At 43.3% G+C, this 121295-nt stretch overlaps 6 protein-coding genes and 2 long non-coding RNA genes across 13 annotated transcripts; 4 read left to right on the forward strand and 4 right to left on the reverse strand.

Annotated features, from left to right (window-relative positions):
• Nucleotides 1–4403: 4403 nt before the first annotated feature.
• Nucleotides 4404–29550, reverse strand: GLP2R (glucagon like peptide 2 receptor). Its single transcript, XM_071452786.1, has 13 exons — nt 29307–29550; nt 22955–23048; nt 22275–22379; nt 21121–21242; nt 18378–18484; nt 17641–17797; nt 16540–16699; nt 16349–16409; nt 14281–14350; nt 13688–13776; nt 12472–12610; nt 6263–6304; nt 4404–4712 (listed from the first exon to the last, which is right to left on the reverse strand). Exons 1-13 carry the CDS (start codon nt 29403–29405, stop codon nt 4404–4406), a joined length of 1554 nt encoding a protein of 517 aa, XP_071308887.1. The 5' UTR covers nt 29406–29550.
• Nucleotides 29551–32238: 2688 nt separating this feature from the next.
• Nucleotides 32239–40080, forward strand: GSG1L2 (GSG1 like 2). The gene is made up of 5 exons (XM_071452787.1): nt 32239–32625; nt 34504–34551; nt 38450–38602; nt 38822–38933; nt 39699–40080. The coding sequence occupies exons 1-5, from the start codon at nt 32316–32318 to the stop codon at nt 39952–39954; spliced, it is 879 nt and encodes a 292-aa protein (XP_071308888.1). The 5' UTR covers nt 32239–32315; the 3' UTR covers nt 39955–40080.
• Nucleotides 40081–43843: 3763 nt separating this feature from the next.
• Nucleotides 43844–50878, reverse strand: DHRS7C (dehydrogenase/reductase 7C). Of its 2 annotated transcripts, XM_071452678.1 has the most exons (7): nt 50592–50878; nt 49932–50087; nt 47306–47418; nt 45990–46200; nt 45622–45714; nt 45173–45328; nt 43844–44160 (listed from the first exon to the last, which is right to left on the reverse strand). In XM_071452678.1, the coding sequence occupies exons 2-7, from the start codon at nt 50083–50085 to the stop codon at nt 43952–43954; spliced, it is 936 nt and encodes a 311-aa protein (XP_071308779.1). In that variant the 5' UTR covers nt 50086–50087; nt 50592–50878; the 3' UTR covers nt 43844–43951. The 2 variants fall into 2 exon arrangements, with proteins under 2 accessions (XP_071308779.1, XP_071308778.1); XM_071452677.1 differs by lacking the exon at nt 50592–50878 and having other exon boundaries at nt 49932–50398.
• A 1303-nt stretch (nt 50879–52181) lies between these two features.
• Nucleotides 52182–53993, forward strand: BLOC1S3 (biogenesis of lysosomal organelles complex 1 subunit 3). Of its 2 annotated transcripts, none has more exons than XM_071452679.1 (2): nt 52182–52338; nt 53042–53993. In XM_071452679.1, exon 2 carries the CDS (start codon nt 53045–53047, stop codon nt 53522–53524), a length of 480 nt encoding a protein of 159 aa, XP_071308780.1. In that variant the 5' UTR covers nt 52182–52338; nt 53042–53044; the 3' UTR covers nt 53525–53993. The 2 variants fall into 2 exon arrangements, with proteins under 2 accessions (XP_071308780.1, XP_071308781.1); XM_071452680.1 differs by having other exon boundaries at nt 52297–52374.
• A 270-nt stretch (nt 53994–54263) lies between these two features.
• Nucleotides 54264–57249, reverse strand: CCDC61 (coiled-coil domain containing 61). 4 transcript variants are annotated; one of them, XM_071452673.1, is made up of 14 exons: nt 57073–57249; nt 56472–56632; nt 56311–56393; nt 56058–56215; nt 55862–55990; nt 55692–55767; nt 55527–55609; nt 55326–55438; nt 55154–55232; nt 54985–55049; nt 54823–54892; nt 54690–54753; nt 54533–54599; nt 54264–54446 (listed from the first exon to the last, which is right to left on the reverse strand). In XM_071452673.1, exons 1-14 carry the CDS (start codon nt 57225–57227, stop codon nt 54349–54351), a joined length of 1401 nt encoding a protein of 466 aa, XP_071308774.1. In that variant the 5' UTR covers nt 57228–57249; the 3' UTR covers nt 54264–54348. The 4 variants fall into 4 exon arrangements, with proteins under 4 accessions (XP_071308774.1, XP_071308775.1, XP_071308776.1 ...); XM_071452674.1 differs by having other exon boundaries at nt 57107–57150; XM_071452675.1 differs by having other exon boundaries at nt 56968–57078.
• A 1367-nt stretch (nt 57250–58616) lies between these two features.
• On the reverse strand, nt 58617–62915 carry LOC139602681 (ADP-ribosylhydrolase ARH1-like). The gene is made up of 7 exons (XM_071452712.1): nt 62783–62915; nt 61918–62141; nt 61164–61262; nt 60983–61088; nt 60347–60426; nt 60093–60276; nt 58617–59634 (listed from the first exon to the last, which is right to left on the reverse strand). The coding sequence occupies exons 1-7, from the start codon at nt 62791–62793 to the stop codon at nt 59259–59261; spliced, it is 1080 nt and encodes a 359-aa protein (XP_071308813.1). The 5' UTR covers nt 62794–62915; the 3' UTR covers nt 58617–59258.
• Nucleotides 59575–93623, forward strand: LOC139602682 (uncharacterized). Its single transcript, XR_011683396.1, has 3 exons — nt 59575–59691; nt 90257–90353; nt 92906–93623. It is a non-coding gene; the product is annotated as an uncharacterized lncRNA (long non-coding RNA).
• Nucleotides 93624–96017: 2394 nt separating this feature from the next.
• Nucleotides 96018–102744, forward strand: LOC139602721 (uncharacterized). Its single transcript, XR_011683406.1, has 3 exons — nt 96018–96205; nt 99414–99925; nt 100183–102744. It is a non-coding gene; the product is annotated as an uncharacterized lncRNA (long non-coding RNA).
• Nucleotides 102745–121295: the final 18551 nt, after the last annotated feature.

Consider the following 121295-nt stretch of genomic DNA (forward strand, 5'->3'; position numbering starts at 1 on the left):
CAGTCAGTGATTGATAATTGATCTTCTGTGATACCTTTCTCAAATAAAGTCCAATAAATCCACCCCTTTCCTTCCCTGAAAGGAAAAGGAGAAAGGAAAAAGCTGAAGAATTCTTCCTAGTGTCTTTTTTTTGTTCTTGTTCCTTTTCTTAGTTCTTCTGGGTGGTGTTTTGCATCCTCTTTGCTGAGCCAATGTGGTGCACAAGGAAACAGCCTTGGAGGGCTGGTATGTGGCAGCTGAACTTTAATTTCCTGGAGCTAATTGCAATGCTGAAGCTCACAAGCAGCTGCTTCTCACTGTAGATGTGTGTGGCTCCAGGAATGACTGCAGAGATGCCTAAACAGGAGATGACATTTAGCACAGCAGAGAGTTTGTGAGATTTGAAATGGCAGGTGGAAAAAAGCCAGTTAAAAATCCAGAGGGGTGGTTGCTATGGGAGTTGGGAAGATGATGTTAGTGAAATAACATCATGGAGAATTTTACAGAATTTTCCTTACAGAATCACAGAATTTTCCGTAATGGGAGCTCAGACTGATGGGAAAAGGGAAGAAAAATCCAGAATCAAATGAAAAGGAGTGAAAGGAAGGACCAGTATTATCAATTCCAAGGCATAACTGACAGAGCTTTCCAGAATGGAATGTTTGCTTTACTGTTTGAGCCTTTGAGGCACAAGAGACTGTGACGTGCAGAAGCAATATATTTAACAAAGAATGTAAGTACACATGAATAATTAGCATACAGCTGACATCTCTGGCTGTAGGAGGAGCCACTGTGTCTGGAGGGCTGTGCTCTAGGTGTAATAAAATATCAGAGATTAATAGCCTGTCTCAAACAGATTAGTGAGATGGAATAAATCTTGTGCATATCAGATCAGTTATCACCCCATATCTCATGGCAAAGCTCTTCTGGCCCCCACAGGCTATTCTGGGCTTGGAATGGGATTTTTTTTCCTTTCTTTTGTCATGCAAGTTTTGACAGAAAGCAAAATCCTTGGCAAAGACAACTCCAAAGCTGTGGCACTCGCGCTTGGGCATGGGTTGGTTTTGATGTCCTGAGGATTAATTAACCAATATTCAGGAAGACAGTAATAATTGTTTTCCTGAATGGATTGACTCAGCAGAGTCCCAGGACTATGGGAAGCCTTTATCTCCCACCAGGCTTTCTCCAGAGGCAGTGGAAACCTGGGCAGTAAAGGTGAGAAACCAATGGATAAAAGATCTGTTACCAGGTCTGCATGAGCATGAACCCCTGGGGGAATGTTAAACTTTCTGTTGCCTGATAATCAGTCAGACTGCAAATTATATCCATAATTTCCATAAAATACCACTGGTAAACAAACACCAGTTTAGGTCAGGCTGTCTCCTCCTCTTGTGTTGTTAGAACAAGATCCTATTTCATGTCCTTCCTGTGGGAATTGGAAAACCAGAAACTTCCACAGGCACTGAAGAGTTGGATCTGCAGCCTTAAAAGACACTTAGGTTGGTGTAAAAATACAAAACACAGACGTTAAGCAGAAAAATCATAAATTATGTTTCTATAGTTGTAAGAATATGCCTTAAGTGAGAAACTGTATTTAAATAAGATAGTGAAAAGTCTATAATGCAAACTGAAATAATAATATAAATATAATTTATAGAGAAAAAATTTAAACTTATAAGGGGTGTGCTTGTATGGAATAAGCTAAAGAGTTTAGAAGTTAAAACAGAAGCATATGTGTGCCTGTGAGTTAGAAGCCCATTAGATAAAAGCGTCCACAGTGCAGCAGAAGTAAGTAAAAATGATAAGTTAGAAAAGTAAAATAAAGCCTGTAGCAACTGGCTATTAGTTGCTTATAGAAGAAAGAAATATATATTAATAATAATATTTGTAATATTATTTCTAATATTATTTCTAATATTATTTCTAATATTTCTAATATATTTCTAATGTATTTATTTAGAAAGTTATATATTAGAAAGTTATATATTACCTTATAACAAAAAAACTTTTAACTACTCTTAAGCTATAGCCAAATGCTTACTCCTCTAAAATATCACTGATTGATGTTTATCTAAACAGTGAATTGTTCTTAACTTAAAACCAGTCCCATCCCTTCATTTCTGGCAGTGCCAGTGATGCCTTCCCACTGTTCCTGTGCACTTGCAGCATCCCTGGCTGCTCCAGGGGGTGTTATCAGCTCACCAGGTCTTATCAGCTTCAGTGTCCCTCAGGAGCCCCACAGAGGGTGGAAAGAAAATCCCAGGGGGATTCCTGACCTTCAGATTCCCACGAGGGCACTCAGCCATTCCTGCCCCTGACCAACCTATGTGGGTTGTGCAGTTCGCTGCTGTCTTCTAGAAATATTTAGAAATTAGGAGCTGGTAATAATTCTGTAAAATAAATAATGCTGTATTCTTGCTGTTGTCTACTTAGAAAGGCACTTTTCTGAAGGAATCCATGTGGTGGTTGTTTTTGTCTGGATTAGACCTCAGGCCAACAGGGCTTGCTTATATAACAGGAGTTGATTTTTATAAACTGAAGGAGGCAAAAAGCCCAAACACATAATAGAGAGGAGAAATTGCAGCTAGAGGGGCTGCTGTTCAAAACACAGAAAACTGCTTTCTTGACCATATGAAAATCTTTAAAATGCAATTAAAGAGTAAACTCTTTCACTGAGGTGCCATAAGATCTTACCATTTCAATGTCTTTAACACCTAAGTAAAACACATTCTAAATCTTTTCAATCTCTTCAATGTCTTAAACAATGGCTCTAGAAGAAATCAGTCTTTTTTAAATTGAGGAAGACACAAAGTGTGCATGTGTGGTGTCTGCTGTTTCCAGGGGCTGCTGAGGAAATCCATTGCAGTAAAATTCTATATAAGCAAAACTCACATTCTAGTAAAAAAAAACCCTTTAAAAACGACAGATAAATTATTTAAAAATAGCTCAAACATTTACAGTTTATTAATAGATCACTGAAATATACAACTTGGTATTGATTAAATAGCTTAACACAGATAGAACTGTAAAAGAAATACTTTTTTAAAGTGCCAGAAATAGGTTCTTGAACTAGTGCTAGTCAGTGAATTTATCTGTTCTTTGCAATAGAAGAGCATAAATGCCACAGGTTGCATGGCTAAACCTTTGTAGCCAGATAAATAATCAGCAAAGCATTGGTAAGTTATGGAAGTGGAATCACAGAATGTTTATTATATTCTTGATAGGATATTCTTGATAAACTTGATTGCATTTCATAGTCTCTGGATGAGTTTGGATGTGAGAAATAAAACTTCACCGTGGCTCTTGTTAAATGGAAGAAGAATGACTTTGCAATACTCTTGGTGCTGTCACAATTCCATGTTTTTATCCATTTTGGGTCCCCTGGGAGGAAGGTGGAGGCAGCACTCACCCCTGTTTTGTCATTAAGGACACACGTAGGGCAAACCAGAAGTCACAGTGACTTGTGTCAAAAAAAAAAAAAAAAAGGTAACAAAAATTGTATCAGAGCATTTCATTTGGGCACATTCCATGGAAGTATTTTGGCTTTTCACCTCATAATGACATTTCCAGCAGTAAATGGAAATTTATCTTTAAGTGAAGATGCTCAAGAATGCAAGGAAAATCTTGGTTCTTCCCAAGTTTGTTTTTTGTTTTTTTGGAGATATATATATATATACACACACACATATATATATATATATATACACACACACATATATGTATATGTATATATATACATATATATACACACACAAATATAAGTATACTTATATAAGGATATATCACTTATATAAGGATATATAAGGATATATCATGTATATCTAGATATATACATGATATATCTGTATGTGCATATATATATATATGCATGTATATATAAATATAAATATATATATATGCATATATATATATATATACATACAGATGCATATATATATATGTATATGTGTGTGTGTGTGTGTTTGGTCTGGTTTGTTCTAAAATTGGGGTGTTTTTTCTTGGGATGGGGTAAGATTTCAGTCTGTGAAGGAAGGAGTCTTCCACACACATCTCTCTGTTTATGATCCACTCCTATGAAAGAGAAAAATTGACTTCTCATGCCGTGACTCAATGACTCAAGCCAGTTGCATATGGATGAAGCTGACAAAATGTGTCTCCAGAGCCTGCTGCTTTCCAGAGCTCATCCTGCTTCCTTGTGTATGCTACAGAAATGGCAGCTCAATGCAAAAATGCTCCATCCAGAGGACCTCTTCTCCCAGGCACACAGCTTAGCACCCTCCAGACAAATCTCATTTTTCTCAGCCCGAGACAACTGGAAAACGCCTGGGACATCAACTGCTCCATCTCAGAGCTCTGCACGGCTGCAGCTGAGAGATGAACGCTCCCTTTTCCTGAGCCCTGCTGCTGCCCCAGGGGACAGCTCCCTAAATCTCACTCTCCTCAAAGACTTCCTCGGTGGTCTCTGCAGTGGTGACCTCTCCCTCGCTGCTGTCAGACATGCTCATCTGGGGAGGGCCTGCCTTGGCCCCTGGGCTCTGCCTCTGCTGCAGCTGCAGCTCCCAGGGCCTGCTCGCCTCCAGGCAGCAGCGGTGCCTGCTGCTGAGGTGCTGCTTTTGCCTTTTCTGGGAACATTTCCTGAGGTATTTGATGTTTTCCCCTAGAAAGCAGAGCTTGCAGCCAAAGGGATCTGCCAGCAGGAAACGGGACCACTGCTTCTGCAGCTCTGCTTTCACCTGAGGAGAGGAGAAAATAATCATGTAATGGTATGTGAGCACCTGCTGCTCACTGACACAAATCCCAGGTGGAAAATGAGAGGAGCTGTGAAGTGCTGAGCTTCCTGCCCCTTTGGGGATTTGTAGGAGTGAATGGGGGGGTGGGATGGTCAGGATGGATGGGGACCAGAGATCCCTGAAGCCAGGGCTTGGAATTTGTGGTTTATTGCAAAGGGCCAAGTGCAGGGGCCCTGCTGGAGCTGCCAGCACAGCTTGGACACAGAAAGAGAAGAGAGAGGTAAAGAGAGAGAAGGCAAGAGCGTGGTAAAGGGGATGAGAGAGCAAGGTTCCTGTTCCAATACAATAAATCTTCTTCTGTATTGAATATTCTAATTCTCACTGACCAATCTAGTACAAGATACAAACCCTGTAGCATTTACATACAGCCTAAAAGAATCATTACATTACCATACTGTGTTACCCTAAAAAACCCTAAAAACTACTCTTTGGGCCCCTTCTGCTAAGCCTAAAAACTACTCTTTGGAAACCCTAAAAACTACTCTCTGCAGTAGTTTTAAACCCCTAAAAACTCCTCTTTGGGCCCCTTCTGCCAAGCCTAAAAACTACTCTTTGGAAACCCTAAAAACTCCTCTTTGGAGTAGTTTTAAACCCTAGAAACTCCTCTTTGGGCCCCTTCTGCCAAGCTGTAGGGTCTGCTCTGACCCTTGGGGCTGTCTGCAAGCAGAGGGTGTTGTTCCATCAAAAGGGGATCACCTTCAGCTGGCCACACCATTGTTTTCCAGTTGTTCAGTAACTGAGGGATCTCAAAGCTTGCTTTCATTTCAATCTCACTTGTAGTTTCCATATTCTCCAAATCTTTTGCCAGGCAATCATATTTGTGAGGCTTTCCTGTTTCATCTTCCCCTGCAGGGTTTGGGTGCACCTGGTGCTCGTAGGGTGGGAACAGATTTGTTTGCTAAATCAATCTGAAGAGCCCAACCTCTTCACCCTGACTCAGGAAAGTTTTTCCTCTGCAAATCTGATGTGTGTGAGTAGTGGCAGTCTGCACCTGGGCCAAATGTCAGGGAGAGCAGACAGATTCAGTGTAGAAAACATTTAAAATGAACTGAGATAACATCATTTTCCAGGGTAGCTTGCAGCAAGTCAGGCTGAGAGCTGGGGTTGTTCAGCCTGGAAAAGAGAAGGCTCTGGGGAGATCTTAGAGTCCCTCCCAGTGCCTAAAGAGGACATACAAAAAAGCTGAGAGACATTTTTACACATGCAAATAGTGATAGGACAGGGAGGGGCATGGTTTTAAACAACAAGACAGAATATTTTGCATTTGAGTCCAAAGCTGTGGTAGTTCTTGCTGTTCTCTTCACTCAAAACAATTTTACCAGCTCAAAAGAATGCACAAATGCTCTCAATAAGCAGAGCTGGTCAGTGTGTTCATCCTTCTTGGTGTCATTAATACATTTTACATTAATACCTTTTACTAAAATGTACTAAAATGAACGAAAAGCATTTTACTAAAAGGAGCTAAAAGCTTCTCTCACAGCATTGAGTCTTACCTCTCCATTAGCAAAGCAATAGAGAACTGCTACCAAAAAACCCTGTAAGAGAAAAGGAGTGAGAGGAAAAAGTCAGTGTGCAGGAAGTACCTGAAGCTCTAATTTAAAGGTGACATTAGTGTTAAAACCATAAATATAAACAGTGCTCCTTAATGTTCAAGAAGGAAACTGGTTGCCTGCATTTATTTATTTATTATTAATTAATTAAGTACCCAGTCACTTGTTTTTGGGCAGTTCCTTGGCAAGTGCAGGGCACATTTTGTGCAGATGCTGAAGAATATAAATTTCTTATATATTTTTATATATAAATATAGATTTAAATATATAGATTTATTTTTATATATTTAAATATGTATATATAACTATTATATATTTTATAAATATATATTTATATATGTATATATTTATGTGTATAAAAATATAAAAATATTTATCGTGATATATAAATTATATATATAATTTATATATAACAATAAATAAAATATATAAATAATTAAATTTTTATATATTGTTACATATATATATTTATTTTATATATATATATATATATATATATATATATATATATATATATATATAATATTTACAGATTATAGACCCCAGTTTTATCTTCATTTTGCTACCACATAATGTTGGGGTTTTTTCCAAACTATTGTGTTATACTGTGACTGCTGCTATTTGCAAATGTGGTAAAATAAAAAATAAATGCAGCTTGGTTTCTCATATTATCTACATGCTTGTTTGGGTTTGTGAATGATTCTACTGAGATCTCATTTGGGCTCTTTTTACAAATTATTTCTATATTAAATGATTAGTGTTAGTTCAAAGTCCAGCTACACTGACTGTTATGGCCATTTGGAATTGCTGTTTTTCCTTTGAAACTGATTCAGATAAACACCTTAAAAAATCCTACAGACACAACTTGTTTTCAACCAAAATCCCAAAATTATAATTTCCATTTGCCTCTTTCTGTCTGGGTTTGGTCTCAGACCAAAGCAGCTTACAGGCTGCATCTCAGCCCCACAGAGATGCAGATTCATTCCCCCTGCTTCAGGAACTGCCCTTTTTTGGTTGTCTAAAGGCATCTGAGACACAAGTTCTGATTAAGAGAATAAATACTCTGAGTCCCACGGCAATATTTATATCACAGCTACAAAGGTGCAACTCAGCTGACAGCATTTGATGGTTCCCACACTCATTTTTCCAGAAATATTTCTGCTTTGCTCAGACAAAAGTTTTAAAAAAAAATCCACATACACAGAATCTTCAACATTTTTCATCGTACCTAAAATTAACCAAGAGCCTTCTGAGCCTGCTGTTAATTTCCCAGCAGTCCTGAATAATTTGGAGTCATTAATTCCTTCAGCATATGTGCAGTTTATCTGCCACACCACTGGAATTGGGGACAGGAGAAACAGCAAACAAAATGGCTTTCTCCATGTATTTTATTTGTCATTTTTCATGCTTCACCTGGGTTAATGTAGGAAGATATAGTTAATTAGAGTTAATAATAGGTGATATTAATAGGTGTTAATTATAGCTGATATTACTTAATAGTTGATATTAATGATAATAGATTATAGAGTTAATAATAGGTGATTATAGAGTTAATAATCGGTGATATTAACAGGTGTTATTAATAGGTGTTAATAATCAATATTAGTTAATGGGTGATATTAATAAGTGATTATAGAGTTAAAAATGGGTGTTAATAATAGGTGATATTAATGATAATAGGTGATTATAGAGTTGATAGGCGATATTAATAGATGATGATATTTATGTGACATATCTATCACATAAATATATAATGTCTTCTCATCTAATATTTTGAATATTTAAATATATTATATTAAATACAAATTTACAAGCTTAAAAAGCCACTTTTTATGCAGAGCTTCTCCTGCTCCTTGAAGCAGTTCTCTTTTTTGGGGGGTAGAAAGTTCCTGACTCTGCTGGGTGGTTTGGGGGATTTCTGTTATGGGTACAAACTGTAAATTTGGCCTCACCAGAAGCAGAAAGAGGATTTAAATTGCACTCCTGAGCCTGGTGATGGGCACTGGGAGAAAGGCAGAGGCTCAGCTGCCTGCGAGGCTCCCTGGGCTGGTTTCAGTTTGGAAATCCTCTGGGAATCTCCTTCCCTGCTGCTGCAGGGCCAGAGCAGGAGTGACAAGCGCTGCAAAACCCCCCCAGAAGGTGGAAAACTTCACTGATTATTTATATTTGACGCTCACTTCATTAAATACTGTTTTCTTTAATGCTTACTCATGTTTCTGCCAGTGAATCGATCTTCACACTTAGAAAGCTCCCCGGTGTGTTGTGACTTGTCAAACACACGTTTTCAGAATTCTCCCAGTGTGAGTGAGAATGGACAATCAGAAATTCAGAATAAATGAATGCTCCTTAGCAGAAACACCAACAGGACAGGACAGATGCACACCTAAGCTTCAAAGTTCCTCAAAGCTCTTCTAATGACGGTTGGAATGTGAGAAATTACTCATCAAATAACTGGGTTCTCTCCACCAGAAACCAGTGGTTTTTCCTGAGGGAAACAATTTCCATGCACAAGGGAGCCAAGATGTTTAGATTTCCCCATTTCCTAAGGCAAATCAGCATCCTACCTACAACAGAACTCCTATTTAGAATTTAATTTCGTGCTCCTTGAAAATGTTTGAGTTAAACCTTCAGCTGAGATCCCGGGGATAATTGTTTTTCTTTAACAAAACAGTTTAACTGCCTTTTTAAACTACTGAGAAGATTTACAGACTAAACAAATGTAATTGGGTACAGTTTATGTGCTTTTTGGCTAATCCCTTCATAAATAATGCTGCAGCTAAAAAAGAGAATCTGCAATAAACATTGGCTGAGATCTCTGGGTATTTTTTAATGGAGCTTTGCTTCTAAAGCATGACATGCTGCCAAGCTCATGCATGTTTCTCTAAAAGGAATGAAGTTTGTGTTCTTTAGCAAGGATGAGTAAGCTGGTTTATATATCAGATTTCTTTGGACAAGCCAGTAAATAAAATCTTCACTTAAAATGATTCTGCACTTTTAAAATAACATCTAGGCACTGCAACCTCTCCAAGTAAGGATATTTCTAACCAAGGAACTTATACTCCAACATTAAGGTCCCTTCCAACCCAAATAATCCTGGGATTTTGTGAACACCATGTCAGCAGGCTCCTCGGGGTTGTGGCTCTCCAGGAATTTTCTGCTGTCACTGGGACATTTTTCCCCTCAAGCTGCGGTGTAAATTTTAAATTATAGCCTCAATAACAGCGCCAAAACACTGATGCACACATGCACCAGAGCACAGGTGCATTTATGCAAAGGGAAAAACCCAGGATTGTGATAAATTGTGGGGAAAGGGCAGCAAAAGAAGGCTCAGGTGGCCTCAGGCTGCAGAAGAGCTGTGAATGCTGGGGAGCAGCCACTGGAGCCAGAGAAGTTCCTGGGCTTTGCAGCAAATGAAGATCTGGAAATTGCTGTCCTGGCAGGGCAGGGAGATGTGGGTGCAGGACAGCTTTAGCAGGTTCATTAGCAGTCTCTCAAAAATTCAACATTCAGCAGGGCTGCAGCACTGCAGACAGGCAGGCAGAGATGTCTGTGCCAGTGCCCCGTGCTTGGCAAACGGGAGCAGACAGTTCCAGGGAGCACAGGCTGGGCATGAGTGACTATAGTAGAGGAATTGTATTAGAATATCTGTATAGAGGTTTTGCCCCAGAAGTCCTGGTTGCCCTCGATGGGCTGCAGCTGTGATGTCCTTAAATGGGCTGCAGCTGTAACCGATGAAGATGACTGGGATAAAAGGGGTGGGTAAGCCAGTCAGGGAGAGCCTTGGAGGAGCCCTGATTTGAGAGAGAACAGTGTGCAGAAGAAGGAGTCTGTGCAGCGAAGATCTGCAGCCATGAGAATACATCAGAGAGGTATGGACTTTGGAAATCTAATAACAACAATATGGGACTCTAGAAATAATAGAAGAACAACAAGTGGTGACCCCGACGTGATAGTTAGCAGAACCTAAGACAGCCGAGAGCTGTGGCGGCCAAGAGCTGCGACGGAACAGCCAAGAGCTGCGGTGGTTGCTAGCAGAAGATAAGACAGCCGAGAGCTGTGGCGGCCAAGAGCTGTGACAACATAGCCTTTGGGTCAAGGAGCTGTGAAAGAGTATGGCCTTTGAGTAAGGAGCTATGTGGGTGTTGTGCATGACCTGTGAGTCATGAGAAATGTATGTATTGTAATTTAACATCTGTATAACTGTTAACTTAAGTAAAAGCAAAGGGGGAAATATAGTAGAGGAATTGTATTAGAATATCTGTATAGAGGTTTTGCCCCAGAGGTCCCGGTTGCCCTCGATGGGCTGCAGCTGTAACCGATGAAGATGACTGGGATAAAAGGGGTGGGTAAGCCAGTCGGGGAGAGCCTTGGAGGAGCCCTGACCTGAGAGAGAACAGCGTGCAGAAGAAGGAGTCTGTGCAGCGAAGATCTGCAGCCATGAGAATACCTCAGAGAGGTATGGACTTTGGAAATCTAATAACAACAATATGGGACTCTAGAAATAATAGAAGAACAACAAGTGACCACCTGAGAATCACCCTGAGCTCCAGAGCAGCTCACCCTGGCCTCTGGGCTCCTTGGAACTCGGTTTGGTTGGAATGTGGCTCCCTCACCCCAGTGCTGCAGCTGAGATCCACAGCTGCCCTCCCTCCCTCGCCTCAGCTTTTGCTGCTCAAGCCAAACCATGGAAATTATAATTTTGGGATTTTGGTTGAAAACAAGTTGTAGCTGTAGGATTTTTTAAGGTGTTTATCTGAATCAGTTTCAAAGGAAAAACAGCAATTCCAAATGGCCATAACACTCAGTATAGCTGGACTTGGAACTAACACTAATCATTTAATATAGAAATAATTTGTAAAAAGAGCCCAAATGAGATCTCAGTAGAATCATTCATAAACCCAAACAAGCATGTAGATAATATGAGAAACCAAGCTGCATTTTTTTTTTTTTATTTTACCACATTTGCAAATAGCAGCAGTCACAGTATAACACAATAGTTTGGAAAAAACCCCAACATTATGTGGTAGCAAAATGAAGATAAAGGCAGGGGTGTCATGGACATATTTTATGAAAAATCCTTTTGCCAGCATCTTTTCTCCTGAGAAGCTGAGAGTCCTCAGAAATGAAATGTAAGCAATGATTTTCTGCTGCTGTGGAATGCAACAGGTGCATCTGGCATTGGTCTCATGTGGTTGTTTTTAATTAATGGCCAATCACAGCCCAGCTGGCTCAGACTTTCTGGTCAGTCACAAGATTTTATCATCATTCCATTCCTTTCAAGCCTTCTGACGAAATCTTTTCTTCTATTCTTTTAGTATAGTTTTAATATATCATTTACTTTTAATATAATCTATATCATAAAATAATAAATCAGCCTTCTGAAACATGGAGACAAGATCCTCATCTCTTCCCTCATCCTGGGACCCCTGTGAACACCTAAATAAATGTATAATTGATATTAAATTAACATATTTAATTAATTAATATTTATTTTAGCATTGATATTAATTAATTAACAACTAAATAAATGTATAATTGATATTAAACACTTGCAAAACCTGCCACAGGGGGACTGAAGAGGAGCCAAGTGCCTGAACACTGTAAAACACTCCTGACTGGGTGGGTGAGAAACCTCTTCTCCACCTGCAGATGCTGCTCCATTTTTCTGTTCCATCATCTGAGGGCTCTGACAAATTTTCTCCTAAAACTGACTGGAAATGGATGCAGGTGTACAGCACTTCTGTGAGAGTGCATCTGGCAGTGTTCACTTCGCAGGAAAGGTGAACAAACCTTGAGGAAAATGGAGCCCAAGCCTTGGGTGACATTCTCATGGCTATGATTTTGGCTGGGAGTGTTTTAAATGAACCATTTTAATCCTATTTTAGGGGTCTGTGATGAGCTGTTGCCTGTTATCAGAGGACACCTTTTTTTTCTTAAATGTCAAACTCCTTTTTTTGGTGTTTGGGACTATCATACTTATTTATGAATGTTTTATCTTGTTACTGCAACAGTGTATTTAGAGATATTGTAGGTTGGGATTTAATATTATATCAGATTTCACTGTAACTGTGGTGAGCAGCAAATGCACATGGATCTATGAACCCTAAAAACAATATTTGCACAACACAAAAACCAAAATTTTCAGAACTTACATGAAATGAGCTCATTGTCAGCTGAATGAAAAGTCTTATATGTCTTGAAAGTCCTTCCACCTGTTCATCAGTGATGAAGGTAAACACAAATTCATGGATCCCCAACAATGGAATCAGCACTAGCGTAGATCTTGCCAATCTTTTTAAAAAGAAAATGTTTGATTACTGTTTATTTTTTAACATCCTTGCTGACAGAAATCAAAAGCTCAAAGACAAAGAAATTATTCCAAAAACATGCCCTCAATATTCTGACTTTGGAATGGTAGCAGCAGTTTTGTGATTTTGAGAATAATGTGTGCATAAATCTGTGGAAAGTCTAGTTAAAAGGCTTGTGTAAATGAAATGTTTTCCACGGCACATCCTGGCCAGAAATAAAGTAATTCCAATTCTCTATCAGGCTACAAACATAGTGCTAGAGGGTTTTTAGTTTTCTTCCCAAATTTTGGTGACAAAGGGAAAGATCTGTCATAGCAGCAGAGCCACAGGTGTGAGAGGAGATACCTGAGGGCAGAGATCTCAGAAAGAAAGAAAGAAAAAAGAAAAGCTTTTGTGAAAATGCCCCCAAAACTCAGCACAGGTGCTGAGCTGCCTTTGCTCCCAGATATGGAAATGTCTGTGGAGCCTATTCAGAATATTCAGAATATCTATTCAGAATATTCAGAATATCTATTCAGAATATAGCTGTTTCCCATACTCTGAATATCTGTTAAGTTTTTGATGTGACAAAATGTTTAAAAAGGGGCCAGGACTTTGGAGGAATGGACCCTCTGTTAGCAAAGTGACCAAATTATTCTTTGTCTACTTAAAAAAACAAAAAGCCCAAAAGTTTCTCTCCTCAATTTAGTAAAAAGACACCTCATAACACCTTTAAAACTTCACCTCAGACCAAGAGCTACCCAACTGAACAGAGGCCAAAAAGTCCCACCTAAATAATTCACTAGGAAAAGAAGAGAACAATAGAAATAGAGTGTTTGTAGAATGTTTTAACAAAAACAAAAATCTCCTACCTCTAGCTCAGTTTTTCTCTAAAAAATCTTTGTTATTTTGCCCTTTATTAAAGCTTTTCTGTTTCCAACACTACCTCAAAAACCACCCTACTAATTTTATACCATTCACAGTAGCTAAGCTCTCTCAAGTGCAATAAATTCAATAAGAGCTCATCAGGCCTAACTCAAGGAAAAAAACTATCAGGACTTCTGGGTCATTTGTTACTTACCTGTATTTGTAGTCATGGAAGGTCATTTGCTGAGCTTTCAGTTTGGAAATCAGCATTCTGAGAATTTTTAAGAAGATGACAAAGTTAACCTTGAAGAAAAACACATTTGGTTTATTTAGAGCAAATGCTAGTACACTCATCAGTTAACAACTAAAATGTATAATTGATATTAAACACTTGCAAAACCTGCCAACAAATAACTGGAATGCAGCTGGGATGATCTTGGAATACAATCAGGTTATTGTAACATACTAAATATGCAAAATTGAGTAACTTGGTGTTGCCTTATTCAGCCTGGCATATAATTCAATACATGATCTTCCTCTGCAAAATCACATTCCATGTTCTTAACACAGAACCCTGCCTCCTCATTTTTGGAACAAAAGTTTATCCCTTCTGTCACTTTATGTGGAAATTGAAATATTGTGAAATTATTGAAATATGAAATATGAATTATTGAAACATGAAATATTATTTTGATATTTCTATGGTAGGAAACTGTGCCTTATTTGTTCCAAAATTTTGAAGGACAAAAATGGCACTAATTACAAAGACCAAGGAGGGAAAAATAATACAGGTTATATAATTCTTACTGCAATGGAAAACAACATTGGTCCTCGGATGATCCACCAGATCCCCATGTGTTCATTTGTTCCCCAGCACCTGGAGAATAATTTAAAGTATAATTATTTTCATAGGAAATAAAAAAAAAAAAAAAAGAGTTAGAATGCTCACATAATTGTCTATTTCAAAAGGAACTTGGTGAAGTTCAACATTTTCAGGTGGCCCCTGAAAAGAAATGGAATAAAACTAGGAAGAGTTTCACCAGCAGCTCTGAAGATCTTGCAGCATCAATGTTGATAAAGGTTTCCCTGGACCATAAACTTCAGAACCATCTGGCAAACTCAGTCTTTGACTCCACAAAACATGACACCAAACCCTCACCAAATCCTACTCAAATTATCAATCTGAAACTGGAGACTGGAAATGAATGAACTGGGAACTGTGACTGTGCTTCTTCATCTGCTAAAAAATGTGCACACAGTTTCCTTGCAGCTGTCTCTTTTTCTCCTGCTTTACCCCTCTGATTTGTCCTATTTCTTCTTGCTAATTAGCCTGAGGTTCTGTAGGATCTTGGCTTGTCATTTAGAATTTATCTGGCTCTGTAAGACCATAATTATGGCCTGGATGTTGCTTATTATCCATGTTGGCGTTGCAAATAAAATTCTCCAGAAACCACAAAAAATAAGAGGAGAGCAAAAGATTCCATACATAAAGCACAAATGTGAAGAATGTGTATTTTATCATTGGCTTTTTGCAAATATTAAAATGAGTATTATATGTGTTATGTTAGAAAGTGATGCTGTAATAATTTTCTTAAGTAGTGTGTTAAATATAGTTTTAGGTTATAACCTGAAGAGCTGTGAGGATCCAGAGGAAGAAGCTGACACTGACCAGACAGAATCCTGTGTTTAAATGGAATTCATGCATCATGGATGAGGTGTATGAATATGCAACAGGCTGCTGGTTTTAAGGGTTAATCCTCTGTTAATGTGTGTCCTTTTTCAGGCTTATTTTGCCCAGAAAGAGGAACCCAGACTGTCCCTATCTCTTTGTTTCTATTGTCTCATATTGTCCTAAACCCAAATTGTCCATATTTTTATTACTCTAATTATATTACTCTTTTTATAACCATTTTATTACTATTAAACTTCTAAAATTCCAAAAAACAAGTGATTGGCTTTTTTCACCACAAAGTTTATGGGCTGTCACCAACAGCATCACCCAGAGCAGGAACTGGTGCTTGCTGGCCCATGTTTCTGTCCCTGATGCCCTCACTAGATATCACTACCAGGTTTGGTCATGAGCCTCCATGAAAAATGACTTTTTTTCTTTAAAAAGTGGCAGTGAATATGAAATAAGCTCAAAGTGTAGATGGTGGGTTTCCTTTGTAGTGTAGATTTCCTTTTCCAAGGAAAGCACTGGCCTCCTCTCCTTGCTGACAGGTCAGTAAGGCTACAAGGTGTGAGCTGTTTTGCTTAAGTGGCTGTTTCTAAACATTACAATTAATTAATTTGCTCTTCCCATTCGTTTAAAAGAAATTTCTTACAATCAGGATTTCATCTTGATTACCCCAACTTTCATCAACAAAATCCCAGCATCCAAAGCTCAGCTTACAAACACCTCAACAGCTGATGCTGTAGGGCAAACTCCCAAAACTGGAACTGTTGTGACCACTAGAAGCACACATTTATTATCAGCTATGAATTAAAACATTGCCTATGGACTGAGGTAAAATATCCAATTTCCTCATTTATATATATTGCCTCATATATATATATATTATATAAATATCCATTTCCTCCTATTATATATTATATATATAATAGGACGAAATGGATGAACACTTCAGGAACAGTGAAAGTTCATTCTACTCCTTGCTAAATGCATAAGAAATATCTGAAAATTCCCAGAAGTTTTATTATTATTATTTTTTTAAAGTTTTTTTTTAATGTAAAAGTGCTAAAGGGAACCTTGAAAGTGTAACAAATACCCATAGGTGCTGGATAATCTGATAATTTGCTGGTCAGTTTTTGTGTCAAGCACAGCCAAGCAAACAGAAAGTCAGGATTCCAAAGAACATTTTCTTGAATAACTTACCCAGTGTTCTCCAGTTTGGATCTGCTTATTCCCCATGGGCCCACAAACAGGATTGGAACAACTGAAAAGAAAAGAAGAATCAATTCCAGCCAAGCTTGTAGAAGTAGATTTTTTTCATTTCCTTCACAAAATATCCTCCACTGACTCAGCAAAGCAAAAGGAAAGCAGAGCTGGGGCAGTTCTGGACTCACCCCATCCTATCACAATGTAAGTCTGCAGCAGCCTTCTCTCAGAGAGCACCACAGTTATCAACAGCGTGTGCAGATAAATTCCTTCCACCAGCAGCCAGAAGTAATTTGCCCCAACAAAGTAATGCATGAAAAACTGGGCAGTCCTGCAGATGATTACAATCTGTAGGAAGGAGAAACCAGGAGTAAATGTAGATGTCAAGATCTGCATGTGAGAGTTTTTACCCGTGAGCTGTTAAAATAAAAGTTATCTACAATTATCTTGCAGATAATTTTCCTTGTTGACGTGCGTAAGCTCTATTCCTACAAAAACATACAGAAATAATAAATATTTATCATCTTTATTATCATAATATAATAATTATAAATATATAATGAATTATAATTATATAGTATATTATAAATATTATTATAATTATAATAATTATAATTATTGTTATACATAACAATAATAGTATTATTTATTATTATAATGACTATTATAACATTTATAAGTCTATATTCAATTTATTTAATATATAAAAACTATATCATTTATATAGCTAATATATAATTATTAGAAATATAATATATAATTATTCATATTATATATCATTATTCATATTATATATTATATCTATTATATAGTTATATAATACATAATGTATATAATATATAGATATAATAATATACATAATACATATAATACTATTATAATATATATTATATATTATAATAATGTGTATTATAATAGATATAATACATATTATATATATAATATATATCTATGTCTATATATTATATAGATATATCTATATAATTTATAGACATAGATATATATATAATTTGTTCCAAATAAACAGAGACCTCTTCCTAAAGGCTACAAGGTGTGAGATGCTTTGCTTAAGTGGCTGTTTCTAAATATTACCATTAATTAATTTGTACTTCCTATTAATTTAAAATAAATCTCTGTAAGGATTTCATGTTGATTACCCCAACTTTTATCATCAAAACTTCAGCTTACAAACACCTCAACACTTGATGGTGTAGGGAAAATTCCAAAACTGGAACTGTTGTGACCACTAGAAGCACACATTTATTATCAGCTATGAATTAACACATTACCTCTGGACTGAGGTATAAAATCCATCCACTTTCATCATTTGGTCTTTTGGAGTAAATATTGTAATACACAGAGTCTTTAATAAGAACTGCTGCAGCACGCAAGATAAAGGATGCAAATAAATTCATATGGATGTAGTTTCTTGTGCAGTGAAGTTTTCTGGGGGAGAAAAAAATAATGTATGAATCCTCCAGAATATGTGTAATTTGCAGAAAGAAAATTTTTAAAAACCAACAAAACCCCAGCAAAACAACTGTTTTATTCACATTGTTGCCATCCATGCATTCTGCTTAGAAATTGCATTTGTATTGCTCCTTGGAAAAATACAAATTATTTCCATGGGACCAGCAGAATGGTTTGGGTTGGAAGGAATCTAAAAGCCCATCTCATTCCATCCCTCCTGCCATGGGCAAGGACACCAGGATACTCCAAGGCCTTAAAATCTTCCAGGAATGGGGCAGTTTGTCTGGGTGACCTCACAGGAAAGAATTTCTGCCTAACACCTAATTTAAATCTACCATCTTCAGCTTAAAGCCATTCCCTCTTGTCCTATCACTCCATGCCCTTTTCCAAAGCTCATCCCCAGTTGTTTGGTTTTTTTTTGTAGCCCCTTCAGGTACTGGAACACTGGAAACTAAATGATAATTTCATTCATAACTAAATGATAACTTCAATTTCATAAGAAGAATATGAGTACAGGGCTCTGTACATTTAAAATGCATGTGAATTTTTTACTCACCTGAGTAAAGAAAGTATAAGCAGAGCTAATACCAGTGAGATGAGAGAAAAGTAATATCCTATTGTGTATAACAGCTGTAGGGTGGTGAGCAGTTTGTGTTCTTCCTCCTGGGAACAAAGAAGAGAAATGTGTGATGTAGGCAGGGGGACAGGGCAGGAACCCAGCTCAGGAACTTTGGGGTCACATTTTTGAACAAAGGGAGATGCAGGCTTCTCTTTTGGATGTGCTGGGTGGGTTTTCGTGTAAAAAACAGCTACAGTCTGGGAATTTATTGCTGCTGGATCACATTCCTACTTTGTCCTATATAACTATAAAAATATAGATTGACAAAGACAATATTCATTCAAGGAGCCAGGGCAGGATTCTGATCCCTGCTCAGGTTACTAATTGTTGTGGTTACTAATTGTTTTTGTGATGTGAGGGTTTTTGGGATGAGGTGAGAGATGAGAATTGACTCCAAGTTCTCAGAAGGCTGATATTATATTATATTATATTATATTAATTATATTAATTATATTATATTATATTATATTATATTGCTATACTAAAACTATACTAAAGAAAGAGAAAGGAGACATCAGAAGGCTGGACAAGAATGAATAATAAAATCTCATGACAGACTCAGAGAGTCCGACACAGCTGGACTGGGATTGGTCATTAATTAAAAACAATTCACATGGAACCAATCAAAGATGCACCTGCTGGTGAGCAACCTCTAAACCACATTCTAAGCAATCAGATAATTCTTGTTTCCATTTCTTTTCTGAGGTTTCTCAGCTTCTCAGGAGAAAAGTCCTGGGGAGGGGATTTTTCAGAAAACAGGACAATAACACCCTCTGCACTGCCTTTTGAAATCAGTGTGGGACAAAGATGCTTGCACCCTGAGTTTCTTTTCAAATCCTAAGGCTCTCCCAGACTATTCCCAGATTTCTCGTGCCCAAACACCATTTGTAGCCCAAATCAGAGATAACTGAGCCTGTGTGAGGTCTGGACACAGCCACTGCCCAGCTGGGCCTGCACAATGCTGGCAGCCAGCCCTGCCTGGAGCTGTTGAAACAGGCTGACTTCTGTCCTGAGTTCAAAGGAAAAATTAATAATTATTCAATCAGAGCTCTCCTGAATGTCTTTGAATGACAGATGAGACCTCAGAGAAGGAAGGGAACTACCCACACTCTCATGGATTATCATAAACATCCTGAGGTGGAAGGTACCCACAAAGATTGTTGAAGTCCAGCTCTTGGCCCTGCAGAAATTTCCATTCAATTTGCCTAATTTAACATTTATTTTTCCTTTTTTTTTTCCATTTTAGCTGCTTATGTCTGCCTCTCAGCTCTTCAAACTTCCAGCCCAAGGAGAGCATCTCCCATGAGATACAGGATATGTGGCTTTCATAATCCACATTTGGCCCACAGAGCTTTTCTTGGAACCTGTGTCATTTCCTCGCTGATTTTGCTATTTTTCTTGTCCTACTACTCAGCAGCAGGACTTTAGCACTCTCTTCCTGCCAGCAGTTTTCTCTAATAATTCCAATTATTAGAGGAATAAAACCAAATCACTCTTGAAGGGGGTGAAAGGGCCCAGGGAAAGCAGTGTGGGTGCAGGAGATTCCCAGCTGCTGGTCACTCTGCTCCATGGAAACGTTCCAGCAGGTAAAAACCTTGTGAAAATCTCAAGTAATCATCTTGGCTGTTTCAATTCTGCCACACCAAAGCACACGAACCCAAGCTGATTCCTCTGATGTGTGAAGATGCTGGTTCTGGGTGATTTCCAACAGCTTGGGGGGTTTCAGTTAAATAAAACAAACAAATTGCCCATATTATTCAATTAAATAAAACAAAACAAATTGAATTTAAAAATTATTCAATTAAATAAAATAACACAAGCCCACATTTAGTGTTGGTAGGAAAGCTGGTTAAAGCTTTCAAAGAAATTGTCTGCTGTCACACAAGATGAAATAATATCAAATAAGCTGTCCAGAATAGTCAAGAAACCTTGGAAAACACTCAGAATTAATTAATGTTTATTACATTTGCACAAATAAACTGAAAGTTTGGAAATTCATGTATTTACCATATAAAGAGCTTAGTAAAAATGTAGTAATACACAGAGCTACTAAACTAATAATGTTTCATAACAAATCAGTAAAGCAGTGTTACTTGATAAGGTAAGAAACAGCACTCAGTCAGTATTAAAAATTAAAAATCAGTGGTGATAGTGCTTACCTAAGAGACCTAATTCTGAATTCTGTGGTAAAAGCAGTTTGGCTGATAAAGCCCAGCCCTGGCCTGGTGCAATATGAGAAGCACAGGAAGGAGGGCATTGGCTGAGGGGGAATCCTGCAGCCTCTGCCCAGTTAACTTTGAAATAACCAATTAACAGCTCATTAAACGCTGAAAGGCTCGGGAGGGAAGCTGAGCTGTCTGGCTTTCACAGACCAGTGTCATTTGGGGAGATGCTGGGATGGTACTTCCTTGACAATTTGCAGTGGTTTTCTGTTTTGTTAGGAGAAAATCAGCACATGTGAACTCCGGAGTCTGAACAGAAAATGTGGCATCTAAAGCAGGAATCCCCTTCTTTAATATTTGCTTTTCTGCTTCTTATAAATAAAATAACAGCTTTCCATCTGGTAGTTTAAATGAAATCTGAAGATGCTTTGCAGGTATTAAATGGAAATGTTTTGTCAGTTACTCAAGAAAGGACTAAGAAGATTAAAGTTTTCAGCTGTAATATAAAACATACTTACATTTTTTTGGAAATGATTTTTCTCAGAACATTCTGAACTATCCCGCCAAATGTCTGTGGAATTTTCCTTTGTTTGCCAAATCCCTTCATCCAAGCAGACTCTGTATACATGTCCTACACTTCCTGAAAGTAAACAGAGTTTTAGTTTGAAAGGTCAAAATAGAGATTTCATTTTTCATACATGTTTGAAAGATTTCTACCTCCACAATTGACTCTACACCACCCATACTCAAAAAAAAGAATTAAACCCACTTTTCTTTTGTCTTTGTCAATATATATTTTTTTATAGTAACATAGGACAAAGTAGGAATGTAGTCAAGCAGAATTAAATTCCCAGAATGTACCTGTTTTTTACAAGAAAATCCACACAGCACATCCAAAAGAGAAGCCTACAGACTTCTCCCTTTATTCATTTTTCCTCATTAAGCTCATGAATGGGTAATTCATTGAGCAGGTTTGTGCAGTCAAAACTGCACAAGGATTTGATCAGGGAATGATCTTTCTCTGTAATATCTGATGTTGCTGATATTTCATTTCTGTGCACCTTCAGCAGGGGGGCTGAACTGATGAACTTTTCTTGGTTTTAATTGAATTTTCCCAATTAAACTAATTAGGAATTTGCCCACAGCATCAGAGGAATGGTGTGGGGACCCTGGCTGGTGTTTGTTTGATGTTGTCCTCAACAGTTCCTACCTGTTTATTTCTGATCAGACCTGAGCTTTTTCAATCATTTTCGAGTTGAAATTGTTTAAGGGTGATAGCAAACCAGAATATCTTGTTTTGCTTAGCTCAGAACTCAGAAAATTGCTTTGGGAGCACAGTTTGTTGTGATGGAGCAGGAGCTCTGCATGAATGCTAGACACTGGAAAAAACCTTAAACCATCCAAGAAATGTGATCAGAAATCTTCCTTTTGTAGGAATTCAGATGAGAAAAAAGAAAAAGAGTCCCCATTCCATGGAGGCAAGATGCTTTTGTTTATTATGAAGAGCTGGGTTTGTCCTAAATGGTTGGCAGAAGCAGTTTGGGAGATTAGATAGGAACTTCATGCTTATTAGCATAAAAAAGTCTATTATTATTTATATTGAATATATTATTATCTAATATATATATATTAGATAATATAAAAATATATTTTAGTACCACTTTCACATTACCATTTTCCAGCCATGGCAAATATGAAGGACAAGGAACAGAGACATTTCCTGGGGGTGAGTAGGGCCAGCAAACAAATTGATCAAATGTCCCATTGCAATGTACTCCTGGGGAGAGAAGCAAATAAAAGTTTTACAAAAAGTTGTGCAGACAAGGGTCAGTCATGGAAACCACTCTGAACTGCTCCAGAATAATGAGGTATTGCAGATAAATGTTGTGTATGAGATAAGTTTATTGCTTAAAATAAGGAGGGTGTGCAGATTCCTCCTTAGGGACAGCTCCAAACTCTGCCCTGTGACAGGGACAGAACCCATGGAATGGCTGGGGAGGGTTGGGTTGGACATAGGGAAATCCAGGAATTTGTTCTTATCCCAGAGGGTGCTGGGTACTGCCCAGGCTCCCCAGGAATGCCAGGAATGCCAGGGTGGGGTTTTTGGGGGTCTGGGCAGGGACAGGAGCTGCACTGGGTGATCCCTGGGGCTCCTTCCAGCTCAGGGTGCTCTGTGATTCTGTGATTTTATGATAGTGTGACCACAGAGAAAGGAAAATAAACAAGGACTTCAGGCTAAGATTTGTGTCAGGTGAATTGTTCTACACTTAGAACTTAGGAACAGACATACAGCAAGACAATATTTGCATATTCATCAATCTTAATAAACATCTTCATTGTTTAATTCCTTACCACTATCTACAGATGATTCCTGCAGCATTTTCAAGCATTCCTGTTTGTATTTGTTCCATCCAGTCGTGGTTTTTTCCAGCAGAGAACCTTTGGCCTGGGAATGAAAATACTGTACAGGAGAAAAATCAGTTAGAACCTTTTAGTCCTTAAATGACAGATTGCTTTCCATTACAAGAAATTCTGGTCTGAAATGAGAGAAAGGAGAAATGAGGAGAGGAGGAAAAAATTATAGTTAAAAACGTCTAAAGGAATGAGGAGAGAAAGAGGAGAGGTGAAAAAGAAATGAGGGGAGTGGAGGAAAAAATGGTAGGTAAAAAAGACTAAAGGGCTTTTTGGTTTTAGAATATATTTAAAGACAATCAAGCACACCTGGTTGAACAATAGAGCAAAAAAAAAAAAAGTTGAATAAAGCAGTAATGAATAAACAATGCTATTTAGCTACTAACACCTTTCCTCTGGTGCATTCTGTTCTGCCCAGCATTTCACAGACCACTTCTTTTACCAGCAGCTGCAACTGTGCCATAGACATCTTTCTATTCTTCTTTTCCACTTTTTTTTAAAAAGAAACACTTCTGTAAAATTTAGTTTTAGTTGCCATTTGCACCATGTTGCCCTTTTTGCTCAACAGGGCACTGTTTTGCTTTCCCCTTGTGTCCATAGGTGAGAAGAGTGTTTGCCCCCTAGAATTCTCACACAATAAAATGACAGACACCTCCTCATCTGACTGCAGAGGTCTCTAAGAGCTGATAATTGCTGTTTAGGAAAGCAATGGCTAAAACCAGAAGAATTAAATGCAAAAACGCTTGGTGATTTGGGTGAAGAAATGCCTTTTTGGGAGCAAAGCAGTTCAGGAAGGATAATGGGAGATGCTGTTCACAGCTCAGTGTTAGCATGGGGATCTGATCATTATTCATCCATAGAAAAGGACACATCCTCTGTGCAATAAAACCCCCTGGCCTCCTCACCAGGGCTTTCAGAGGCCAGAGCAGTCAAAGATTACTGCTACTACAAGTCACCAGAAATGAAAAATTCATTATTGGTTGAAAATGTTGCCGATTCTAATGAGGAAATTTTGGAGAGCAAACAAAATATAAGTATTCTAAAGAATCTTTTTCCTAAAAGATGCCTTTCAGTTCTCCAGGAAAAATTCAATTTCATTTTGTCTGGACTGCACCCTTTCTTTGAAACTGCCTTTAACACATGCCTGGTTGTCCTGATGTTGTCTGAGATACATAACCAGAACAATATATGGCTGTGCACTTCACCTTTGTTCCTTAAACCTATGGTTAGTTTTTATATTAATGAAGAAAATCATCTTTATTTACTTTCAAAACAAGAACAGGGTTCTGGTGTCTAGCTCTTGGGCAGGATCACTATTTCATGCATGTTTTTACTGTGTAAATGTTGTCTGCTCAGTACTCTGCTTTTAGTCTCTCATCTCATTTCCAGACACCCACTTGAAGCTTGAGGGCGCAGAAAAACTAAAATCATTCTTCCGTGGATGGCCTTGCAAGATAAGGAGAGAATATTTACAGCAGCCATGAGAAAGGAATGCATGTTTCCAAAATAAATTAAAAATAAAAAAGCATCTTGACATTTCCCTCCTGCAGGCCCCCAAATCCTGGGAGCCAGGGGAGATTCCTCAGACACTGGTGGGTCAGTGAACCCCATCTGGAGAGGCAGAGCCTTGGGGATGACACATTTGGGACAGGACTGCTGGGCTGGAGGAAGAACACTCCAGTTTCTGATAAACAGATGTGTTAAACAGCCAAGGGAATGCAGAGGAAACCTCGCCGTGGCTACCTGGCAGCTCATTGGGTTCCATTCCTGGAGAGGAGGAATGTTCCTGGAAGTGAGGAACAGTGACACACAGCCATGGGAATGTTCCTGAGCTGAGGAACCCAGTGATGCACAGCCATGGGAATGTTCTGGAAGTGAGGAACAGTTTTGCACAGCCATGGGGAAGTTCTGGAAGTGAGGAACCCAGTGATGCACAGCCATGGGAATGTTCCTGAGCTGAGGAACAGTGACATACAGCCATGGGAATGTTCCTGGAAGTGAGGAACAGTGATGCACAGCCATGGGAATGTTCCTGAGCTGAGGAACCCAGTGATGCACAGCCATGGGAATGTTCCTGAGCTGAGGAACAGTGATGCACAGCCATGGGGAATGTTCTGGAAGTGAGGAACAGAGATACACAGCCATGGGGAAATTCTGGAAGTGAGGAACTCAGTGACACACAGCCATGGGAATGTTCTGGAAGTGAGGAACCCAGTGATGCACAGCCAGGGGAATGTTCCTGAGCTGAGGAACAGTGATGCACAGCCATGGGAATGTTCTGGAAGTGAGGAACAGTGACACACAGCCATGGGAATGTTCCTGAGCTGAGGAACAGTTTTGCACAGCCATGGGAATGTTCTGGAAGTGAGGAACAGTGATGCACAGCCATGGGAATGTTCTGGAAGTGAGGAACAGTGATGCACAGCCATGGGGAAGTTCTGGAAGTGAGGAACCCAGTGATGCACAACCATGGGGAAGTTCACCCAACAAGAGTGAGGAGTAGGTTAGGTCTAAATGACAGTTCCACATCATTTCCTGGTGGAATTGTCCATTTCTTGAAATCTGCAGGTTTTAATATCCAATATCTGGTCACAGCCAATATCTGGTCACTATTGGTGTAAATATTTGTGAGATAAATTAGTTTTGGTCACACAGCCAATACCTCGTCACTATTGATATGAATACTTGTAAGATAAATTTGTTTTGGTCACACAGCCAATACCTAATCACGATTGATGTAAATATTTGTGAGATAAATTCGTTTTGGTGGTCACATAGCCAATGCCTGGTCACTCTTCATATAAATACTTGTGAGATAAATTTGTTTTGGTCATACAGTGACCAAATATGTGTATATAATAGTGACCTGGTCACTACTGATGTAAATACTTGTGAGATGAATTTGTTTTGGTCACATAGCCAATACCTGGTCACTCTTCATATAAATACTTGTGAGATAAATTTGTCTTGGTCACATAGCCAATACCTGGTCACAATTGGTGTAAATTTCTGTGAGGTAAATTTGTTTTGGTCACATAGCCAATACTGGTCACTCTTCATATAAATACTTGTGAGATAAATTTGTTTTGGTCATACAGTGACCAAATATATGTATATAATAGTGACCTGGTCACTATTGATGTAAATATTTGTGAGATAAATCAGTTTTGGTCACATAGCCAATACCTGGTCACTATTGGTGTAAATTTCTGTGAGGTAAATTTGTTTTGGTCACATAGCCAATACTGGTCACTCCTCATATAAATACTTGTGAGATAAATTTGTTTTGGTCATGTAGTGACCAAATATATATTTATATATATAATAATGACCTGGTCACTATTGGTGTAAATATTTATGAGATAAATTAGTTTTGGTCACACAGCCAATGCCTAAATACGATTGATGTAAATATTTGTGAGATAAATTCGTTTTGGGGGTCACATAGCCAATACTGGTCACTCTTCATATAAATACTTGTGAGATAAATTTGTTTTGGTCATACAGTGACCAAATATGTGTATATAATAGTGACCTGGTCACTACTGATGTAAATACTTGTGAGATAAATTTGTTTTGGTCATACAGTGACCAAATATGTGTATATAATAGTGACCTGGTCACTATTGATGTAAATATTTGTGAGATGAATTTGTTTTGGTCACACAGCCTTTGCCTGCGTTCTGACAGACCCCACTATTGTATTTGTGGAGTGCCCTTGTGGCAGGGAGGAGTGATGAATCTGACTCCATGTTCTCAGAGGATAATTTATTATTTTGTGATACTATATTATATTAAAGAATACTGTACTAAACTATACTAAAGAATACAGAAAGAATAATTACTGAATGCTAAAAAGATAATAATGAAAAACTTGTGACTCTTTCCAGAGTCCTGACACAGCTTGGCCCCGATTGGCCAATGAGTGAAAACAACTCCCAGCAGAATCCAATGGAACAATCACCTGTGGGTAAACAATCTCCAAACACATTCCAAAGCAGCAAAACACAGGAGCAGCAAATGAGATAAGAATTATTTTCCTTTTTCTCTGAGGCTTCTCAGCTTCCCAGGAGGAAAATCCTGGCTGAAGAGATTTTTCAGAAAATGTGAATGCCACACCCAACAAATACCTCAAATACCACAGCAAAGGTTGTGGTTACAAATCCCAGGGAAGTTCTGTGATGATCCAGGTTTTGGGCTAGGTACAGTGCAGAAATACAAACTTCCAGGGACATTTCCCATGATCTCAACCAGTGGAAACCAGCAGCCTTTGATCTCTGGTGCATTTCAGTTGCCATTTGGCCCCTGCTTTTAAACAGGGAAAATTAAACACCCATGTCCAAGACAGAAGCTCAGAAAGCCCATGGTGTTTTGCCCTACACTGGACATCATTTCAGGTGGTCTGAAGTGTTTTTGGCAAAAAAGGAACTGCCCCAGCCTGACAGCCTGGCCCCTGCTTGCTCTGAAGTTCACCCGTGAGGAAATTTAATCAAAATTCCCTGGAAATCTCTGGCCATTTATTGAGATTGCACCAAGAAGACCCCACTCTATGGACATTTGTTGGATGCAGAAGAAAATGCTGCCTGGAGTTTTCATTTAGGAAATGGATTATATCTGGTTGCAGACTGGTTTAAGTTTTTCATAACTGACCATAGTGCAGTCAGAATTTCACCCTTTTAATGTTTCATACTAAGCTGGCAGTGAAATGAAATGTTTCTGTTTATTCAGGCTATGCTCTTATGGACAGAAAAAAGCCCCTTCAATTCAGGCATAAACTAAAAATAAAAGCTGAAAAATATTTATTCATTCTTTCAGCCCTGATCCAGGTTAAGTCTGATGGATATTTTTCCTATCTATAGAGGTTTTTGCTCGAAAATACAGATATAGTGTATTTAGGTATTTGATATAGTGTATTTCCATATTTATGAAAATACAGATATAGTGTATTTATATATTTTCACAGATTTATGGCTATTATTCTTTTAAATGTTTCTTTCTTATGAAATAAAAATATAATGAAATACAGCACATATTTCTTTAAACAAATTGCAAGAACCACTATGACAAATTAATTCACTGTGATTAGTCTAGCAAAGTTTTGATTTCACAAAAGAATTTGGGATATTTTCTGTCAGCATTGATGGAACTAATGCTTTGGCTGAGGTGTCTCACAAATCTGAGTTGTTTCAGTCCTATAAACAGAAGCTCTGTGCAGAGAAGTTCTAGATTTTAATTATATAAAATATTAGGAGTATTTTCTTTAAAAATATATATATTTGTCTCCTGGTAATTTTTTCTTTATAAAAATTTTAGAAACACAGATATGGGCTTGACTGCACAAACAGCTGCAAACCCACTTTCTTAGAAACCCAAGAAAATGGAGATTAAGTGGATAGAAATATCTTTTTGCTTTCAGTTTATTGTCTTGACGCTCATACACTTTATAGAAATGAACCCTAAATATATCTGTGAATTTTATTCAGTTAAATTGAAATTTACCAAATATCAGTCATTGTTTTTAAAAATATTCAAATCAAGATTGATATTAATAAATAAATAAGAATTACTAAAAATTTACATGAAAATTTCCTTGAAGTGAATTTCACTGAGATATTTTCTCATTAAGTAGCTAAACCCTTCCTATTTATAAGGTAAGTAAGAAGTCTTTAGAATTTTGTAAAGATTTAGGGGAGAAATAAAAATAAATATGAAAATAAAAAATAAAAATAAAAATAAAAATAAAAATGTTTAGCGGATCTATACAAGAAATAAAGGCAGAAATCTCATACAGATTAATTTGCTTTCTGCATGAGGGTGAGATGCAGAACAAAACCAGCCCAATTTCACAAATTGGAGATTCAATGCTCACAAGTCAGTGCCAAAAACAAATCAAGGCAGGGTTTAGGAAACAGAGAAAAACCATTAGAAAATAAACCTGATTCATAACAGTATTTTTATCTGGTAGGAAAACGGAAAAACAAATATAATTCAATGCTGATCAATAATGGTATGAAAAATGATTGTGCAAATGGTTGTAAACATAATTTATTCACTGCATGAATGAGGATTAATAGAATAAAATGGTAATAAATGCCCTGGTCAGAGAGAGTTCTGATATAAAACTCTACAGCTTTGCAGCCATTATTTCTCATGGCTAATCAGCAATACAAATAAATTGTTATGTCAGAAGGATCTTTGCTACAAAGATGCTTTTTTGTTTGTGGCACTTAAAATGCTACGTGCTAGGAACTCCCTTTGCCAGTGTCCATTATTAAATATTGAATTAGCTTACCTGTTTCACAAGGAACAACACCATGAGGGAGCTGGCAGAGGTTGGAGCTATCCTGGACCAGAGTCCCATGCTGGAATAGAGAGCAAGAAGTGTCACCATGCCCTTTGGGATAAAGTTGTCCCCAATTTGCTGCTATTTCACTCTAAAGTTCAATTATATTAATTAAAAAAAGAAAAAAAAAAGAAGTAAAAGTGTCTTCTTTTATGAATGCCACTGTTCCATGAATGCTCTTTCCAATAAGTGAGGAAGTCTCCTGAAGTGTTTCGCTTTGCTGGACTCCAACTCTGCTTTGGTGTTTCTGATTAAAGGCAGAGAGAGCTCAGTCTAAACTTCACAAACTCTGCTTACTGCAGCTTCCCCATTAGCCAATAAGGAGGCAGAAAACTATTAAAACATTAAAGGGCTGATCCTGTCCCTTGAATCACCACAGGAATTTTGCCAGTGATTTTTCCAGAATGCAATCCAGCTCCACAAAAACACATATATATATTTCTACATGCATACATACATACATACATATTTATATATCTATATTCATTTTATATGTGTATTGATTTTATATTTATATTTACATTTAATATTTATGTACCATATTTATTTTCGATTTATATTTATATCTATATCTATATTTATATATTTTACATGTATATTTATACATATGTCTATATATGTATATATTTATCCATATAGATTTATACACATATATATTTTTTCATATATATATTTATACATATATATATTTATACACATATATATTTATACAAATATACCTATATTTATTTTATATTTATATTTATATTTATATTTATATTTATATTTATATTTATATTTATATTTATATTTATATCTATATCTATATCTATATTTATATTTCTGTTGACATTTAATATTTATATACTCTACTTATATTTATATATTTTTACATATATATTTATACATATCTCTATATATGTATATATTTATACATATATATTTATATACATATATATTTATGCAGATATATATATTCACACACCCCTCATGAAACCAATAAATGGTTGATGATTTAAGTGTCATTTATTGATTTAATGAAATCAATAAATGGCACTTTAAAACACAGGAAAAACTTTGTGTAGGAAGTTTGTTGTTGTCTGTCAGAAAACAGCTCACTAAAAGTTGGTTTTATGCTTTTTGATCATATTTTGTCAAATGTGCACAGCCAGTGCAGGATCAGGGAGAATCTAAGTGTGAAAAAAAAAAAATTATGCTCCCAGCAGTGAATTTTTACTACAATTTTTGTGATGTTCAGGTGGATCGTGGCTGCCTTGGTGTTACCTGCTCATATTCTGTTCACACACCTCTCAACTTTATTCAGCAAAAAACACTACATATAACACCTAGCTTGAAGGAAGGTCCAGCAAACCTATTTGCTCCTTGTTTTTTTCACATTTAGACAGATCCAACCAATAAATTTCTCCTATTTCTCCAATTAAACAGAGCCATTCTTGCATCAAAAATTGATTTGAAAGTTGTGGTACCAGCATTGCTAGGGAATGAGCAAAAACTGTCTCTGTGAAACATCTCAGACTGCAGGTGTCACCCAGAAGGCATCAATGGTTTCACAGGTCTCAAAATATATTTAATTACAGCCATATGCAGATTAGTCACAGGAACAGAAACAGAGAGATCAGGGTTTAATCCTTAGAAGGATTTCCCTCCCTCCCTCCCTTTCTCCCTCCTGCTCTCACACTTGCTCCCACTCCTGTTCTCACGTGTGCTACACCCTTGAGAAAATGCAGGGAGACAAAGGAAATTTTCTAATTTTAGGAAAAAATAACTCCTGGCTGGAGCTACACCTGCATTTTGGGTTGTGGGATTTGCTCTGCCTTGGTAGTTCAGCATCTGCACTCTGTACCTTGCACTCTGTAAGCCGAGCTTTTCATGGCAACCTAAAGCAGGCATTGATCCTGTTATCCGTGAGTGTCACCTGCTTCTCCAGCTCGGACATCTTTGGGTGGAGAGCTGTCTTGAAAATCCAAATTATTTTCATTAGAAGGTACATATGTGACTTCAGTGTCTGTCCTGAGGAACCATCCTCCCCCAGGGCACATTTTGACTTCACAGCTATAAAATAAAGCAGTGAATTACTCCAACACCCACCTCCTTTTGGTTCTTTGCATAACTTACTTGCATCACCAAACAGGCAGAAAATACAATACATATACCATAAGGTGGGAAATGTTTCTTAGATGGAGGAGAAAGAAATTCTATTTCACACAGTGAAATATGAAATAAGGATAATTCAGCCTTTTCTCTAATGTTTCAGTTCCCTTGGGCAAAACTTGTGTTGTGTGTTCATGGGGGCAGGCTGGGAAGTGCCCTGGAAACCATCAAAAGTCAGGTAATTGAATTATTTTCAAATAATTATTTGTCACTGGTGAGCTCTGAACATAGGCAGTTCCCTTTCTAGTGCTGCATGCTGTGAAATGCTCTGGCTGACCAACCAGTTTTAGCTCCTTACAAGCTTTTTTATAGCAAGAGTCACAACTGTGTTCAATTTAAAGAGCTCGGTGTCACAGGAGCATTTGGAACTGCGAGATTTTATTTATTCCTTAGCTAAGAAACAGAGATTCCATCAGTCTGACTCTGATCAAGGTAAACAGGCATTTTTTGTTTCTGTAAATAAAACTTTAGTGATTGCACACTGGGGTGCTTCCAATGCTTCTGCGCTCTGTGTATGATTCATGGGGCAAATTAACATTTATTGCCACATTTCCTCATATTCTCTCCACAATACATTGCTGCCAAGCAACACTGTCCTTTATTCTTAATCTCCCCTGCCACATGATTTCTGGTCATGCCCAGATCTCTGCTCTCTGCCTTAAACTCCTAAGCCAGCACAATTTTCTGGGAGGGATGAGGAATGGGATGGTGAAGGCAGGCAGATGGTGAAGGCAGGTGTTCCATCAGGCAGATGCAGAAATTTGCAGGAAGGAATTTCAGGAATAATTTCTGGCGCATCTCTGGAAGATGCCATCCTCCATCCCAGAGGCAGACAGGAGGCACAGAGCCTCAGCAGCATTTTCTCTGAGTTTCCTCTCTTTAATCTTCTCCATCACAGCTTTCAGCAGCAGTTACTGGTGCGAGGGCACCAGGAAAGTGGCCAAACCTTTCTGCAAAGGGGACAGCAAAGGGGACCTGTGCATCCGCTTCAACAGCGCCGACGGCAACGGCAGCCAGGCTGTGCAGTACATCTGGGAGACCGGCGATGACAAATTCGTGGAGAAGAAGTTCCATGCTGGCATCTGGTACTCCTGTGAGGAAATGATCAATGAGGAAGGTGAGTAAACCCATGGAAATTTATTTAATGAAGAAATCGTGGGGTTTTTCCTGCTTATTTGGTGCGGCCGTCCCTTCTGCTTCATTACCGCCGATGTATTTTAGGGTGTTTGGGTCCTTCAAAAGTTGCTCTTCTCTGGCAAAAGGGACCTTAGAGGGTAGTGTCTAGTCATTCCTTAAAAAATTCCTAATAAATTCTGCAAAGAACATGAAGCTGACAAGTTGTGGCTTTGATTTAGCTGACAGGTTGTGGTACACATGAAGATTATTTGGTTTTTATTCTACTCAGCATAACAGCAAGTTAAATGGCTCTAACAAGAAAGCATTTCATTTTTCCAGAGGTTTTATTCCATTAGTCCAAAATGAATCCTTGCTTTAAATAACTCCTTCTGATCCCCTATGGATAAAATGCCCTATGGATCAGAAGGATCCATAAAAAACATAAAAACATAAAAAAACGCCAACTGATTTTTTTTAAATTTATTTTTTAAATCATTGGCACTAATATATCTGTGGGATCTAAATTGGTTCCTGGGTTTCCTCTTGAGCACAAGTATTTCTACTTTTTCCCTGTGATCTCACTTTACATTTCATTTTCCAGTAGTTTTATTCCATTTATTCCAAAATGAATACTTGCTTTAAATAACTCCTGATCCCCTATGGATCAGAAGGATCCATAAAAAACATAAAAACATAAAAAACGCCAACTGATTTTTTTTTTTTTTAATTTTTAAAATAATTTCCACTAATATATCCTAGGGATCTAAATGAGTTCCTGGATTTCCTCTTGAGCACAAGTATTGCTACTTTCTTCCTGTCATCTCACCTTGCATGAATCAAAGCAGAAGAGGATTATTTTCATCCTGCTAAAACATGATATGGAGACTTACTAGCCAGAAGTGGTGGCATTTAATTAGGGCTCACTCTGCATATGTAAATATTTTTAGAAAGAAATTAGCTTGCCATTCCAGAAACTTTCTAGCAAATTTTGTATTTTTGTATAAGGGAATTGCTGGTCCAAGAATCCCAGCATTTATTGTAAAACCTGATCAACATTAAGTTTTTCCCTTTATTGCCCTGATCAGTTTACAAGCCTGGCTAGAACAGAACTTCAGAGAAATCAAAGCAGCTGTCACCTATGCCATAAAATGCAAATATTTTCACAGTCACCTGTCCTGAAGGACCACTTTTACCAAAACTTCTTTTAAGTTATGCAGTTTTAAGGGGAAAATGTCAAAGATCAGAGCAAAAATTGTCCAAAAGACACCTTCATCCACGCCATGGGTTCCAGGGTTGTGTAATTTGAGCATCTGCTGTGGAAGCTCAAGTTTGGAAGCTGATGATTTCTGACTTGGTGCAGTTAGGAGCTGGAAAAAAACCACCCAGCATGTTCAGATCAGAGAATTAATTCCCAGAGCTTTGTTCACAGCATCTGTGTGGGGGGCAGGGGGGCATGTGGGTTTGGAAATCAAAGCTTACAGGAAGAAATTGGAATGAAGCTTAGAGGGAATTTGTGTGAGCAGCAGCCCTGCTGCTGTGAGGAGAGCAGCTCTGCCCTGACACCAGGACTGATTCCACTTCTGCAAAGGAATTTTCCTCTCCTGCCTCTCACCCCGTGGAAATCCATTCACAGCCTTCCTCTGGGTCTTCCAGGCTCTGGTTCTACCTTGAAATAGTCTGTGAGGACTCTCTGGTTCAACCCCAGGAGAAATTTGATGTACCAGGTTCTTTGTGTACACTAAAGCCAGCTTCCTGATCTTCTCACTTTCTGCTTATATAATAGATTTTGCAATTTTTTTTCTTTCTATTATTCTATTTCTTTAGACCATTACAGAGTACAAAATAATCCTGAATTTGATTTAATTTTTCGCTTTTTTAGGTGAGAAATGTAGAAGCTTCATCAGTCTGACTCCAGCTTCTGATCGAGGTAGATATTGCACATTGTTTGTCTGTAGTCAAAACTCTCCTGATCACACTTACCCATATAAGTATTCTGCATTAAATTAAATTAATCCATTTCAAAAATGCTTGCTTTAATCACAGAGAGTATTTTTTGTCCTTTATTTAGTTTTCTAACTTCAAAATGAAGGTAATACAGCTTACAATATCAATCTATGTCCTTCTGAAGACACACCACTTGAATACGAATGGCTTTTGAAATTGGAACATGGGTACTGGAAGTCAAAATTTGTGTATTTTTGCCCTCTGTCTCCTCATACCTCCCTATTTGCAGCCAGGAATTCTGTGGCAGTGTGTGAACATCCACCCAGGAGGTTTGTGTGCCCAGGGAATTGAGGGAGATGTGCTGTGCACCAACCCAGCCTTGGTGGAATCTGAATCCCCTCCCTGTGCCTTACTCAGGGCTGTGGGGATACACTTCCATTCTCTTCTTTCAAAGAATATTCAATCATTCTTTATTTAGAATAATTGATTCTCAATAAATAATTATAATTCTTAATACAGAATATTTCAAATATTCTCATAAAACATTCCTGCAGATGCTACTTTGTGCCTTCCTCTTGGTCCCCAGTATGAAAACATCAGTCCATCACTGATCTGATTAGACCAATCAGTTTACAAGTGGCTGATCCAGAAAAAAACCCAAAACTCATTCTTCCCAGCATTTTGGGACTGGAGTATTTGCCTGGATATGCAATTTCAGACCCTGGAGAAGGAGAAATACTCATTTTCTGAAGGCCAGTCTTCCTTCTACCTGCTGCAGCTCATCACGGTGTCTTAACAGAATAACAGAATTTTGTAGCATGAGAAAAATTATAAATGAGATGTGGGTGTAGTCACACAGAAGTGAGGGGTGGTTTTGAGAGTTCCTCCCAAGGAAAGCTGCTGGTGGACACACAGAGCTGACACTGACTCTGAACAGCATCAGAGAATGTCTCAGGCCCTGGCAGGCCAGGTGGAGACAGCCAAGAAGCATCTTGGTACCTAAAAACCAGGAATCTCCCCCTGGGGTAGTGAAATGCTGCGTGGAAATCCTGCCCAGAAGGGGTTTGTGCTCTGCACATGCCTGGGGGTGCTGTGGGATCCAAACTCAGGGTGCAGCAGGCTCAGCCTCCCCGAATTCCTCACCCCACACACAGGGCTGGGCACCCTTGTTCAGGGAATTTCTTACAATGGCTCACTGCCCAAAAAATGTTAAAATGCAAACTCTCACAGCTGGAGCAGGCAGAACTGTTGGGCAATGCAACATCTGGAGCTCCTAAAGAAAATCACAATTTTTTACCCAGACAGATTTTCTGGAGAAACAAACCATGTCCAAGAACACCCACACATAGCCTGGCCCAAGAATTTAATGTCTGAATGGCCCATGAATCACAGAAGTCCCACAGACATTGTCCAAGCCAGCATTTGGAGTTCTACACCACACAAATGTTGCCTCCTGCCCTAGGTGGTGTCTGGTAACCAAGGATGTGTCTCAGCAGTGTTTCAGTTTTTAAATTATTATTTTTTGTGCACATCTTCACGTGAAATCACTGCTTGTATCTACAGCCAGGTGTCTCATGGCATATTTGGTTTTTAAAAAGTTTGGGTGTTGGGAAGGATGAAAGTTTGACAAGAAAGTCTCACAGATATGGATGCTTAGCAGAAAGATTTTTGAATGTAGAATGTGATGAAGGAATAGAGATGGAAGCAAGTTTTGATATAGAAGAAAAGAATTGCTGAGCCAGTCTCACTGGATAACCAAGGAGGCAAAGGGTGTGTGAGTTAGAAGGGGTTTTTATGGCTTAGAGCAAAGGATAAACCCACCCCAAACAAGAAGATGTTTTTACCAAGCAGAAAGAGAGCACAGGCAAACAAGGCAGCAAATGTTGCAAGTAGAAAAAAGGTCTCAGAATTTTCCACTGAATTAGTTCCTGGATTTCCTCTTGAGCAAAGTATTTCTACTTTCTTACTAGGATCTCACCTTGCACAAATCAATGCAGAAGAGGATTATTTTCATCCTGCTAAAACATGACATGGAGACTTACTAGCCCTAAATGGTGGCATTTAACTGGGGCTCACTCTGCATATGTAAATATTATTAGAATGAAATTAGCTTGCCATTCCAGAAACTTTCTAGTTTCTGTTTTCTGCAAGAAAACTGAAAAACAACTTCTAGCTTAAACTGTAATGTACTAACTTTTATTGAATGGAGAATGGTAACATGAATATGGTAATTATAGTAGTTAAGATAGGCTATAGGTAAAAGTTAAGGTATAGATTGGTTCTACTGTATGAAGATGCTCAGCAAAGAAAAGTCTATAATGCAAAGTAACCAAAAGAAAAGTATAGAATGCATTTGTAATCTAAACTGAGGGTGTCCAGGCCTGCCTGCAGCTGGAGCTGACAGCCGTAGGCCCAGCTCTGTCACCCACAACCCTGGGCTGCTGTGACATCCTGGATACAATAAACTGCATTTTGGAGAGCCCCTGGAGTCCCACACCCCTCATTTTGGCTCTTACAGTGGTGCCCAACGTGAGGCACCTTTAGCAAGAGCCTCAGTGAGGGATGTGGCCCTCCAGGCCTGCCTGCAGCTGGGGCTGACAGGCCCAGCTCTGTCACCCACAGCCCTGGGCTGCTGTGACATCCTTGGTACAATAAACTGCATTTTGGAGAGCAACTGCATTTTGGAGTCCCACACCCCTCATTTTGGCTCTTACAGTGGTGCCTAACATGAGGTGCCATTAGCAAGAGCCTCAGTGAGGGATGTGGCTCTCCAGGCCTGCCTGCAGCTGGGGCTGACAGCTGTGGGCCCAGCTCTGTCACCCACAACCCTGGGCTGCTGTGACATCCTTGGTACAATAAACTGCATTTTGGAGAGCAGCCTGGAGTCCCACATCTCTCATTTCAGCTCTTACATTTGGGGAAGAGCATTTGCCAGATCTTGCCACAGCAGATTTGGACATAAGGAGGCCTCCTGCCCCTGGCTGTGGGACAGTAGCGCGCTAAAGGTCAGACAGCAGCCCGAGAGACTTTCATGGCAGGATTAACTTCTTGCATAAGATGTAATTACCAGATCTCCAAAAAGAGAGGAATCAGCAGAAAACCAGGGAAATGAATCTCAGCAAAACCTGGCGGCTGTCTGGCCTCAGGAAGGTTTCTCTGTACAATCAGGATCCTGTTGGGTTGAAAGTTAAGCCTGGGGAAGGTTTTATTGAATGACTGGACCCACTGACAGTGCAGGTGTGTGCATGGCCCCCAGGCTGTCAGCTGGGTCTGCTGCTCCTCTCTGCACTCAGAACCATGACATCAACAGCTCTTTTTATATTACCTTTGGTTCTTTTTATATTACCTTTGGTTCTTTTTATATTACCTTTGGTTTATGGTGATTTTAGGGTAGCTACCGAGTATAAAACCACACTGACACACCTTGCACTAAGTGTGTAGCAGGAACATGCAACTGCTTTTTCAATAATTATAATTTGAAAATTAATTAATTAATTAATTAAAATTACTAAGATTAATTTTTAAAATAATTGAAATTATTTTCCAATAATTATAATCAGTTTGTCATTGACACTGAAGTCCTCCACAGATGTTCTCATTATCACAGCACCCTCGCATCCCTTGTGCTTCTGTTTAACTTTGCATGAAAAATACAAATGAAGAAGGAAACGGTGAAAATAAACATGCAACTGTTTTTCCAATAATTAAAATTTGGGGTGCCCACTGACACTGAAGTCCTCCACAGATGTTCTCATCATCACAGCATCCTCACAGCCCTTGTGCTTCTGTTTAACTTTGTGTGAACAATACAAACGAAGAAGGAAATGGTGAAAATCTGAAATGATTGCTGATAATCTCAGTGCTGTTGATTTGGTTTGCAGGGGTTTTATGGCTGTCTATTGTAGCAGAGCTTCTCTACGTGGTTTTGCTCCTGACTGGGAACATTCTCATGTCAGTAGAAATCTGCTACTACAGCTCAGTCATTGATGGGCTGAAGATCAACGCCTTCTCTGCAGTGGTCACCGTGCTAGCAGGTACAGCTAAACATCTCCATTGCACAAAGTGAAGCCAAATTTTATGGGAAAATATTCTTTTCAATTAATTATTTCTTAATGTGGCCTATTTGGAATTTTAGATTTGTGGCTTTTGCTATCTTTAACTTAATTGTTTTAACTGGATCATTTTTCATTTAATTGTCAGGTTGGTTGCCAAGGACTAAATAACTAATGTCATCATAACATTGTATTTTTTAGGTCTTCTGGGCATGGTTGCTCACATGATGTACACAACTGTGTTTCAAATGACTGTAAATCTTGGTCCTGAAGACTGGAGACCTCACACTTGGGATTATGGCTGGTCCTATGGGTACTGGTTTATATTTGGTTCTGTCCTCCTGTCCTGTCCCTGTTCCCTGGGAGAAGAGCCCAAGCCCACCTGGCTGCACCCTCCAATTCATGCTCATGTGGCCATATTTTTTAATTTCACACATTTTCAAAAAAAAATTGTATTTCAATATAATTTTTTTTAAATTCTGTCTCCTTAGGTGTTTTAACATTTCAGAGTTGATGTCCTTTTTTCTCTGTTTACTGTGCCATGCATTTTCTCAGGAATGCATTTCAATGCTCTGAACCTGCTTTACCCAGATATTTAATAGTTCTTTTTAACACTTTTGGGTAACTCACATTTTTCTCAGTGTCCTCTGTGAGATTTATACCCTTAATAACTGCACCTTTTAACTTTCTCTGCATTCCTCTTTTTTTTTTTTTTTATAAAAACCCTTTCTGATATTAAGAAAGGCTTAATAGAGAAATAAAGCATATATAGAGAAATAATAAGCTTAATAGACAAATAAAGCTTAATAGAGAAATAAAGCTTAAATAAAGCTAAAATAGAGAAATTTGAGGTAATTCATTAAACAGGTATGTTAAATGTATATATTGCAATAAATATGTAGAGGTCTGTAAATGGTCATTGACCAAGAGTATTTCTTCCTCACCTGGCCTCTTCATCTTTCCCTAATACACACCAACACAATCACACCTAAACAGTGTTTTCAAAAATAAAATTGAAGGGCTTGAATATGAAAATTCCCTGCTAATTTCTGCTAATTTTTTCCTTTTTTGTTCACAGCCTTGCATGGACCTCCTTCGCTTGCTGTATGGCTGCAGCTGTCACCACCATTAACAAATACACAAAAACTATCTTGGAATTTAAGCACAAAAGGAAAAAGCTGGAAAGGAGCTTTAGGATTCAGTACAAGTTTCCTGAGTACACAGCTCCAGAGAAGGTTTGCAATGTGTACGTGAACTCTTTCCAGAACACCACAGATGACCCCACACATGCATTGAGAAGTCTGCGTCACCTGGCCACTATTTCAGTCCTGTAAAGCTGAACCAGATCTCAGAGAATTCTGTAAATTATAATCCTAGATCCAAACAAAACAGTGTCATGAATAAAATGCATCAATGTGTAGTATTATTTATTTTTCTTAATAAAGAAATTATATTTCCGTGGATGTTTCAAGGAAGTCTTGGTATTGGAGAAGAAGGTTCAGGTGGCTCAGTTCAGATAAAAACAGTGAGACAGGTTCCCCCCAGGTCTAGTTTTTAAGTTTTTAAGTAATAGAGAGTATTTGAGTTTGTTAGAATTTTAGAGCATCACTCCATTCTGATTCTTTATTAAAAAGACTGTAAAAAATCCCATCCTGAAACCAAAACCCATGAGAAATAGGGCAGCAAATAAGGCATGTGGTGCATGGCTTGGATAATTTTTGGTGGTAAAAGGTTCAATCTCTCCAAGAAAACCTGTGGACCTCAGCTCATGGTTCAAGAGTTACACATGGTGGATTTGCTGTGAAAGGAAGCTTGGTAGAGGAAACAGGTTTCAGTGTAAACATTTAGATAAAATGAGAAGGCAAAATAAAATCTGGAAGATTCATAAGGAGGCAAAACGAAATCTGAAAAATACCTGGTTGTGGACAGCACACAACTCACCTATGGAATTCCCCAGGAATCATTCTGGGAACAGAGTCAGAAAGAATCAAAATTTGATTTATACATTTCTACATAAAGAATCTATAATCACATTAAAGATGGGGAGGTGGAAATGATTGCAAACATCACAGGTCAGGAACTGAGCCACGTGCCTGCTTGGTGGGACACCAGAATATTCCTGTTATTGAGCCCCTTGGGAAACACACTTGTGAACTCTGGGTGGCACAGGTCCTACACAGCCTACTGAGCAGCTCTGGCTTTGGAAAAATCCCTATCTGCCTTTATTCAAGCAATAAATTCAGTTTGAGCTTCTTCTGCCAGCAGGATCTGTACCAGGTCAGGTTATGGCCAGTGATAAGCTGGAGCTGATAACAGAGAAGCATCATTAAATCAGAAGAAAACCATTAGTAGTAAGAGAGGAGAGTTTTTGTGTATGCACTGAATTACTGGAAAAAAAAAATAGAGATTTCCTCATTGGCAACAGGTCCCAAAATTAAATTAAATCAGAAGAAAAAAAAATAAAATTAAATCAGAAGAAAACCATTAGTGGTAAGAGAGGAGAGGTTTTGTGTGTGTATTGAATATACTAAAAAAAAAGAGATTTCCTCATTGGCAACAGGTCCCAAAGCTTCACTGCTGCAATTGTAGAAAAACAATTTCCTATATCAAATCAGAACGCCATGCGTTCCAGTTCATGTCCATTACCTTTTTTATTTCTACTGTGCATATTTGAGAAGAATCTGGCTCCATATTCCCTACACCATCCTCCAGGGTGGCTGCAGATAGCAATAAGTTTTCCTCTTCAATCTTTATAAAAGTCTGTATTTATCCTTTGCAGTGCTCTGAAAGTGCCACCTTGAGTCCAGCAGGGGAACAGAGCAGTGGCCACAGTTGGTGCCCACTCTGTTAGAAGCTGTCTCAACCCCTTGACCAAAACACAAGATCTCAATTCCTCCCCTTGTTTCACTCATTTCTTTGTGATGGATATGTTCCTAACACCTTCACCAACAGAGGAATTATTTCTGATTCCATCTGGTTTTTGTCAACCCTAACTCTTTTTACAATAGACTTTTACCCATCTCATGCTGTTCCTGGGTGTGATGGAAGAATTTCCACCTCATCCATGAACAAACTTGGCTAATGCCTACAAGTCCTTGGATAAATCAAATTTATGCAAGTGCCTCATTTTTTTTTTCTTAGCCTTCAGGTCACTAACACAGCCTGGCAGTCTCTCCATATGCTGCTTCTTCAGGATTGTTTCTTACACTGGTTTGCAAACACATAAAGTTCTATAGGTGGGCAAGGGCTTTTAAAATAATTGTGCAGTAAGAATCCATCCAGATCCCAGTAAGAATCCATCCAGATCCATTCCTAAATCTCAAACTGTCTGTTTTTCTCATGCTAACCATTCCAGAAGCTATATGTCTTCTGCTGGACATCTGGTAAATAAATTCACCTGATGAAATGCAAGATTTCTTATCCCTATTTGTAAGCCACAATTTTATATTCTGCCTATTATTTTATGAGACCCAGTAAGTCCTGGAACCACATTGTTTGAAAGCAGAGGAAGAGCACCAGCAGCATTTTTTATTGTGATTCATTAGAACCAATCAATTTTGATGAATGTTGCATCTCAGACACAGATCTACAGCAGTCCTGGTTACCACTGGAAACCAGGTATTTAATGAGACAAAGAGGCACCTCTGGGATGCAATTCCTTTTATCCTGAACTCAATATTTCTTTTTCTTATCATAATATTTTTATTTGCAACATATATCCACAGGTGAGACAGCAAAACAGAGATCAACAAATGAAATAGAAAACTTCAGATTAAATAATAGATTTCCCCAGAGAGGAAAAAAAAATATTGTGTCTGAAATACCAGTGGAGAAACCTCATCTTCAAGATGAGAAAAAGCCACTGAATTAGAGAAAAGTGTGACCCATTTAAAAGGTCATCTAATCCCTCTTTTCTTTTAGGCAGGATAAACTAAAGCTACATTGCTTTTTTACAGATGTTTCATTAATCTCTTCTTTAAAGCTTCTGAAGACAGGCATTTGAAAATTTCTGTGGCAATTTATCCTTTGTGCTTAGGATTTACAGAAAATGCTGTCCCTGTAAATCTCCTTGGCAGTAATTTTAGCACATTGTCCTACTCCAGCAGACATGGAGAACACTTCAGTCCTTCCTTCTCTGCAGAACATTTCAGGAATTTGAAAATCATTCAGATACAACTTTCTAGATAAAAATTCATCTGGTTTTTAAAACTTTCTTGACAGGATACCGGTGTTATTTTACCTCTTTCACTGCCTTTGCTGTGGCTCCTTGAACTGCTCACAGTTTGGGAGTGAAATTGTGTGAAGAATTTATGCTGAGCTCTAGAACGTGCAAAATGGAGCAGAAGGATTATTCAGCTTATTTTAACATGTAATCCACTTGGTTTTACAAAAAAAAAAAAAAGAAGGACAATAATAGAAATCATAGAAATCACAGAATGGTTTGGGTTGGAAGGGACCTCAATGAGCATCTGTCTCATTTCACCCATGGCAGGGACAACTTCCACTATCCCAGGTTACCCCAAGCCCCATCCAACCTGGACAGGAACTCTTCCAGAGATGGGGCGGCCACAAAAAACGTTGGTTCATGGTTAGCTGGGATGTCCTGTGGTGCCTGATCCTTTTCTGATGAAATTATGCTTATTCTGCATCTTGCTCTTATGGAAATGAGGAGGACTTGGCTGTTGCTGAGGTACAGAAACAAAGAGAACTGAGATCACAGCAAATGCCCATTGGTTTGAAGGAGTAGAGCTCTGCTGAAGACCAAGAAAATTTTGAACAAATGATTGTTTGACTTCCCAGTGAAGGCATAATCACTCACACTACAATAAAACCCCAGTGCTACACCAGAAAGCAGATGGAGCTCCAGCAGGAGCTGCAGGAACTGCCCCCTCCATCCCAGAGGTGAACACCTCCCTGAGCCAGGTTTCTTGAAGCCAGAGCAATTCATTTAGAGCTACAGCCAAAGGTTCACGTCCCTGCAAGTGACAGATATTCCTTTGCCCTCAGAATTCCTGTCATGGTTGGTGATTGTATCATGAATGAGGTCTGTAAGTGCTGGAAGTCATGTGAGCAATGGGACTTGCAGCAGCAGCAGCACATTGTCATAATCCCTAAAACCAATTTATAGATTATTTAAATTTAAATTTAGGAGCTAGTCCAGCTGACCTTTCAATGGTGTTCTGTTTCATCTGAAGTTCCTAAATTTATAGAAGATTGTGTGTGTCAATGATAGTGGAGTTATTCTACTCATAGCAAACAGACCAAGTCACTGACATTCGAAACAAAAACCTTTTTTTTTCAGGTCAAAAGCACAGAAATAACCGAACAAAATCAATTTTCCTCTTCTGTCTTCAGCCTTTCCCTAATCCCTGAGGCAACAATGGCAAAAAACAGCTCGGGGAAGAATGTTCTGATGTAAACTGCTGCTCTGGGGATGGGATTGGCCATTAGCACCTCCTGCTTCTTCCTGCTCACCGTGGCAAGGACCTCCTCTGCCACCTCCACGGGGTGCACACCGTAGGACACCTTCCTGAAAAAGACTGCAAATGAGAGAGGAGTGAGAGCTGCAGACACACAGACAGAGAGACAGGCAGGTACTCTGAGGGAATGGTGTTAGAAAGGTACACAGCTGGTGAATCAGTCAAATCAGTTTAATTTCCATGCACCTTCAATCCCTTCCCCACTCCATTCTCCTCATCAGTATGTGGCCAAGATCTTTTCATAATTGAGGTAAAGTCCTTCCAGTCCCTAAGGGAAGGAGCAACCTGAGTGCAGTGGAATTGTCCCTATTGTGTTGCCCTGATTTTTTAAAGATTTTTCTAAGCCTTCTTAAGTTTACATTCCTGTAAGGAACTTTCTCAGACACTTTATGTTAATAACTCATTGTTTTGCATTCTTTTATGGAGGAGGAGAAATTTGATGGGCTGTTGGTTTGTCCAGTGTCACTGGAGAGGTGGCACTGTCACCCTCCAATCCACTGTCACTTTTGGAAATCTATAAATGTTGGAGTCAGAAAATAAAAAGTCCCTTTTTTACCTTGGAAAGAGCAGCAAGTCTGTGTTGAGTTGTTTCGTGTCCTATAGTGACACTTCTGTGCTCTCCTCCCCCTCCATTCCTGATGCCCTGATATATTTATTTTCTCACACAACATTGTCTCATTCCAGGCTCCTTCTCTTTTCAACAGGCCAATATTACCTCTATACAGAGGAATATAGAGGTACTCTATATAGATATGGAATATATCTATATATAGATATAATTCTAAATCTATATATAAATATAGAATATATCTGTACAAAGAGATATAAAATATCTCTTTCTTTTTGCTCCTCATGCCTGAATATAGAATATATTTACATATAAATACAGATTCTAGATCTATATGTAGATATAGAATATATCTACATAAAGAAATATGAAATATCTCTTTCCTTTTGCTCCTCATGCCTGTTCATCCTTTCTGTCATTTCCATCATTTTTCCTTTTTTTTTTAACCCTGGAAAAGCCTCCCTCCTGCTTTATGTGCCTCATCTTCATCCACCCAAACTTTACATTTCCAGATTGATGCCTCCCAGTTGCCTGGTGCTGGCTGGCGATGGTAGGAGCAGATGAAGGTTGGATTCACAGTGCTGACAGAAATATCAAATTCCTCCATTTCAGCTCGAAGACAATCAAAAAATCCTACAGCAGCATGCTTGGAAGCAGCATCTAAAAGCAAAAAGCACACATGTGCATGTTTAGATATATGCTTGCATGGAAGCAGGTGTATAATAAAGCACCAATGTTTGGGAAAATGAGCATGGAATGATGAACCAAAATGCATTTCTAAGGTAGCATTTTAACTATTTTCAATTGAGTTCCAATTGGAAAAAATTTCAGCCAAATACTGTAGTAATGGTAAATTTGGATGCAAATTAGCACTTTTAATAACCACTTTTAATAATCAGGGACTCCTCACAGCTTATGCATTAGAGTTTATGTTTTTGCAATGTATAACTTACAAGCTGCACGAAATGGAATTCCTATTTTCCCTTGGATGCTATTAATTAGAACAATTTGGCCAGTTCTTCTTGAGATCATATTGGGAAGAATGGCTGCAAAAAGAGAAATACAAGTAAGAGACACATGAGTAAAAGCTGATTTAATGAAAAGGAGCAACAGCTGAAGTGTAAATAGCACAAATTTAGTGAAGGTTGTCTCAATACTACAAGAAAAAGTATCCCAAAATCCAGTAGCTGGGAATTGTCTTCTAGACTTCACCTGAATTCTACATGCAGAGTTGGCTGCAGTATTAATTAACACACTTAATTGCCAATGTGCTTTAAGTGGTAACAGCAAAAAAAAAGAAAAAAAATATATAATTAAATACCTTTGGTTAATGTTATAGGTCCAAAATAGTTGGCATCCATTATCTTTTTATCAAGCTCCAGGGAAATGCTCTGCACTGCTCCTTTCACCTTCATGCTTGCATTGTTGATCAGAATATCCACACAGCCATAGCAGTTCAGGATTTCCTTGGCTACATCTCTGATGCAGCTTATGTCTGTGATATCCAGAAGAATCAGCTTTGGGGCATATGTCTGGTGAGCAAAAGACTCATTTCAGTGGGACTTGTTAGATACAAACTATATTTATATTTGTATTTGTATTTGTATTTGTAGTTATAGTTATAGTTATAGTTATAGTTATAGTTATAGTTATAGTTATAGTTATTTCTATTTCTTTATATTTATTTCTATTTCTATTTCTTTCTATTTCCTTTGATGGATGAGCTACACACACATGGGGACAGAGGGAAGGTAGGAACTGTTTGTTTTGCTACAGGTCATACAAATGGAGTTTACTTTTGCATGGTTTCTGCAAAACCAGGTTTTATCAGCTGGGGGACAGAGGAATGAACTTCAAGTTTTTTCCATTTACTGTATTAATTAGAGAATGTAATGCAGAACTTTTAGGCATACTTAATATTTCTCCCTAGTTGAATCTGTGCAGGCTAACATGAACACACGACTTTTGTGGTTATTTATGCAGATGAACGAAGCCCACTGCAAAAAAAAAGGGCAAATATTTGTAGGTCTGAAGAGCAATGGCTGCAAAATTAATGTGATACCTTCAGGAACACCTGTGCCCTGGAATAGCCAGCTGAATTAGTCACAGAAGGGAAGTTTGGCCAGGAGCCTCAAGAAACACCTGCCAAAGAGTTGGAGTCCTGCATCTCCTCTGTCAGTGGCCAAGAGGAAAAAGCAGTTTTCTTTACTTTTTTTACTCCAAATCCCTTCTACCTGGCACTTTATCCACAAACAGTGAAGAAGCTCAAAATGAATTTGATCTTTAGCCCTATCTCCCACTCCTCGAGCACACGAATGCTATCAAAACCTGGTGGCATTTCCTGTCATTAAATGAAGCATTTGGATCCCTTCCATCCACATGATCAGGCAAATTGCTCTGCTGAGGATTTCTAGCTGGGTGGCTTGTTCAGAACACAGGAGCACCCAGATGCTTCACAGGAATAGCTCAGGAGAGCAGGATTTTGGCATCATCTCTCTCTGGGCTGTTGCTGTCATTACCTGGGCGACCAAAGCCATCATTAACAGCAAATCCCATTTCTTGTGCATTTTTTTTTTACTGCATCTAAAATTCCATTCTGTCCCTGAGCAAGGTTTATCCCAGGCTGTGCATACCTACCATGCTGGGGTCTGTCACACTAATTAAGGCATCATACAGGGCTTCCAACTTTTCCCATGTCCTGCCACACAGCACAAGCCTTGCTCCTCCTGCATGAAACACACGAGAACATTCTAGGAGAGAAATACATAAAAAAGAATTAATTACAATAGTGGCGAATTGATTTTGTTTATTTTGCTTGAAATGGGATGCTGGTTTTGTTAAGGGTGGTGAATCCACGCTTTAAAATTCATTAATTTGAAAATAATAGGAGAAAAAAGAAAGCATTGGCTTGTGATAGTACATAGGTGAGGAATAAATTAAATTTAATGTAATGGGATAATGCCTGTGTTGAATGGGCAACAGAACAACCCCAGTGCTTGCTGTCCTCTAGGAAACATTTCCTCCAGATTTCAATACCCACTTGAAATCCAGTTATGCCAATCTACCCATTTTAGATTTCTTAAATGATCATGTTAGACTCTTAATATCTGTATGGAAGTATTTCTGGATCCACCCTTGTAGTTTTGCAAACCTGTGCAGCTGGAAGCTTTTATTTAAGCAATCTTTTTCATTATTTACAACAGTAATTTTAAGAATGCCTTCCATTTTCTTTTCTTTTTTCTTTTTCTAGCATAGAAGGATTTTTAATTTAATGCCCAAAGGAGTATTTGCCAGAACAATTATAGCAATATTTTCCCCATAAACAACAGTTGAGGCAATCTTGTGAAAAAAAAATAAAGAGAAAAAGACTTCTATGTGAACAGCAATAAAGGTGGAAAGGGAAACCAATGATGTTCTCCTCTAGAACTTTTCTGAGTTTCAGCACTCAGAAAAAACAGGAACTAGGTTTCAACAACAATCACAAACCATTGAAAACATCTTCAATCATCATAGATTTGTTTCTCTTTTTTAACTTTGCTGAATGTTGCCTTTAGTCCAGAAATTCTGGCTTGTAGGAAAAGAATTTGTCTGTTTCCTTAGAGCCCACACCCACAGCTGGCCCCTGCCCAAAGTCCCTTTTTGGCTCTCTTGGAGCCCCTTCAGGCACTGGAAGTGGCTCTAAGGTTTGCCTGAGCACCCCACTCTGCCAGCCTGGCATCTTTGTCACTTCCCCTGGACCAGGGGTGCTCTGTGGCTGAATCAGATCAGTTGTTTGAACAGGTAAATTATTGCACACCCTTGATGCCTTCAGTTTTAGCTTTTATGTTTTTCAGATCCATTAGTGTAGGACTCTGAAATCCATATAAAGTGTCACCTACTGCCTTCACATTTTGGTCAGACAGAAAAATCCCTCTGGGCCTGGGATCCAAGGACACCCTACAGCCTCAGGCCCCAAAAAGTACAAACAAAAGTGAATTGTGGGAGAGCAGACTGGGAGAATATGACTTCATTAGCTGAAGCTGTAATTGGACAATTAACCTCTGATATGCAATGGACCAAACTTAAATCTGTATAAAAAACTGGTGACCATCATCCATCCTGGGTGGAGGCTCTGCAAGGTTTCTGACTGCCCAAGGTGAATCTGCGGAAGGCCTTTAATAAATACTCACTTAATTCTCCTAACCTTGTCCAATATATATAATAAATATATAATATATACAATAATGTGACAGGTAGACAATATATATAAAATATATTTATCTTTATTAAATATATATATATATATAAAATACATATAATATATATAATAATAATATAGGTGGACAATATATATACTATATATATTTATTTATATATATATAATATATATAACGTACATATAATATATATAATATTAAAAGAGGTGGCTCTATTGCTCTATTGAGGCCTCCTAAAAAATCCCTACTTTATTCTCTAACTCTGTCCAGCCTCTGTTCTAAGCAGCCACTTTTTCCTTGTCCTCTGAAGTCACACTGCACAGAGCCAGGCAGCCCATCTGGAAACACTGGAGGAGTAATTTGGGTGATATTTAAAATATATTTAGAGGGGGAAGAGATAAAAACAGGGGAAAATGGGTGAGCATTGCTGTTCACAAGAAGCAGGAACTGTTGAAGTCTCTAAGGGCTGAAAAGGAACATGTAAAGAGTAAGGTGACACCTGTTTATGCAGCCACCCTGCACTGACAGCCTGTGAAATGAGATCTTACAGTAGCAACGTGCTAAAAATAGCACTCAGTGTTCTTCTAAAACCTCTCACTCTAGTGAATTAAATAAATACAAAGCTCTGCAGCTCCTACTAGTTAACCAATATACTATTTATATATTATATATAATAATATAATATTGATAATAAATATAAATATAAATATAATGATATAATTGTTATATAGATTATGTCAACTATATTCATTATAAATATAAACATATATGAAACATAAATATACATTAGACATATATAAACATATTAAACCTGCATAGACATTAAACACATATAAACATATATTAAACATATAATAAATAGAAAATATTTTATTATTATAAATAAAATATAAATAAATATTTATATAAATAGAAATATTTTATAAATAGAAATATTTATGATTAACTTCTGCTTCATCCAGCCAGTTATGAATGCACCCAAGGCAATGTGTGCATGTTTATCACCCCGAGGGTGGCTCTCTGGCTGCTTCTGTTCTGTGCCACTGAGAAGAAATGAGACAACTCACCCTTGCCCAGCCCAGAGATGGCATCTGTGATCACCACCACCTTGTTCTGCACTGCTGACTTGGACAGCAGCCACCTGACTGACTGGTAAATGTAAATAATTCCACTGATCCCCAAGAGCAGCAATGGCAGAGCAAGGACAGAAAAGAAACCCATGGCTGTGGGAAACAAAAGAGCACTTGAGAGTACAGCAATCACAATGCACATTGATTATTTTTCAATTATTCCAATGTTTTCTGATATAGAAAATCTACTGATCAGCATGCCAAAGCAGCAACTTGAAACAGTAGGGAGGTGATTTTCCAATCAATGGTGGAATGTTGTTTTTTAATGAACAGGGGAATGTTGTTTCTTTGTCTGTTTTCCTTGTCTTTTTATGGTCTAAGCAAATCTGGTTTCCTTTTATGCAAAATTACTGTAGGATGGCAAGACCATAATAAAATACACACACATATATATGTGTGTATATATATATATGTATGTATGTATAAATGTATGTATATTCTATTATGCCTTGAAGCAAAACATGAAATAAACACTGAACTTTTAATCACATTGCTATTGTTAGAAAACAGTGAAAAAGTTTTTAATCCAAATTTCAGATAAAACTCACAACACAAGTCTTTTCTGTTCTAAAAGACAGAGAAAACAGAATCACTTACCATGGCTATGAAGACTCCAGATACACACAGAGCATTCTATTGCATTTTTGCAAACTTTTTCATTGCAGACTTAATGAAGATCCTTCAGAGTTTCACAGAGCACTGATTTGTTGAGGCTGCTTGCCCTGAGTGAGAGTGGCTATGTATGGCTGGTGACAGAGGCACTTCAGAGTAAATTTAGCCTGCCCAGAGTGATCTGCATGCCTGACCTTCCCACCCCACCAGCCACAGAAAAGCTCCTGGTACAGAATCTACAGAATCAATTCACCTGCACAATGCATGCATTTCTAGCTGTTGTGAAAAATGTGTATTTTATAAAAATATATATATTTTATATATATATTTATATATCATTATTACATATAAAAATATATTATAAATTTATATAATTATATATTATTATATATATTATATCTTATATATTTATATAAAATATATGTTATATATACAAAATTATAGTTTATAATAATATATATTATAATTGGCAAAATTAAAAATTAATATTATATGTGTTATGGTTAGAAAGTGATGCTGTATTAATTTTCTTAAGAAGTGTGTTAAATATAGTTTTAGATTATAACATAATGTTAAAATGAAACATTTTAGGAAACCGAATAGAAACTATGCTATGCAAGATTGGTGTTTTTCACATAGCTAAAAAAACTATGACAGAAATAAATACGTTTTTCAATGCAAAATGGTCACAGTGTGCTGTAATGTACCTCAGTTTCTGTAAGCAAATGTAAAAACATTGAGTCGTGCCAGGCCACCTGCAGCAAGAGAGAGGAAATCCAATTTTTCATCATTCCTAAAGCCCCAGCTATCTTCTCTTACTTTTAAAGCATCAGCTTTTAATAAACAAATGAGCAGTTCCCTATCAGCAGCTGAGCCAGTTTGTTCCTTTTATGGAACATGATGTGTTGTTTGTTTAATTCAGTCAGGGCTCTGGAAACATCTTTCCTGGAAAGTTGAAACATTAAAAATAAATAAAAAAAAGCACACAGTAGAGATAGAGGATTTATACGAGTTCCAAGTGATTTGTTTCCAAATGAGCTACAATAAAGTCACAAGAAAAGTAAAAAAAGGAAGGAAAAAGTCAATTGAAAGAACAATATAGCCCACAGTGTGTAAGACTGTAAAGATAAAATGCTATCATGTCCATTAATATAATGAAAAATTGTAAAGGAAAACTGTCAGAGTCATCTGGGAAAATACAGATATGCAGTGACTGCATTAACCCAAACACCCAAATCTTCAAAAGCACAGAAATCTGAGTTTCAGAAACACCCGAGAAATGTGTTGCGCACTGCCACCTTCAGAGCGCTGCTGGGAACGCCAGAGGAACAAGGATATTTAAAATTGTTCTAGACGGTAATGCCTTGAGAAGGCTGCCCTAGAACAGAGGCTGGACAGAGTTCCAGAATAAAGCAGGGATTTATTCAAAGGATCTCCTCCATGGATGCACCTTGGGCAGCACCAGAGCCCAGCCAGGGCTGCACCCAAGACGAACCAAAATGGTCACAAAATGCGCAACCGATCACGGTGTCTCTCATTTTTATAAGTTCTAGTCCATTAGTTTATTTGATTTAATTGTGCAGTTACAGATTTAGGTTAATTAGTCCCATCCTTGCTGTTTTTCTCTCTTTATTCCACCCTTGTTTGTGTTCCTGGGCCTGCTGGAGCCGCCGCTTCCGGGTGCGGTCACGTGGGCAGCGCGTCATGTGACCGGCGGCGCTGCGGGCAGGAGGTGGGAGCGGGACGGGGCCCTGGGGTCACTGCGGGGGTATGGGGCCGTGCATGGGGGTGTGGGGTCACTGTGGGGCCGTGGGATCCTGCTGTGGGAATATGGGATCGAGGGGGCCCCGCTGTGGGGATGTGGGGTCACTGTGGGGCCGTGGGACTCCGCTGTGGGGATGTGGGGTCACTGTGGGGCTGTGGGATCCAGGGGACCCCGGTGTGGGGTCACTGTGGGGCCGTGGGATCCTGCTGTGGGAATATGGGATCGAGGGGGCCCCGCTGTGGGGATGTGGGGTCACTGCCGGGACTGTGGGATCCAGGGTACCCCGCTCTGGGGATGTGGGACCCTGCTATGGGGCTCTGGGGTTACTGCCGGGGATGTGGGACCGTGCTGTGGAGATGTGGGGTCACTGTGGGGATGTGGGATCGATAGGACCCCGGTGTAGGGATGTGATGGATGGGATCGAGGGGGACCCCGCTGTGGGGAAGTGGGGTCACTGCCATGGGATCGAGGGGATCGTGCTGTGGGGTCACTGCCGGGCTGTGGGATCCAGGGGACCCCGGTGGGGGCCGCGGGAGCCCCGGGGATGGCTGGGAAAGCCGCGCGGGTTAGGGGGGTCTGGGCACAGGGGATTGGCACCGGTCCGCAGGGACGAGCCCGGGGCGCCCCGCTCCCCTCGGTGCCGCCCCTGACGCGCCCGTGTCCCCTCCAGGCCATGGCCGCCCCCCGCCCTCCCCGGGTGGTGCCGGGCGAAGCCTCGGAGAGCGACTCGGAGCCGGAGCTGCTGGTGGAGACGGGCGGGGAGGCCCTCGGGGCCGGGCTGAAGGTGCCGGGCGAAGCCTCCGAGACGGACGAGGAGGAGGAGGAGGAGCAGGAGCAGAGGCCGAAGACGCCGCCGGTGCTGGCGGAGGAGCCGGCGGCCGTGTGGGGGGGCGGCCCCTCGCTGCTGCAGCAGCGGCTGCGGGAGGGGACGGGGCGGCTGCGGGGCGCGGTGGGCAGCGCCCTCCGGCACAGCTACGGCAGCGCCGCCCGCAGCCTGGGCGGGCTCGGCGGAGCCCTGGGCCGGGCGCAGGTGACCGCAGCTGCGGCCGCGCACTGCCTGCGCCTGGCCCGCCGCGATCTGCGGGCTGTGGCTGACACCATCGACATCGTCACAGCGTGTCACCTCCTGCCCGACATCCGCGGGCAGCTCTGAGCGGCGCCGCCGGGGCACCGCCTTCAGCATCCTCAATGAGTGGCACCAGCGGCGGCACCGACACCTGGCAGATATCCACGGGCAGCTGCCAGCAGCGCTGCTGTCCTCGGCATCGCCAGTACCGCATCTGCCACGGCGGGGTCATCACCGACAGGATCATCAGTGCAGCATCCTGCCGAGGGTGGAGTTGTGAGTCGTGTTTGCAGCATCCCATGCTGACCCTGAAGACCTCCTCACCACGGTGGCATCAGCACCAGTGCACTATGGTGACACCAAAGAGTGGCTTTGGCACAGAGGGCATCAGCCTGGTGCCCCAGGACCTGCATGATCTGGTGACATCTTCACTGCTGGTCTCCTGGCCAGCTGCCACCATCCCTGAACTGCAGCCTGGTGCTGGCTCGTCACCGTTGTCCCCAAGTGCCACTGTTTTATGTGACATGGAACTGAATAAAGCCGTGGTGGTGTCAGAGCCATAGTGAGGAGCTTGGCCAGCACTGTGAGGACAGTAGTGTTGCAGGAGTGGGCACAGAGGAGGGTGACACGGGTGCTGGTGTCACATTGCAGTGGCCTTTGATTCACTGGTAGCCCAGGGGACAAGATTGGTGGCCTGGGCTGTATCCCACATGTCCCCAAGCACTGGTACTGTCACCCTCTTGTGAAGTCCCTGGTGCCCTCAGCCCAAACACTGTGTCCCTCCCAGGGGACACTGCCCTCACCCCATCCCAAGAAGGACACACTGTGGGGCCAAACAAGGGTTTATTTGGGGGGACACTTGTACCAAAACGCCAGAGGACACAGGGAGAGGCTGTGTGTCCCTGGAGGGGTCACATGTGGGTGTTGAGGCTGTCCATGTACTCCTGCAGAGCCTGCAGCCGGGCATCAATCTCAGCCAGCTCAGCCGAGGCCTCCTTGGAGCGGTTCTCTGGGGAGGCAGTGCAGGAAAAAAGGATTAAAAATATCTGGCTTGGGGTGTCCCTCAAATATCTAGGGGCTCAGATGGGGCCTCACCTTTACCAGGACGCTTGCCAGCAGTCCTGCACATTGGCAGCTTGTGGCTGGCAGCAGGGCGAGGTGCCTGGGGGGGAGGTTGGGGTGACCATGGACCTCCTGGTCACCCTGCTTTGGGATGGAGGGGTGGGGGAACCCCAAAGGGGCAGCCACTCACCATACAGGGGCTGTTGCAGAGTGAGGTGCTCAGGGGTCTCCGTGTACGGGTCACTCTCCTGTCCCTGCCCAAGGAGGGGGGTTAAAGGGTGCTAGAAGGGATGCCCAAGCATCCTGCCCAACCCCAGCATTACCTGCAGGGCGTGGGCTCGGGGGCTTTGCTGACAGGGCTCCCTCCCTGGCGCCAGCTCCGGGAGCTTTCAGCTGCAGGGAGAAATGGGGATGGGGGGAAGTTGAGGAAGGAGCCCCAGCCTGCAGTGGGTGCACCCCCAACTCTCCTCCTGTTCCCCACTCACCAGACGAGCTGCGCCTGTGGCTCCTGGCCGGGCTGCTGCTGCCAGAAGCCACTCCACGCCGCTGGCTGCACCCAAGGGAGATGGTGGTAAGGGGGAACGTGGGGCTGAAGCAGGGAGGAGAGCCCCCAAGAACCAGGGAGGGATGTGGGGAGCTGTCAGCACCGCTTACTTTCTGAGCTCAGCCTCCTTCTGCCGGCGCTGCCGGGCCCTGACAAAGGCAGTGGGGTCGAAGCGTGGTGGGCGGGAGCCTGGCAGGGGGAGGCAGAGGAGGGGTTCAGGGTGAGGAGGGGGTGAGCTGTGTCCTGTCTCCACTCCTGGGTGTGTCCCCAAGTGTCCCACACCTGCAGGTGACAAGGACTTTGGCGAGGGGTGGCCTCGGCTGCTCCTGTGGCTCTCCAGGGATGCTGAGCGTCGCTCCTGGGCGCGTGGGGCTGGGCTGGCAGATTTCTGGCGGCTGCCAAGAGGACCAGCACCATCAGAGGGGGACAGGGGGACACCCCACAGTCCTGAGGGTCATCCTGCAGAGTGCACCCCGGCCTCACCCCCTCCTGCAGGAGGCCAGTTCAGCTGTCAAGTTCTTCACCCGCAGCTGCAGCTTCTGCTCTGACGCCTTTGCCTGGGCCAGCTTCGAGGGGGACAAAAAAGGCTCACTGTGCATCTGGCAGCCCCTGTCCCTCCCCAGAGCAGCTCCCACCCTCCCAGCCCACCTCTGCCGCCAGCTGCCGGTACTCGCGCTGGTGCCGGCTCTCTGCTGCCCGCTTCTCCTCCAGTGCCTGCCACAGCCTGGGGGGAATGCCAGGGGGTGCTCTGGGGGTTCCCTCCTCACCCTGAGAGACAGGAACCCCCAAACCCTTCCGGGTGCCCTGGCCCCACTCACGCATCCCGCAAGTGCTGGGTCTCCTCCAGGCGCCGCGCCCGGAGCTGCCCCAGCTGCTCCTGCAGCTCCCGCACCAGCGCCACGAGGTCCGGCCGGCCCGCGTAGGGCAGCGGCAGCGGGTAATGGATCCTGGAGGAGAGCGCGAGGTGAGGCTGGAGTCACTTCACCGTGACCCCTGCCTGGTGTCCCCTGTCACCTGTCGAACTCCACAGAGTAGACCAGGATGAGGTAGCGCTTGCTGTTGAGGGGTGAAGAGGTGGAAGGGGAAGGCCGGGTGACTGCCCCCACTTTCCGGCTATGCAGGGTCTCCAGGTCGGTGAAGGTGAGCAGCTCCAGGCTGACGGAGTCGCTGCTCTGCAGGAAGTTTGAAAAGCAGGAGGGCTCGGTGGGACACACACCCCACCCCAGGTACCCCCAAAATGCCGTGTAGGGGAGCAGCACGGCCACACCTGTGTCAGTGCCGACTCCAGCATGCTGCAGAAAATGCCAAACTGCTTGAAATTCCCCGTTTTGCGGGTCAGGTCCTCGATGACTGCGAGGAGCAGAGGATATTTGGTCAGTGGCATCCGTGGGAGATCCCCTCATCGCCCAGGCTCCCTCCAGCACTCACAGGCGGCATCGAACTCGCCCCTCCATAGGTCGCTGGTGCCGTGAGCCTCCACCTCCACCCTCAAGGTGCTGCGGGTCTGGGTCACCCGCACCGTGTGTGCCCCGGGCCGGAAAGCGCACTCGGCCTGCAGGTACCGCGGCTCCGCCATGGCGCCGGAGGCTCTGCGGGCACAGGGAACCCTTAGCACACCGGGGCACCCTTGGCATGCAGGGGCACCCCAGCAGCACACGGGGCACCCCAGCAGCACAGAGGGGAAAGGGGAGCCCGGCTGGAGGGCTTGGGACAGCTGAGCTGGGGTGGGGTCCGGGCTGGTGAGGGCCGGGCGGGAGCAGAATTACGGGGAACGGACAGGGTGAGAAGGGGAGCCCACAGCCCCACGAGCGGTGAGCAGAGCGGACCTCGGGGCTTTTGTTGACTTGGGCTCGGCTGGGGGCGGGCGCAGCGCGAAGGGGTGGAGAGAACACAGCGGAACAAAGGGAGAGCCATGGGTTTGGACCTGCTGCCTGCGGGGATCCCAGGGCGTGGCGGGGCTGTTCGGGGGGTACCGAGGGAGGGGAGCTGGGGGTGGCCGGGCCCGCGGTGCCGCTCAGCCCACAGGTACCGGGAGCAGCCGTGCCGCATCGGGGGAGCCTCACCGCCCGCCGCGATCCTCCGCGCCTGGCCGCGCCCCGCTCCGCCGCACCGCCACACCTCATTGGCTGGCCGCGCCACGCCCTGCCTCCTAATTGGCTGGTCGCACCACTCTCCGCCGCTCATTGGCTGTTGGCGCTGTCCGTCATCGCAATGCCGTTAGCCGCTCCGCCCTGCCCGCCAGCCTCCCGCTGCTATTGGTTGTCAGGCAAAGCCCGCCTCCTGCTTCCGCTGCGCTATTGGTTATTGGAGCTGTCGCTCATTTTGGGGCAGAGGTGGAGCCACGCCTGCCTGTATAGGCCCCGCCCCTTCTCATGGTCCCTGAGGGACCTACCCCCCATTAATCATGGCCGCGGTCCGCTCTGACGGGAGATACGGAACGGGGCGGGTCACTGGGCCTGGGGCAGGAGGTCTGGGCTGGGTATGGGGCAGCACAGAACCCCAGGTAGTGCAGGAGGGCACCGACAAGTTGTGGAGCAACTGCACCTCGAACCTGTTTTTATTAACCAGTGAGAAGCTGGGGGATGCCCCTAGAGGCCGCAGGACTCCACTAGAGGGCCCCAATGTTTGGGAGGATCGCCCCCCAAATTGCAGACTTTCCCCCTGAAATGGTTGGAAGGGGCAGCCCCAAGGCTCCAGATCTGCCCCAGAATGTTTCAGGAGGTTGGCCCCCATAAAATATTGGGGAGGAGAGCAAATACAGCACTCCTCAGCACACCCCAAAACTGCCCCTGGGACTTCCAGCAGCCTTTCTCAGGCAGAACATTGTCTGTGGGTGTGTCTGTGCAGTGGGTGACACTGAGGGCATTGTGAGCACCCCAGGTCAAAATTGGGGCCTTCAAAATGACCCTCTGGGCCCTCTAAATGACTCTTTGAAAGTTTAAAAACATAAATCTTGGAATGTATAAATGTGGTTTTGTAGCATGAAAATGCCGGTTTGGACCTTAAATGGATTATTTGGTGATTTAAAATCACCAAAGCACCGGTGCTGATTTCCTTACTTTTAAGGATTGCATTATGTAAATAAAGGTTTGAAAAGCTTGGGGCTGAATCTGAAGAGTAACCCTCTGGACCTGAAGCACAGGCAGAGGCAGGACGAGAGGCACAGGGCACAAATCCAGACCCAGAGTGATTCGGGAGATGTTTTTTACTCTGGGGGTGACTGAGGCTCCCTGGGCAAGTTCTGAGCTCTCCACCTGGGCAGCACGAAGAGCTGGTGGTCACCCTGGGGCTTTCCTCGCACCCCAGCACACCCTGAAGGGCCTTGCAGGGACAGAGGAGTCTTAAACTCAGATTATTAAAGCTTTAGTTTTGGAGAAATCCAGCAAAGTTTAGAATTTCTGAAAATCCAATTTCTAGCTGCCACTGCCCTGTTGGCAATGGCGAGTGGCTGCAAATAGAGGCTATTTTCTGTGGGAAAAAGAAGTCATTTCCCCAGGGCCTGGGCATCAGATTAAAGGTGAACATGAAGGCTCCACAGTGGTGGTCACAGATAAATAGGGCCAGGAGAGCAGCTCCTTTAAAAAGGCCTTTATTAAAGACAGCTCTGGGTGGACAACCCAAGGAGTTGCACACACCGCCACTGCTCCCACAGGACGACACTGAGGACAAGGATGAGTGCAACTTTATCTTTTGGGAGAGCTGGGGCTTCCATCCTCACAAAAGTCCTTAGGAAGACGATGTTGGCTCATAGTTTAGAGGTATCCTCCAAGCTGAGTACTCTGAAGGTCTGGTGGCAGGACAGAATCCGGCTCTGGTCAAGGGTGGGCGATTTAGTGTGGTTTTGCTGGGTTAAAGTCATAGTTTATGTGCTGGTTTGTTGTTTTGAGAGGGTTCATACAGTTCCCACAGGCTCTCATTTAAATTCAGTCCGGGTGCAAGTCCTCCTGGGAGCAGGGGAAGTGGTTCCCGACGGGAATAGATACAAATCCGGGGTGAGACAGAAAGGGCTACAAATACAGAGTATGACAGGGAGAGCTACAAATCCAGGGTAAACCAGTAACACTTAACAGCGGCAGCTAAAGGCAAGTCCTAGAACTCTAACACTCAATATTTACCAACAGACCGACACTTCAAATTAAGACCCTATCAACGTCATTAACATCAAGTAGCAATTACTACTGTGAAAAAGCGCTCTCATCTCCCGGGTTTCATTTCTCACAGCCGTGCCCCCCAGGCCAGCGTGTGCAGCCTCCGGGCAGCCTCGCTGAGCCGCCCGCGGTACTCGAGGCGGCGGTGCAGCCCCGGGGGCACGGCCGCCAGCCCCCGCAGCAGCCCCCAGCAGCCCGCAGCGATGGTGCCCGTGGAGTCGCTGTCGCCGCCGTGCAGCACCGCCCTGGCACACAGCTCCTCCCAGCTGTCCCCCGCTGCCAGCAGCGCCTCCAGCGCCACCATGGGCGCGTCGTGGCCGCTGCGCCCCGGCCAGGCGTCCAGCGCCCAGCCCAGGTACTCTGTGTCCCGCTCGGCTGGGGACGGCAGCGATGGCACCCGCGGAGGGCCACCGCCTGCCAGGAGCCCGCGGGACTCCAGGTACCTGCAGAGACATGGGGACATCGAGCTCACCGGGGACACTGCTGTCACAGGCAATGGGGTAAGCAGTGACGCTGGGGGTCACTGGGCTGTGGCTTTTCAGCAGCCCCTGTGACCCCAGATAGCTGTGGGGACACTGGGGACAACCAGGAAACCTGGGGGGTGGCGAGGCACTGGATACCAGTACCACCAAGAACACGAAATGCCCCAGGAGCCCCAGGGACACAGAGGTCACTGCCCCCAAGGATGGCACCTTGGGACACTGGGTGCAGCAGGGACAGACTGGGCATCAGTCAGGGTCAGCAGTGGCACCAGTGACACTGCTGCGATGCCTTGCCAGGACCATCAGAGAGCCTGGCTGGCACCAGTGGCATGAATGGATCCCTGAGCCCTTTTCAGTCTCCTCCCCAGCCCTCCCTGTGCTCCCGGTGTCCCCCCAGAACCCTCCCAGTGCCTGCTCACCGGTGCCACGCCTCTCCAAAGAATGGCCAGGCAGCAGCATTGTCCTCCACAGCCACCCCGGTGCCCTCCACGTAGGCCCGTGCCAGGGGCAGGACCCGCAGCAGCTCAGCCCCCCAGTGCTCTGGGGGTTCACCCCGAGCCCCCAGTGCCCCAAAGAGGGCCACGGTCAGTGCTCCAAGGTAGCCTGTGGGGACAGGAGTTTCAGGGGGGTTCTGCTGTCCCCTCCTGCCCTCCCCTGCCAGGCTGGCACTCACCAGTGGGGTGGTGGTGGGTCATGCGCCCGCTCTCGATGCTCACCCGGATCAGAGTTGGCAGCTCTGAGGCATGTGGGTACCTGCACTGGCATCAGACCAGTCCCCACACCCCTGCTCCTGTACCTCCAGGAATGTCCCCATTCCCATACCACCAACCTTTGTCCCTGCTGTGCCCATTCTCCCAGCCCCATCACTTCCACATCCCACTCTTACCTGCTCTGTGACCTGTGTCCCCCTTCCCTATTGCTATCCCCATGTTCTCCGTCCCCAGCCTCCCAGCTCCAGCACCACACGTCCCCAAGCCCTGGACCTTGTCCTCTCCAGCTCCACCAACCCCATCCATGTCATCCACCCCACTCCTCTCCCTCTGACATCCTCATGTCCCTCTTACCCTACTCCCATCCCTTCACATCCCCTTCCCTCCAGCTCTGACACCCCCATTTCCCCAACCCCAAACATCCTCACGTCCCCACTCCCCCAGTTCTGACACCCCTTTATCCCCATCCCGTGTCCCTCCCTGTGTTCACCCTTCCACTCATTCTGACACCCCCACATCCCTGTCCCCACGCCCCAGTTTTGACACCCACATCCTTGTCCCTGAGTGTCCCCAGTGTCCCCAGGTGTCCCTGTGCCCACCTGAGGCCGATGGCCAGGCTGCGCATGGCAGCCCCACAGCCGGTGCCGCGGGGGTTGAAGGGGATGCGGAAGCCCTGGGGTTCCCCCGGCCGCAGCTGGGAGGTGCCTGGGGAGGGGGACACGGGGGTGTGAGGCTCCCTGAGCCCCCCTGCCCCTCCCTGGCTCCTTGGGCCCTGCTCACCTAGGATGCTGCTGGGTCCGGGCTTGCGTCCCTCCATGTCCCCCATGGCGGCCACGTAGCGGCGAGCCAGCTCCTGCAGGAGGGGCTCCCCCTCCAGGCCTGTGCAGGGTGGGAGTGAGGAACCCACCCAGGTTACCCAGGCTGGCAGGGAGAGGCCCCATGAACCCCCCAAATATGAAAGGGGGGAATAAGATCCCCAAAAATGTGGGGAAAGGGAACACTGCCCCACAGAGCCTCCAAAACTGGAGGGGAAGCAGGATGAGTTTAGTGGGGAAATGGGGAATCTTCCTGAGCACTGCAGACTGAGAGAGGTTCCCAAAGTGGGAGGGGGAAACGTCCCCATCTCCAGCACCCAATATAGGAGGAAAGGGCACATAAATGAGGAAAACCACATAGACACACTCACAGTCCCCATGCCACCCCCATCTAGAGGAAACAAGGATACACATCCCCCCAAGCCTCCTGAAAACCCCTAAAAAGTGGGGGAAAGTGTAATAAAGATGCCCCAAAGGCCCCCACAGAACTGGACAATCCCAGCAATCCTCCAATTGAGCCAGGGATATCATGGGGACCTCCCTGACACATCCCAGGCTGTAAGGGGACACCCAGACACCAACCACACAGCCCAAGGAACACAACAGAGACCCCCCACTCCTCAGGGGATATACAAGGACACCCCCTCCAGTGCCAGCCTGGGGCACAACGGGCACCCCAACCCCATGAACCCCTCCCTCTCGGTCATGGTGTCCCCCACCTGTGGCCAGCCCCTCGGCGGTGGCGAGGTGCAGCACGGTGTCATCGCTGACGGGCCACTCGGGGGGCTCCAGGCTGATGGCTGCCAGCCCCCCCAGCTCAGCCAGCTCGGCGTGGATCTGGGGGCCCGAGGTGCAGTACTCCCAGCGGGCCCCCCGATAGCCCAGGGCATCCCCGACCCCGCTCAGCACCATGGCTGCCTCGTAGGCCTCCACCGAGGGCACCCTGGGGGGACAGAGGGCTCAGGGGGTGCCAGGGTGTTCAGGGGGCACCCTGGGGAACAGAGGGCTCAGGGGTGCCAGGGGGTGCCTTTTCTGAACATAGGGCTCAGGGGGTGCCAGGGGGTGCCAGGGTGTTCAGGGGGAACCTGGAGGGAACAGAGGGCTCAGGGGTGCCAGGGGGTGCCATGGTGTACCCAGAGGGAACAGAGGGCTCAGGGGGTGTTCAGGGGGTGCCAGGGTTTTCAGGGGGCACCCTGGGGGAACAGAGGGCTCAGGGGGTGCCAGGGTGTTCAGGGGGTGCCCTCTCTGAACAGGGGGTGCCAGGGTGAGCCCTCTCTGAGCAGAGGATCCAGGGTGAGCCCTCTCTGAGCAGAGGGCTCAGGGTGTTCAGGGTGAGCCCTCTCTGAGCAGAGGGTTCAGGGTGAGCCCTCTCTGAGCAGAGAGCTCAGGGTGTTCAGGGTGAGCTCTCTCTGAGCAGAGGGTTCAGGGTGTTCAGGGTGAGCTCTCTCTGAGCAGAGGGTTCAGGGTGTTCAGGGTGAGCCCTCTCTGAACAGAGGGTTCAGGGTGTTCAGGGTGAGCCCTCTCTGAGCAGAGGGCTCAGGGGTGCCAGCAGCAGGGGAAGCCCCAGGGATCCCATGCACTCACCTCTCCTCCATGGTGCAGCAGCTGGGAACGCCTGTCAGGGTCAGGGCACGGGGCCAGTGCTGGCCAGGGGCCCTTAAGGGGACCAGAACACCCCGGGGATGTGGGGTGCAGGGCTGCTGCCCCCACAGTGAGAGGGAGAAGGCAGGGAGGGACTCCAGGGGCAGAGGGAAAGAGAGGCTCCAGGGGCCCCAAATCTCTTCTCAGGGGCAAAGCTTTAAACTGTGGGAACAAAGCATCCTCTGAGGGTACAAAACCTAACTTCAGGGTTCAAAGTGTTTTCAAAGCTGAATTTTCAGCCAAGCCATTTTTTAAGACCCAAACCTTGTTTTGCAGGGTCTAAAACCCTCTTTTACCACTCAAAGGTTCCACTGGACTGCCTGAACCCCTCTAATCCACTGGACTGCGTGAACCCCAAAGCTTCACTTCTTGGGGCAAGAGAGGTTCACCTCCATTGCAGGGTCCACAAGGTCATTTGTAGCATCTCACCTATTAATTTTTTTCATGCCTAAAGCCTCTATTTTGGGGCCAAAATCCTAATTTTTGGGCTCCCAATCTCTCTTATATTAGCTGTTGCTTTTTTTAGGGCACAGAGTTTCATCTTTTGGATCCAAACCCTCATTTATTGGACAGAAATCCTGCCTAGGCTACAAATCCACATTGGGATGGTCCTAAACCCCATGTTTCCTTCTGAAGCTCTTAGTTCTGGCTTCCTAATCAGGCTCCTTTTAGGCTACAAAGTCTCATTTTTAGTATCCAAAGAATGTTTCAGCTCACAACTTCTCTTTTTGTGAGTTCCAAGCAAGGCTTTTCCTCTCCAAAGCCTTCTTTTCAGGCAATTTGGCTCTTTTCCCAGCTAAAAAAACCCAAACAAACAAACAAAAAAAACCCAACAAGCAAACCCCTGTTCTTTCTTGCTTGGTCACACTCTACAGAAATTAAAGTGCTACCTCAGACAGGTTTGGTCCTGAAGGCAAGTTTACTGTTTCATAACCTCCAGGTTGATGATCATGAAATAACAGAATTCTCAGTAATTGGTGAAACCAGGAGAGGCACCAACAAAACTTCTGGAGGGCAGACTTTGACCTTTTCAAGAAGCTGATTTGCAAACTTCCTTGGGAAGCAGCCCTTAAAAACAGAAGGTGTCCAGGAAGGATGGATGTTCTTCAAGAAAGTCATCTTGAAAGCAGAGCAGCAGGCTGTCCCTGTGGGCTGGAGGAGGAGCTGTTGGGGGTGACAACAGGCCTGGAGGAGCAGGGAACTCCTGAAGGGACTCCTGTCCCTCGTGTGCCAGCCTCAGAGTGGGCAGGGAGCAGCTGGCAGGGCTGGGCAGGTTTCTGCAGTGTCTGAGGGGTCCCTTACTGGGGGCAGCACTCACAGAGTCAGGGTGTCACTGACACCTTTTATGGAAAATCCTTTCCTTAGGATCTTTCCTCCTGAGAAGCTGAGAGGCCTCAGGAACAAAATGTAACCAATGGTTATCTGCTGCTGTGGGATGCAACAGATGCATCTGGGATTGGGCTCATGTGGTTGTTTCTCATTAATGGCCAATCACAGCCCAGCTGGCTCAGACCCTCTGGTCACTCACAAGATTTTATTATCATTCCATTCCTTTCTATTCTGTCACAGACATCTTTTATGAAAATTCCTTTCCTTAGGATTTTTCTTCCTGAGAAGCTTCAAGAACAAAACGTAAACAGTGATTATCTGCTGCTGTGGAATGCAACAGGTGCATCTTTGATTAGCCCACATTAGTTGTTTTTAATTAATGGCCAATCACAGCCCAGCTGGCTCAGACTGTCCTACACACAACTTTTGTTATCATTCCTTCTTATTCTATTCTTAGCCAGCGTCCTGATGAAATCCTTTCTTCTATTCCTTTAGTATACTTTTAATGTAATATATATCATAAAATAATAAATCAAGCCTTCTGAACCATGGAGTCAGATCCTCATCTCTTCCCTCAACCTAAGACCCCTGTGAACACAGTCACACTATTCCTTTCAAGCCTTCTGATGAAATCCTTTCTTCTGTTCTTTTAGTACAGTTTTAATATATCATTTTCTTTCACTATAATATATATCATAAAATAACAAATCAGCCTTCTGAAACATGGAGTCAAGATTCTCATCTCTTCCCTTTCTGGCCACATCAGGGCAGTCTGCTGGTGCTCTTTGTGCAAGCTGCTCCCTACTAGAGACACTTTTGGTACTTCCTGCACTCCTCTTCTTCCTCTCTGGTGTTGCACAAGTCCCATCACCTGCTCCTCCCTCCTCCAGGCTGACAATCTGCCCTTGTCCCCTCTGTGGTGGCACGAGTCCCCTGACCCAAGCACCGCTCCTGGTGTCCTCTGCCAGCTTGCTGAGCGTCCTCTCTGCCCCAGCATCCAGTTAGGAAAGACATTAAGGAGGACCAGCCCTGACCCTTGGGAGGTGCTGTTTGTTCCTGGCTCCATACCTGTCATGGTGTCACTGGGCAGCCCCCTCAGGGCCTGCCCTCAGCCCTTTTCAGCCCCTGCTGTCACATCCAGCCCACGTCCCTTCCAGGGACTTAAACTCCATGTTTCAAATTGCTGGATGGGCACATGCAAGCACACAGCTCCCAAAATCCCATCACACAAACATCACACTGTGGGCATTTCCAGCAGCTGCCTCAAAACCTACAAAGAAGGAAACACCCTGTAAATTATTCATACCATGTCACAGCCCAGCAGTCAGAGGCATGATGGTCACTGGAAATTGTCATCAGGCTCAATAAAAACACAAGATGATGTGTCAGGGAATTCTTTATGTTTTATTCTTGCCATCACTCTGGCAACCAGCCAAATATTTAGGCCTAAAAGATGTTGGCTAACAAACCCTTAATTTCTACATTAGGCTTCCACGAGTGGTGGCTGACAAGCCCTTAGTTTTGTATAGAACACTTTAATGATTTCTCAGCTCCTCAGAAGTGCTGGCTAACAAGCCCCAACACACTTCCACCAGCTCCCACAACAAACCTCAGTGTGGAGCACGGGGTAGAATCATTGCCATGCTTTGCCCAGACAAAGCAAGGGAGGAGGTAATAAAGGCAGAAAAGGGAGAGAGAGAACAAAGCTCATCACCAGTCCATAGATCCCATGTTGGTTCTACTGTGGATGGTCTGGAGCAGGCATTGCAAGACAAAAAAAGCCAGAGAGAAAGAGGAAAAAGAGCCAGGGGTGTCAATTGGCTTCCTTTTATAGTTAACTTGGTGCCTACCTCTGACACTGACTAAATGTTTTGTGCTGTTTTCTTCATGCATGCACAGCCAGCTCTTCTGGGAAGTGAGCATGAGTGTCAAAGCAGAGCAGGAATTTGCCTCAGTCTTCTCCAATGACCTTTCCTATTGTAATAATCAGAATGTTTGAGACAAAACATGCTTAGATCTGGTCCTCCACAGGCCAACAAGGGCTTTTAATTCTGGCTTTGGCTTTTCTGCCTGTTGGTTCCAAACAGGTGGGACTTTGTTCCCTTCAGATGCTGTGCTGCTGCAGCATCCAGGCTGTGCTTGTCTGACATGCACCTCTGGGATGCTCAGAGCTCCACACTGACAGGTAAGAGTTTGTGATCTCCACAACCTGGCTCCAGAGGCTGTAGTCCTGCCATGAGGAGGACCTGCCCAGCTCCCTCTCTACTGGCAAGGCTTGCACCCAAGCAAGGCTTGGTGCAGGCACCTCCTGGCAGATCCTGTCAGAGAGCCCTGCAGCTGTGGCACTCCTGGGAGCATGGTCCAGGCCTAAAGGACTGCTTCTCTTCCTCCTCCTCCCTGTTAAATTGCCACCGTTGGTGCCGCTCATGATCCAGCTGCAGAGATCACTGCCCCACTGTGGGGATCTGCTCCTGGCTCTCTCCCTGGCATGGTTCCTCTGGCTGTGCATCACTTTAATCCTGCCAGACACAGCCTGTGGTGCTGGAGAACCTCCCTGGCCCAGCATGGAATGGGCATGTGCTGGTGCTGGTGAGGAAGCTGTCGTTTCTCTCATCTTCGAATCCGAGCACCTGGAGGAGAAAAGAGTTATCTCTGCTTCAGGCATTCCTTGTAGGTTCCTCTGGGACTCAGTCATTTTCTTGGAGCAACAGAGAGATTTCACCGAGGTCACCAGTGGTGAGTTTAATTAAAGTCCTCCCACCATGTCTGCCACTGTCAGAGTGAGTCCTCATCTTTTTACCCCCTATGGCCTCCACTTCACAGAATCCTGGAATTTGGATGAAAGAAATCTCATTCCAACCCCCATGCCATGGGCAGGGACACTTTACACTATCCCAGGCTGCTCCAAGCCCTGTCCATCCTGGCTTTGGACACTTCCAGGGATCCAGGGGCAGCCACAGCTGCTCTGGGCACCTGTGCCAGGGCCTCACCAGCCTCACAGGGAAGAATTTCTGCCTAATATCTAAACTAAATCTTGCCTCTTTCACTTTAAAATCATTTCCTCTTGCCCCATCACTACACTCCCTGCCAAGGAGTCTCTCCCCATCTTTCCCAGGGGCTCCCTTTAAGTCCTCTTCTCTACAGGAGTCATCTTCAAAGAGAAGACAATAGAGTTTGCACAGGGCAGCACCCTAAACCCCAGCAGGGAAAAGGAGGACTGGAGTGGGATAGTTCAGAAGTGATAGCATTGAAGGGTGCAGGAAGGAATTGTCTCCTGTGGCAGAAACACTCAGGAGGATGAGGAGACAAACAGCTAATTCAGGATAAGGAAATGTTTTCACCCTAAACCCCAGCAGGGAAAGAGGAGGACTGGAGTGGGATAGTTCAGAAGTGACAGCACTGAAGGGTGCAGGAAGGAATTGTCCCCTGTGGCACAAACACTTAGGAGGATGAGAGGACAAACAGCTAATTCAGGATAAGGAAATGTTTTCACCCTAAATCCCAGCAGGGAAAGAGGAAGACTGGAGTGGGATAGCATAGGAGTGACAGCATTGAAGGGTGCAGGAAGGAATTGTCCCCTATGGCAGAAACACCCAGGAGGATGAGAGGACAAACAGCTAATTCAGGATAAGGAAATGTTTTCTGGCCACACGATCCTGGTTCTTACCTGGCATAAAACAGCAAGTAGGCTTGCTGCCCTAGAACTGTGTGGATGTCACAATTATCCACAGACTCATCATCCATCTTGTACCACAGCCCATTGCTGGCCTGCAAGGAAAGGCACCCAGCTCTGGGGAGAACTGCAGGGTTTGTCTGGGTCACAAATGGCACAGACAAAAGGATCTACAGATAACAGTGACATACCCCATGCTTTTTCAGAAAGCTAATAACAATTTTATCAGGAACCCATTCCTTTTTGTACTCTAGTTAGCTTCAGGAGGACCTGATTGGTCCTTTAATCAAAACACTGTGACTATGGCTAATTAAGAAACCACCTTTTTGGTAAACAACCTTATGAGGAAAACAGCTTATTACAAACAGCACCTGTGGGTGGTTTCCATTTGATTATCATTATTTCTCTCCAGCTCCCTAAAGCCTCCCAGAGCAACTCATGGGAAAGCTTATCTAGCTTTCTCTCTCTCTGACCAGACTGTCACATCCACATCTCCACAGCACCAAAGGCAGAAAACTGCCAAACCAGGAGTACACAAATCCAGTCAAGCCCCAAAGGAGACCTTCTCCCCCCAAACCTTGGCTGCCAGTAACTCTGCTGGGGAGGTTTGTCTTTCCCAACACACAGGAGGGGAGTTGCTCTTTACCTTTGCATAGCACAAGAAGTGTCCTTCAAGACAGGTGTCCCCACTGTGGACCACGATGGCATAAAGGGAGCAGAGGAGGGGTTCTCCAGCTGGGTCTGACATGTATGGCCGAAGGTCCAGGTACTCAGGATACTCCACAAACTGCAGAGAGACCAAGAGGGCTCAGACACGATCCTCAGCTACCACAGTAAATATCCCTCAGCTTGTAATGGCTTGGGTGGCAGCAAACTGCTCTGGCAGAGGTGCTTTGGCTGAGAACAGAGTCCAGCCTTGTCTTTTCATGGGAATTCTCCTCTGCCCAGAAGGGAGCACAAGAATTCCAATGTGAGCATCTTGTGGCAGAGTTTTGGGGAATCCTCTGCTTTGGAAAGAGAAAGTTTGCACTCCACTTGCTTGCACACCTTGCTGATCTTTGTGCCAGTCCACTGGTCAGCCCTTTCCAGGCACAGCGTGAGGACTCGGGGTGCACGATGGACTGTGACCTTCTTGGAGGCAGCAGCTTGCTTCTTACACCTTGAAACCAAGCACAAACCAAGTGCTGAAACGCACCCCATCTCCCCCAAGAAGGCCAGGCAGCCTTTCCCCTGTCTCACACATCCTTGTGCTGTTTTAAGGTTATTCAGAGGCATATTAAAAAAGTTGTGCCTTGTTATTGTGCATTCAACCTCCTTGAGAAGATGAGTTCAGTGCCATGCAGCCCCTCATGCAGGACCTGGTGTTTTTGTGGCATGTGGAATCATCTTACTTGCTACATCTGAAGCACTCTGTCTGATCCAGCTGCTTGGCTGTCACACAGTCCTCCAGAACTGTGGTGAGGGACGAGGCTGCCTGGAGGAGGGAGAGAGGAGCTGCAGGAAATTCTCTCACCCAAACACTTGCCACGACAAGAAGACTGAGGCAGCTGATGCTGAGGAGGACTAAGGGTGTGACAATGAACATTTCCCTCATGTCCCAGGGGCTCCCAGTGTCCCCTCTGTGTTGGCACCACTCAGTTCAGCTACCAAAGGCAGGCAGGGGTGTGACTGTGTTCACAGGGTCTGAGGATGAGGGAAGAGAGGAGGATCTGACTCCATGTTTCACAAGGCTGATTTATTATTTTATGATATATATTATATTAAAACTATACTAAAGGAATAGAAGGAAGGATTTCATCAGAAGGCTGGCTAAGAATAGAAAAAGAAGGAATGATAACAAAGGCTTGTGTCTCGTACAGAGTCCGAGCCAGCTGGGCTGTGATTGGCCATTGATTAGAAACAACCACATGAGCCCAATCCCAGCTGCACCTGTTGCATTCCACAGCAGCAGATAACCATTGGTTACATTTTGTTCCTGAGGCCTCTCAGCTTCTCAGGAGGAAAAATCCTAAGGAAAGGATTTTCCATAAAAGATGTCTGTGACACAGGGGGATCAGCAGTGAAAACTGATCCTGCCTGCGAGCCTGGGAGCCAGGTGAGTGTTGAGGGAGGGCAGAGGGAAGGAGTGGGAGAATATGCCAAGGGTGCAGGGGGGTTAATGATTGCTGGTCCTGCCCAAAGCAGCACCATGGGGAGAGCAGTGCCATGGCCTCTGCAGGACACTGAGGACTCTGTGCTTCCCCCTTCCCACTCACCACCAAGCTCCCTTGTGCTCTTAGTGTAGGTTTTTAAGACAAATGCTTTGGTTCTGGAAAGCTACAGGGGCCTTGGGATGTCTTGAAGCTCAGTTGCAAACCTCTTACTCTGATATCCAAAGAGACATCCAGGAAGGCCTTGTAGGAATCGACAACTGCTTGGCAACTCAAGCACGTGACTGGAAGGAAAATCAAAATTCTGAGTGAAATTAATTGTCTGTTCTCGTGGGGTTTCCTACACCAGCTATCACAGCACCAGCTGCTTGTCAAAGGTGGACAGAAGGGCACAGACAAGCCAAATAAAGCAGCAGTTGTGGAAAACTACCTCTAGATTTCATGAAGCCCCCAAATATTTGATGCACAACGGTCGTTTCTTGTGAAGAGACATCCAAGCTGGAAATAAATGGCAAGGCAGAGTCACATCCTCTGAGGGTTTGGCACTGAAAGGTCTGGACATCAGTTTTCCTTGATGGGAGCACATCAAGGAGTCCAGTGGGGCTGGGAAAACTGAAACTTGCAGTTTGCTGGTGCTTACTGGCAGCTCAGACAAGCTCTGTGCATGGCATCGAGCGTGCAGCGCAAGAACTCGTAGGCGTTCTCCTGCCTGCCATACTCAAACTCTTCCCCTATGACTGAGAAAGAATTTACTAGCTCTCCCCTAGAAGGAGGGAAGACAAAGAAGAAAACCTCTTGGAGTGCCCGAAACAACTTACATTTGAGGTCCCTGAGGACAGCTCCAGGCAGGATGGCGGTGGCTGAGGAGCACAGGACCTTCCTGACGTGTGCTTCCATGGTGCACATCATACAGAAGCCTTGCTGCTGGCCTGAACAGGGGAGGGAGCAAGGAAGGGAGGGACAGAAGCTTCCTAATGGAGATCTTGAAGTTCTAAGAACAGTCTCCACTTCTTTACTCCCCCAGCTGCCAGTGTCCCGACAAGCCCAGGACATCTGAGTCCAAAGAAAACATAAATGTTTCTGTGCAGAAATGTTCTGTGCAATAAGGCAAGTGAGTTCAACTTGCAGGGGTAGAAACCTGGGGCTAGAAAGAGGTGCACCTTGATAGGACAAGCATCTTTTAGATGATGCTCAAAGGACATAAGCTCATGGGGCTGACAAAGAAGGGCTGCTGTTCTCCTAAACCTGATTCCAGGTTCTGGGAATCCTCGGGATGTGCCCAAGAGATTTACAAGGAGATGTTCCTAGAAGCACTCACAGAAATGTTTCTGTGCAGAAAGATTCTGTGCAATAAGCCAAGAGAGTTCAACTTGCAGGGGTAGAAACTTTGGGCTAGAAAGAGGTGTTCTGCTGAAGGTGAAGCCCCTTGATAGGACAAGCATCTTTTAGCTGATGCTCAGAGGACATAAACTCATGGGGCTGACAAAGAAGGGCTGCTGTTCTCCTAAACCTGATTCCAGGTTCTGGGAATCCTTGGGATGTGCCCAAGAGATTTACAAGGAGATGTTCCTAGAAGCACTCACAGGACTGGCTGTGCTGGCAAGAGAGCAGGTAGTTGGCCAGAGGGGGAGTGTATGTCAGGCACTGCAGGATGACATTGATGTAGCAAGTATTGCCCAGGTTGAAGAGTCCTGCTCCAGGTCTCTGTCTCTGCTGCCAGTCCATGGAAATCTTCTCTGGGGGTAAAATCCTTTGTGGCAGAGCCATTCCCTCAGCACTGCCTGCAGGGAAACAACATTTGAAAAGAGGTGAGACAATTTTCAAGTTGTTCCTTAGAACCATATTCAAATGTTGAGTTGTCTGCAGGAGCACCAAGGACAACAGCTCCAGTCACCAACTCAGAAACATCAGGGAAAGCCTAAAACCCTGCTGACATCTACTGGTAGGGAAGCACTTTTGGAAAACTCTCTGTTCCCCTGTGTAGTCTGCCAAAAATCCATCAAACCCACTCTGATTTCTGGGCCTTCCTTTCCCTTTGGAATCTTGTATTTCCAGGACTCACAGGAGCTGTTCCACTTTGCAGTCATCGCTCCTCTTGGGAACAGAGGGGAAACCTTTGGAAGACAAAGCTCCAGGAAGATCTCCTCCAAAAAGATCAGCTCAGCACCAATCCCATCACTTGAAGGGAAAGGAAACAACTGCAGCTCAACAAACTTATTTAGAAACCCCAAACATGACCCACAAAGCACCTTCAGCTATCAAAAAAAGCTTTGGTGGTGCTTGTGGCTGTTGTCAAGGATGAAGATTTTTTTGGAAAAAGGCAGGTCCACAGTGGAAGGAGCCCAGATATCCTGAAGGCCAGCTCAGCCCAGGCAGCTTTCAGTGGCTCTCTCCTCAGGATGCCAAACTCTGGGCAGGTGAGATCACAATTGCTGGGCCAGTGCCATATCTCTGCCTCTTTGTGACATGAGGCCACAGAACCCCCTGGTTTCACAGCCCAGGCACTTCTCACAGCTGGAAGTCACTGGAGCAGATGCTGTCTGTCTGTCTGTCTGTCTGTCAGCAGAGCTCCTGCCTCCTCCAGGAGCTCCAGCAGCCAGAGGCCTCAATTTGCTGAGGGCTGCAAATGAGCCTGGTCGTGGTTTCAGTTGGCACACTTGGAGTGCTGGGGGTTTCTGTTCCACTCTTCCCAGCTTCTTCCAGGCTTTTAAGCCCCTAAAAATCCCTTTTTGGAGGAAGAGCATTTGGTTGTGGCAGGGAAGCATCCTTTGAGGGCACAAACCTCACTTCAAGGCTGTCACTATAGGACACAAAACAACATGATGGGCACACACCACTGCTCTCAAGGTGAAAAAAGGGAATTTCATTTTCTGACTCCAACATTTAAAGATTTCCAAAAGTGACAGTGGATTGGAGGGTGACAGTGCCACCTCTCCAATGACACTGGACAAACCAACAGCCCATCAGATTTCTCCTCCTCCATAAAAGAATGCAAAACAATGAGTTATTTGCAGAAAGTGTGTGAGAAAGCTCGTTACAAAAATGTAAACATTGGAAGACTTAGAAAATCTTAAAAAATCAGGGTGACATTTTCATTTCCAAAAGCCCATTTTTAGTTCTCACAGACCCAGTTTGAAGACCCAAAGCCCCTTTTGGAGGGTCCAAAGCCTTTTTTTTACAGCTCAGAGCTTCCACTAGGATGCCTAAAGCCCTCTAGTCAGCATCAAAGCTGACTAGACATTGACATTGTTTTTTTGAGTCCAGAGAGGAACCAGCAGCTTCACCTCAACTTTGTAGAGAGGCTCTGTGAGAGTGAAAAAATGTCTTAAAACAAATTAATTCCTGTTGCCCTTTGGGTGTGATGTGAGTTTGTACTTAGAAGGGGAAGGTCAGTGAAAACTTTCAGTCCTGACACCGCTGATTTGAGAGCAGGAGAAGTTTGCAGCTTGGCTCTGTGCTACCCCCAGAAATGGGGGAATTTTGAGCTGGACTCAGAGTGTTTCCTTATTTTGCAAGTTGGTTTTTTGGGCTTTTTGAAGAAAAGTGAATTCCAGCACTGCCTCTTCCCTCTAGAACATTTTGTGTGGGACCAGCTGTTGAATGTTCTGTGTTTTGTAACAGGACTCCATGAGACTGAAAATGCCTGAAGGCGCATGGAACTGTGCTGGGACAGAAAAAACCTTGGGTTTTTCCTGGTGAGAGGAATGGCAGATTTGTCTTTCCAAACCAGCTGTGGTTGGTGAAACCAGCACTGGAAGATAAAAGAAACAGTGGGAAGGATTCCACTGATTGATGAATGAAAAAAGATATCTGCTTTTACAAATAAACTTTAGGTTTGCTGATAAATGAAATTAGACATTGAGAGATGAAAGAAATAACGAGGAAGAAAAACTCTTAAATTCCATAAGAATTAAAAATGAAAAGGGAGGAACATTAGAGGGGAATCTTTGGGATCAGGTGTTTTGGGAAGTCTGAACCTCTCAAGTACCTCAGCCAATGGCGAAAGAGAGAAGGGAAATGTGGCTGGGAAATTGGGATAAAAACGAGGCTACATCCTCCAAAAATTGGAGAGATCCCAGGGGAATGCCCCATGGCCTCTCCCTTTATTCGAATAAACCCTTAAATTCCATAAGAATTAAAGATTAAAAGGGAGGGTTGAACATGAGAGGGGAATCTCTGCTATCAGGTGTTTTGGGAAGTCTGAACCTCTCAAGTACCTCAGCCAATGGGGAAAGAGAGAAGGGAAATGCAGCTGGGAAATTGGGATAACAAGGAGGCTGCATCCTCCAAAAATTGGAGAGATCCCAGGGGAATGCCCCATGGCCTCTCCCTTTACTCGAATAAAGCCAAAAAGGGCTCCTCTGTCTCCTTTTCAGACATAAACCTCGGGTGTTAGTGGATTAATTTTCCCAACACTGGGCACTGTCAGAGCCCATCAGAACAACCACACGAGAGCGCTGCCGGCTCACAAAAGGAGGAGAAGCACCGAGATCAGCTCGGAAACAGCCCGAGGGCAGAGCTGGAAGTGTCCCTGCTCCCAAATAACCTTTGTCAGGACAGCCAGTGTTCACTGCCCTTCCCCTTCCAAGTACAGACTCTTATTTACAGCACACCCAAAGGGTGGGACACAGCGTGAATTCCTGGGCTCTAAGAAGTCTTTTCACTCTCCCAGAGGCTGCCTACAAACTTGAAAACATCCGGTGAGAACAGAGCTGACAAAAGTGCTCAGCAGAGAGAGAGAGAGAGCTCCTGCTGCCTCCAGCTTCAGCTGCACCCATCGAACCACCCTGGTGTGTTCCCTTTCCTTCTCAGCACTGGCTCCTGTCATAACCCTGCAGCCTCACAGAGTCAGGATGCAAACAGAACAGCACCAGACTCTGCTCACACGCTGAAGTTACCAGGACTAAGAGCTCAACAGCCTGGAGTTCACATTCCCACCATAACACTTCAACAGGCAAATAGAAAGCACCAGGCACTGCTCACACACCCAAAGGTACCAGGACTGAAAACTCAGCAGCCTGGAGATTGCATTCCCACCATAACACTTCAACAGGTCTGGCCCATAGAGCTCCTTGCTAGGAAAAGCAATTAAATTCACCAAGGACCACCCAATGTGTGCAATCAAATCTGGTTTCTTTGCTGAAGAGAGGGACTATAGGCAGAAATGGGATTCCCTCCTCCAAAATAGAAAACATGCAGGGGTTGATCCCATAAAAATGCTGTTACTGGGCTCTACCTGCCCTGGTAGGGCGGGCAGGGGCAGGGAGGCAAGGAGAGGCCAGGGGAGAAAGGGCCAGGCAAGGCAAGTCAGGGAATGGATACACAAGGGATGGGCAGGCAAGGCAAGGACACAGAGGGGTCAGAAAGGCAGGGCAAGAATATAGAGGGGTCAGAAAGGCAAGGCAAGGGCACAGAGGGGTCAGAAAGGCAAGGCAAAGACACAGAGGGGTCAGAAAGGAAAGGCAAGGGCACAGAGGGGTCAGAAAGGCAAGGCAAAGACACAGAGGGGTTAGAAAAGCAAGGCAAGGACACAGAGGGGTTAGAAAGGCAAGGCAAGGACACAGAGGGGTCAGAAAAGCAAGGCAAGGGCACAGAGGGGTCAGAAAGGCAAGGCAAGGACACAGAAGGGTAAGAAAGGAAAGGCAAGACAGGGAATGGGCACACAAGGTCATGCCAAGCAAGGGACGGGCAGTCAAGGACACAGAGCAGTCAGAAAGGCAAGACAAGGACAGAGAGGGGTCAGAAAGGCAAGGCAGGGACACAGAAGGGTAAGAAAGGAAAGGCAAGGCAGGGAATGGGCACAGAAGGCCATGAAATGCAAGGAATAGGCAGGCAAGGCAAGGCAAGGACACAGAGGGGTCAGAAAAGCAAGGCAAGGACACAAAGCAGTCAAAGTCAAGAGGAGGACACAGAGGGGTCAGAAAGGCAAGGCAAGGCGAAGAAGAAGAAGGCAAGGCTTTGAAAGGCAAGGGAAGAAAGGAGCAGGCTGGTGAAGGTTTGAAAGGCAGCAGAAAGGAAGGGAGTGGGTAGGCAGGGCAGGGAGGATCAGGGGGGCTTTGCAAGGCAAGGAAATGAGAGATAGGAAAGGAGGGAGAGTCAGGAGGAGCAGGCAGGGCAAGGCAAGGTGAGGGAGGAAAGAGCAGGCAGGTAAAGGGGAGGGATGGGTGAAAATGGCACCCATACAAAGCCAGATGTGTAGGCAAGGCAAGACAAAGTAGGGGGTGGAAAGGAATGGCAAGGAAAAGCAAGGTTTGGTAGGAATGGCAAGGAAAAGCAAGGTTTGGTAGGAATGGCAAGGAAAAGCAAGGTTTGGTAGGAATGGCAGGAAAAGCAAGGTTTGGTAGGGATGGCAAGGAAAAGCAAGGTTTGGTAGGAATGGCAAGGAAAAGCAAGGTTTGGTAGGAATGGCAGGAAAAGCAAGGTTTGGTAGGAATGGCAGGAAAATCGAGGTTTTGTAGGAATTACAAGGAGAAGCAAGGTTTGGTAGGGATGGCAAGGAAAATCAAGGTTTGGTAGGAATGGCAAGGAAAAGCAAGGTTTTGTAGGAATTACAAGGAGAAGCAAGATTTAGTAGGAATGGCAAGGCAAGGCAATAGATTGGCTGAAAGCCCAGAGTTTTTAGGAAAAGCAGGGCAGAGGAAGGAAGGCAAGCCCAGCGATGGGTAAGCAAGGAGAATCAATGGCAGGGTAGTAAAAACAAGGCAAGGGCAGGGAAGAAAGAGGTAAGAAGTCATGGTTTCTGAAAAAAAGAAAATGAGTTGTTTTTTTTTCCCCAAGAAAGAAATCCTGTAACCCCAGTGCAGATGGGAGCTGGCCCAGGGGAGGCCAAAGCCAGCCAGGCCTGTCTCTGCTAGCTGCTTTTTCTGGGAGAAATCCTTGGATATGCTCAGATTTGGAGGTGCAATGCAAATTTTGCCATGGGCTTCTGGATGGGAAGGGCAGCTCTTTCCACAGGAAGAAAATAATGAAACCCCAGTGCTCGAGGTGGGGGTGAGAGGAGGCCCACAGGAGGACAAGGCCACCCAGACTCCTCTGTCCTAGCACTGAGCAATCCTTGCATGTGCTGAATTCTGGAGCTGGAATCCCAATTTCAGCCAAGAGCTTCTGGGTGACAGTGGCAGTTCTTTGCCACAGGAATAAAATCTCATGGCCCTGGTGTTCCAGGTGAGACATCTCAGGGGAGGTCAAGGCCAGCAAAACCCATCTGTTTTTTTTTTTTTCTGGGAGCAGGCCTTGGAGGTACTGAAATTTGGAGATGCAATAAAAAAATTTTGGTCTCCTGGATGAGAATGAGATTTCGTCTCCATGGAAAGGAAAGAACACAGCCCCAGGGTTTCACGTGCACAGGAGAAACCCATGGGAGGTTAGGGTTAGGGGGTTAGGGTTACATTTATGCAAGGATTAGGGTTATAGTTAGGGTTAAATGAGGGTTAGGATTAGGTTTAGGGAAGGGTTAGGGTTTGGGATAGGGTTAGGATTTCAGATTGTTTATGTAGTGGTTTGGTTTAGGGTTGTTTAAGGATAATTTTTAGGGTTATGTAAGGCTTGGGGTTATAGTTAGTGTTGGGATTAATGGTTTTTTTTTTACATTCCAAATTAGGGTTAGGGCTAATTTTAGGATTTGGGATTGGTTTAGGTCTGGGTTTAGCATTAGGCTCTTGTAATGAATCAGGATAAGGTTGGTGTTGGTGTTAGTTCAGGGTGTTTTTTTGGTTATGGTTAGATTTACGTCTTTGCAAGGGTTAAGGTTTGGGTATTTTTTTATTTAGGACATGGGTTATGATTATGTTTTGGGTTATGGTTCATTTTGGGGTTATTGAAGGTTTTGGGCTAGGATTGTGTGAGGTTTATGGGTGTGATAGCTTTAGGCTAAGTTTAGGCTGAGACCTCAGGTTACCACGAGTGTTGTTATTATGCTTAGAGTGAGATTAATATTTAGGGTAAAGTTTAGTGTCAGGTCTGGTGTTAGGCTTTGTTTTATGCTTTCAGTTCTGGAGAGTTGAGGTATTATGGCTGGAAAACAAAAAGTGAACTCAAAACTGTAAAAATCACCTTGGGTGGGAAGAATAGGAAGAGCTGGGTAGGTGAGCCAGCTCATTAATTAAGTGGTTAATTAACTCATTAGCTTCAGGGGAGTCTGGGACTGCCAATTGCAATGTGTACACAGAAATAAAGGGCCACTTGGAACAAATGCCTGTGGCACAGTGGAGCTGGGGCTGGGCTGGTGGCACACAGCAGCAGCTGGCGAGTGGGGTCTCAGCTGAAACCCTGGCAAGGGACAAATTTGCAGGGGTGACATCCCCCAGACGACCTCTCTGTGGCTTCCAACAGCCTCTTCCACCCTTGGGGGCAGCATTTGAGTCACAGCTCCCAAATTTGGGTGAAAACAGGGGGCAGAGAAGCACCCTGTGCTGGCCAGGGCTTCCTCCTCACTGCAGGACTGATCCTCATCCAGCCTCTGCTGCTCCTTTGGGCTTTCTCCCATGGCTTAAAGCATTTCTGGGGCTGGGGCTGATGGAGCTCAGCATCTCCTCAGCAAGTGCTGAATGGCAGCAGAACATCCTGGGGCAGGGAGTGAGGAGGGCTCGGGCTGCAGCACCCAGAGCTGTGCAGCCCCTGCCTTCCCCTCAGCAAATATTTATGCTTGAAGCTTTCTCGCTGAAAGGCCTAATTGGTGTCTAGGTGAGCTGGCACACTAGAACAGAGCCTAATAGAGACATTGCAGTGCTATTAGCACAGATGGTTGTCATATGTATGCAAATGAGGAGCAAATTGAATTTGGTGTCCCCTCTCACCAGCTGTCCTATCAGCACTGGCTCCTGCAGCAGCGCGAGGCGCTGCCACCGCTCTGCTAATCTGTCATCGCAGATTAATTACAACCAACACATTAATCTTCATTTGTTTCCCCACACAAAGGAACTATCCTGTGCTTTCAAGTGCACTCTGATGGGATGGGGTGCTCCAACCTGGGAAAAGAAGGAAGAAAGGGAAGGAGGGCCCGGCAGCTTCATTAGCGCCAGCCCCGGGGGCTGGGGCTGCCGCAGCCTGAGCGGGGCTTTCGAGCTCCTTCTGGCAAACCAGACCCCGCTGGGGGCACGGGGAGCCTCAGCCACCTGCCTGCAGCTCCTGGGACCTCCACTTTGCTCCATCAGCCTTCCTGGGGCACGTGCTCTGCTTGGCTTTGTCCTGAAGTGACAGCGTCGCGGCTTTCTGGGGTTGGAATGGCTCCTGAGGTATTAAAAAGTCTCTTTTTCCCAGCCCCATGACCAAAGAAGTCAAGATCCATCAGTTCTGCTATTCAAGGTTGTTTATTTTCTCTTATCTATTACTATAATCTGTACTATTATCTATACTCTCTTATCTATTATTCTCTAGCTATGCTTTCTCTGACCTGCTGAGATTTGTCCATAGGGCACAGTCCCTGCCCTTGGGGTGGTGTTGGCTTTTTATACTAAGAAATAATCAGAACTACTGATTATCTTTTTATACTAAGAAATAATTTTAACTACATGTACTTTATTTACAATAATTTTCCAATACCTATCACCCATGTTAGACAGTCTGTCTCTGCTCTAAACCAACCCAGAAGTGTCACCATCCCAGAAAAGATGGAGGACAAGAAGAAGGAGAAGAAGGACAGGATGCACCCAGATTCCTCCATCTTGCCCCATGAACCCCCATTCTAAATCCCCAAATTTCTACTTTTTCACCCTGTGACAAATTCACTATCATTCTACACAAACTCTTGTGGCTTGTAAATCCTCACACAAAGTTGGTAATTTGTTTCCATGGGTTACAATCAAACCCACAGGTGTTTGTGACTCTGTGCCAAGGTCTCTGAGCCCCCTGGCAGGGTCTGGAGCCCTCCAGGGCAGGCAGAGCCATGTCCTGGGTTCCTGCATCACTGTCACTCCTGTCCTGAGCTGGCAGCTTCCAGGGGGTGCTGGCTGTCAGCACAGACCTTTGCTGCTCCCCAGTTTAAGGGGTGTGCTGGGCCAAGGGGCCCTTCAGGATGCTGCAACCCTTCAGGCAGTGGCACTTTTACTGCTGCCCTGGGTGAGAAAAGAGTGACTTGCTTCAGTCTCACCACTAATTTTGACATTTTGATGAAAAGCAAAATAATTCTTTCTGTTTCTTGTTTTTTTGGTTTTTTTCCCCAAGTGAAAATATTGCAGCTAAGACATTTTACAGGCTTCTGGAGTTAGCACCCACTATGTTTTTGGGTAGAAGTCTAGTCTGTAACATTTTTTTCACCCCAATTTTCTGCTGTTTATTGGAGTAACCTGTAGTTCTGCTCAGTTCTCCATTAGCTTAGTGTTTGGATTGCTGTCTGCTCCACGTGTGGTCTCTAATGCTGGGATCTGAAGGGTCCTGATGACAAATGTTAACCATGTCTGTTTAATCAGTCTGTGGAAGCTCAAATGCCACGTATCCCATGGGATGGAGAGATGCTAAAGGAGCCAAGGTGAACAACTTCCAGCCAGCTTGAGACAGCAGCAGCAACAGACAAACAAGCACTCCCAGCCATCCTGAGGTGTTTCCACGTGTCATTTTGATCCTAAAACCCATTCCCCTTACTGTCCCACCACTGTGCAGGATCCACCATTCCCTTTGAGGCCCTGTCATCCATTTTATGACCATTTTGGTTCATCTTGTGTGTTGTAGCCTTTGGGCTCTTGTTCTACCCAAGGTGCATCCATTGAGGCCTTTTAATAAATCCCTGCTTTATTCTTTATCCATCATTTCCTTTGAGGACCTGTTAGCCATTTTATGGCCATTTTGGTTCATCTTGTGTGTTGTAGCCTTTGGGCTCTTGTTCTACCCAAGGTGGATCCATTGAGGCCTTTTAATAAATCCCTGCTTTATTCTTTAACTCTGTTCCAGCCCTCTGAAGGCACCACATGTCACAGACATCTTTTATGAAAAATCTTTTCTTTAGGATTTTTTCCTCCTGACAAGCTGAGAGGCCTCAGGAACAAAATGTAAACAATGGTTATCTGCTGCTGTGGAATGCAACAGGTGCATCTGGGATTGGGCTCATGTGGTTGTTTCTAATTAATGGCCAATCACAGCCCAGCTGGCTCAGACCCTCTGTCTGAGCCACAAACCTTTGTTATTCATTCCTTCTTTTTCTATTCTTAGCCAGCCTCCTGATGAAATCCTTCCTTCTATTCCTTTAGTATAGTTTTAATATAATATATATTATAAAATAATAAATCAAGCCTCCTGAAACATGGAGTCAGATCCTCCTCTCTTCCCTCATCCTGGGACCCCTGTGAACATGGTCACAATCAGAGAAACCAGCAGAAATCCAAGGGGACAGCAGAGATGCCCTTGAACAGCCAAAAAGGATGTTTGCTGGAAGTTCCTTGCACAACAAGTTGCACTTGAGACTTTATTCAGTCTTGTGCTCCATGAGCAGTGCTTTCTCTGACACACAGAGTGTTTCCTCTGGTTGTGGTGTGGAAATTCAGATATTCCTTCTGTCTCTAGCAGGGTTTGAAGCTGGGAGTGTTTCTATTAACTGCAGCCTTCATGCCCAGCCCTTAATCCATGCTGGATGTGTGGGGGCAGTGCCTGGCACAGGGGCAGCATTTGGGGTGTCCATGAAATTTGTGTATTTTGGCTGAAGCTTGCTTGTGGGCAGAAAGGCTTTTGGGGCATGAGGCTTCAAAGGGTCTTTGAGTAGCTGTGCTCAATACTCTGTAAGGGTTGTGTTAAAGTGTCCCCTTTTTTGTCAAATATGTGTCTAGACAGCAAATTCGTAGTCGTGGCCGAAATGTTTCCCTCCTGGCCTCATAAAAACATACCATCACCTCGAAAACATCATGCTCCTGCAGAAAAATTGCTGCTCTGGAGCTACAAGGAGCACTTGAGCATCCCTGTGAGTGGAAAAACAAGGAGAAAAAAATAATGTCTGGTTTTCCAGGGAGGTTTTGGGCAGCAGGTGGGGCATGGAAAGAACATGTGGTATAAGAGAGGATTCCCATGAAGATACAAACATACTATTCTGTGCAATAATGTGATATAAGAGGGGAATCCCATGAAGATACAAACTATTCTGTGCAATATTACAGACCCCAGTGCAAAACAGCTAAATAACTGTTTAGTGCAATACAACAATCAGCCTTAGCAGAGGCACAACCTGGTTGTTCTTTACAATTGTTTTTATTAATTTGATTGAGTGAGTGCAGAAGCAGGTACCCAAGTGCTGTCTGTGGGAATCCATAAAATCAGAGGGTTTGGGGAAAGCTGCAAAAGGCAGCCTCAGAGACAGCAGAACTGGGATTGGAGCTAAGCAGCAGCCATGAGATTGGTCAGCAGAAAAATTATGTTAGAAGTAGAAAAGTAAGGACAAATAGAACAATGGTCTGTGTATTAATGCTTGTCTAGAATAACTCCCTAAGCTGCAGAAAAGTTTATCCAGTGAGATATTGGGAAGTTCTAAGCTCAATAATGGAGCTCTGTGCGTTGTGTTTGAAGGCTCACAAGCAGGTATTGTATTTGAAATAAGCAAGCATTGTTTAACCAAAGGTACCTGTGCTTATAGTGGTTGGATAGAACTACTGTCAATGTGCTTTTGCTTTGTGGGATTGGTCACAAAACTCATAAAGTGAGTTGTGACATTGAGTTCTGTGTCTGCTGCCTGGGATGTGAGCTGCTGGCATCTTCCCATTGTCATAGCCATGGAATGAGGCTGAGGCTGGAAAATCCAACAGCTCAAGGCACGTTCCCAGCAGTGCTGTCCTGTTTGTGATTTGTACAGCCAGTGACACTGCCCGCCAATCCAGAGCTCCAGAAAAATCAGATTTCTCCCGTTTCCCCTGCCCATCCTAGCAGGAAGAGCCGGTTCACCCTCCTCACCCTCTCCTCTGGTTTGCATGGGCAAAGAAATGCAAAGCACATCCCAGGAAGGCTCCACCCTGGCCCAGGTGCCACGGTCCCTGCAGCATCGGCAGCTCCCTGCCTTTGTCCCATCCCGTGTTTGCATTCCAGCCTCGATCCCTGCTGCCCGGGCTTTATTGGGATGCAAACACACAACGCAGGTTGCCACGACCAGTGCCCGGCCCTGCTGTCTGATGAACAAAACTCTGATTTGGGCTCCAGCCCCACCTGTGCCCACTGCGTGCCTGGGAAATGAATGGGGAGGGGAGGGGTGGCAGCTGCAAATTCAAGGCTTTTCAGTGACCCCCAGAAGTGTCTGGATGCTGCCCAAATCTCTGCTAATTGGCCTCAGGAGACCCCCCCATTTGCTGCACCCTCATCATTTTTTCTGAGCCTGAGGTGGGGAGGGGTGAAAAATCCCAGGCTGGAGCGGTGGGGGTGGAATTTTGTATTCACATTCAAATGTCACAGGTTTGGGTGGCAGCGAGCAGCTCCTGAACCTCCTGAGCCCACCTGATGCTGACACCTCCCAGTTTGCTCCAGCACAGACAAAAGGATGGCACTGGGGCCCCTGGAGGTTTCCAGGCGGAACTGGGAATGGGGAGCAGCTGGGAGGAATTGGGAATTGTAGCTGGCCCAGGGTGGTTTTGACAGCGAGCAATAAAGAGCTGCACTTTGAAAGAGTGAGATTTGGGGCTCCCATGCTGCTGCATGACAATGAACTGCCAGCCCCAAGGTGGGAGAGGTCTGGGCTTGCAGGGAAGGGAAATCAATCACTCCTGGGCTACCTCACCCCATCCCTGGTTTGCCACAGGCTCTGCCAGGAGCTCTGGCACAGCAGAGTGAGAGATGGGCAATGCCATGGGTGACTCTCACAAATGAATGGCAAATATCATGTGGATATGTTAATAAATGATATTTATATATATATATATATATATATATATATATATATATAACATATGTATCATCACTTCTTTATTTAAGAAGTTATAGAACTTCTTATAGATATATAGTTATTGTTTTATAGATTTATAGTTATGTTTTATCACAATTAAAAGGCAAATATGTATATTTGTAAGAAGTTGTATATATTTATAGTTATTATTTTATAGATTTATAACTATGTTTTATCACAATTAAAATGCAAATATGTATATATGTAAGGAGAAGTTGTATAGATTTATAGTTATATTTTATAGATTTATAGTTATGTTTTATCACAATTTAAAGGCAAATATCATGGATATATGTAAGGAGAAGTTGTATATATTTATAGTTATTATTTTATAGATTTATAACTATGTTTTATCACAATTAAAATGCAAATATCATGGATATATGTAAGGAGAAGTTTTATACATTTATAGTTATTATTTTATAGATTTATAATTATGTTTTATCACAATTAAAAGGCAAATATCATGTATATATGTAAGGAGAAGTTGTATAGAGTTATAGTTATTATTTTATAGATTTATAACTATGTTTTATCACAATTAAAAGGCAAATATGTATATATGTAAGGAGAAGTTGTATAGATTTATAGTTATATTTTATAGATTTATAGTTATGTTTTATCACAATTTAAAGGCAAATATCATGGATATATGTAAGGAGAAGTTGTATAGATTTATAGTTATTATTTTATAGATTTATAACTATGTTTTATCACAATTAAAAGGCAAATATCCTGGATATATGTAAGGAGAAGTTTTATACATTTATAGTTATTATTTTATAGATTTATAACTATGTTTTATCACAATTCAAAGGCAAATATAATGTATATATGTAAGGAGAAGTTGTATATATTTATAGTTATTATTTTATAGATTTATAATTATGTTTTATCACAATTAAAAGGCAAATATGTATATATGTAAGGAGAAGTTTTATGCTCTTATAGTTATTGTTCTATAGATTTATAGTTATGTTTTATCACAATTAAAAGCAAATCTCATGTATACATGTTAGGAGGAGTTCTATACACTTATAGTTATTTTTTAATAGATTTATAGTTATTTTTTATCACAATTAAAAGGCAAATATCATGGATATATGTTAAGAGAAGTTCTATACATTTATAGTTACTGTTTTATAGATTTATGTTTTATCACGATTCAAAGGCAAATATCATGGATATATGTTAAGAGAAGTTCTATACATTTATAGTTATTTTTTTATCAAAATTTTATTATTTATTAAAAGGCAAATATCATGGATATATGTTAAGAGCAGTTTTAGAGATTTATAGTTATGTTTTATCACAACTAAAAGGCAACTATCATGGATATATGTTAAGAGAAGTTCTATACATTTATAGTTATTTTTTATCACAATTAAAAGGCAAATATCATGGATGTATGTTAAGAGAAGTTCTATACATTTATAGTTACTGTTTTATAGATTTATGTTTTATCACGATTCAAAGGCAAATATCATGTATATATGTTAAGTTTTATAGATATAGTATAGTTACTGTTTTATAGATTTATAGTTATGTTTTGTCACAACTAAAAGGCAAATATCATGGATATATGTTAAGAGCAGTTTTATAGATTTAAAGTTATGTTTGTCACAATTAAAAGGCAATTATCATGGATATATGTTAGGAGGAGTTTTAGAGATTTCTAGTTGTGTTTTACCCCCCTTGTGTTGCCATCAGGGGTGCCCTGGTTTGGGACATTTGGGAGGGTCAGATTGTCACTGTGGAACCCCTGAGCTCCAGTCAGGATTTAAGGAATGATCTCCACCCCTGGGCAGGGAAGGAGGAGCTGATGGAGAGAACTTTGGGAGGGGTTAAAGGGTTAAAAGGCAAAACCTGCATGGTGTGGGTGAGCGCATGGTGGGGAAAATCCTTTGCTCCTGGTGCCATAACATTTCCTCTATTCACTCTTCTGTTGTATTTTTGATAAGGTTTAACAAACCTTTTACATTTTTGGAAGTCAGTAGCATTTCTTACAGCAGGGAAAGGTTTTCCCTGGGTTTAGCTCCCACTCCAGAGCCTGGAGCCATCCTCAGCCAGGACAGCAGATTGGGGCTGATGGGTGCTGAGGGTCTTCTCTTGCTCCTGTCCGTGTTTGATTTGGGTCCCTGTGCCCTGACCCAGCTCTCCTTCCTCCCTCTGGTGCCTGAGGAGGCTGTGGGTGGCTTCTCCTATGGGGTTTGTGTCAACAGGCTCCATCTCTGCCCTGTTTATTTATTTTCTAATGATTTGTAGCTTATCAAAACCTCACCACAAAAGCAACTCCCCTTATAGCAAATACTGGAGATGGGGTCTGTGCAAGCTGCTGACTTTTTATTTCATGGACCACCCTCTTCCCAAGATAAGATTCTTTCTGAGTTTATCCTAATTCATTTCTTGCAAGAAAACTTAAATATATATTTTTAAGGGTTTTTTTGTTTTGTTTTTGCCGATTTGGAGTTTTTTGTTTGTTTGTTTTTTGTCAGGAAAACATTTTGTTGGTCTCAGCCTGCTGCATTTGATTCTTTCTGTTTCCTCTTTTTAATTATTAAACACAAGTATCTTTTGAAGCAGAGCTTGGTTTCCAAATGAAATGTCAAAAAGTTTTCCTTAAAAATACCAAGGAATAAAATGTTTTGGTATTTTCCATTTTGGCATATTCCAGAGGAATATATCAATAGTTCCATTTGGTATGTCCTGTGTTTCTTCCTGATTTTGTTGTCAAATAACCCAATTAATTTAATGTGAGCTTGCTATTAGTTTCATTCAATTCTAATTCAATTTTTTTTTAAAAAGAAATGCTTTCCCTTGAAAACAGAGGAAGGGGGAGGAAGCAATGCTTGTGGCAGGATTTTGAGTATTGCCTTCTGACAGCACAGCACAGTTGATGGAAGGTGGAAACTGGAGTTGTAAATATATATAAAAAAAACTTTTCATCTCTAACAAGGCAACAGTTTCTCTCAGGCAAATCCCAGAGATCTTACCAAGACCCCAGGAAGGGGCTGGAAATGTTCCCACACCATAAATACACTTGACATCTGCCATTGAGCAGTCTGTTGTGTGAAATGGAGCCAAACTCCAGGAATTGTGTATCCATTTTCTACTCTGCAATTGCTCTATATTCACTTGCTGCTTTCTTCCAGGTTTTTAAATACTTTTTTTTTTTTTTTAATATATTTTTTTGGAATCTTTTCTCCACCTGGTGCTCCAGTGACGCTGTCTCCAAGGAAAGGCTGTGCTGGGGAGTTTTGGGTGCTGCCAAACTCTGTGGTTTCTGCTGCCTCCCAGAATAATGGCAAAGAACTTCTCCCAAGCCTTGTGGCACCTCCTGGGGCCTGGATGGGAGGTTGTTGGGGATGGGAGGTTGTTGGGGATGGGAGGTTGTTGGGGATGGGAAGTAGTTGGGGATGGGAAGTAGTTGGGGATGGGAAGTAGTTGGGGATGGGAAGTAGTTGGGGATGGGAAGTAGTTGGGGATGGGAAGTTGTTGGGGATGGGAAGTTGTTGGGGATGGGAAGAAGTTGGGGATGGGAAGTTGGGGATGTGGCTCCTTCCTTCTCCAGGCAGATGTCCCAGAACCTCCTCTCAGACTTCAAACTCCAGCTTTAATGGCCTTTCAGGTCTCTGACGTTTTCTGGTTTGTCCTCTTTGTGCTCAGCACCTGGCATGTGGAAAATGTGCTTGGAAGGACAAATAAATCATTCTGATCATCCTGATGGTGACAATGAATCACACAGGCCATGGGAATTGCTCCCAAAGGGCCTGGGGAGCTGGGTGTCAGGTTTTGATGAGGCCACACCCTCAGCTCATGGCAGGTTTTGGTGCTTTACACCAAAAAAAACCAAAACCCCATTCCTGTGTGGGTCAGGGATGGAGGCAGAGGCTCAGGGTGGGCCCATCAGCTTTGGCCTTGCTGTCCCAGCAGGTGTGGTGGGGACAGGACAAGTGAACCCAGCCAGCTTGGGATTTTCTGCTTTTAATGAGGGCAGAAAGGGAAATAAATGGAGTAAAGAACAGAGCACAGTTGGCTATCCAAGTGAACTGAGAACTGTGAACCAGAGGGGAAAAAAAACTTAAAAAAAAAAACTTAAAAAAAATTAAATTTTAAAATTTAATTTTAAAATCTATATTTAATTTTTTAAAATTTAATTTTCAAAATTTATTTTTTAAATTTTAATTTTTAAAATTTAATTTTTAAAATTTATTTTTTAAAATTTAATTTTTAAAATTTATTTTTTAAAATTTAATTTTAAAATTTTTATATTTAAATTTTAAGAAAATTAAAATTAAAAAAAATAAAATTTGGGGAACTGATAACACAAGATTTCCATTTGGCTCTTGCCTTTTGAGCCCGTTCTGCTTGGGATTTTTTTGTTCAACCTGACTGGAAACCTATTATTTTGTTTAAATGAAAGATGATCCTGATAGCTGGCTGAGGAAGCCATTGCAAAACAAACTTGCCAGCTTGCAAAAGAGAATTGCAACACTGGCAAAGAGCAGCTAAAGATTAAAAATCCTGCTCATCCCATAGCCCCAAGCTGTTATTAAGCACCCACAGATAAGAGGGAAAGCCACAGCTCTCCCTTCTGAGGTGACTCATGAGCAGGAATGCTTTTAGCATGGGGAAGTTTTCATTTCAGCAATTCCTTCTTTGTGCATGAAGCCTCATGAAACCATGGGCAGCTGCCTGTGCTGTTGGACCCGTTTGCTGTGGGTCTCTGCCTTGCTGGGACAGCTTTGGGAAGCTCACAGCATCAAAGGCGTTTGCTCTGGGCAAGGTTTGATCTCCAGGGTGGGTGATGGAAACCCAAATCACCACAGGAATATTTCTGTGTCTGCTCTGGGGTGCCCTGAGCCCCAGGGCAGCACTGACTCTGACCCTCATCCATGGAGAAAGTTTCCTGAACTCCAGAATAGACTGGAACCCACAAAAGTGTGAAATAGATTATAGAGAGCAGTGCAGGTGAATCACTGGGTGAGAAATTGAGGTTTGGGGGTTTTTAGTGTGTTGTGGATGGCAGCAAGATGGAGGGCACAGGGTGCCAGCCTGGGTTTCTCCTTCCTGCTTCTTCTTCCTTCTTCTCCATGGGTTTGGGTGGCATTTTGTAATTGGGCAGAAAAGTCCTCATTGCAGCTCTTTGGGATCAGTTATTAGGCTAAAAAGGAAAATAATCCAGGTGTCAGTTCTTAATTGGATAGTTTAGTCTTAAAAGCCCTTGTACCAAGAGATTGTTGGCCATTTTGTGCCTTGCTGCTGAACTCACAGCAGTGAGGCTGTTTTACTCATAAAAAATAATAAACACCTGAGTGCCAACATGAATTACTGTTTTAAGTGCCTTCAATCCAGACCCAGATAAACCCACAACGGGCTGGGTGTGAGAAGGAGGAGCCACAGAGACCTGTGGTGTGAACCAGGTCTGGATAAAAGGCAGCAGAGGGTAAATGAAACACTTGGCTCCCCTGCTCTGAGGAGCATTAAAAAGGAGCAATTTGAGAGGCACCGTGTGCTGGGCACAACCTCCTGCTTCCCTTTGTGAGTGTGCTACTCCCTTTAATTAAGGAGGATGAAAATGGGATATTCCCTCTTGCAGAGGGGCAGGAGGGGCTGCAGCTGAGGCTGCTCTGTCCCTCACAGCCCTGCACAGCTTGGCACCCTCAGCTGTGTCATTCTCACTGTGCAGCACCCTATGGGGTGGGCAGCACTTGCAGAGGCCTCAAACAGCCCAGGGATGGCCATTCCAGAATCATGGAGGGGTTTGGGTTGGAAAGGTATTGTTGCAGGATGACCCCAAAGGTGGGAATAATGTGCTCTGGCTCCATGATCCAGAATGCTGAACAATTGCTTTATTAACACTGTTATATCCTATTAATACTTTATTATAACTCTACTGTATCAAAGAGATACTGTAGTGTGGGGGTACCAGTTGTGGGTTTCTCTGGGTCTGGATTGAAGGCACTTGAGACAGGATTTCATGTTCACACTCAGGTGTTTCTTATTTCTTATCAGTAAAACACTCTCATTACTGTGAGTCTGGCAGTTTTTCATCAGAAGGCACAAAATGGCCAACAATCTCTTGGTACAAGGTCTTTTAAAACTAAACTAATTGTAAAACTAATCCAATTAAGAACTGACACCACGATCATTTTCCCTTTTAACCCAATAACTGACAAAATCCAGAAGCTAAAGTTAGGAGTCCTATTGTGGTGAATGGACTTTACACCTGATTTTGATTTAACTTCAAACCAATTCTCAGGACTTCATATAACCTGCAGGATATTTTCACTAATATTGATGGGTAACATGCCAAATTCACTGATTTGGGTCTTTGAACATCACATCTAGATATTTAAGAATACCCAGACCTGGAAAGGAGCTTTTTTGCTTCCTCTTGGCCCATTCTTCCTGTATTGCAGAAATCGTGGAGGAGATGGAGGTGGAGAAGTCTGGCAGTCTGCAGGATCAATATTTGTGCTGTCCCAGGCTCTCTGAGGATTGCAGTAGATCTTCAAGGTAGTACCAGACACTGTTTTTGCCTTTGTGTTTTTCATTAGCTCTCTGATGGCCTTTCAAAGGGAAGAGACACTGAATATGGACTGTACAAATACACTCTTCTCCATCTGGAGGGAGGAAATGATATTTTTTAATGCCTGTGATTAGTCTGCAGTAATTTGTTTGTTTGCCTGTTTTTTCCCCTCCCCAAAACGAAAGCCCAGAAAATTTTTATTTTTGCTGTAGCCTGAAACGCAACCTTTTGTTTCCATGCCTTGGTAATTGAAGGTTTATGTTATTGCTGCTACAGCCTTTTTCCAGACATTAAATCAGTAATTAATGCTCTGTTGCTGGAATGTTAGCAGCTTTGAGCTCTGCTCTGTGGGAGAGATGCTCCATCAAAATATGAGAGAGACCTTTTGGTCCTTGCTCTGTGAAGTCTCTTGCATGGGCTATTTCAGAATCCACTCAGCTAGAAAGTGAGCATAAGGCAGATTCTCCAGCCTGGTGCTCAGGGGGGGCTTTTGGGAGCCACAATTGCTCAGTTCCAGCCCTTGCTCCAATGAACCTGACACTGAAATGCTGACAGTGGAAGCAGCTTTATTAATACTGCCAGCTCAAAGCCTTTGGAAATCGTGTGTCAATCTTCTAAATGTTGAGATAGTGGGAAATGCAGCTGAATCTTTGGCTAGTTTTTATTTCCCTTTTAGTTTGTAGCTTTTGAGGGCCACGTTTTGAAACTCAGGATCGTGACCGGGGCTAGGAAAAGATGTGCACAAACCCTTCCCCTCCCTTCACCCCCTTGGAGGGAATTTTTCCTCCTCATTTTATTTTACCAGCACCTTTGCACCCCTGAGCAGAGGAAACAACCTTTTAGTGAAGGCAAACTTCCAACTCCAGGGCAAAAACACCATCTCCTCCCCAAACCCCTTGTCTCCAAAGGGGACATTCCTACCTCCCTTTTGCACTGCTGCTGACTTCAAGTGACCAATTTTCAAAGGAATAACCTTGAGGTGTCTCTTAGCAGAGTTCCAGACTGAAATGATTGCTCATCTTTAGTTTGCAGCAGAGCCTGACCAGATTTGCTCCCACTGACCTTGTTTGAGGTTATTTTTCTGCTTTCTGTCTGTATATCAATATTGAATCAACAACCTGCCATTAAACAAACAGGTCCCTGTTGATCTAGAATTTAAATTTCAGCCTTAACCCACTCCTTGGAAAGATTCAGTGATGATTCTCAATTAAAAAAGATATCTTTCAGTGATGGAAAGGTATCAGAGCCTGCAGGGTTACAGGGAAGGCCAAGGAGAGGATTTGGGGAAAATATATTAATTAATATTAGAGAAGTGGGGTGTCAGAGGCAGTTAAATGAGCATTTTTAAAATTTATAAACAAAATAATCAGCCTTTCCAAAAGCAACAGGGCATCTCCATTCATTTAGAAAGAAATGAGGAGCCTTCCCTTTGCAGCTTGTGGTGCTGAAATAATGAGGTGAGCTGGGTTAGAAGAGTGAAATTGTTAATTGTAATCCTGCTTTTAAATTCACCACATTTGAAGAAGTCCTTAAAGAATTCCTACAGATGCCCTAGAGACTGATTTCAAACTATGAACTCTGTGATTTTGAACTCTGCAGTTCAAAACATAACCTGCTCTGACATGGTCCCAAGAGGGACCGACATTATTTGTTCTTATTTTCAATTACTATGAGTTTTGAGTTTTCTTATTTTGAGTTTTCTTATTTTGAGTTTTCTTATTTTGCGTTTGAATTTTCTTATTTTGAGTTACAGGGTCATTTTCCAGAAATAAGAACCACTCTAAGAGGCATGAGTGCAATTTCAGAAAATAATTCACACCGAATATTTCAGTCTTTGCAGGCTCAAAACGAGTGGAGAAAATGAAAGATTCTTTAAGCAGCAGCCACAAGCTCACCTCTGGCTTCCTTCATCCCCAGCTGTAACCTTCACAGTGTTCAATTGTTACTCCTCATGTGGATATTTTAAAGATTGGTCATGCCCATGAATACCTTTGTTCCAGCCCATGTCTTGCTGAATGGTGTGATATGATACATACCATGATTCATAAAAGTTTCTTGGAAGTGGCTCAAGAGAGATTTGGTGTTTTCAAGCAGCTTTTTGAAATGCTAATGGCTGTTTAAGAGCAGCAGTGAGCAATTTCAGCTGGGGATGGTTCAGTTGAGGAGGTTCTTGAAGCAAGTTTGGAGGAGTCAGAGAGACCCAGAGAAAAGAGGAAAACTGGTATTTTGCTTAAACACTTCAGAGTGGGAATCACAGCTTCTTTAGAAGGAAAAATATTCCAGTACATTAAAAATCACTTTAAAAATCAAGAGACTTTTTTGAGACCAGAAACTTATAAATAAGTATTAACTTATGAAGTATTATAACTAAGAAATAAGTTGACTTCTAACAGAAGAGTGTTGAGTTTCATATCTCTCATGCTTTACTTTTTATCCAAACTGATAACAGAATAAAATCTTTACAATAACAGAATAAAATCTTTTAACTCTTATTTGTCCTGTCTCTACCACCCTAACTCTGTCTGGCTCACATTTCTAGGACCAGAGAAAAAGGCACGAGGAGCAGGAGGGACCTGGCTGCTGGAGGAGCTGCACAGGCTCAGCCTGGCAATGCTTTATTGCCAATGGAACAAACCTTCCCTGAAGGAAATGCTGCAAAAAATAAACCTCAGCAGTGCCCAAAACCCAGCTGTAAAGTTTTCCAAGGCCGCTGGTGCATAAATAGCACGTTGCAAAAGGTGGATTTAAAGCCCAGAGAGTCGTGGATGTTCCTGAAGGCCAGAGAGCAAAGAGAGGCAGGGCTGGGGCTCAGTTCATTTCACAGAACTGGGAACTCTGGGCTGTATTTACCCAGCTGGAAGGAGGCTTCTCATCTGTTTCTACCCAGGTTTGCCTCAGGTGCATTCTCTCCTATTAGGTTGAAGTGACTGGAAAAGGCCAAATAGGTCTGAGGTCACTTTTGGCTAATTAATATGGCAACAAGTGCTGATTAATTAGTTTGGGCCTGAAATTAGCTGAGATTTTTTAATTTTTTTTTTTTTTTGCAGTGGCATAAACCATAGATTTATGAGCGCTTCTTCTCCAAGACAAACAATACTCTAAAAATGCTGATTTTGGGGTGCATTCACCCTGAAAATTGCTAACTGGATTTCTCAGAACTTCAACAGCAAACATTTTATTTCATTTAAATGCATCTTCTCTTTCCTTTCCTTTCTCTTTCCTTTCCTTTCTCTTTCCTTTCTCTTTCCTTTCCTTTCTCTTTCCTTTCTCTTTCCTTTCCTTTCTCTTTCCTTTCCTTTCTCTCTCTTTTCCTTCTCTTTTCCTTCTCTTTTCCTTCTCTTTCCTTCTCTTTTCCTTCTCTTTTCCTTCTCTTTTCCTTCTCTTTTCCTTCTCTTTTCCTTCTCTTTTCCTTCTCTTTTCCTTCTCTTTTCCTTCTCTTTTCCTTCTCTTTTCCTTCTCTTTTCCTTCTCTTTTCCTTCTCTTTTCCTTCTCTTTTCCTTCTCTTTTCCTTCTCTTTTCCTTCTCTTTTCCTTCTCTTTTCCTTCTCTTTTCCTTCTCTTTTCCTTCTCTTTTCCTTCTCTTTTCCTTCTCTTTTCCTTCTCTTTTCCTTCTCTTTTCCTTCTCTTTTCCTTCTCTTTTCCTTCCTTCCTCTATTCCTTCTCTTTTCCTTCACTTTTCCTTCTCTTTTCCTTCTCTATTCCTTCTCTTTTCCTTCTCTTTTCCTTCTCTTTTCCTTCTCTTTTCCTTCTCATTTCCTTCTCTTTTCCTTCTCTTTCCTTCTCTTTTCCTTCTCTTTTCCTTCTCTTTTCCTTGCTCTTTTCCTTCTCTTTTCCTCTCTTTCCTTCTCTTTTCCTTCTCTTTTCCTTCTCTTTCCTTCTCTTTTCCTTCTCTTTTCCTTCTCTTTTCCTTCTCTTTTCCTTCTCATTCCTTCTCTTTCCTTCTCTTTCCTTCTCTTTCCTTCTTTTCCTTCTCTTTCCTTCTCTTTCCTTCTCTTTTCCTTCTCTTTTCCTTCACTTTTCCTTCTCTTTCCTCTCTCTTTCTTCTCTTTCCCTCTTCTCTCTCTTTCCCTTCTCTTTTCCTTCTCTTTCCCTTCTCTTTCCCTTCTCTTTCCCTTCTCTTATCCCTTCTCTTTCCCTTCTCTTTCCCTTCTCTTTCCCTTCTCTTTCCTTCTCTTTTTTTCCCTTCTCTTTCCCTTCTCTTTTTTTCCCTTCTCTTTCCCTTCTCTTTTTTTCCCTTCTCTTTCCCTTCTCTTTTTTTCCCTTCTCTTTCCCTTCTCTTTTTTCCCTTCTCTTTCCCTTCTCTTTTTTCCCTTCTCTTTCCCTTCTCTTTTTTTCCCTTCTCTTTCCCTTCTCTTTTTTTCCCTTCTCTTTCCCTTCTCTTTTTTTCCCTTCTCTTTCCCTTCTCTTTTTTTCCCTTCTCTTTCCCTTCTCTTTTTTTCCCTTCTCTTTCCCTTCTCTTTTTTTCCCTTCTCTTTCCCTTCTCTTTTTTTCCCTTCTCTTTCCCTTCTCTTTTTTTCCCTTCTCTTTCCCTTCTCTTTTTTTCCCTTCTCTTTCCCTTCTCTTTTTTCCCTTCTCTTTCCCTTCTCTTTTTTTCCCTTCTCTTTCCCTTCTCTTTTTTTCCCTTCTCTTTCCCTTCTCTTTTTTTCCCTTCTCTTTCCCTTCTCTTTTTTCCCTTCTCTTTCCCTTCTCTTTTTTTCCCTTCTCTTTCCCTTCTCTTTTTTTCCCTTCTCTTTCCCTTCTCTTTTTTTCCTTCTCTTTCCCTTCTCTTTTTTTCCCTTCTCTTTCCCTTCTCTTTTTTTCCCTTCTCTTTCCCTTCTCTTTTTTTCCCTTCTCTTTCCCTTCTCTTTTTTCCCTTCTCTTTCCCTTCTCTTTTTTTCCCTTCTCTTTCCCTTCTCTTTTTTTCCCTTCTCTTTCCCTTCTCTTTTTTTCCCTTCTCTTTCCCTTCTCTTTTTTTCCCTTCTCTTTCCCTTCTCTTTTTTTCCCTTCTCTTTCCCTTCTCTTTTTTTCCCTTCTCTTTCCCTTCTCTTTTTTTCCCTTCTCTTTCCCCTTCTCTTTTTTTCCCTTCTCTTTCCCTTCTCTTTTTTTCCCTTCTCTTTCCCTTCTCTTTTTTTCCCTTCTCTTTCCCTTCTCTTTTTTTCCCTTCTCTTTCCCTTCTCTTTTTTTCCCTTCTCTTTCCCTTCTCTTTTTTTCCCTTCTCTTTCCCTTCTCTTTTTTTCCCTTCTCTTTCCCTTCTCTTTTTTTCCCTTCTCTTTCCCTTCTCTTTTTTTCCCTTCTCTTTCCCTTCTCTTTTTTTCCCTTCTCTTTCCCTTCTCTTTTTTTCCCTTCTCTTTCCCTTCTCTTTTTTTCCCTTCTCTTTCCCTTCTCTTTTTTTCCCTTCTCTTTCCCTTCTCTTTTTTTCCCTTCTCTTTCCCTTCTCTTTTTTTCCCTTCTCTTTCCCTTCTCTTTTTTTCCCTTCTCTTTCCCTTCTCTTTTTTTCCCTTCTCTTTCCCTTCTCTTTTTTTCCCTTCTCTTTCCCTTCTCTTTTTTTCCCTTCTCTTTCCCTTCTCTTTTTTTCCCTTCTCTTTCCCTTCTCTTTTTTTCCCTTCTCTTTCCCTTCTCTTTCTTTCCCTTCTCTTTCCCTTCTCTTTTTTTCCCTTCTCTTTCCCTTCTCTTTCTTTCCCTTCTCTTTCCCTTCTCTTTCTTTCCTTCCTCTTCCCTTTCCCTTTTTCATTTTCTTTCCACTGGCAGGTCTGACTGTTGCCCAGAGCCATCAGAACCAGTCTGGCAGGAGGCTTCTCATCCTTGGTAGCCCCTTCTCACATGAATATTTATGTGAATTTGCAGGGCTCACTCTCCATTAGGTGAGTCAGATGTTCAGGGATGGGAAGGTGAGTCCTGCAGAGGGTCTGTTGGTCCCAGAGGTGACAGAATCCAGAATCTCCCCCACAGAAACAATCCCATAGCACATCATGCAGGTGGAAACCTCAGAGAAGACTCTGCAACCTAAAATCCTCCAGGATTTGGGGTTTTTTTTGGCCAAAATTAAGTCAATAATGTCGCTGCACCCCTTCATTCCATTTAATTTCATTTCTGGGAGCATTTCTGCCATGCCTGCCCGTGTGTGCTCCCACCAGAGCAGCACTCCCAGGGCAGCAGGAACGTGCTCCACGTTTTCCATGCAGTTACAGCTGAGCCCATTCTGGACTTTCCAGCCCCTTCAAATCCTTCCTGCAGCACTGGCCTGTGCTGCTGAGTGGCTGCCCCGTGTCACAGCCCAGGGGGAGCCAGTGACACAGTGTCACAGACATATTCTGTGAAAAACCCTTTTGCCAGCATCTTTTCTCCTGAGAAGCTGAGAAGCTTCATTTTTGTTTTTACTGCTTTGGAGAAGCTTCTTTTTTGTTTTGCTGCTTTGGAATGTGATTTGGAGAATTGTTTACCCAGCGTGTGAAATTGTTTTTTACTTGATGACCAATGACAGCCACCTGTGTCAAGGCTGTGAGCAGCCACAAGATTTTATTACTATTCCTTTCAAGCCTTCTGACGAAATCCTTTCTTCTTTTAGTATAGTTTTAATATATAATTTTCTTTTAATAGAATATATATCATAAAATAATAAATCACCCTTCTGAAACATGGAGTCAGATTCTCATCTCTTCCCTGGTCCTGGGACCCCTGCAAACCCACACAACACAGATCTTCAGGTTTCAGATCATTGTCTGGGGTGTTTTGCTGGGAGCTGACCCAAACCCCAGTCCTCTGCTTGGATTTCTGCTGCTGTGTCATTGCTCCAATCTCCAGGTTATGCTTTATAATCCTGTTTTCCCAGAGCTGCTTCATAACATCTTGTCCCACGAGCCCCTTTCCAACTCCTGTTCTTGCAGCTTGTCAAGTTTTTCTTTGCCACTTTCCCCTACAACACCTTTTCCCTTTTTGTGATTTCTGAGCTTTCTGAGCTTCTTTTACATGAAACCACAACCAAATCCTTCCCAAGGCTTCCTCATCCTTTCTGCTGCTTCCGTTCTATTTCCTGGGAACTTTGGGCTGTTTTTCTCACTAACTATATTGTCCAAGCATTTAATAGCACCTACTTCTTCTCAGCTACATACTTGAAAGAAGCCCTTTAATTTTTAAACTTTTTTTTTCTCTTCACTGTCCTGTTGCATGCCAAGATAGTCTGGAAAAAAAATGATTGTATGATATTGCATTAAACTGGCCTGTGCAGCTTTGCAGGGGCTAGTGGACTTAACTGATCATTTATTTTCTTTCATTCAGTTGTGAAAAGGGTTGTCCAGAGAGCAATTCACTCCAAATGGTTTAGGTCTGGATGAAACACTTTCTGAAAAGTGCTTATTTCTTTTCAGCTCCTGCTATTTCCAGCCTGCTGGGACTTAAGAATTCAGCGTGATGTTTAACCACTGACACCTCTATTTGGCATTTTCCTGGACATCATGAGTTGCACTTTGAGCAGTGATGTTAATAGTGATGATAACATCTTGCTAACTCCTAATTCAGACTAGACAAGATAGCAGTGCTGCACTTAGGCTGATCACAAGCTGATCTCATCAGCTGATCATTTAAATTTAGTCTGATCAGATCACAAGCTCAGGCTTTTGAGAGGGACTGGAAAGTTGAATTACCAGGTAGGCATTTCTTCCCTGGTTATGCCATGCAAAACTCCGTGTCAAACCATCAGTATATCTGTCTTCATCTGGCATTTGCAGCTGGTCATGCAAACAGTTTTTAAACCCTTGCTGGCTCTTTAAACCCTGCTGCTCTTGACAGGCATTTTTCAGTGCAAAGTCCTTCAGTGGCCTCTGAGCTCCACACCTTGTGAGTAAGATGTAGCAGGAATAACAGATTGCTGCATGTTTTGCTTGATTTGTGGTTAATTCACAGTGGAACTGGGAAATTAAGGACTCCTATAAATAGCAAGTCTTATATTTACACCTGGGCCTGCTGAGCATGGACCACCTGCAAGGGAAGCAGAGCTGAGCAGCTCCAGCCCCTGTGGCTGTGAGCAGAGCAGGCAGAGCTCCCTCGCTCCCTCCCAGGGGGCAGAAAGAGCTGAGAGTGCCCTCATGGACAGGCAGGGGCTGGGGGCTGCCCCTTGGGATGCAGCTGCAGCTCCCAGGCAGGAGGGTGCACAGGTGTTGGATTTGTGGGGTGCCCCAAGGCAGGAATGATCTGAGCCCCATGTTCTCAGAAGGCTGATTTAATATTTTATGATACTATATTATATTAAAGAATATTATACTACACTAAAGAATACAGAAAGGATACTTATTAAATGCCAAAAAGATAATAATGAAAACTCCTGACTCTTTCCAGAGTCCTGACACAGCTTGGCCCTGATTGGGCAAAGAGTGAAAACAACTCCCAGCAGAATCCAATGGAACAATCACCTGTGGGTAAACAATCTCCAAACACATTCCACATGTGAGCAAAACACAGGAGAAGCAAATGAGATAAGAATTGTTTTCCTTTTTCTCTGAGGCTTTTCAGATTCCCAGGAGAAAAATCCTGGGTGAAGGGATTTTTCAGAAAATGTGAATGCCACAAAGGGGAGAAGGGAAGAGGAGCTTTGATGGAAAATTGAAAAACCAGAGATTAATATGTCAGGTGGAGGGAGGAAGCTGACTTTGCAGGGAAGGAGGAAGAGGGAGTGCAACAAAGCAGTGAGGACATGAGCAGCTGGTCCTCAGAGCACTGGGGCTCAGGCCATGGAGCTCGTGACTGATTTAAATAAATATGTAAATATGCTTTGCTGTGGCTCCATGGAGCTGCAGGGACTCCATCACAGGGAGTGCTCTGCTGGCTCTGCTGGCCCCACTAACCCAGGGCTCACTTGCTTCTGCTTCCATCTGGAGAGAAAATCACTGCCTGCAGTTTGGATGGTGATGGGCTGGAGGGAGGCAGGTGTCAGATCAGCACAGCACTGTGTACAGAGGTTGTGGTTCATAAGGAGCTGCAGGCTCAGGGGAAACTCCCTCTGCATCTCCCCTTTCATGGCAGCTCCCTGCTAGGAGGGCTGAGCTTCTCCTTGCATGTTTCCCTCTGGTTTTGCAGAGCTGGTGGGAGCTGCTGACCTGTAGCAGCAATGGCCTGGGCCAGTCTGGAACAGATGATGGCCCAGAAGTGGAGAGGAGACATCCACACACACAGGAAAGCTCCTGAACCTCATCCTCCAGAGCACCCAAGATGGAGAGAGCTGGAGGAAAGGCTCAAAGCTTCATCCTCCATTGCACCCAGGATGGAGAGAATGGAGAAAAGGCTCAAAGCCTCATCCTCTGGAGCATCCAGGATGGAGAGACATGGAGAAAAGGCTCAAAGCTTCGTCCTCTGGAGCACCCAGGATGGAGAGAGATGGAGGAAAGGCTCAAAACTTCATCCTGTAGAACAGCTAGGATGGAGAGAGATGGGAAAAAGGTTCAAAGCCTCATCCTCTAGAGCACCCAGGATGGAGAGACGTGAAGGAAAGGCTCAAAGCTTCATCCTCTAGAGCATCCAGGATGGAGAGAATGGAGGAAAGGCTCAAAGCTTCATTCTGGAGCACCCAGGATGGAGAGACGTGGAAAAAAGTTCAAAGCCTCATCCTCTGGAGCATCCAGGATGGAGAGACGTGGAAAAAAGGTTCAAAGCCTCATCCTCTAGAGCATCCAGGATGGAGAGAGATGGAGGAAAGGCTCAAAGCTTCGTCCTCTAGAGCATCCAGGATGGAGAGAATGGAGGAAAAGCTCAAAGCTTCATTCTGGAGCATCCAGGATGGAGAGAGGTGGAGGAAAGGCTCAAAACTTCATCCTGTAGAACAGCCAGGATGGAGAGAGATGGAGGAAAGGCTCAAGGCTTTGTCAAGCAGAGCTCAGTGGTGACTCTGGCAACGCTGCTTCAGTGGAGTGAGCACCTCATATTCCATATTTACATGTTTAAATCAGTCACTCTCTATGCCTTCCCCACGTGTAGAGCCCATCAATGGCAGCTTTATGCAGGCAGGAGCAGAACCTGGGGGCTGGAGCAGCAGCACAGTGTCAGGGGAAGTCAGTACAAATTGCTCCATGGGCTGGACATTAAAGCAAGGAGTGATATCACTCTTAAAATAAGAAACTTCATGTAATGTGCTTTAATGGCTGAATAATTGCTGTGAGCAAAGAAAGAGGCTTTTGTGAGGGAGGATCAGGGAGAGCCAGGAGTGAGTGCTCATGACATCACAGCAGTGCACAAGAGAAACTTTATTCTCACAGCTCCTCCAGAAGGGCTCCTCGAGCTGCCAGCCCCAGATAACTCAGTGGGAGACTTGAGAGAAGAGTTAATAAAATGATTGATTTACAGCTGGAAAAAATTACAGCCTGAAAACTGGCAGGCTGACATTGTTTGAAAGATGTGCTAGAAACCTCCCCCCAGTTTTTTTTTTTTTTCCCTTTATGAGAAGAAGGTCATTTGCACCTAAATTTGGAGCTCGCAGCACTTGAACTGGTATTTTTGGGGGACTCACTGTCAGTCACCCTTCATGGGAAACTGTTGCCAAACTATTATCATCCTGATTTAGCTGGGTAAAAATAGATCTTAAAAGTCTGTACCTTCTTGTGGGAAGGAGTAGGTTTGAAATATTTTAATTTACCAGCTGTGGATCAGACCCAAAACCTTTATGTGTTTCTTATTGCAGGGTCTGAGTGCAGCATGTTTTCTTTACTTGTTAGGAAAAACTGTCAACTTTGTCTCAACTCTGTATATATTTTTAAGGTGGTTTACAAGCACAAGGCAAACTAAGGGTCCTTTCACAACTTTTGGAGCTGGTCCATCATATTTTTTTTTTTTTATATTTACTTTGTAAAAATACTTCTTAAGGTTGTAACACATAATTTACTGTTGATAGAAACAAAATCCTGGGGACACTGCATTGTGTCTTTGCAGAGAAATAGTTTTTTGGGGTTTTTTTAATGTGAAATTTCTCAGGCATGATGGTAGAGGCAGCTCCAGGAGCTGTTTGCAGCAAAAGGCAAAAGCATCCATAAAAAGTAAATGTTGAGAGGAAGCTCTTTTATGCTTTCAATCTTCAGCCACTCATTTAAAACCAGATTTTTATTTTTGGTGTCAATATGCTTGATCCAGCCAATAAGGCACAAGTCTGGCTTTCAGAAATCTTTCATGGGCTTCCAAAGATGTAACAAAACTTGCTCCAGACTGGATTTGACTCAGACTAGACATGGAAAAAAAAGAAAAAAACACCTTCACAAATGTGTGTGTGAGTTGGGGGTAATCGTGTAAGAGGCAATGAACAGAAATTAGGAGAACGTGGTGTTTACTGCAGATGAAGAAAAAAGAAAGGAAAATGAGGCCAAACATCAGCAATATACACTGTGGGGCAGCCACCAACACGGTGACATTATGTCCACAGCTCATCTCTGTTATTGAAGCCACTTCAGAAAACGAGTGTCTGAAAAAGAGCAACACAATTGATGAATTTGTGTCCCTCTCAGGAAAAAAATTTAGGCTCTGTGTTGGCTTTTGCATGAGAAAATTATCAAGCTGTTTGTGTTTCTAGAGAAGAATAGAAGGGACCAAGGTAAACTGCAGAGGGAGAGCAGCTGAGGAGGTTTAAAGGTTTTCTGGTGTTTGAGTCTAATGGACTCTGAAGGCAGATGAGTTTTACCAAGAACTCCTATCTTTATTTAAGACATATTGAGATCTTATCTTCATCAGACAAAATCACTGGTGTATCAACAGTCTGTTATCACATTCTTCTGGAGTCTTGTCAAGTAAATCTACTTAAGGAGTTGTGCTCTGTGCTAAAAACCTCCTAAACAACTCAACAACTCTCCCACACTAAAAATAGCCCTCAGTTTTACCTAAATCTATGCTGACATGTCAAATTAATTTCATTTCCTCCTTGGGAATGAGAGCCAAGTGATGGCTTTGGAATAAGGAGGTTTTTGGCAGTGTTTGGATTGATGCTCTCCTAACTCAGGGCAGTTCTGTCTGGAGGAAAAGACCAAGTGAAAGATGGAATTTCAGTATACACTTGGTTGAAAACAGCTCAGGAGAACAAAAATGATCTTAACAAGCCATGTGGCTGATTAGGAACCCAGCAATGCAGCATTTAGTGAGAAGTGTAAAACGGGACATTTTAAAAGAACACAAATGCACGAGTACCACATCAAAACTAATTGACTGAAAAACGGTCTGGCATAAAAATGGATCACAAGTTAAACGTGGGCCAAAATCTCAATATAATGCAAATCCTCAGTCAAATCTCAGTCAGGGATGGATGAAGAAAACTTCTTTGCTCCTGAGTGTGTTTGAGGCTTGTTGCTGTTGAGGTGGGCATGACACAAAGCAGAGACCACAAGCAGTCTCAGATGTCAGCTCTTTATTATCGAACACGGCTGATTTTTATACACTTTCCAGTTGTTTATGCTTCTTCTACCTTAACTATTGGCCACAATAAGTCAGCATAACACTCTTGCTGAAAAGTTACAGTGACTTCAACTAACTTTCTGAAAATGCTTTGTCCAGCTGAAAGGTTCTCTTATCTTTTTCTTCAATTCTTCACTTCTCTTGGTCTCTTTGGTTACAGCCTTGGAGAGAGCTCCTCATCAGCTTCTTGTTGCTTCTCAGCTTCTTCTGGCTGCTTTAGCTAACAGGTCTGCTGTCAGCCCCTTCCACAGAGGCCCATCCCAAACACCACATCCCACCCTGAACCCAGCACAGCTGCAGGAGAGGAGCTCCAGGCCCAGCTCAGGAGAGCTGTGAAGAGCTGCAGGAGGGGCAGATGAGGAAGGTCAGGGTTTGGCTCAGAGAGGGGCAGGAGGGGACTGTGACGCAAAGAGGGGCTGGGTGCCCGACCGGTGCCCTCACCCTGCAGGCACTAATTAACCAATGGTAATTGCTGGGGGTCTGCAGCCTGGTGGGGCAGTGGAGGGGCTGAATCTCTTCCCTTTCTCTGGAAAACTCCTTGGAAAAGCTCCTGGTGCCGTTCCCAGGTGGGCAGCAGGGAGATGTGGGGAGGCTCTCCTGCCTCTGGCCCTGGCAGCAAAGGTCCCAGCAAGGACTGGGCAGTGCCACCACTTAATGGTTTTGTGATTCTAGGATTCTTCATCTGGAGCATTCTCATGATACCAATTTATTTTTAGTGCAAATGTTTGTATCTTTGTCATAATATTGTTTCTTATTGAGTATTTTCTAACCACAATGAAAGCTTTTCTTTCTTTTTGTGCTGCTGGGCTTTTAGTGTTTCCCATTTCTGGGGAGGTGAGGTACAATGATTAGCAGAGCAATCCTTTAAAATGCCAGGCTGATCTTTTTTCTTTAAATTAAACCCCCAACTAAAACAGAAACCAGCAGCTCAGGGGTGGGAACCACAGGAAGATTATTGTTAAGGAGAGAAGAACTGGAGGATAAAATGTGCAGCTTTTGAAAAGTCCTTTCTGTAATGACACAGCTCTCTCTGTTTGCAGATGACAGAATAAATTAAAAAAAACTTCTGCCAGTCTAAAGATCCCGATTTAGGAAGCCAAGGTTGCCTAATGGACTGGAATATCATCTCCATGTTTTCAATTTCTTCCATTTTACCCAAATCATTCACTTCAATAATTAAGCAATAATGAACTGAACAGTTTTCCCTTTTATACCCAGCTCTCTCTGGCTAGAGATTCAAAACAATCATTAAAAACAAAAGGGAATCCTGTCTCCAGAGCATGCCTGCAGATAATGGGAATATCCTTCACTTTCCCTCTCCAGGGCTCTCCTGGCTGCCTTCCCATCAGCTGCCATTCCTTGGGATGCTCTGGGGCCATCCTTGTTCAGGATGATCTGTCCAGACCCACATTCCTCACACAGACCCAGCCTCCTGCCTAGAAAATGCCTTTGTGTCCATCCACACAGAGAACCTCATTGATTGGGTAGAAAGAAAAATGGGCTAATCTTAATTAAAGCACTTTTTAAACTTTCCTTGACCTCTCCCTGACACCATCACCTCTCAGATCCTCTTCCTTGGCCAGCCTGTGACAGGGATCAGGGAAAGGCAGGGCTGCCCTTAGCCAAGAGGTTGTGCAGAAAAGGGGATTTTCCACAAAATCTGCACTTCTTCCATTTTTCAAACTCTAGTGCAAAAGCAGGATGAACACTGAGCAGCTCACGCAGGAAAACATTCCTAAATCTTTGCATTCAAAGGCAGCTGGATGGATTCACACCACGTGGGTGCAGGAATTTCCCTGCACAACCCAAGGCCATGAGTGTGACCTTCACTCCCTGTCCCCAGCAGGAATTCAGAGGTGTTCAGTGATTCCCAGCCTTGTGCAGGCTGAGCTGGAGCAGAGGCTGGGCAGAGTCACAGAATAAAGCAGGGATTTATTGAAAGGATCTCCTCCATGGATCCACCTTGGGCAGCACAAGAGCCCAGCCAGGGCTGCACCCAAGATGAACCAAAATGGTCACAAAATGGACACGAGGTCTCTCACTTTGGTCAGTTCTGCTCCATTTGCATCTTGCAGTTCATTGTCCCATTCCAGCTTTAGCCCCTGCAGTCCCATCCTTGTTTTTCTCTCTCCAGCCCACGGTGTTTGTGCTCCTGGGCTGAGATTTGGATCATTTGTCCTTGGTGCCCAGCTGGAGCAGGAATTGTTTTGTCTCCCTGCTCTGTGCACAGAGCTCACCATGCCCTCATGTGAACCCAGACCCACACACTAAGGCAGCACAGAACCTGAAACATAGAAAAGCCAAAACCTGAGGCCTCATCAATGCAAGCAGCAGCTCTCCTGACCCATGACCAGCACTCAGCTCTCTCCTACAAGGAGACTGAGATCCTTCAAACATCTCAAAGACAAAGCTTGGGCTTTACCAGCATCAGGATTTTTACAAGTGGTTTGTATGACAAAAGTGTCAATCAAGACAGATCAACATTTGATATTTTAAAATATCAAAATTCCTTACGTTTTTTTCCCTAAAATCCACCCAATGCCCATTGCCTTCCCTTATCACAGTCTGCTGTCCCTGACCACCAGGGATGTGAATAAATTTGTTATGAGTTTTTCCAAGCAGTAAACTTACTTCTTTGAAAAAAACCCCACAAAAATGGAAAAAAGAAACAGCAGTATCTAAGAGCTTTCCATGCTGGAGTCTGGGAGCTTTTCAGAGCCATGAAGTATTTATTTTAGTTTTTCTTTTTATTTTTTCCCATTAGGTCCTAATTCTAAATATTTTATAAGAAGTTAAATTATCCAGGAGAACTGAGTTTTCATTTTGGGGGAAAATAAAAATCCCAAAAGGCGTTTTCCTAATTAAAAAATGACCATCAAGCACAGGGTGCAAAGAGCATCTTGGATGGAGAGAACTGAGCACAGAAGGAACCGAGCACAGACTAAAAAAAATCAGAACTGTTTGTTTTTCCTGCAGAGAGGATCAGTTTTAAGAACTGAGCCGGCTGCAGTTAATCTAGACTCCTTTGTATTTCACCCCAAAAGCAAAGCAGTGCTTTTCATTCTTTCCTTTCCATACCACTTCCCTCTCTGAGCCCTCCTTGCTGGGCACCGAGCCCCTCCTGGTTCCCCATGTGCCTTCATCCCACCACGCTCCACAGCATTTCTCTGCCCTGTTCAGCCCAGGGCCAGCAGGAATTTGAGGGCCCAGATTTAGGCTGGAATCCCAGGATTGTCCATTCGGACCTTGCAGCCCCCAAAATATTGGTTTTTGTGTGATGTGAAAGCTCAGAAATCTCTGTCAGTGCCAGAGCACCGAGTCCTCTGGGGAGCTCCAGGTGCCTTGGCTCAGGCAGAAAGGAAGGGGAGAGGGGTTGAGAGAAAGGAGATGTGTTTTATCAGAGTGAAGCCACCAGAAAACAGGTAAAATGTGGTAAGTCACTCGTGGGGAATTTTGGAAGGAATTTGAGATGGGATCTCTGAGTTGTTTTTGATGATGGGGTTTATTTTTCTTATTTTCTACATAGGCAGGAAGGGTGAGTTCTGCTCACATCTTCACAGCACTGCTCAGAAGGCCACAAGACCCTCAGTTACAAGACCTTTTAAGGAGTTATTGACCAATAAAACACTGCAAACAAGGATATTTATGCTTTTTACCCAATTTTGAAATATTTTGTCTTATGGACCCATGCTGCAGTGTAAACTTTCCTGGCCAATCTTGTTATGGCACATAAACCTACAGCACTGCATTCTAAACTCCTTGTTTGCCTCTGTAACTATTTTATTTTTTCTATATTTTAAACACTAAAAGCCTAAACTTTCTTTTACTTAGCTTTACCTGTCTCTGCTTTAAACCACAAATCCGCATTCTGGCTTCTTGGAAGGTTTTCCAAGGTCTCTGATCAAATCCTGGGTTTAATTCTAAACTTTGGCCAAGTTCTGAGAGTTCCCTGCATTTTGGATTCCAACAATAAAACCCCAATTCTAGGTTTTCTCATATGACAAATCAGAGCTGGAGCAGGTTGTGGTTTGCCTTGGCTCAAGTGTAAAGGATGGGCAAACAGCAGATGGGAATTTCCACCCCAGGAAAAGGGAAGGAGGGATGGGGCAGATGTGGACACAGGGGACACCAGGGAGGGGCAGCAGGTGGCTCTTGGTGGAAGAGGCTTTACAGCAACCTCTGTGAGCCAGAGAGAAGCTTGATCAGAGGATCCGTGTTTGATGAGAGGATCCATGTTTGATCAGAGGATCCGTGTTTGATGAGAGAATCCATGTTTGATAAGAGGATCCATGTTTGATCAGAGGATCCATGTTTGATAAGAGGATCCACGTTTACCCCTGAAACAATTTCCTACCAAGGTCACTGACACAGAAACCAAGAAAGAAAGAAGGAGAAATAAGAGAAACCTGAACTGCCTGTTCCAATGAGCACTTTGTTTGTCTTTCCTGACCAATGAGTGAAGGGTGAACTGTGCAAACCCAGGGCACCACAGGGAATATTTCTGTGTCTGCTCTGGGGTGCCCTGACCCCCAGGGCAGCACTGACTTGGACCCTCATCCATGGAGAAAGTTTCCTAAACTCCAGAATAGACTGGAACCCACAGAAGTGTGCAATAGATTATAGAGAGCAGTGCAGGTGAATCACTAGGTGAGAAATTGAGGTTTTGGGTTTTTAGTGTGTTGTGGATGGCAGCAAGATGGAGGGCACAGGGTGTCATCCTGGGCTTCTTCTTCCTGCTTCTTCTTCCTCCTTCTCCATGGGTTTGGGTGGCATTTTGTAATTGGGCAGCAAAGTCCTCACTGGGGGCTCTTTGGGATCAGTTATTGGGTTAAAAGGGAAAATAATCCAGGTGTCAGTTCTTAATTGGATAGTTTAGCCTTAAAAGACCTTGGAACCAGAGATTGTTGGCCATTTTGTGCCTTCTAATGAAAAGCTGCTGAGCTCACAGTAGTGAGACTGTTTCACTGATAGGAAATAATAAACACCTGAGTCCCAACATGAATTACTGTCTCAAGTGCCTTCAATCCAGACCCAGAGAAACTGACAGTAAACTTAGGAGTTTTGTAAGAGTGTATAAAAAGCATGCATGCCAGAATAAAAACAGTTTGAAAAATAGTTTCTCCTTCTGAAAATGGAGTGTTGGTTTGTGTTGTGACTGTCTCAACTCCAACAACCCTTGGGCACCCACCTGACCAGTCCTTGGTGGGAACATCCAGACTTCTCCCAGTTCACTCTAGGCTGAACTCAGTCAGGGGAAACCCAACCTTGGCTTATTTCAGACCTTGCCTAAGCACAAAAACCTGTCTGCTGTGACCCACTCCAGTGTCAGAGCTAGCTGGCCTCTCTGCTGACACACCCAAGGCAGCTCAGTGTCACAGATGTCACAGTTGTCCTCCCAGAGCTTTCTGCCTGCCCTGTGCAGAGACTGAGAGCTGCAGCAGGGAGCAGCACTCACATGGCTGGGGGCTGATGAATGCTGGGGTTGGAATTTGCCATAACTTTTCTCATTAATTGCATTCAAATGTTATTAATTATGAGCTCACTTGTCGACATGAAGCAGTTTCAGTGTCCAAGAGGCAAAGCTGGGTTGGACACAAAGAGTTAGAGGTTTGTGCTTCCCTCTGATGAACCGGCCACCTTCTCTCAGCACTATCTCCATCTCACCCCCCCACTTTGTCCCCCAAATCAGGAAAGAATTTGCATTATTCCTCTGAAAGCGTTAATTGAGAGGAGAACAAATGAAGTTCCAGGCAATTTGAAGAAGCCTCATTACTGACTGAGGGCTTGTTTTGAATCAGTGTCCATCAAAGCAACAATTGCACTGCCCTGGCCCAACACCAGAACTGTGCTGGGAGGGCTGGGGTGGGGAGAGACAGGGTTTTGTTCTCCAGGAGACAGTTGTGCACATCTAATGATGCCCACTGCAGCCAGCCAGCCCCTGGCTGATTGCTGCACAGTCCAGTGCATCCTTTCCAGCATTAAACCCCTATTATCCAGCAGCAGGATGGAGCCCAGGGCCTGGGACAGGCTGGGCTCCACTCGGAGCAGGGGCTCCCAGACAATGTCACACTTCTCTGCCCGGAGACCACCCGCAGCAGGAGGTGCCACTTGCAATTAGGAGGGGCTTTTTCTGCTTTGCCTGACTTTTTCCCAGCTGGAAAAAGAGAGAGAGAGAGCTCCAGCCTTGGCCAGGGTGAGCTGGGAAGGCTTTGCAGAGAGCCCAAAGGGATGAAGAACTTGCTGCACTGGAAGGGGAAGGCTGCACAGGTTTTCAGCTGGGCTCTGCAACAGCTCCTGGAGATTTTTTATTTTTCTCTTTCCTCTTGCTTCTCTCCTTTCCCTTTGGTCCAAATTCCCATCTTCAGTCACTTTCAGTTCACTGGATGCCCTCCTGTATCTCCAGGCATGTGAGGTGTCTAGGAAAGGCCAGTGTGGAAACAAGGGAGTCTAAATGAGGGTTAAGGGTGTTCCTGCCTCTCTCCATTACCCTTAAGGACATCAACCCATCAATGTTCTCACAAACCCTTCCTTTCTCCATAACTCACTCCTTGAGGTGCTGCACTACCCTGAGTTGGCTGGCAATTCTTGAATGGGTGAGAAGGATCTAAGGAATGGAAAGAGAAGAGTTTTGCCAGCAGCATCCAAGGCTGCCTGGACCCAGAGCTTTTGCTTTCAGCCCATTTATGCTTCTGGGCCATAAGCAGGATAAGGGTAAGCAGAACTAGCTGCCCACTGGGCCAGCAGAATTCTCCTGAATTCTCCGAATTCTCCTGAATTCTCAGAATTCTCCTGATGCTGGATCACTGCTGATTCAGTGATCATCTCCCCAACTCTGTGGGATGGTCACTGAATTCAGACAGAGCTTAGGGACACCCTGTTAGGGTAAGGGCAATCATTTTAACAGCTTGATTTCTGTTTGCTCCCTGTCAGTGATGCTGAAATAGCAGTGACACAAAAGGAGCTGGGCTGAGCCTGCTCTGGGTAAAAGCTCTGAGCTCTACATGTGCAGCTCATCACCAGCACTGTCCTCCTACATGTGCCCAGCTGATTCAAAGTGTTCCTCAAACAATCCAATAGTAGCTGTTTTCTCTAAACATTTACAACAACAAAATGTGCCTGTGTACATCAGCAGAGAGCCAGGGAGAACCACGGCAGCTGCTCCCCACATTCCTGCTGCAGCTTGTGTATATTCCAGTGCTTTTAAAGCAGATATTTACATTTTCAGTTTTGGCTTCCTGAGGAGATTTGGCCAGCTCCAGGCCTGGTGCAAAGAGGGTGCATTGCCCTGGCAGAGGGGGGACCTGGGGTCTTTTTGCAGGACACACACCTGCACCTCCTGCTTTGCTTGTGGCACTGAGTGGATTTTTAATATATTTTATGTATTCTTTAGAATATATAAATTCTATATCTAATATATATATATATTTTATATATATTTTTATATATTTTATATATTCTTTAGAATATATAAATTCTATATCTAATACATATTTATTTATATAATATATAAATATTTTATTTATACTTTTTTATATTTTTATATGTTCTTTAGAATATATAAATTCTATATATAAGATATATATTTTTATATAATATCTATATTATATATATAAATATTTTATATATACTTTTTATATTGTTATATATACTTTAGAATATATAGCAATATATATACAATATATATTTTTATATAATATATATTATATATATAAATATTTTATGTATACTTTTAAAAATATTTTATATATTCTTTAGAATATATAAATTCTATATAAAATATATATGGTTTTATAATATATTATATATATATTTTATATATACTTTTTAACATATTTTATATATTCTTTAGAATATATAAATTATATCTATAATATATATTTATATAATGTATATAATATATATATATAAATATTTTATATATTCTTTTTTATATATTTTATATATTCTTTATTTCACATAGATTTGTAGCTTTGTAGTCTCTTATTGTAGCTTAGCCTTGTTTCCCAAGGCAGAAAGACAAAACACATTCCAAAACCCCTGTCCTATCTTGGCTCTCCTTAGAAATCAAGGTTAACACCAGCTCTTCGAGGCATCTTTTTTATAAACAACATTTAGTCCTTAGCAGAGGGAGGAGGATTTAGAACTGGGGATGACTTCACCGAGTGTGCTTCTAATTGGGGATTATTGTCAGATATGATCATTTGCAAAATCTAAATATATACTATAAAAATTGCATATGTGTTATGCAGGGTGTGCATTTTTGGTGTTTTCCACCTCACAAATGATGCATCTGAGAATCCTTATATAAAGGTAACCCCTTTTATCACCCTAACTGTGTCTGGCTCATAATTCTAGAACCAGCAAAAAAGGCATCAGTTGTCCTTTTCTAAAAAGGCACTGGCACTTGGCAGCCTTACTGAAGTGTCCAAGCTGTGGTCTGTGCTGGACTGGTACCTAATATATTTACATTTTTAATATATTTTATAATTATTTTCTATTTTATAATTTATCACACCATTTTGGTGCGAGAAAAACCATTTTGTGTGATAAAAACATCATTTGGGGCCACTCGTGGTACCCCCTGAGGTCCCTGGGCTCTGCCCAGCAGGCAGGGATGCTGCTGAGGGAACATTGCACACCATGGAAGGCTGAGAGCCAAGGAAAACCACCTTGGACATCCCATTTTCACCAGCAGCACTGCAGCTCCTCTGCTTTCAAACTGAGCACAGCCACTCACAGAAGTTCAGAGATTTTTAGAGCTGGAGAAATTGAGGTGGCTTCAGCAAAGAGCATCACAAAGGATGCAGGAAACAGCCTGGCTTTCTGCCCAGCATGGTTCTCACCAGCTCCTTCTAGGAATTAATGAAGCTACCAAAGGCTGGGAGGAGAGAAATTGCCATCCAGCCCATGCTGGGCTCTGGAAAGAGTCACAAGTTTTCATTTTTATCTTTTTAGCCTTCTGTAATTATCCTTTATGTATTCTTTAGTATAGTTTAGTTTAGTATTCTTTAATATAATTTAGTATCTTAAAATACTTAATTAGCCTTCAGAGAGCATGGGGTCAGATTCATCATTCCTGCCTTCATCTGGGACCCCACAAATGCACCACTGAAGCTCATGGGTGTGGGTTACAAGGAGTGCTGTCCACAGGGTTAACACTTTCCTTATTACAAAATATAAAATATGTGAGGCTGCTGAGGCTGGTTTTGGAATCTCAGAGCTTTCTGATTTCTGTTAATAACAGAATAATTCTGTTAATGCCTTGAAGCTGCAGGTAATGGAGAAGGTCAGGGGAGGAGGAAAAGGGCACTCTGGGGTTGTATCTGGTGCCTCCCCTTCCTTCCCTTTCTTTTTCTCCCCTGTCTTTGCATGGAGGGGATCCTCAAAGCAAAATATATAAATCTATATTTGTTTCATTCCAGGTGTTTTTTCCTTTGGATGGAAAGATAAAAAAAGCCTTTTCACACAGTGAGACACAAGTGATCTTACATATTAAACAAAATGCTGACTGTTTAAGGCCAAAACCCTCCGGGGGGGATTTTTAGAGCATTGCCTTAGGACCAGAAGGGAATTAGAATGTCCTGTGCAATGTGATGAAATATCCTATAACTCCTTCTGCAGGGCATGATCCCATAAACCCAGGTGTTCCCCTGGTAGAACTCAGGGACCTCCTTCTCTCCCCCAAGCTGCCTCCCATTCACTTTAATTATCTGCTGTTTAATTTACCTGCACCACAGCAGGGATCTTGCATGGTTGGTCACCTTTAATGGCTGCTCAACAGGAGAGATTTAATTAAATTAGCAAGTTCAAAAACAAAGGTGGAAATGAGGAGAAAATAACCCTGGCATGTTAAACATAAAAAACTTCATCACTTAATAGTGACATTAACAAATGATCTTCACTGCTAATTTTCCAACTGACCAAGTCTGATATCTGATGGAGATACAGGGAATTCTGGTAATTCTCTTTTAATCATTTCCCTTCACATGATGGAAGATGGGAACTGCTCACCAGTAACACAGTGCTGGCCCCAAGGGGAGAGGCAATCCTTCATGGCAGACAAGCCCAGGTTTTGTGTTGGTGCAGCATCAATGTGAGCAGAGAGCGAGACAGAGGCAGAGCAGGGTGCAGCAGGGCTTTACTCAGAGAGCAGCTTTGGATTGCCAGGCTCAGCAGAGCTGGCTGATCAGCTTTGCTTCCACGTGGCAGCACCTCCAGAGGGAACATAAAGACCTGAGTGCTGTAAAGCGCTGCAATTTCATAGCAGTTAACAGCAAGAGACCATAAAATCTGTGCTGCTTTTTGCTTTAGCCTCCCCTTGAAGATCCATCTTCTCGTGCCTACGTGAATCTCTGCCGAATCCCTGAGAGCCATGAGTTTATTTATATTTCTGTTTGCTCTTCCCCTGTTAACTGCCACCATCTGCTTTCACCTCTGTGAGTTGTGCCGTGCATCCCATCTTGGACTCTGCTTTCACTCCCAGATTTCATAAATAAACCTTACCAAAAAAAAAGGTGATGGGAGCTGGCACTGACTGCAGCATCTCCCTCCATCAGTGTTTGATGTGGAGGAGCTCTGCACTCCTGGAGCAGCTTTATCTTCTCCTTGCTCACATTTCAGAGCAGCTGGCTCTGAATGTGGCACTGTCACATTTTCTGAAAAATCCCTTTGCCCAGGATTTCTTCTCCTGGGAAGCTGAGAAGCCCCAGAGAAAAATGGAAACAATAATTATCTCATTTGCTTCTCCTGTGTTTTGCTGCTTTGGAATGTGTTTGGACATCGTTTACCAACTGGTGGTTGAGTCATTGGTTTCTGCTGTGAATTATTTTGACTCATTGGCCAATTGGGGCCAAGCTGTGTTGGGACTCTGGAAAAAAGAATCACAAGGTTCATTAGTATCTTTTAGCCTTCTGTCTGTATCATGTCATTTTGGTGTGATATTTTATAAACATTTTATAATAATATAAAATGTAATAATATTTATTTATTATATTGAAATATAATAACATTTTAAAATTATTTAATAATAATTTTATATTTATCACACCATTTTGGTGCGATAAAAAACATTTTGTGTGATAAAAACATTATTTATCACTCAATTTCAGTGTGATATTCTATAATTATTTTCTATTTTATAATTTGTAATTTTATATTTATCACACCATTTTGGTGTGATAAAAACCACATTATTTATGCCATTTCAGTGTGATATTTTATAATTATTTTATATTTTATAATTTGTAATTTTATATTTATCACACCATTTTGGTGTGATAAAAATATTATTTATCATGCCATTTTGGTGTGATATTTTATAATTATTTTATATTTATAATTTATATATATTTATATTTATATTTATATATAATGGTTATTTGATATTTCATAAGTTATCACACAATTTTGATGTGATAAAAAACATTTTGATGTGATAAAAACCACATTATTTATCACTCAATTTCAGTGTGATATTTTATAATTTATATATATTTTTATATTTAAATATAATGATTATTTTATATTTTATAAATTATCACACCATTTTGATGTTATAAAAACCCACTTTGTGTGATAAAAACCACATTATTTATCACTCAATTTCAGTGTGATATTCTATAATTATTTTATATTTTATAACTTGTAATTTTATATTCATCACACCATTTCAGTGTGACACTTTATAACTATTTTCTATTTCATAATTTGTAACTTTCTATTTCTCAGATCATATTTACATTTATGAAATTAATGTATGAAAAGCCCAGCTGAGGCCTGCAGCAGAGCCCTGGTGCTGCTCACAGCTGGGGCAGCTGCTGCTCAAAGCCTCAGTTTGATTTAGTTTAAGTTTCAAAGGCAACATGTAAACATTCCCAGTGAAGACACTTCTTCCAAGGGGCTCAGCCAAGTGGGGTTTCCTCCTCCCTGTTTATGGGAAAGCATTTTGTTTAGATAAAAATCAAATAAGCAAATCCCCACATTCCTCTCTGGCACATCTCAGCCAGCCCCTGGGATGGAGATTTAGCACAAAATCGAGGGAAATTTGCATTATTAATCCTTTATTACCCCCTGGCTGTGTGTGTGTGGGGCAGAGGCAGCACAGCCTGGTTCGGGTGATGGGAGAGGGTGGGGAGCACCACTGGTGGTGCAGCCTGCAAACCAAGAGTTACCTGAGACATCACAGCAGAAATTCCTCTTTGAAGGACTCAAATCCACCCAAAAGCTGAGATTGCTTCCACTGTGTCCTCAAGAACTATGAAATAAGAGTCTGCAGTCTGCAAACCAAGAGTTACCTGAGATCCATGACAGCAGAAATTCCTCTTTGGAGAACTCAAATCCACCCAAAAGCTGAGATTGCTTCCACTGTGTCCTCAAGAATATAAAATAAGAGTTTGCAGCCTGCAAACCAAGGTTACCCTGAGATCCATCACAGCAGAAATTCCTCTTTGAAGGACTCAAACCCACCCAAAAGCTGAGATTGCTTCCACTGTGTCCTCAAGAATACAAAATAAGAGTTTGCAGCCTGCAAACCAAGAGTTACCCTGAGATCCATCACAGCAGACTTGGGTGGGTTTGAGGACTCAGTCTCAAAAAGCTGAGATTGTTTGCATTGTGTCCTCAAGAACTGTGAAATAAGAGTCTGCAGCCTGCAAACCAAGGTTACCCTGAGATCCATCACAGCAGAAATTCCTCTTTGAAGGACTCAAATCCACCCAAAAGCTGAGATTGCTTCCACTGTGTCCTCAAGAACTATGAAATAAGAGTTTGCAGCCTGCAAACCAAGAGTTACCTGAGACATCATGGCAGAAATTCCTCTTTGGAGAACTCAAACCCACCCAAAAGCTGAGATTGCTTGCACTGTGTCCTCAAGAATACAAAATAAGAGTTTGCAGCCTGCAAACCAAGGTTATCCTGAGATCCATCACAGCAGACTTGGGTGGGTTTGAGGACTCAAACCCACAAAAGCTGAGATTGTTTGCATTGTGTCCTCAAGAACTGTGAAATAAGAGTCTGCAGCCTGCAAACCAAGAGTTACCTGAGATCTATCACGGCAGAAATTCCTCTTAGGAGAACTCAAATCCACCCAAAAGCTGAGATTGCTTCCACTGTGTCCTCAAGAATACAAAATAAGAGTTTGCAGTCTGCAAACCAAGGTTATCCTGAGATCCATGACAGCAGAAATTCCTCTTTGAAGGACTCTTCTTGCCCATATCTCAAACCCACAGCCTGCCTACAGCTCAGAAGGTTAGAAAAGCTGAGATTGCTTGCATTGTGTCCTCAAGAACTACAAAATAAGAAAGAGTTTCCAATTCTGCCCTTCAGGGCAGGTTGATAATTCATTTCTACATGAACACCAGAAAAAAAGATTTATACCCATGTTGTACCACTCAAAATAGGCTTTAACTGAGAATTAATTGGTATCTGTACCTCTGAGCAGGGTGAATTTCCCCTGGGCCTGAATCAGTTCTGCCCAAGCCTTTTGTGCAGTTATTATTCCTTTCATTAAAGGGCTACAAGAAGGGATGAAGATCTCCACTGAGAGCAGCTGGCTAATTTTTGCTCTTTATTTATAACAACTCAGGTCAACATCTGATTTCTGGCAAGCAGAGCCCCAACATCTGCAGGAGGAGAGGCCTCTGCCCTCCCCAGCTTGCTGGAATTTTCTAGAAAAAGGCAGATATTTCTCCAGTTAATGGGAGATAATTCCTGAGTTAATGGGAGATATTTCCCCAGCTAATGGGAGATAATTCCCCAGTTAATGTCAGTCTGTTGAGGTGGGGACAGGGTGACCAGTGGTCATTTTTTGGATGCACAGCTGGGTGTCACAGGGCAAGTGATTGAGGGAAAACCCAACCTGGTGCAGAGATGGACTCCACAATCATGCTCCAAGGAGCCAGGTTTTCTTTCTGGGTCTGTTCAAGGAACAGGATCCTCCTCGTCTCATGTTGGATGTGTCAAGTTTGCTCCATGATTTGTGGGAAGGGGCTGGTGTCACTGCCATGTCCCCACTGCCCTACAAAGATCTACCAGAAACACTGATTTTTGGTTTTTCTCAGCAGCAAAGACCCCAGAAGTTTGTGCAGCAGGTCAGTAAATCAGTTTGTCCCCACAGCTGAGGAGCACAGGGTCCAGTGTTAAGTGGCTTCTCCAGCTCATCCATAAAATGTCAAGGAAAAAAAATCCTAGCCATACCTGGCTATGTTTCCTTTAAAATGCTGAATGTCTCTGCTTTTCAAGTCAAATTTGAGAAAAGAATCTCTGATTGGAAAATCCTGGAGGAATGTTCTGCTGGGAAACACCATGCTCCATGGCAGAGGAGCTTCCCAGAGTGACACCTCAGACTCCTCACAAGCCACAGAACAATTCTCTGGGAGCTGCTGGTGGAACCTGGGCAGTGTCCTGCTCACACACACAAATCCTGGATTCCTGTGGGTGTCATGGGTGGCCTGGGGGCTGAAGCATCCTGGTGTTCACCCATCCTGAGCATGATCATGAGCACCACCACTGCCTTCTTTAGGGCTGGTCCTTCACCTCCTTACCCTTAGGATTTGACCCCAAATGATTCCAAAGGTCATTTTATAGCTGATCAGCATGACATGAGGCAGTTGGGATGCACTCAGGGAACCTGCAGGGCACTGACTGCTTTTCCACTGATATTCACCGGGGGTGAAGGTGAGGAACAAAAGCATCAGGACCAGCCTCACCTTCAACTGGATTAATAGGCTGATTTAAACCAATCAGCTAAAATTATGATTAATAATTTTAATTTGATTAGATTAATTGTCATCAAGCTGAAACCCCCAGACAGAGGTGTGGGAAGGCCCAAAAATAATTAAAACCAGTCTGAGAGACTCACTGGAGCAGTGATCTGGCAGCTCTGAGCCCCCAAAACCTCAAAGTCCAACCCCCAAACGAAGGGAGCCAGTTCCTGACTGGGGAACATGCTGGGCACCCCCAGGAAGGAGGCATTGCAAGGGTTAAGGCTCTTGGCAGCCTTTCAGTGGCACGCTGCAATAAAATATTTTATGGCATTTTTACAATATTGTGCAATGGGATTTCCAAACCTCAGAAGAAAACAGGGAATTAAAGCGGGATGCAGCTGAGCAGAGCCAGCCCAGCAGGTGAGGGTTTATCGGGAGATAAACCCTCTCCTCTCCCAGCCCTCCCTCCACCCTGGCTGCAGGCAGCAGCTCCTGCTCCCCATGCCCTGGGCCAGCCCAGCTTCCCTGGTGCTGCTTTTTGGTGCTATTAAAAACCATTTTGTGTGATTTGTCAGAACCCAGGGCATTGCTCTGGCTGCCCTGGAGGGCTCCAGACCCTGGCAGGGGGCTCAGAGACCTTGGCACGGAGTCAAAACCACCTGTGCCTTTGATTGTAACCCATGGAAACAATTCCCAGCTTTGTGTGAAGAGTTACAAGCCACAAGAGTTTGAGTAGAATGACAGTGAATTTGTCACTGGGTGAAAAAGTAGAATTTTGGGGTTTTAGAATGGGGGTCCAAGAGGCAAGATGGAGGAATCTGGGTGTGTCCTGTCCTTTGTCAGAGTTCAGGACATCCCTCTGGCTGTCCTGGATTGCCCAAACCCCTGCCAGGGGGCTCAGAGACCCTGGCACAGAGCCCAGGACCCCTGTGACTTTGATTATGACCCATGGAAAAAATTACCAACCTTAAATGAGGATCTGCAAGCCACGAGAGTATAAGTAGAACAATAGTTAGTTTGTCACAGGGTGAAAAATAGATTTTTTTTGGTTTTTAGAATGGGGGTTCAAGAGGTAAGATGGAGGAATCTGGGTGTGTCCTGTCCTTCTCATCCTCCATCTTCTGCTGGGATGGTGGCACTTTTGGATTGGTTTGGAGCAGAGACAGACTGTCTAACATGGGTGATAGGTACTGGAAAATTATTGTAAATGAAGTACACGTAGTTAAAATTATTTCTTAGTATAAAAAGCAGTAGTTCTAATTATTTCTTAGTATAAAAAGCCAACACCACCCCAAGGGCAGGGACTGTGCCACAACCCAACCTGCTGGACAGACCTCAGCAGGTCAGAGAGAGAATGGAACAGATAAGAGAAAATAACCTTGAAAAGCAGAACTGACAAATCTCAACTTCTTCTTTGGTCACAGGGCTGGGAAAAAAGACTTTTTAATACTTTGGGAGCCATTTCAAGCACAGAAAACCCAAGACTTCCCAGCACATCTGGGCTGGGTTTGTGTTTGTGCCACATATTTCCACAGTGAGCACATCTTACATGTTGCTGCAAACAGCCCCCAATAAACACCAGGGCCAAGTGTGCCTGGATATTACAGCATGTTAAACACCCTCCATCCCCATCCATGGCCTCCTAGTGGATAAATAAAACAATAAAAGAAAAATAAAAAATAACATCCCCTCTTAAAATAACATAGTAAAAATGACATCTCCTCTTGAGATGGGTTCCATTGTCCATCAGGTTGGCTCTGAGTCAGAGAGCATCCAGGCTGTGGGAGCATTTTGCCCAGACACAGGACATGGGGTGGCTCAGGAGCAGAGGGTTCTTCTGATCATCTTCTCTCACTGCTCCAGAAAATTCCCTTTTGAATGTGCTGGAGAAGTAGAAAATTTGGCTGCAAATCCAAGGTAAATTTGAGCAGAAGTGTTTCTGGTTCCTGGGGATCAGAGAACACTCCTTACAACATGCAGGATCTTTAATCCCCAAAGCTGGGCGGTGGAAAAGGCCTCTTTACCTCCCCCAAGTAAGATCTTCCTTCCCCATTTCAACCCTTCTGGTAACAACATGGGGCAGGAATTTACTTTTAAAGAGGTTCTTCTGTAATCACTTTATTCCAGGAACTGGCACTCTAAGAAAAATCCCAAACATCACAAAGCTTGGCAGAAAATTGTACAAATTGGCAACACTACATTCAGAGTGAGTGCAAGCTAAGAAAAGCCTAATCCAATCTTATGCTTTAGAGGAACAGCATGGTGGAAACAGAGAAACAGACTGCCTGGGGTGGCTGGGAAAGAAAGGCTTGTCCCAGCATGGGATGTGTCCAGGTTCTCAGCAGAGCAGGGATTCACAGAGGAAGCCCCAGTGTTTGAACCTCTGCAGGCAGAGACATCTCCTGCCACGGCTGATTTGTCTGATCAAACAGAGCAAATCCCTCTCTCTGATCCTGCTGATGGCTCTAAATTGCTTTAACCATTGTGAAATGAGCCACACAATACATTTTCAATGCAAGCAATTTTCTTTTTTTCCCCTCCTTAACAGCTCTTTGGCCTGACTTCAGCAGGAGGTTCAGCTCCCTTGGAAGGTGCTGCTGAGGAGCTGGGGTGTGTGAAGACTCACCTGAGTTGCTCGCACTCATTTGTTTCCTCCTCTGGATTACTGAAATGCCTTTTATCACACAGAGATTCCTTGCTGTGCGTGTTGCCCACCCTCACACGAAGGCACCTTTGTCTGGGAGGGTTTAATTAGAGCCTCATTAGGCAAGAGGGTGACCTGAATGGGGTCAGTTTGGGGCTGGGCACCTCCTCTGAGGGCGTCTGGCTCTTCCCAAAACAGGGTCTCCCTTTGCTGCCCAATGGAGAATGTTGGGAGTGGTCACCCCTGCCATAAATCCTGGTTGTTCCAGCTCCTCCTCTGCAGCTCCACTCCACTTCCAACTCCATGGGTAGAAGCAACAAGAAGAGTTGTGTCTCATTCACATTTTCTGAAAAATCCCTTCACCCAGGATTTTTCTCCTGGGAAGCTGAGAGGCCTCAGAGAAAAGGAAAACAATTCTTATCTCATTTGCTTCTCCTGTGTTTTGCTCACATATGGAATGTGCCTGGAGATTGCTTACCCACAGGTGATTGTTCCATTGGATTGGAAGAGAAGGTTTTTACAGGTGATAGGAAGGTAGGAGGGGAAGTTCTGTCTCCCCTTTCAGCTCCTGTAGTCCCAGTGAGTAATGCAACACTCTTCCCTTTTGCCTGTGGACCTACCCAGGCTCCCCCCAGCACCTCACAGAGTGACCTCACCTCCAGGGCTTTTCCTTACAAAAGGAGGCTTTGATGCCCAGCTTGGGCTCCCAGAGCACCTGCAGCTCACCTTGAACACTTTTTCCTTCCAGGATCCTTGTAAAGCATCTCCTGGGAGAGCTGAGGCTGTGCCTGGACCCCTCTCTGGGCACTCTGGCTTCCAGGCCAGCTGCTATCAATGGCATCAGAACTTGGATCACATCAATTCCCGTGACATTGCCCAAGTGAAACCCTGCTCCCCGAGGGAGGCTCAGCTTCACTGGCTCTGCTTGTTAATATTGTATTATTGGCAGCCAGATGGTGCAGGGACAGGCAGTTTTCATTCATTTCACTGATATCCCTCAGTGGAAAATGATTTCTGCTTATCTTTCATCCTCACAGGCTTCAGCTGGAACAAAGTGTTGAGGGCAGCACCCTCCACCAAAGTCACCATGAGGAAGGGCCTGGCTGGCAAACAGATGTGAAGAGGTCTGTCTGTCTGTCTGTCTGTGCTGGGTTCAGTTAAAACAGCTCCATGGGTGGCTGGGGGAGTGGG

This window comes from Agelaius tricolor, unplaced genomic scaffold, assembly GCF_023055355.1.
Source record: "Agelaius tricolor isolate 1412-34295 unplaced genomic scaffold, bAgeTri1.0.p SCAF_35, whole genome shotgun sequence".
Classification (NCBI taxonomy): domain Eukaryota; kingdom Metazoa; phylum Chordata; class Aves; order Passeriformes; family Icteridae; genus Agelaius; species Agelaius tricolor.

Excerpts from the sequence above, each read along its gene's own strand:
- GLP2R (XM_071452786.1), bottom strand. The coding sequence starts at position 29,405 with ATGGTGACACTTCTTGCTCTCTATTCCAGCATGGGACTCTGGTCCAGG. Across the intron at positions 12,611-13,687 it reads TTCCATGACTACAAATACAG|ATTGGCAAGATCTACGCTAG; the intron begins GTAAGTAACAAA and ends CTTTTTAAAAAG. Across the intron at positions 6,305-12,471 it reads TGACAATGAGCTCATTTCAT|GGTTTTTTGGTAGCAGTTCT; the intron begins GTAAGTTCTGAA and ends TTTCTCTTACAG.
- BLOC1S3 (XM_071452679.1), top strand. The coding sequence starts at position 53,045 with ATGGCCGCCCCCCGCCCTCCCCGGGTGGTGCCGGGCGAAGCCTCGGAG.
- CCDC61 (XM_071452673.1), bottom strand. The coding sequence starts at position 57,227 with ATGAGCGGCGGAGAGTGGTGCGACCAGCCAATTAGGAGGCAGGGCGTG. Across the intron at positions 56,633-57,072 it reads ATGCGGCACGGCTGCTCCCG|AGCCTCCGGCGCCATGGCGG; the intron begins GTACCTGTGGGC and ends CTGTGCCCGCAG. Across the intron at positions 55,610-55,691 it reads ACCGGCAGCTGGCGGCAGAG|CTGGCCCAGGCAAAGGCGTC; the intron begins GTGGGCTGGGAG and ends TCCCCCTCGAAG.
- LOC139602681 (XM_071452712.1), bottom strand. Across the intron at positions 61,089-61,163 it reads CGGACCCAGCAGCATCCTAG|GCACCTCCCAGCTGCGGCCG; the intron begins GTGAGCAGGGCC and ends CCCCCTCCCCAG. Across the intron at positions 60,427-60,982 it reads AGCCTGGCCATCGGCCTCAG|GTACCCACATGCCTCAGAGC; the intron begins GTGGGCACAGGG and ends ATGCCAGTGCAG.
- GSG1L2 (XM_071452787.1), top strand. The coding sequence starts at position 32,316 with ATGCCATCCTCCATCCCAGAGGCAGACAGGAGGCACAGAGCCTCAGCA. Across the intron at positions 32,626-34,503 it reads GGAAATGATCAATGAGGAAG|GTGAGAAATGTAGAAGCTTC; the intron begins GTGAGTAAACCC and ends TCGCTTTTTTAG. Across the intron at positions 34,552-38,449 it reads GACTCCAGCTTCTGATCGAG|GGGTTTTATGGCTGTCTATT; the intron begins GTAGATATTGCA and ends TTTGGTTTGCAG.
- DHRS7C (XM_071452677.1), bottom strand. The coding sequence starts at position 50,136 with ATGTGCATTGTGATTGCTGTACTCTCAAGTGCTCTTTTGTTTCCCACA. Across the intron at positions 47,419-49,931 it reads CATCTCTGGGCTGGGCAAGG|AATGTTCTCGTGTGTTTCAT; the intron begins GTGAGTTGTCTC and ends TTTCTCTCCTAG. Across the intron at positions 44,161-45,172 it reads GGAGGCATCAATCTGGAAAT|TCTTTTTCAGGAAGGTGTCC; the intron begins GTAAAGTTTGGG and ends TCTCATTTGCAG.